Source organism: Gracilinanus agilis, chromosome 2 (genome assembly GCF_016433145.1).
Source record: "Gracilinanus agilis isolate LMUSP501 chromosome 2, AgileGrace, whole genome shotgun sequence".
NCBI lineage: Eukaryota > Metazoa > Chordata > Mammalia > Didelphimorphia > Didelphidae > Gracilinanus > Gracilinanus agilis.
In genome coordinates, this window is record NC_058131.1 from 405194194 (window position 1) to 405316969 (window position 122776).

General features: G+C 41.5%; 3 protein-coding genes and 1 pseudogene across 4 annotated transcripts; all 4 read right to left on the minus strand.

The window, feature by feature from the left end:
• Positions 1 to 17456: 17456 nt before the first annotated feature.
• On the minus strand, positions 17457 to 21303 carry EGR1 (early growth response 1). The gene is made up of 2 exons (XM_044664567.1): positions 20744 to 21303; positions 17457 to 19988 (listed from the first exon to the last, which is right to left on the minus strand). The coding sequence occupies exons 1-2, from the start codon at positions 21030 to 21032 to the stop codon at positions 18688 to 18690; spliced, it is 1590 nt and encodes a 529-aa protein (XP_044520502.1). The 5' UTR covers positions 21033 to 21303; the 3' UTR covers positions 17457 to 18687.
• A 22187-nt stretch (positions 21304 to 43490) lies between these two features.
• Positions 43491 to 56090, minus strand: REEP2 (receptor accessory protein 2). Of its 2 annotated transcripts, none has more exons than XM_044661852.1 (8): positions 56059 to 56090; positions 51247 to 51319; positions 51053 to 51129; positions 44866 to 44986; positions 44473 to 44586; positions 44068 to 44212; positions 43728 to 43858; positions 43491 to 43556 (listed from the first exon to the last, which is right to left on the minus strand). In XM_044661852.1, exons 1-8 carry the CDS (start codon positions 56088 to 56090, stop codon positions 43491 to 43493), a joined length of 759 nt encoding a protein of 252 aa, XP_044517787.1. The 2 variants fall into 2 exon arrangements, with proteins under 2 accessions (XP_044517787.1, XP_044517786.1); XM_044661851.1 differs by having other exon boundaries at positions 44068 to 44218.
• Positions 56091 to 58372: 2282 nt separating this feature from the next.
• Positions 58373 to 108489, minus strand: KDM3B (lysine demethylase 3B). The gene is made up of 24 exons (XM_044659895.1): positions 108418 to 108489; positions 108026 to 108193; positions 106410 to 106523; positions 93530 to 93635; positions 92005 to 92129; positions 90672 to 90746; positions 86344 to 86937; positions 80038 to 81271; positions 78546 to 78747; positions 74109 to 74323; positions 71401 to 71553; positions 70648 to 70755; positions 69648 to 69775; positions 67578 to 67860; positions 67020 to 67276; positions 65642 to 65908; positions 64661 to 64832; positions 64145 to 64235; positions 63705 to 63835; positions 62731 to 62850; positions 61834 to 61973; positions 61242 to 61418; positions 60811 to 60945; positions 58373 to 59824 (listed from the first exon to the last, which is right to left on the minus strand). Exons 1-24 carry the CDS (start codon positions 108487 to 108489, stop codon positions 59744 to 59746), a joined length of 5148 nt encoding a protein of 1715 aa, XP_044515830.1. The 3' UTR covers positions 58373 to 59743.
• On the minus strand, positions 94381 to 97812 carry LOC123236602 (annotated as a pseudogene).
• Positions 108490 to 122776: the final 14287 nt, after the last annotated feature.

Below are 122776 nucleotides of genomic sequence, written 5' to 3' on the forward strand. Positions count from 1 at the left end.
AGAGAGAGAGAGAGAGAGAGAGAGAGAGAGAGAATGAGAATCATAGACAGAAAAATGCAACCAAACCCTGGGGACAAGAGGACAGCTAGGCCAGTCTCAGTCATCTATGCCAGTAGTGGGCACAAGAATCTAGTACCACCAGGTAAGGATTCTGAGGTTCTAGATCTCCACTGGAAAGGAAGATCCCATGTAATCTTTAGGTTCTGACTAGAATGTCTGAGAGCCATCCAACTGGACACTGACTGGACCACATGGATTTGGAGTTGGAGGCCTGGGCTAGAAAGTTCTGGAAGGTCATGATTGTCATGGATAATAGATGTGGCTTTGGACAAATCACTGCAAGCCTCTGGACCTCAGTTTCCTCATCTGTGAAATTAGGTGGTTGGACTAATGACCTCTAAATTCCTTTTCTACATTAGATCCATGATTCTATGTGTAAAATATACAGGATAGTTTTATTTATTTATTTTTAATATTCATTTACAATTTTTAAAAAATGTCCAAATTCTCTCCTTCCCCCAACCCTTCCCCTGCTCTCTGAGAAGGCAAACAATGTGATACCTATTATACAGTGAAATCATGCAAAACGTATGTCCATATTAGACATGTTGCAAAAATAAAACAAACCTCTCTTCCAGCCTCCCCGACTCCTAGCAAGAAAAAGAAAGTGAGACAAGTATGTTTTAATTTGCGCTCAAAATCCATCCTTTGTCTTTCTGAAGGTGAATAGCATTTTTCATCATGGGTCCTTTGGAATTGTCTTGGATCATAATACAAAGAATTATAAAGGAAACCAAGTACATTAAAATAGTTATCAAAATATTTAAAAAATAAATAATGGATCCGGCCTCAGACACTTCCCAGCTATGTGACCCTGGGCAAGTCACTTAACCCCCATTGCCTACCCTTACCACTCTTCCACCAATAAGTCAATACACAGAAGTTAAGGGTTTAAAATTAAAAAAATAAAAAATAAAAAAAAATAAATAATGGACAGTTGCCTTCAGTTAAGACAGTGGTTCCCAAACTTTTTTGGCCTACCACCCCCTTTCCAGAAAAAAATGTTACTTAGTACCCCGGGAAATTAATTTTTTTTAAATTTTAATAGCAACAGGAAAGATAAATGTACCTGTGGCCATCACCACCTCCTCTGGATCCCTGCAGCACCCACCAGGGGGCGGTGGCACCCACTTTGGGAATCACTGAGTTAAGAGGTCTCACTCTAGTCTAGGAGATGTATGAGTTGCTTGTTAGAACTGGGCTTGGAGTTCTTGGTTTTTTTTAAGGAGGTGACAGGAATCTAGATAGCACAGTGGATACATTACCAGGCCTGGAATTATGAGATCCTCAGTTCAAACCTGGCCATAGACACTTCCCTGGTTATGTCACCCTACCCAAGTCACTTATCCCCAATAGTCCAGTTCTTAATGATTCTTCTGACTTGGAATCAATATTTATTCTAAGACAGAAGGTGAGGGTTAAAAAAAATGAATTAGGCTTGGATAAGCCTCCAGGAGGGGGTGGGATGCCAAGAGCTCCCCAAACACCAGATTGGAAGGTGCTCTCTGAGCCAAAAAAGATAACAACTGCTTCTCCTTTTTAAAAGCCTGAAGTCCAAACTTCAAAACCCACCAACAGTAGGAGCGGCTGCCTGTTGTTTCCATTGTGCTAGTTTCTGACAGACAGTCCACCTACGAGGAATTTTAAAGAACCAAGTTGCACCCACTCAGCCTGGATAGCAGGCACACAGGACCCAGAGCAAGTAAGACACCTTTGCCCCTTCCCCAGCAATCTCCCATAAAATATTAACAATGCCAAGCATTTCCTTGTGGAGGGAAGAATAAATTGCTCCCTAACATACATCTAATCCACGTAATAATAACAATAATTTATCCATTAAGTAATATTCTCCCAGTTTTACAATTTAAAAAACTGAGGGTTGAGGAGATTAAGTAACTTTGAAAATTATATATGAGAAAAACAAAAATGGACTCTAAGTAAGTTATGATAGTTAAGTCTAAGGAGACCAAAAATTAGCATTTCAAAGAGTCGGACACAACATTTTATACTTTTTTTGCTTTTATGTCGCTTTGGTTCTGAATATATCCATCTCCCCTTATTTCCCACATAGTCATAGACTATAACAAAGAATAAAAAGGAAAAAAAGAAAAAAAGCAATTCAAAAAATTAAACAAGTCATCAACTAAGGAAGTTTGCAATGTTCATTCAGCACCCATCAGAGAAGATACACAGATACACCAGATACACAGATACACCCTGCTCTCTTCCAGTTCTGTTAGGTCACACAGTGAATAGAGCTCCAGGCCTGGAGTCAGGAAGATCTAAGGTCAAATCTGACCTCAGAGCACTCACTAGTTTGTTCTCCCTGGGCAAGACACTGGTTTGCTTTAGTTTCCTCATCTGTAAAATAAGCCAGAGAAGGAAATGGCCAAACCACTGCAGCATCTTTGCCAAGAAAATCCCAAATGAGATTTCAAAGAGTCAGACATAACTGAACAACAACAAACTTAGCCATTACTCTAGAATTAGTTTGCCCCTTTCGACCCAACTTTTTCTTTTGATTTCCATTGTTACAGTCTTTGTATATGTTGCTTTCCGGATTCTGCTTACTTGACACAATCAGTTCTTATAAATCTTCCCAAGATCGCTTCTCAGCCTTTGGGCTAAGATCAAGCATAGTATAAGTCTACCCAAGGTTCTTCTTGACTGACATCCATGGCTTCTCCCATAAAGTACACTAATTCATAGTATTCATGTGCCCCCCTGCTTTATTCCCCTTTATTTCCAGTTTCCAATCACCAAAAATACCCAATGCTACTAAGAATATTTTGATATAAATGGGACCTTCTTTCTGTCTTTGACTTTCTGGGAGCTTAAGCCTTGAATTGGGATTCTTTTTGGATACCTTTTTTTAAAAGCAAAATTCCAAATTGCTTTCCAAAATCACTGGACCAATTCACAGCTCCACTAGAAGTAGATTAGTGTACCTCCCTGAAAGTTAGTTTTGAAGAGCGTGAAAGCTGTTTCTAAGGAGGTTGACATTTTGACCTGAAAAGACTGAGAGTGAGATGAAAGAAAGTTGATTGAGATGAAAATACAAGGTGGCTAGAGGGCCAGAAGCAGGTCATTTCAGCTTTGAGGCCCTTAGTACAGGGAACAGCACATAGTGAAGTCTCAATTAGTATTCATTGAATGAACTGAGGTTCTAGAAGCTAGTGAAAAAATCACCATGAGCTGATTTTGAGGAAAGATAAATGGTGGTTCTGAGGAAACTGAGTTAGTTCTGAGGAAGCAGAGTTGATATTGAGGAGAATAAAAATATTTCTTATTAGATAACCTTGTTTCTGAGGAGTAAAGATGGCAAAGTAAAAGTAATTGATAGCTGAGTCTGAGGAGACTAGCAGTGGATTTTATTTTATTTTATTTTTTTAACCCTTAACTTCTGTGTATTGGCTCCTAGGTGGAAGAGTGGTAAGGGTGGGCAATGGGGGTCAAATGATTTGCCCAGGGTCACACAGCTGGGAAGTGTCTGAGGCAGGATTTGAATCCAGGACCTCCTGTCTCTAGGCCTGACTCTCAATCCACTGAGCTACCCAGCTGCCCCCCAGCAGTGGATTTTAGAGAATAAAAGTGGCTCTGAAGGGGTACAGTTGGTTCTAATATAAACTAATAATTGTTCAAGCATACAGATTTAGTTCTGAGGAGACTGACGGCTAAATTTGTTGTTGTTCAGTCATTTTCAGTCATGTCAAACTCTTTGTGACTCTTCTTTGGAGTGTTCTTAGCAAAGATACCAAAGTAGTTTGCCATTTTCTTTTCTAGCTCACTTTATAGATAAGGAAACTGAGGCACACAGGGTTAAGTGACTTGCCCTGGGTAACTGAACTAGTGATAGCCCAGATCTGAACTCAGGAAGATGAGCCTGGGACTCTGTCCCTGTGCTACCTAGTTGTCCCATTGCCTGCTGGGTAGGAGAAAACCAAAGATTGGTTCTGAGGAAACTGAAAATTAGACCTAATTGCTCATTCACTATTCTATATTTCTCAACAGTTTCCCACACTCTTCCCTTGATATGAGATGGGAAGGTAAAAAGGGGGGATTCTCTTTGTGCCAATGCCACTGGGCTCAACCTTGTCCCCTTGCCTCTGCCCAACCTTAGTTAGGTTTCAGTCTCATCTGAAGAAGATTACTTTCTTACAAAGCTACTTTTTCTTAGGTGTGAATAGGCCAGGCCATGTTCAGATAAGAGCAGCTAGTCAAGCAGAAGGCAGGTGGTTAACCTTCAGAAGTAGCATTAAAGAGCTAAAAATCTGTGGGAGTCCCAGCAGCTAATACTGGGAAATATAAATGTCCCATAGATCCTTGCCATTTTTGTCCTTTATCATGTCCATTTTCCCCATGGAATGATTCTCTTCATAATTCTAATTTTCTTGAAGAGATCTCTTGTCTTTCCTATTCTTTTTGTGCCCTGTTTCTTTGCATTGTTCATTTAAGAAAATCTCTGGAATTGTGCATTCAGTCTCCCATTCTGCTTTCCCTTTTTTGCTTCCCTTCTTTCCTGATCTATTTGTAAAGTCTCATCAGACACCTGTTATTTTGCTTGCTCTTTTTCTTTGGGATTTTTCTTGTTGCTGCCTCTTACACAATATTACGAACCTCTGTTCATGGTTCTTCCAGCACTCTTATCTACCAGATCTAATCCTTTAAATTTATTCATCATTTCCACTTCCTATTCTTAAGGGATGTTACTTAGGTCATATCTATAAGATCTAATGGTTTTCTCTACTTTCTTCAATTTAAGTCTGAATTTTGCAACAAGAAACTCCTGACCTGAGCTCCAGGATCAACTCTGGGTCTTGCTTTAACTGACTATTTAGAGCTTTCTCCACCTTTGGTTGCAAAATACATAATCAATTTGAGTTCAGTATTGACCATGGTGATGTCCATGTGTAAAGTCATCTTTTGAGTTGTGGGAAAAGAGTGTTTGCTCTGACCAGTGAGTTATATTGGCAAAACTCTATTCATCTTTGCCCTGCTTCATTTGGTACTTCAAGGCCAAGGCCAAACTTGCCTGTTATTCCAATTATCTTTAAAAACAAACAGAAAAAAAACCCTCCAAAACCTTTACCTTCTATCTTAGAATCAGTTCTAAGATTGGAGAGCAGCAAGGGCTAGGCAATTGGGGTTGCCCAGGGTCACAACAGGAAGTGTCCAAGACCACATTTAAACCAAGGTCCTCCCAACTCCAACCCTGGTACTCTAGCCATTGCTCCCTAGCTGCCTCTCCAATTATCTTTTGATTCCCTATTTTAGTATTCTAGTCTCCTAGGATGAATGTGACATTGTGTGTGTGTGTGTGTGTTATTTCTAGAAGATGCAGGTCTTCATAGAATTGAGTAACTGACCTCTTTGGCATCAGTGGTTGGAGCACATAGATTGCTTATTCGTAGGATGTTGATTGGTTTGCCTTGGATTTGAACAAATATCATCCTGTCATTGTTGAGATTATATCCCATCCTATTTCTCATCCTTTGACTGCAAGGGCTCTTCCATTTCTTCTAAGGGATTCTTGACCCCAGTAGTATAAATAATGATCCCCTGAATCAAATTCATCTATTCTCATCCATTTAAGTTCCCTGTCACCTGAGATGTAAATATTTAAACTTTCTGCCTCCTGTTTAGCCACATCTAGCTTGCCTTGGATCATAGCTCTTATGTTCCAGACACCTATGCAAAATTGATCTTTGCAGTATTGGACTTTCCTTTTGCTGCCAGACATATTCATAGCTGAACTTCCTTTTGGCATTGGCCCAGATGCTTCATTCTTTCCGGAGCTACTTGTAGTTATCTTCTACTCTTCCCCAGTAATGCACTGGATGCCTTCCCACCAGAGGGGCTCATCTTCTGTTGGCATCTTTTATCGTTTTAATATTGTCCACAGGATATTTTGGCAAAGATACTGAAATAGTTTGCTATTTTCTTCTCCAATGAATCACATTTTTTCTGAACTCTCCATTATGACCTGTCTTGGGTAACCCTGCACTGCACAGCAAATTCCTCCACCACGACAAAGTGGTGATTATTATCTCTATTTTTTGGTTGAGGAAAAACTGTTTTAGACAGAGGTTAAGTGTGCCCATGGTCACACAGCTAGAAATGTCTGAGGCCAGAATGGAAAAGAAAGGAGACTACATGTACAGTCTCTTTATCTCAGATCTAAAAGGCAAGGAATGAGGTGAGCTACAGTCTTGAGTGTAAAAAGTCATAACTTTTTAATAAAACTAATTAATTAGGGTGAGACAGAAAAGCTCAAAAATAAACAAGCAGAAGGTTAAAGAGTCAAAGGTAGAGTCCTAGTCATTTGATAATGTAATTTTCTTCCTTCAGTTCCCTATATCTTCTATTCCTATTACGAGGGAGAAAGCCTATTGGATCTGGGAACTCCTCCATTCCCCAGTTTGTAACAGGTCCTCATACCTTTGAACCTAAAGTTCCCCCAATATAATTCTCTCCTGAGCTGAATAAGTTAATGATAATACACTCAGTTCCGTCTCAGGAAGCTTCTTATTTTATTTTTTAACCTTTACCTTTTTTTCCCCTTAGAATCAATACTAAGTATTGGTTCCAAGGCAGAAGAGTGGCAAGGCTTAGGCAATTGGAACAAAGTGACTTGCTCATCAGGGTCATACAACTAGGAAGTGTTTGAATCCAGGACCTCCTAACTCTATCCACTGAGCCATCTAGCTGCCTCCCAGGCAGCTGCTTCTAACCAAAGAAGATATAAACAAATAGGAAGGAGTTTAGGACGGAGCAATAAAAACATAGTTCATTTATGTAGAGAAAGATGAAAAGAAATCGATTTTAATTATAGATAGATTGAATCTTGCTGAGTTTTAGGACAGCTATCTTTCCCCTTTGAGAGAGGCACAAGTATCCAGAGAGTACCTGGAATTAGGGGACAGAAGTGAAACCAGAGAATCAGGGGAGGAAAAAAAAGAACTTCAGAAAGAGTCAAAAGATAAGAGAGTATAACATAAAGTCTGTGCAAAGTCAGCCTGTGTGAGAGGGAGCGCTGTATACGGATAGGAACAGGGGATCTGGGATGCTGGGGAACAAGTAGAAGCAGTCCCAAGAGAAGAAATCAGAATATTGATTTCCTGACAAAGTCATTCTCTATGACCAGCTAATTCAACAGATCCAATTCCACATGTATTTCACAAGCATCATTTATGATCAAGACATAGTCTTTGGTGCTATGGAAAATATACAGATGGATGAATACTTGTTCCTTCCCTTTCTCATTCATTCATTCATTCATTCATTTGTGCTTGCATAAGAGGGAACCTTGGGAACCTGGAGAAAGATAGAACTCATGTTAAGGAACTCTACTAGATTTATCTTTGGGTTAAACTCGGATTACCACACTCTCCATTTCAGTCCTACTGGCCTACTATCTGTTCCTCTGAAAATGACATTTCATCCCCTGCTTCTCTGACTTTATTAGGCCCCCATATCTGAAATGCTCTCCTTCCTCTCCTCTGCCTCTTAGCGTCCCTAGCTTCCTTCCAGACGCACTGCTCAGCTGCCACTTCCTACAATAGCCTTGATCCTCCCAAAAAATGTTAACAGGATCTCCCTTTTGGACTTACTTTATCAGGGCTCTACTCACTGACTGGGCTCAGGAGAATCGAAAGCACGAGGGCTGCTAGCAACTGGAGATCCTTGAGCTTTTCTCTCAAATCACCTGGGCAAGCACCTTACCTCACCCATGGATTTCTCCTGCTAAGTTATCATTAACTGAACCTGGTATGGTAGGGGGTGTCAAATTTCTCCCCCTCTCCATCCTTCACCTTGCTAAATGCCAGAAGAAGGCAAGTCCAAAGTTGCTGCTTGTCTTTCTGAGCACAGAGCAGGGGAGTTTCCTAGAATGGATATTCCCTGGCCAAGACATGGCAGGAGCCAGAGCACTGTGGGCTGAGTTTCTGTTGAATTTCACTGGCAGTTGGAGAAATGCATTTACTTGGATGTGGTTTTAGAGGAGGAAGCTGATGAGGGAAGTAGCATGGTGCATTTGACATAGTGCTTCATGGGACCTGAATTCAGATCTTAGCTATATACTGGTTACCTGTGTGACTTTGGGTAAGACATTTCCCATCTCTGGGCTTCAGTTTCCCAGGAGTTATTAGGTACCCCTCTTTGACACTGTGAGGACTAAATAACTTCTTTTTCTTTCAAATCCTTTACTTTCTATCCTAGTAATGATTCTAAGACAGAGGGGGCAAAGGCTAGGCAAATGGGGTTAAGTGACTTGTCCAAGGTCACATAGTTAGGAAATGTCTGTGGTCAATTTTGAACTCGGGACCTCTAGACTACAAGTCTAGAGCTCTATCCCATTGAGGCACCTAGCTGCCCCTGGGACTAGATGACTTCTAATGTCCTTTCTAGACCTGTATTTATGAACCTAAGGTCAGGCTGATTAGATGGATCCAACTCAGTCTCTATAGGTTCATGGGGATGGAGATGGTTCCCCCAACCACATCCCAGCAGGGAAACCTGCCAACCACCTGACATGGCAAAGGTCTACTTATGTCCAGCTGATAAAACCATTTCCCCTCTGTGCTGATCTGATGAGATATTAGTCCTCATTTCCTGTTTCCCCATTTCTTAAATACTTTAGGTCATATTCACCTGAGGAAGCCTGGATGATTTCTTCTTTTTCTCTGTATGAAATCTCTCTTTCCTCTTAGCTTCTTTCCTCTTTTCTCCTCTAGACCTATTTGCCACTCTTCCATCAACAAAATTTATTAAGGGATTGTTATATATACAGGAGACAGGTCCCAAGACAGGGGATCCTAGATTCAGATCTGGCCTCAGATACTTTCTAAGCTATATAACCTTGGGCAAGTCACTTAACTCCCATTGCCTAACCCTTCTTCTTCTGCTTTGGAACCAATATAGAGTACTGATTCTAAGATGGAAGGTAAGAGTTTGAAAACAAAAGGTAGGGGGACTGTTATGTGCTAGACCCTCTGGTGGATGGTAGGTATACAAAGACAAAAGTGAAATAGTTCTTTTGCCCTCAAGAAGCTTATATGCTATTGGAGAGGGGAAACAAGGTGCACATATAACTAAGCTATTAAAAATTTAAAGTGCACTAAGACTTTTGGAACACCTTGAATATGAGATAAATATTGGACCTATGATTTCATTAGTATAGGGAAATCTCAGTTCACCAAATTCCCTCCTCTACAAAAAATGCAAGTCGCAAGAAACTTCTCTGCAAATTATAGCATTAAAGAGTTACCTAATGTACCAAGAGAAGGAGTATTACTCAGATTCCCATAGCTGGGATGTGTCAGATAGCAAGCATTCAAATCCAGGTCCTTCCCGAGTCCAAGACTTGACACAACAGTCCATCCATTACAGCATGCTGCCTTTTATATCTAAAATTTGTACAAAGTTAATACAAAGTAAATTTGTAGAAAGGAAAGCACTAGTATTAGCACCAGGTGAGGAGATCTGCTAAGAGTTCAGGAGGTAGTGACACCTGAACTGAGTTTTGAAGGAAGCTAGGAGTTTCAGGAAATAGGCAAGGAAGGAGACGGTGCATTCATGGTCTATACAAAGGGTTGGAAATGGGAAGTGGAATGCCATATATAGGAACAGCAAGAAAGACAATACAGCTGGATCAGAGTATAAAGGAGAATAACACACAATAAGCCTGAAAAGGTAAGTTTATGAAGAGCTTTAAATGCCAAGCACAGAAGGAGATTTTGTCCTTGGAAACCGAAGAAAATGTCACCAAGTTATGCAATCAACTGCTTAACATGATCAGGTTAGCTATCTTGAGAACAATATCTTAGGTCAATTAGTGCTTTGTGGCCTTTCGATGAGCAAGTAGGAAATAAGGGAAGAACAGGTGGCTCTGCTCTAGATAGAGCCTCTGAGTCCTCAGGAATGAGTGAAGATGATTGTTTTTACTCTATAAACTAACATTGTCAACACCCATCACTTCACACCAGGTATCAGGCCGCATAGACCTAACTGGCATCAGTTCATACAAGACTCCCAGGTTTCTTTGACGCTATCTCCCTCATCGTTTCTTTAGCACAACAGCACTCTATGACCATCCATATACTAAAGTCCATATGGCCATTCTTTAGTTGATGGGCAATCTGTTCAGATTTCAGAACTTTGTCCCCTCAAAAAGCTATTTCTTTGGTACATCCTTGAAGGTTGTTTTGCCAATAATATACCTCCTCTCCCTTCTAATTTCCCCCTTCTCTCTTCCTTCCCCCCTTTCTTTCCTACTTTCCTATGAAATGTATTTCTGCACTCAACCCTGAGTGTGTATTATGTGTATACGTATATTCTTTCTTCCCAAATTTGACCTACTCAGACAAATGAAGTTCAACTCTCAGCTTACTTACACTCCTCCATCTTTGTTTTTATAGACTTCTATTTGAATACTCTATTTATGTGATAGAATTTTCCCAAACCTTTCTTTCCCTTCCTCTAGTGTATTCTTCTTCTCTTCTTTTTCCATTCTTTTTATAACATCAAGATGTAATAACAGAACCATCCCCAAGCCTTCTAATAAAATTCCCTCTATGACCCCTGATGATGATAAGATTCAGATACATATATCATCTCCTTACCATCTCTTAAAAGTTGGAATGGAACAAATAGAAGCCAATGATCCTTGAGACAATAAGAAATATTAAAAACAAAGTAAAAAAGATAGAAGATTATATAATGTACCACATAGCAAAAACAACTGACATGGAAAACAGAATGAAGTAGATAAAAATTTAAGAATCGTTGGACTATGAACTCCATGACCAGAAAAGGCTATATAGACATCATTTCAAGAAATCTGGAAAGAAAACTGCCCAGATCTCTTAGAACCAGAGAGCAAAGTGGAAATAGAGAGAATATACAATTTACCTCCTATAAATTCCCAGGAACATTATAGCTAAAAATCTATTCAAGTCAAATTAGAGGGAAAAAAAATGAGGGGCAGCTGGGTAGCTCAGTGGATTGAGAACCAGGCCTAGAGACGGGAGGTCCTAGGTTCAAATCTGGCCTCAGACACTTCCCAGCTGTGTGACCCTGGGCAAGTCACTTGACCCCCATTGCCTAGCCCTTACCACTCTTCTGCCTTGGAGCCAATACACAGTATTGACTCCAAGACGGAAGGTAAGGGTTTAAGTAAAAAAAAAAAAAAAAAAAAAAAAAAAAAATGACTGCAAGCAGCCAGATAAATTCAAGCCCCCAGGGAGCTATAGTAATCATACATGATTTAGCAGCCACCACTATAAAGAATCAGAAAGCTTGGAACAAATTATTCCACTAGACAGAGATTACCCAAGAAAACTAATCCAGGAAAACTAAGTATAATCTTATAGAGGGAAAAGATTATACAAGAGTTATTTCAAGCATCCTTATGCTAGAATGTTTCTTGAAGTGTTCTCACAAATTAGTCAACCTTGCCTCTCCCTCCCCCTAACCCCCCTACTCTGAAGCATCCACAGATTCTCCCATCTGTTTCCCTATGCTGATCAGGGCTGGGAAAATGAATCACTGTGACTTTTTCTTGTCCACCAGGATTTGGATTGGTGGATTTTCTAGATTTGTTTGGAGGGATTTCAGGATGGAGAATTTTCATTGTATTTCCCACTATTTCCACCAATTAGGGCCCGCCCCATTAGGTCTTTTTCAAGCAAACTGCCATCATTTAACCATGCATACCTCCCATATATTATCTTGTATTTTTTACATATTATCAAGGATATTATTATTAAGATTTTATCTTAGTAGGTTCAACCCAATGTTCTAACCTATCAAGATCTTTTTGGATCTCATTTTTGTCACAGAGTATGTTAACTATCTTTCCTAGCTTAGCGTCTTCTATAAATCAAAAGATCACTAAAATGATATTTTAAAATGTTAAATATATTAGCCCATATGCCCAGTGGGTGGAGAGGGAAGGGAAGGGTGCTACTTCACTGGGGACCACTCATCATCTAAGCTGACATTGAACTTGTTAAAGACAATATATAGAAAAAGAAACTGAAAAGATTAAAGTAGGCAATGAGGAAACTAAATTATCATTTTTTGCAGATGATATGATGGTATACTTAAAGAATCCTAGAAAATCAACTAAAAGGCTAGTGGAAATAATTAACAACTTGAGCAAAGTTGCAGGGTACACGATAAACCCACACAAATCATCAGCATTTCTGTATATTTCCAACAAAATTCAGCAGCAGGAGTAAGAAAAAGAAATTCCATTTAAATTCCAATTAAAACTAGATCTGGGGGGGCAGCTGGGTAGCTCAGTGGAGTGAGAGTCAGGCCTAGAGACAGGAGGTCCTAGGTTCAAACCCGGCCTCAGCCACCCTGGGCAAGTCACTTGACCCCCATTGCCCACCCTTACCACTCTTCCACCTATGAGACAATACACCGAAGTACAAGGGTTAAAAAAAAAAACAAAAAAAAAACAAAAAAAAAACTAGATCTAGGGGGCAGCTGGGTAGCTCAGTGGATTGAGAGCCAGACCTAGAGACAGGAGGTCCTAGGTTCAAATCTGGTCTCAGACATTTCCCAGTTGTGTGACCCTGGGCAAGTCACTTAACCCCCATTGCCCAGCCCTTATTGCTCTTCTGCCTTGGAGCCAATACACAGTATTGACTCCAAGATGGAAGGTAAGGGTTTAAAAAAAACTAGATCTAAATAATTGGAAAAACATTAATTGTTCATGGGTAGGATGAGCTAATATAATAAAAATGACAATCCTACCTAAAATAATTTACTTACTCAGTGCCATACCTATCAAATTACCAAAAAACTTTTTTTTATAGAATTAGAAAAAATTATAACAAAGTTCATCTGGAAGAACAAAAGATCAAGAATATCAAGAGAAATAATGAAAAAAATGTGAAAGATGGGGGCCTAGCAGTAAAAACTGTATTATAAAGCAGTGGTCATCAAAACAATATGGTACTGGCTAAGAGACAGAAGGGTGGACCAATGGAATAGACTAGGGGTAAAGACCTCAGCAAGCTAATGTTCAATAAACCCAAAGATCCTAGCTTTTGAGACAAGAACTCACTATTTAACAAAAACTGGTGGGAAAATTGGAAAGCAGCATGGGAAAAATTAGGTTTAGAACAACATCTTACACCCTATAGATTATAAGATAAATTCAAAATGAGTAAATGACTTAAATATAAAGAGTGAAATCATAAATAAATTAGGTGAACATAGAATAGTATACCTGTCAGATCTATGGGAAAGGAAAGAATTTAAGACCAAGCAAGAGATAGAGAACATTACAAAATGTAAAATGAATGACTTAGATTATATCAAATTAAAAAGCTTTTATACAAACAAAACCAGGGTAACCAAAATTAGGAAAGCAACAAACTGGGGGAAAAATTTTAATAACAAAACTCTCTGACAAAGGCTTAATTTCCCAAATATATAATAAACTGAGTCAAATTTACAAGAAATCAAGCCATTCCCCAATCGACAAATGGTCAAGGGACATGAATAGGCAGTTTTCACATGAAGAAATCAAAACTATCAATAAGCACATGAAGAAGTGTTCTTAATCCCTCTTGATTAGAGAAATGCAAATTAAAACAACTCTGAGGTACCACCTTACCCCAAGCAGACTGATGGATATTGCAGCAAAGGAAAGTGATAAATGTTGGAGGGGATGTGGCAAAATTAAGACACTAATAAATACACTGTCAGTGGAGTGAATTAATCCAATTATTCTGAAGGGCAATTCAGAATTATGTGCAAAGGGCCTTAAAAGAATGCTTGCCCTTTGATCCAGCCATACCCTGCTAGGTTTATACCCCAAAAGATAATAAGCAAAAATATGTGTACAAAAATATTTGTAGCTGTGCAATTTGTGGTGACAAAAAATTGGAAAATGAGGGGGTGTCCATTAATTGGGGAATGACTGAATGAACTGTGGTATCTGATGGTGATGGATTACTATTGTACTGACAGGAATGATGAACTGGAGGATTTTTATGTGAACCAGAATGACCTCCAGGAATTGATGTAGAGTGAAAGGAGCAGAACCAGGAGAACATTATACACAGAGACTGATACACTGTGGTACAATCAAATATAATAGACTTTTCTACTAGCAGCAAAGCAGTGATCCAGGATCTCATAAGATCCAGAGGAACTTATGAGAAAGAATGCTGTCCACATCCAGAGAAAGAACTGTAGGAACAGAAACACAGAAGTAAAACATATGATCAATCACGAGGTTTGGTGTGTATATTTGGGGTTTTGAGGTTAAACAATCACTCTACTGCAGATATGAATAATGTGGAAATAAGTTTTGAACAATGATTGTATAATCCAGTGGAATTGCTTGTCAGCTCTGGGAGGGGAAGGGAAGAGGGGAGGGAGACAACAAGAATCATGTAACCATGGAAAAATATTCTAAATAAAGACAATATTGTTTGAGTCGAGCCATCTAACTAACTCTGAACTCTCTTTGTATTAGAGCATTCTCAGAATTTATCTGTATTTGGGACCCTATATATTCTTTAATTAATTGATGGATGTCAAGATAGATACATAGTTAGCATCCTTTTCAAATGGACATCAACTGAGAGGGATAGCTAGTAATCTGGGTTGACAGCAAGTTTTCAAAAAAGCTTGACAGATTAGAACTATTGGTTGCATTAATAGTGAAATTTAGTAGGGATTATTTCAATTTTGAACCACGTGGTGGTTCAAGCCACAAGTCGGAGCAGGTCACTTAATCCAAATTGCCTAGCTCTTACCACCCTTCTCCCTTAGATACTTAGTATCAATTCTAAGAAGTAAAAGGTTTGTTTGTTTGTTTTATTTTTTTAAAAATATATATCATTTTGAGGAAAAAAAGAGGTGATAACTCTGCTCTGGGTAGCCCAACCATCTCAAGTACCCTTTTAAAATTCTGTTACACAGTTTAAATTAAAATTGGTTCTAGAACATCCATCCTTGAATCCACATCATATGACTCTTCAAAGATAGCCTGAAGGAATTGGGGAAACTAAGTGAGGGTACATAATAGATAATCTTGATGTATTTGAAGGGTTGTCACTATTAGACCTATTTTGCTTGCTGCGGGTTGGAAGTTCTAAAGATGCAAATTCAGGTTGAATGATAATTAGAGCTCTGTAAAAGTATACTAAACCACCTTATGAGTGGCTGAAGGGGTAGAGTTCCTCTCACTGGAGGTTTTTGAAAGCTGGATGAAGTTTGTGAAGTTATATCACAGTAGAGATTTCTCTCAAATATATTGGACTAGGTAGCTACTGTGTTCTCTTCTAGCTCAAATTAATAAATCTCTGACTCCTGAGAGAGGGGACAACCTAAACGTTTGCTGTTACAATGAACAAGCTTGCATTCTCTAGTCCTAGGGAAATATCGACTTAACATGGTTTAGGTGTGGAGCAGAGCTCTGAATTGTACTTTGTGCATCCCACTTGCTGTGGATTCCAGGTGCAGCCCTGGGACAAAATGACCTAACTATTCAGAATATAGTTTTTGTCAGGAAAAATCAGGAATGGAACACTTTACCTTCCAAGCTTAGATAGAGACGCTGGGGCTGTAATTGCCCCATTTTGATAATGACATAGCCCAAAGTTCCCCAAAGTAACCTCTCAGATCAGTCAACCCCCCCAAATACATGCATTATCTCAAGCAGATGAAGTTTGGAATTTTATATTAAAAAAGAAGCTTGATTAGCAGTTAATATGGGCTCAAACAGAGGAAAAGAGTGGAGGAGCACACTAAGTAAAGAAAACTTAAAAGGTAAAAATGAAAGGAAAAGATCATATGCCTAAGTTGGATGGCAGCAGAAAAATCTATAGATCTGTGTTAGCAAACCTAGAGCACTTGTGCTGAAATGTGTTGGGGGAAGGGGGGCCTCACACTTGAGGACATTTCCCACTTCACTCACCCCTTTGCCCAGTAATCCAATGGGAGTACTTCCTCCCTCCCCTGTCTGGAGTAAGGGGAGGGGGCTCACAGTGCAGCATGAGGGTTGTAATTTGGGCACTCAGTATCTAAAAGGTTCACCATCCACTATACCAGGGGTCAGCAACCTTTTTGGCCGTGAGAACCATAAATGCCACATTTTTTAAAATGTAATTTCGTGAGAGCTGTACAGTGCTCACAGTGCGTGCTTCTATAACAGTGCCTGGAAAAAAAATTGACTTTATGGCTCCTACAGAAAGATCCATATCTGGACTTCAAAAGAGCCAGATATGGCTCAAGAGCCATATGTTGCCGACCCCTGCACTATACTTTTGTTTAGGCTTCATGGATCCAATGTTGGTGTCAATGAACATTCAAACAATGTCTTGTTGGTTCTCATGCCTCCACAGGTAGAAGAAAGGAGAGAACCTAAGGAAGAGGAAAATGAGGACCTTCCCCTATCTCTATCTAGGACAGTTACAATAGTGGACTTATGGAAAGCCATCATAATGCTGTCTACAAAATATCTTGGTAAATTATGTCCTCATGAGGTTCTCTCTTGACTGTCATCCTTATCCACAGTCATTGAGGTATGTTCTAAGGGGGAGGCAGAAATAAGGGTGGGAAATGAAATGTGGCAGAGGGATTTTTCTTCTCCAGAGACTGTCCTGGCACTGGCCAAGACCCACTTGACACCTTGACATACTTTGCCTCAGAGCCTTTCTCCTGGCCACTGCCAGGGGTGTGTTATTAGCTCCAGCTGGCAAATGGACAAGCTTTTCTTCCTGGAAGGCTTCTTGGCTTGAGACTTGGTTTTCTCTTTCTATTTTTCCCACCCCATACAGTTAGAAAACAGGGAAACAGCAGAGATATGCGTGGGGTAGACCAGACTAGGTCTGGCCTTGGTTTCACTGTATCCCCAAAGTACCCATGCCCTCACCCTGCTCAAGAAGTATATTTGGGGTGATAGTAATTCTCTTGAAACATTTCCAGAGCTCATGTGAGCAGGGAGGATGGTACAGACACAGCTGGAGATCCCCTAGCCCAATAAACTAGGCTATCCCCACTGAACCTTCAACCTCAAAGGCTGGCATCTGCAGAAGTCTTCCACTAGTCTGATTCATCCCCCCAATTTTGGCAGGAGTCCCGTGGAAGAGTGCTTAGGGGCTTCCCCCAGACAGGCAACAAGTTGAGACCCAGCCAAAGCTAGCAAGAACAGTCTCAAGCCCCAAAAGATTTCACTTATCATAGTACAGACTAAGACAGAATAAACTAGAAATACTGACAAAATTGTAATCCTCTCCTCTTCCCATCCTAGGCCCATCCCTAAACAGAAAAGGCCTTTTAGAAACCTTAAGGAACTCCCCAGTTTCCCCCAACTAGGACCATCATATAGATCCTCTCCTCCTCTTGAGAAAAATACATACAACCACAAATTCTTTATTTTCTTTTTAATTTTCTGAAGGATATACACCACATATCCCATTGGCAGTAAAGCGCATTCAATGTGTTTTATAAGCCAAACAGTCACTTTGTTTAAGCAAACACAATTACAAAGTAAAAATAAAACCACAAAATAATGAACTGCATGTTCATAACATACAAAAAATCCGCTGCCTACTCAGTAGGTAAACTACAACATTCCAACTCCTGAATATATTTATAAATTTACATTTTCAGTTACAAAAATAGACTTTTGAGAGTTCAGATTTAGTTTAAGTTTTTTTGCTGCTTACATTCCGGAGAAATGAAAGCGGAGCTCAGCCCTCTTTCCCCATTCTTGCTCCCAAAGCCTCCCTGGAATCATCTTTCCCTGCCTCCCCACCCCCTTTAAGGCCAGAGGGTGGTCATAATACTCATTCCTACACATCTGTACGTGTCAAGGCGTCAGCGAGGCATTCACACAAAAAGGCACCAAGACATAGAACTTTGAAAACAAAATAAGGGGGGGAACCTCCAAAGGAAAAAAAAAACAACCTTTTTTTTTTTGCCACATGTGAGAGTACAAGTTGGTTTGATATTTACAAAGTAAACAGACATCACTCTGACACATGCTGATTAATACCTAAAAATTGCTGTTTCAAAAAGAAGCTTCAAACTCATCATATCACAGCATCTCACAAAAAAAAATTACCATTGCTCATTTTTCTTTGCCTTTTTTTCCCCTTAAACAAAATGAGGCCCAAACTCCAAATAATTACAATATGAATATGCAAATTGTCTTCACATCAAGAGTACCCCAAGAAAAACAAAATCCATGGCACAGATACTGTACAGGGGCAAAAAGGAAAGGGACTGAGCTTCAAAGCTCAGTTTCCCCATCTTTCCAACTCAATTTTCTAGCATCAGAGGGAAGATGGGGAGGGGCATGATGGAAATGAGACTGAAATGATATATCCAAAATCCATGCAAGTCAAGTCCTTTGAATAGAAGGTGAAGAACTTGGACATGGCTGTTTCAGGCAGCTGAAGTCAAAGGGTATATAAGGGATGATGAGAAAGGGAAACAGGGTAGAAAGGGGCTATTGGTACTTTGGGGACTGGGGGGACAGGACTCTCTTAAGGTATGAGTCCTCCCTCCCCGACCTGGCCATCTTCCCCTCCTGTCCCAATTGAGTCTCACGTGGGGGTGGGGGGGGGAGCAGGTTGGTTGCTTTTTTTTTTTTTTTTAGCATATTTCAATTGTCCTGGGAGAAAACGTGGCCGTCATGTCCGAAAGCGCTGTTGAGGCGCTGAAGGAGTTGGTGACGGCTGAGGAGGGGAAGCTGGTAATGCCTTGGGGTGGAAAGGCAGGGGTGACAGAGGAGTACGTGGTAGCCACAGAGGGTGAGGGGAAGCCACTGTGTGCTGGAGAGGGATAAGATGAGGACACAGGAGAAGAATAGGAGGTGGGTACTGGAGATGGGTAGGAAGTGGTAGCAGGGGATGGGTAGGAGGTAGTGACAGGGGATGGATATGAAGAGAGGGAAGAAGCCACAGAGGATGGAACACCCTTCTCTGTTTTCTTTTCTTTCTGTCGAAGGTGAATCTTTGTGTGCCTCTTGCGCTCATCACTTCGAGCAAACTTTCTCCCACAGATGTCACAGGCGAAGGGTTTCTCTCCAGTGTGAGTACGGATGTGAGTGGTGAGGTGGTCACTTCGGCTGAAATTTCGCATGCAGATGCGGCACTGGAAGGGCTTCTGGCCTGTGTGGATTCGGATATGGCGAGTCAGCTCATCAGATCGTGAAAAGCGCCTGTCACAGGACTCCACAGGGCAGGCATAGGGGCGCTCGTGGGGGGGAGTCTTGCTGGGCCTGTTAGGGTACTTGCGCATGCGACTTGGCTTGACAAGCTGAGACTGATAGGTAGTGTTGAGGGTCTTCAGATCTTGAGAGCCAGTCTGTGTGGCAAAAGCCTTGATGGTGGACAGTGGGGTGAGGGAAGGCTGGGTTCGGCTCTCCAAGTTCGGGAAGGGTTTCTGGTCTGGTGGGACCAAGCCCAACTCACCCCCCTGCTGCTGTGGGAAGAGATAGTCTGGGATTATGGGCACCTGGAAGCTGCCCTTGGAGGTGGGATAAGCAGGTGGTGGGTACTGGATAGCTGAGCCAGCTGAGTTAGGGAAGGCCTGGCTTTGTGGCTCAGGGAAGATCTCAGAGTTGGGAGTGGGGAACGTAGGGGCTGCAGAGTAGATGGGGCTGCTCTCACTGGACTGCACTGCACAGCTCAGTGGGGGACTCTGTGAGGAGGAGGCAGAGGAGGCCGATGGAGATGGGGCTGCCGATGAGGTGGCTGGTGGGTTACTCATGCTGACAAGTCCACTGACCAGACTGAAAAGTGGCTCTGGCCACAGAGTATTGCCACTGTTGGGGGCTGGCTCCAAGGAGAATCGGCCAGTGTAGGTTATTGGGGGTAACCGAGTGGGCTGATTAGGGTAGCTGGTCTCCGAGAGCACCTTCTCCGTGTTCAGTGGAATGTCAGGAAAAGGGTCTAGTGAGGAGGAAAGAGAACAATCCGTGTTACTGGAGCAAGATCTCATTTGGAGAGGTAAAGAGTTGCTACTGGCTGCTGCTGCTGCCATTGACTACTGGGCTGGTTAATAATTGATAGCAGCAGATTGCAATGTTCCTGGAAGAGCTCCAGCAGCAGAGCCCATTTCAACAACAGCTGACGCAAATATGGAGAATCCCCCCTCTACTGCAGTTACCAGGGCTCCGCATCACAGTAAGGAGGCAAAGGGATTCCCGCTAGTCCTGCCGCCTCCCTAGCCACCCTGGGACCATTCCTACCCCCTAACCCTTCTAGCCTCAACTCCCAAGGGTATTTCCAAGCCCCAAGCATCACAGCCCCTTCATTACAGGGGACAAGGGGTTAGCTCCCATCTAGAGAGAGCTCGTTTTTTTCCTCCTCAAAACAAGCCTCCTCCACCACCCCACCACCACCACCCACGCAGCCCCAGCAACATCTCCAGCCAAAACAACAGCCCAGGGATCCTCCATCGGGCATGCCGCCCAGGGCCAGGGCAATGCTTAGCCTCATACAGAAGGTATAGTGGGGTACAGCGTCCACCACAGTCTTTTTGCTGGGCACAAGCCCCAGGGGGCTCAGAAGACGGGTTTGGGGACTTTTGGGGGTTTCATGTTGGAAGGCTAGGAAAGTGCCTTCTCCCAAATAGTAGCAAAGAACCAGGAACCCGGAGGAAGAGGCAAGGGGAAGGAAGTCCATTGCTCTGGGCCGCTGCTTACCTGCAGCCAGGTGCTCGAAGTGCTGTTCGCCGGCTTCCCCTTGGGGATTGAAGCCACCCGTGCTGTTGCTGCCACTGCCGCCGCCGCCTCCTCCTCCACCTCCCCCACCACCACTGCCTTCTGGAGGCCCGCCGGCGGCGCCAAGAAACTGGGGCCCCCCTGAGCTCAGCAGCATCATCTCCTCCAGTTTAGGATAGTTGTCCATGGTGGGGGAGTGAGGGAAGGAGCCGAAGGGATCGGAGATCTGCAGCGGGGACATCAGCTGCATCTCTGCCTTGGCCGCAGCCATCCTGGACGGGGCGAACGCGGTTTGGGGCTGGAGGGGCACTTGTGCGGGGGTGACTGGGCAGTTCACATGCGGGGTTCAGTTGAGCATTGGTAAGGAAGCAAAAAAAAAATTTTTTTTGAGGGGGCTTCCTCCAGGCTCTGCCCCCGCAAGGCTGCTGAGTGCGGAGGTGGCGCTGCTGCTGCTTCTCCTGCGGAGGCTGGGGCTGGTCCTGGCGGTTGCGGCGGCTTGTTGCTGCTGCTGAGGTGGCGATGGCTGCGGCGGCTCCCCCACTTCTGCTGGCTGGAATCTCTCGCAACTCCCCCGGATCCGCCTCTATTTGAAGGGTTTGGAGTTGTCAGGCCCCGCCCCCCTCCTGACGTACATGGCTATATATGGGAAGCAGGAAGCCCTAATATGGCAGGGCGGGACAGGAGGACCCGACGTGACGCGAGACCTCCCTGCTCTTTTCCCCTCCCCCCTCTCTCCCTCGCTCCTTGGACTACCTGGAGCCCGGGGCCCGAGCCCAAGCCAGGGACTCCTGGGGCTAGCTGTGGGGCCCTAAAGCCCAATCAATCCTCCTGGGGCCCTCGGCGGGGCAGTGTTTCCCCCAACCCCCAGCCTTCGGTTCCCTCCTCCCATTTCCCCCCTCCCACCCCGCCTCTGCCGGAAGCCCCGGGCGGCCGGGCCATATTGGGGCGCTCCAAATAAGGCACTGCCCAAATAAGGCCGGTTCCGGCGGGGGATCCTTCCTGCTCCATATATGGTGTTTCCGGGCCCCTGCACTTCGCTCCCTCCTCCTTCCCTCCCCGCCAGTACCGAGAGAGGGGAGCCCGAGCGAAGGGGGCGGGGGAGGGGGGGATTCCGGAGCACCGGAGCCCTGCAGCTCCCGCCGATCTCCCCACGGGGACTGTGGCCCTAGGTCGAGGAGGCAGGGAAACCCCGGTCCCTGGGGCGGGGGCGAGGGCGAGCCCGAGCTCTCAGCCGTCATCCCCGGGTTTACCCGCCCACCTCCTGGGACCGTGGGAGCCGGGAGGGGAGGAGTAGCCAGGGCGAAGGGGGGCAGAGGCCGTGGCCGTGAGGGGCGGGGCAAGGACGCCCGTGGCTTCTGGCCGTGGGAGAGCAAAAGGGGAGAGAAACTGAGTCATGCTTCTCCAATTCTCCCGTGCGTGCAGCCCCCACCTCATTTACAATCTCCTTAGCCCGGGTCCCAGTGGGATAGGACGACACGGGCAGCTCATTTTATGCACCTGTTGGCGGAGGCGGGCGGTAGTGCACTGTACACTGCCCCCAGGTTAGCCTTTTGGTCTGGGTAGGGTCTAGGGGGTAGTGGGGGAGTCCTTATTGAGCCACCTTTAAGGGGCCCTATGTAGAAGAAGGCGTCCCTAGGGCATAAAGCTGTAAAAGTCTGGGGGACTCTGGAGACCCTCCCACCCTAGCCAGCTGTTGGCACTTCGCCAGCTTCTCCTGCAGAAAATGCTGGGAAGCTCCCTTTCCAACCCCCTCGAAGCCAGGGAGACGTGTTTCCGTTTGGGGAAATTATGTGGGGCGGGAGGGAATCCGGTCGTCTTACAGGAGCGGAGGGCTGGGGTCGCCGACAACCCCCTCCCCCTCTCCACTACCATTACCGCCGATTCCCCAGGAGTTCCTAGGCAGAGCCGAAGGTGGGGAGGACCCCAGCGAAGGAGGATTTCCCCCCATGGTCCAATCCTGGATTGGCTATTGCGGCGGGCTGGGGAATGGGAAGGATAGGGATGGGGGCGGGGTGCCTCTAGATCTGTTTGGGAAAACAAGTGCTGCAGAGGACCGGGGCGGGACCGCCCAGTGATATATGGATGGAGCCTAGAGATTCTGGGTAGTGGTCCCAGTTTGGGGGTTCGTAGGTGGGTAGTGAGGAAGGATGGGCATTTAGACTCAGTGCTGCCCCCTTCCCATTTCTCTTGAGAGGGTCCAGAGGTTTAGGGATAGAAGCCGACACTCCAGTCTCCCGGGGCCAGAAGGGAAGCTGAGAGAGGAGTAGGAGGTGGATGAGAGGCGGAAGGGGTAGCAGAGAGAGGCCTTCCATCGCCGCTTTCTGTCCCCTCCTCCCACGGCTGCTCGGCACTGGGCCAGGCTGGGGGAGCCTCCGACGCAGTGAACGCGAAGTGAGCAGGCGCCGCCAGCCCGGGCTCCCCCCTGCAGTCCCGGGGGATCCACCGCCGCTGCCGAGGCAGCCCAGACACCGGGATCTCCCCACTGCCGCCGGGGCTGGAAGCCTGAACGAGCAGCCACCACTCCTGAACCTTTCCTCTTACTGGGGTAGAGAAATAAGAGATGGCAATTTCTTACCCCAGGACCAAGATAACAAAACGGAAACTTCCCTCTCCCCTCCAAAACAATAAACACTCTCCCCCTTCCCTCCCCACCCCACTACCTACGGTCCATTCAGCTGCCTCCTTCCTTTTTTCCCAAAGGAGGAGAAAGGGTTCCCTTGGAGGAGTGAAGCCTCTGCATCTTATGGGTCGAGAGCTGGTCTCAAGCTCCAAGATTCCGTTAACATTGCATCCCCAACATACAAAGTTATTGCCATAAATCCAATGGAGGTGCTTTTTGGGAGATAGAAAAGCCAAAGCTTGGAGGAATCCTGGGTGGTTATTGAGATCAGAGAAAGAAGAAGAGGGGGGACGGAGAGGTGGGGCTGGAAACACCATTTTGAACAAGTCTTAGTGCAATTTTAAATTTTGTAAACCTTTTATTATCCAGATTTTAAAAGGACCCGGGCCTAGACATCCCTTCAAAACAATATGTTCACTCTCCTCAAATACACGTCCTATTTGCCCCTGCCAGGACACAGATTTTATGGATAGATAGATAGATAGATAGATAGATAGATAGATAGATAGATAGATAGATGTAGTGGATCCTAGAAGAAGGGTCAATGAATTGTGATCTTTGATTAGGTCTCTCCCTGGGCCATGCCATCCAAACTATAGATCTCTGGTAGGTATACCCCAAAAGCATTATAGGTAGATAGCTGTTAATCTTTTTTTCTGAAAGGCTCTCTCTAAGGAGGTGTGGGGGTCTAACAAACTGGCTGGCATAAAGTTCTCTGTATATGAAAACCCCAAATTGCTGCCAAAACCCATTCCTTTGTGAATTGAATGGGTGAGAATTGAGGGCACCATAAAAACAATCAAAAGTCTGTGGAATAGAAACCTGGAAACTCCAACGTCTGAAGTACTTTGGGGAGGATATATTCAGCCACAGAGGCTGCTATGCAAATATCACCCCAGTGTTTTTCTCTAGAATTCTTGTGAAAGCCACAGAGATCTCTTGGTCCAAAAATTCAAACCTATCATCAAATAACAAGAATTACTTATATACACTGAGGATGCACAGATGAATAAGGAACCACACCTTTTGTGAAGTTCATGGCCTGAGGGGATACTTCAAAGTATGTGGCCCAGGACTCAATGTGGATATACCCTTCAGTAATGCACATAGCAACTCATTCATCCCTGACCATCTGGTAATTCTTGTCCAAGTATTCCCTAGATCACCACAAGGGTTGCATCCATTGTGCAGGAAACTTTCTTGTTTTCTTGGATACCAGTGAAGTCCATGTACCTTTCAACTTTCCTTCTTGCTACATGACAATTCATATTTTTTTCCAATCACAAGTTTCCCTGATGACACCCTTTTACTGCTCCTCTTGCACAATTGCATATGAGGAGATGTAATCTTGTTGCAATTTACTCATGACCACTATGCATTGCCCCATTGCCATTGAGAGGCTGTGAAGAATATCAGTGTTCAAAAGATGAGCCTTTTTGAGGGGAAAAACAGATTTGGAGCCATTAGAAGAACTATCAGTTCCTGAAAGGCAACCCAACCTCTTCCTCCTGTTCAGTTCTGGAATCAGTCAGTTTATATAGTTCATTTGCAGTACCTGACTATATTTACTAACGAAAAAGCTTCACAGAGTTGTCCATCCAATTAGCACAGTAGTCTGGACAGTAGACATTTTTTATCCACTTGTTTTTCTCTTTGTGGATAATCAGACCAAACTCTTTTGAGTGATCATGCATTCATTTGGGAAGTCCTATAATGTCCTGGAGCTTCAGGCAACTAACACAATGCTGTCTACAAAATATCTTCAAGATATTTCCAAATATATGGACAAGTAGCAATACAAATGGTAAGTTCCATATAAAGACTTTAGACAATAATTGGTCTAACAGTTCAAAGAAAGAAGAGATCATGGAGGGCTGCTAGATAGTTGGGGGAGGAAGTAGGTCCTCAGTGTTCATCTGTAAAATGAGGTGATTTGTTTAGATGATTCGCTATGGTTTCTTCTAGTTCTTAACATTGTGATTCTACTTGAGCCTCAAAATAAAAAAAAGTTGAACTTAAGTAAGCCTCTGTGTGTGTGTGTGTGTGTGTGTGTGTGTGTGTGTGTGTGTGTGTGTGTGTGTGTGTAAGGGTTGGGGATGGGAATTTGCATTAAGGTTTAGGGAACTAAATTATACACGTATCTACTAAGGGTATAAAAGGGAAAGGTTGGGAACTCTAAAGTGGAAGATTTTGTGAAATAGGGTAATGGGAGACTGGAAGAACTTGATCAGATTGGTAGCAATAGCCCTGGATTTAGTGTCAGGGTACCTGAATTCAGATCCTAGCTCTGTCATTGGCTACCTGCATGGCTTGAGGAAAGTCACTAACCTTCTGGCCTCATTTTCCTCATCTGTAAAATAATAAAGATGACTTCTAAGGTCCCATCTCAAAGAACCTTTCTAAAATCTTTAATTCTATGACTTCTGACTCTTCCCTTGATTCTATTTGTCTTTCTGCTGCCTCTTTTGGTTCAACACAGGAAGCCTGCGTGAAGCAGGAGCCAGTGAGAGTGGCCTTGACCTATGTAACCTTTCTGCCAGGAGAACTTTGTCTGTAGCCACTTTATGGAGTTGGATTTGGGATTTTTTAAATCTATTATTTGAATTAGCTGTCTCCACTGATGGTGTGGAATGTTCTTTTGGCCAGGAGTAAAGAAGAGGAACAAAATAATATGTGATATGGCAGGTTAGGTTCTATTGGGAAATCAGAGGGAAAAAAAAGTCAAAATCATACCCACACCTCACCAATGCTTTAACTTTTGGTCCCAGGCCCTTAGCTGAGAAAGGTACACTTGGAGGAAAACAAACCCATCTTTTTCCATCACAACTTCCGCCCTGCTACGTCAGCATGGTTCCCCATCAGCTCAAGCCCCATGGTTTATTTTTGTGACTGGGGCTCAGGAAGTGATTCTTTCTGCCTCCGATTTGAGTAGCTGTCACACTTTCCAATGGCTGCCGGAAACCCTGAGGATCCTGACCTTAAATGGGAGGTTAGTAGGATCACAAATCTAGTCCCATTCCCTGCTGGGAACCCCAAATAAACCTCAGAAGAATTTGGAGGTGAGGAGACAATGGGAAGGAAGAAGGGACAATTTTGGGCAAAACCAGAGCTGGGCTGGGCCAAAATGGGGTAACCTGTAGAGAAGAGATAATAAGTGCGGGAGGTTATTAAAGAAGGGGCAGGGGGATACAAACAAACAGGAAAAACAACAGAAACTTAGAGCAACATATATATTGGAGGAGACCATAGAAGTAATTTAGTTCATCCTGTTTGCTTTTTTAGAAATGAGGAAACTGTGGCCTAGGGTGGTTGTGGCTTGCCTGACACCACAAAGTGAATGGCAGAGCTGGTTCTACATTTCAGGCCTTTTTAGAAAGAGAGAAAATATTTTAGACCAATTCAGGACAGTGCAGCGCCCTTCAGGTCTCCAAAATGTGTGCTCTGCATTACTGATAGTTAAGATTGCTGCTGTGACAGGCTACAGGATCATGGGTGAATAATCTTGGTAAAGAAAGGATCTTGGTAGGGGCTCAAGCTATGTTTAAAGGATATTGTCAGTCAATAAGCAATTATTAAGTGTCCACTCTGTGCTAGGATAATGGTAGGTAGCCACTGATATAAGAACAATCAGGCTTGTCTTTTCTTGGAAAGAAAACAGATATTTTTAGGGGGTCCAATGTCAGATTTAAGCTATTGTCATGGGGATTTAGTTTAGATCTTTGGGAGAATTTACTTACTGTAAACTGGGAGACATCAGGGCATGTGACCTTGGAAGATGGTGGTCTGCTCTTACTCAGTTTTATCTAAGGAAAGGAAAGCTCTTTTTGTGTAAAGGTATTTCATAGCTGGACTGATCCCTTCAAGGTCATCAGAGGGTTCTTTTACTCTGGGAAGGAGATGCAGCCTTAGAGATGAAGGAAAAGGTTTCTTTTTATTTCCCAGCTCTTTTTCAATACTCCAATTTAGAGGCTCTATCCAATGGCAGACCCTTCTCCTTCCTGCCACCAGCTCTGGGCTATGGGCATAAAGGACAATCCAGGATTCTCTCTGTTGTTTCCCTCTGGAGTGTGCTGTAAAGCTTGGCTGCAGAAATCTCTGGAAGCTGCTTGTGAAGGCAGAGGGAGGAGAGCGTTACATAAGAGCCCACCGATGGCCAGGAAGTAGAGAGCAGTCTTTAGATTAGAAAGGCGGTGTTTTAATCCAGTCCCAAAAAGGCAGGAATAGAAACTGCATGTTATTTCTGTTTCCCTCCCCACCACCCCCTGCACTTCCCAGGCCAAGTTGCTCTGGCTTCTAGCCTTTCCATGGGTTAATTCAGGCTGTGCAGGAATTATAGGGAGGGGTAACCCAGCTTAGGGGGTCCCTGGCAGAGGCACACACAAGGCACACACTGGGGGGCATACATAGATACTCTGGGCAGCTAGTTAAACCCACACATTCAAGACCCTAACAAGGTATTTCCATCCCATACAGTGAAATGACTGGGAAAGGAAGAGGCAAGAATTTTGCAACTAGAGAGGATCGGCTTGGGGGTCCACTGTATCTCTTCCCTCTTTTGCCTCCTACAATCAGAAAGCATCCATATTACGGGGTACACACAGTCAGAAAGAGCAGCTGAAGAGAAGGTTGTAGGGTGATCGGGTCCTGGAGCAAGCTAGAGAGCTGTAGTTATAATCCCCTCTCTATCACTTACCAACCATGTGACCTTGGCAAAGGAACTAACCTGCACTGAGCCTCAGTTTCTTCATCTGTAAAGGGAAGATAAGTATATCTATAGTACTTACCTCCCAGTAGTGTTATGGGAATCAAATGAGAGGTTTTGTAAAAGTGTCCTAAATACTTTAAAGTGGTTGATTAATGCCAGCTGTTATTTTCAGGTCAGTTCAACAGGTATTAACACCTGTATATAACCTGTATATCATACAAAGTTCTATGTTTGGTTCTGGGGATAAGGATGGAAGGGAGACAGAGCCTGAGATGGAGACAGAGACAGAGACAGAGAGACAGACGGGGGTGGGGTGGGGGGGCAGTCTTCAACAAGCTTATGTTTTATAAGAATGAAACAAAGATAATCAAGTACAGAATAATTACAACTAGAGCTTGGGCTTCCAAAATGTCTTCTCTGCATTACTGATAGTCAAGACTGCTGCTGTAACTGGTCACAGAAACATGCATGAGTAATCTTATAAAAGAAAAGTATCTTAGTGGAGGCTTAACCCATGTTTAAAGGATATTATGGGTCAGCAAGCAATTAAATGCCTACCATGTACCAGGTGATGGTGATAGGTAGCTACTAACAAAAGGATCAGGGAACAGGCTTGTCTTTTCTTGGAAAGAAAAGGAGTTTGTAGAGGGAACAAAGTCAGATTTAAGCTGCAGTCTTGGGGATTTGCCTTAGATCTTTGGAAGAACTTTCTTTCTGTGTGATGGGAGACATCAGTTATTGTGGGGGGAAGCATTAAGAACTAGGGAAATTAGAAAAGGTATCTTTAGAATGTGTGAGAGGGAATAATGAAAACAATCAGTATTGGAAAGATACTTTGGAGACAGACTGTAAAGGACCATAAACATCAGAAACGTTTGCATTCTATCCTGGATCAGGGAGGAGGCTCATAAGACCATCAGCTAGGAAAGGAGAAAAGAACCTGGGAAGAATAAAGCCCAGGAGAGAGAAGACTGAGTCTTCAAAGGAGACAGGAGTGGTCACACAGAAGAACAGAGAGACAGCAATGTTACCAAAACTAAGAGAAGAGAGAGCATCCAGGAGGAAGAGGTGACCCACAATGGCAAAAAAAGAATCAAAGCATATGAAGACAATATGAAGTCACTGTATTTAGCAATTAAGAGACTGTTGGTGACCTCAGAAAGAGAAGTTTCTTTGGAATGGGGTGGGGTCAGAAACCAGACTACAAAGGGTTGAGAACTAAACTGGAGGTGAGGAAGTAGAAGCAAGCAATGTGAGAAGTTTGGCTGTGAAAAGTAGAGGGAGGCTGATAGCTTGAGAGAGGAAAGGGTCAAGAGAAGACTTTTTAAGACCTTAAGACATTGACTTAAGGGTTAATGGATAAGGAGAGGTAGAAAACAAGAGGGGATTGTACTTGAAACGGCAAATTTCCAGAGGAAGAAATGGAGGACACAATCACAAGACTTTACTAAGGAGTTGTTCAGCCATGGCTGATGCTTTGGGACCCATCTGGGATTTTCTTGGCAAATGTACTGAAGTAGTTTGCCATTTCCTTCTCCAGCTCAACGGAGGCAAACAGAATTTAAAGACTTGCCCAAGGCCACATAGCTAGCAAGTATCTGAAGTCAGATTTGAACTTATCCCCAGGCCTGGCACTTTATCCATTGTGCCACTTATTTGCAACAAAGGAGAAAGACCACTAATTCCTCTAAGATTGGAGCAAAGAGAGAAAAGACTAGGGGTTGATATTGAGGGGGATTTGAGGTATAAAATTGGGGAAAGGACTCATGAGAATTTTGTGTTTTTTTTCCTTATTATTTGACCTGGGTTATACATATATAATTTTTTCTTTTTGGAAATTATAAAGTTCTTCTGCTAAGTGGGAGCAGGGGAGATAAGAGGAAGTTTGGAACAGTTGCTTTGGTGAAATCGGTAGAGAATCCAATGAGGAGGAACACAAAAACTGGTGCGATATTAGACAAGATAAATTTGTATTAGACCCAACTAGTAGAGCTTTGGGACTTCCTACAGCAGTGCTTAGGAGAAGAATAGGAGTTGAAAAAATGGGTGGTGGGGATAATTCAAAATTGGAGTTTGGGAAGGAATGAGGGACAATAGGAAAGGATGGGCAGACAGATGGGAGAGTCAGAAGTTAGGGACAGTATAAAGTTGAATTAATGAAGGGTCAAGATTATGAAGAGAAGAAAGTGAGGCCAGTCATGGGATTTTGGTTTAGATCTTTGGAAGAACTTCCTTACTGGGTAATGGGAGACATCAAGCATTTCGGGTGAAGGAAAGATGAGGATAGTGATAGGTTGTGTTAAGGAAGTAGGTTTAGGGGAGGTGAGGCAAAGGGTGAGATACATACCCCAGGAAGCACTTTAGCTTAAATGACCAAATAGATATAAAGTTAATAAGGGAGGAAGTCAACTCAGAGAAGAAGAACAGCCTGGAGTACAAAGAGTTACAAAATTGAGAAAAAGCAGAGAGATCAGCTACAGTCAGTAGAAACAAGATGATGAAGACTGTTGCCCTGAGCTGTGAGCAGAGCTGGCAAGGAGCTGGGGGAGGGCCAGGCCCAGCCTCTATTAATAGTGGCTGAGGACCCCAGCCCAGATGGTGCTCCTCAAATCTGAAGACGAGGCTGTCAGCCAGCAGCTGAGGAATGAATGAAATGACCTAGAATAAGAGGCTGCAGGACCCATTCTTAGCCATACCTGGTGTCACAGCTGTTTGGGGGCTGGCTTTATTTTGAAGTTGTAAGTGGTTTCCCCACCTCTTCCCTTCCTCTCTTTTTCCAGTCAGATTCCTCTCCCCTTCAGCCCCTCCTGCTCCCGTCCAAACCCCAAACCTCCAATCTTTCCCTGGTAACAATCAAGACTTTCTCGATTTCTCTCCCAAGCTAAATTGGGACTGTGAAGATGCTTTTCTTCCCAATTTAGCTTTTGTATTAAAGTGAGAATTGGAAGTGGCTGGAAGACAGCTTGCCATTACTTTGTATGTGTCTTCATTTGAGCAGGGGGTGGGCGGAGAGAATCCTCTCACCATTCTCTGTTTCTAACCCAGAGGCAGAGAAAAAATGACTGGGGCCTTTTCCCCATTCACCTGGGGCCAGCTGCCCTGCCCTGGAAAGAAGCTTTCCAATGTGAGGGATAAGGGCCTTTTAAATTTTTGTGGGGGGGCTTTTTTCCCCTTCTGAGATGAAGGGCGGCTCAAAAGGCTATATATTGGAAGCAGCCCGAAAAAGAGAAAGCGTGCCTCACTTGGGAGTCACAGGGCCCAAGTTCAAATCCTAGCATCGCCACTTACTATCTGCGTGTGGCCAAATGATTTAACCCAACCAGGCTTCAGTTTCATCTCTGAAGGGAGGGTGCCAGACTAGACGATACCTCTGTTTTCTTAAAACTCTAGATTAATGAAGGTATGACTGTTATTTGCCTAGAAAAGCAAGAGAAGGAATTATGACGTGTGTGTATGCGCGCGCACGTGCGTGTGTGAATAACCATGTTGTCTTGCTGTCTGTTCACAATTCAGCAAGTAGTTACTAAGCATTTACTATGTGCCAGGCCCAGTGCTAGGTGCTGGGATGCAGCTGAAAATGAGCCAGTTCCTGCCTTCCTATTGCTTATATTCCATTAGGAAGAAACAACACGTATGCAGAGAAGAGAAGAGAATTGAGTAGAGCTAGAAGATCTGGGCTCAAATCTCACATGTGACAATGACTGTATGACCTTGGGAAAGTCACTTAAAAGGGCCTTGGGCTTGTTTTTTAAATTGTTAATAATAATGACAACCAACACTTAACATATCATTTTAAGGTCTGCATCACAAGGCTGGAAAAGGGAAGTGACTTGTTCAGGGTAACATATCTAGTGTCCCTGGCAGGAGAGAACCTCCAATCTTCCTGACTCCAAGTTCTGAGCTTTATCTACTACATCACCCATGAGAGAATTGGACTAGATGGCTTCTGAGGTCCCTTGCAACTCTAGATATATGATCCAAAGTAAATTTAAAATGTTTAGGTTCAGGGGCAGCTAGGTAGCAGAGTGGATAGAACAAGAGGACCTGGCTTCAAACCTGGTCTGATATTTCTTGGTTGTGTGACCCTGGGCAAGTCACTTAACCCTGATTGCCTAGCCCTTGCCCTTCTGACTTAGAATTCACACTAAGGCAGAAGGTAAGGGTTTTATTGTTTGTTTGTTTTGTTTTTACAAAGAAGCTCGGTTTTAGTCAGGACCTGTGATTTCCCAGACACAGGGTACACTTGGAAAGGAAACTCCTTCTCCCAACCCAGATGGGCAACTATTTCGCAATTAGTGCCAGAGAGATTGTCTGTGGTGTTGACGGCTTAATTAACTTGCCCAGAGTCTCTCACGCCCAGATTGTGTTAGAGGTGAGGCTTCCTGAATGTAAGGCCAACTCTCTAATCACTATACTATTTGCCGAGTAAATACAGTCATTTCAGGGCAGAGAAGAGTCCTAATATACCTGGAGGAATCCAGGAGGGCCTCTACCACCAGCTGGCCCTTGAGCTGAGCCTTGAAGGGAGCTTGGGCTTCCCAGAGACAGAAGGAAGGAGGAAGAGCATCCCAGGCCTAGGAAGACAAATGGAAGCAAGGGAAGGAATGCCATCCACAGGGAACAGAAAGTAGGCAAGTCTGGCTAGAACATGAAACCGATCTGGAAAGTCAGAGAGTAAAGGGCTTTAAATGCTGGAGGAGTCTCAGTTTCATCCTGGAGCCATCAGGGCTTCTTCAGCAGAGAAGAGATCTGGTCCAGCCTGGGCTTGGGACTGGGAAGAGGCAGGGAGTCCCACTAGGAGGCTCTTGTTGAGTTTAGGGGAAGGGTGAGGGGCCGAATTAGAGAGGAGGCAGTGAACGCAGAGAAGGGGATAGGACAGACGCAGGGGTAGAATTGACAAGATTTGGCAACTAAATTGCTATAAAGGTAGAGTGGGGAGTCCACGATGATTCTGTGGTTATGAAACTAGACCAAAGTTTCCCTTTTTGTCCCCAGGGAGCTGGGGGCCAGGAATTTCTTAGAGAAAGAAACAGATTCCAGTAATAATAATCAACATTCATATAGTGCTTTAAAGTTTCCAAAATGCTTTATGTATATTATCTTTCTTTTTAAAAAAATCCCTTACTTTCTGTCTTAGAGTCAATACTATATATTGGTTCCAAGACAGAGAAGCAGTAAGGGTTGGGTAATGGGGGTTAAGTGACTTGCCCAGGGTCACACAGCTAGGAAGTGTCTGAGGCTTCATTTGAACCCCAGATCTCCCATCTCTGGGTCAGGCTCTCAATCCACTGAGCCACCCAGCTGTCCCCTCCCTTAGTAACAATTCTAAGACAGAAGGGCAAGGGCTAGATAGAGTTAAGTGACTTGCCCAGGGTCACACAACTAGGAAGTGTTTGAGGCCAGATTTGACCCTAGGACCTCCTGTCTCCAGGAGTAGCTATTCACTGTGTCACCCAGCTATCCCTACATACTTAGCAAAACTTGATAACCCTGGTACTTTGTGTGTGTGTGTGTGTGTGTGTGTGTGTGTATGCACACCCACCCACACACATACATACATATATATACATACGTAACATAAATAGAAAAATGAAATGTCTATATTTATCCCTCCCAAATGTCATCTTACCCAGTTACAAGCATAAGACACACAAGCAGTGCTTTCTTTGCTGGGACATTAAAGTTATTAGGAATATGGAAGTCGTGTGAGACTCTACTGAGAAGATACTATTTACCTAAAACATACATACACATTTACCTATATATAGTCACCCCATATATATATGTGTGTGTACACACATAAATGTATATAGAGGGGCAGCACAGTAGATAGAGTACTAGGTCTAGAGTCAGGAGAACATGGGTTCATATCTGGACTCAGATACTTCCTAGCTGTGTGGCCCTGGGCAAGTCACTTAACCTCTATTGCCTCACCCTTACCACTCTTCTGCCTTAGAATTGATATTAAGGTAGAAGGTGAGGTTTAATTCATACATGTAGATATAGATACACATTTACATATATATGTATATATCTATTACTTATACATATACAGCTTGGGGTTTCATTAGTGGGCAAACTCTTTTTCTAACCCTTACCTTCTGTCTTGTATTGCTGTAGCTACCTAGCTGTTCCTCCAGCCCCTCCATTGACTGATGTACTTACCCTGATAGACAACTGTTTGTCTCTCAGTTTTAGAGTTGCCTGAGGTCCTTGTGCCTATAGATTGTATCAGGCAGGACTTGAACCAGGGTCCTCTTGACTCCAAGATTGGACAGACTCTTTGATTGGACAGAGCTCAAAGGCAAATAGAGCCCACAGAGTTGTGGGAGGGTATAGCCCATCCACTTTGGGCATCTGGGGAGGAAAGGATCTAGTTTTCTCTCTCTCCCTTTAAACTTATTCCTTCCCTGTTTAGAAAGCTGGGGCTATGAGGGGGTAGATTCAGGAAAAATGGCTCAGATTGCAGCACCAGAGACGAGGGCTAGATATTAAGAGTCACGTCTAGCCGGTGTGACAACACTGGAACCAGGATTCCAAAGGAGAGATGTGGACAGTCTTTCGCCATCTATCTCTCCTCTCCCCTTCGCCCCTAATCTATCTGGGATGCCTTCTAGGCTAAGGTAAAGAGTTAGACAAGTGACCTCTTCCCCAGTCCTGATGGGAGAAAGGAAAGTTGTGTTGATGAATGTGGGATAATCTCAGCTCAGAACCAGAGAGAAAAGTCAAAGGAGAATCAATGGGGGAGAAGGAGGAAGAGACCAGGATATAGTTCCTCACTTGGTCAGGGCAGGGGGAAGAGGAGACATGACCAGTGGGTGGCACTTCTTTCCCCAACACCCCTCATGGTTCCTCAATGACAGTGATGTCTAAAGGAGCCATCCATATTTCAGTGGGGGGCATCATTTTATTGACCCTCCAATCGGGTTAGAACAAAATATAATCAGTGGGGTAGTCAAGGTTAGGATACTGCTAGGACAGGAGTGGGATAAATTGCCAGCTTCCTAGAATCACTTCCAGGGCTTTCTGGGCTTCATGCTGGGAACTAAGAATGAGGCATGAGACAATGTAGAGTAGAGAAAAGAGTTGGTCTTAGAATCAGGTTAGATCTCCTTTGGAATTCTACCACTCACACTTGTTGGCTTGGGCAAGTTTTCTAAGCGTCAGTTTCTTTTCTTTTCTTTTTAAAAATTATTTATTTAGAATATTTTCCCATGGTTACAAGATTAATGTTCTTTCCCTCCCCTCTTCCCTTCCCCCCCCTGAAGCTGACAAGCAATTCCATGTATCATTGTTCCAAATCCATTTCCATATTATTCATATATGTCATAGAGTGTTCTTTTAAAGTCCAAACCCCAATCATATCCCTATCGAACCACATGATCAATCACATGTTTTTCTTCTGAGTTTCTACTTCCACAGTTCTTTCTCTGGATTTGGATAGCGTTCTTTCTCATAAATCCATTGGGATTGTCCTGGATCATTTAAGTTTCAGTTTCTTCATCTGAAAAACGGGGATAATAATATATACATAGAGCACTTAACTCACAGGTGATTGTGAGAACAAATTCGATATAAGGTACTTTCCACTTTAAAAAAAAAATCCTTACCTTCCATCTTAGAATTGATACAAAGGGCTAGGCACTTAAGGTTAAGTGACTTGTCCAGGGTCACAAAGTTAGGAAGTTATCTGAGGTCAAATTTGAATCCAAGACTTCCAGCCTAGTTTTCTATCCATTGAACCACCTAGCTGCTCCCACTTTGTACTTTTTAAGTGCTATATCCATTTCAGTTAATACATAAGAACAGGGACCAGCCAGCTTGGTCTGGATTTTGACCAGAGTTGATTTTGGGGGGAAGATCTGATAAGAAAGAAGATAGCAATGGAGGGACACAGGAAGAAGAGTTGCAGGGATGACAGGAATCACTGGGAAGAAAGAGACAGGCAGGAAGAAAGGGGTGCATATCCCCTTGGTGGATTATGTGCATTTTGACAATCTAGGAACAATATGCAAAGGAGATACAATATTTGGGAACAATTTGAGTCTTGGCTCTTCAACTAAAGGGCCTCCTGAAGCTCTGAATGTGGAGATCTCCTGGGCTCAGGCTGTCTATCATCATCACCAATCATCACCAATATCCTCATCTCCTCTGAAATGAGTCATGGGGAGGGGTAGCACTAAGGCTTAATTAAGTACATTGAACATGCTCCAATACCCACCTACCATACCTGCTTATAAGTTCTGAGATGTGGCACATAGTGGAATTTTACCACCATTTCTGAAGGCCTGACCTGGGGTTGGTGGGTGGCACTTGTGTCCTGGTCATCTGTTTCTCTCTCTCTCTCTCTCTCTCTTTGTTGTTAGAGGCCAGCCACTCTTGTAATCTGAGAATCACAGAACAGACCTTGGGATGGCTGGGAATTTCTAAAAGCATCTTGGCTTTAGCAGACACACACATATGGATTTTTTTTAAAAAACAGGACTTGTTCTGTGATTTCATCAGTGTACAGAGCACCTGGTGAGGAACTCGTCTTACCAGTGCTGATCCCCATTTTTAAAGATTAATTAATTTTTTTTTTACCTATTACATGTAATAACAAATTTCTATCCAAGTTTTCCTAAATTATGTGATGGAATTTCTCTCTCTCTCCCCCTCCCTTCCCTTCTCCCTCTTGGTGCTGATAGGTGATTGGAGCTGGGTTATACATGTATTATCATGCAAACATATTTCCATATTGTTCATTTTTGTGAGTAATCTTATAAAACCCAAACCCAAATAAACACATGAAAAATCATACTTTTCCTTCTGATTTTATTTAATTTAATTTATTTATTTTTTTACCAATTACCTGGAATAACAAGTTTCCACAACAGTTTTCTGAAGTTATAAGATCCATAGTCTCCCACCTTTCTCCCCCTCTCCCCCCCAGCTAGCAAGCAATTCCATCTGGGTTTTTAATCCATGTATTATCACACAAAACATGTTTCCATATTGTTCATTTTTGTAAGTGAATAATCAGATAAAACCCAAACTCCCAAACATATACCCAAAGAAACAAGTGGAAAAAATCAGAGGTGAAAGCATACTTTTTTAAAGCTTTGTTTTGGGGTGGGGTAGGTGGCTCAGTACGCAGAGACCAGGGCCTGAAGACAGGAAGTCCCGGGTTCAGCTTTGACCTCAGACACTTCCCAGCTGTGTGCCCCTGGGCAAATCACTTAACCCCAACTGCCCAGCCCTTACTGCTCTTCTTCCTCAGAACTGAAACTTAGTATTGATTATAAGACGGAAGGGAAGGGTTAAAAAAAAAAAAGACCTGAGTTCAAGTTCTGCCTTTGGCACATACGACCTGGGTCTTTGACTAAGTTATTCTATGACCAGAAGATACAGAGAAGGCGCATATCTGCCTCATGAGAGAAGGGGGTTCCTCACTCCAAGCTCCCTAAAAGGAAGAAGCTAGAGGTCTGGTCGGCATCTCTGACACGGAGAACCATGAGTTTGGAGGTGCACGGCTGTGGGGGGCACCTGGGGACGAGCGGGGAGCTATTCTGGAAGAATCTCTTAGTCTCTTCGGAGGCGTGTGGAGGTCGGGGCGAAGGAAGAGGAACACCAGGGAAGGTTCACGTTATTCTTTCGCCTGGGAATGAGGGACGTCTAGATAAACGTGGCCTGGACTGCATCAGGGAGAGGCGTAGCGGGGGGGGAGCAGTGCCCCCTAGTGGATGTTCTATCTTAGTGCAGGCACACTGCGATTCCTGGGGAGAATCGGAACGCCTTTAGCCGGAGGGAGGGAGGGAGCCAAGGTCAGGTCACGATAATATCCGGCCAGGATTGGCGAGTCCCGTACAATAAAAGACTAGATCCGAGTGGGAAGGATAGGGGAAGAGCCACCGTCCCCTTCTCTGAAGCGTCATAGAGATCGGAGAAGCCTGTTTTGTTTCCACCGAGGATCAGACCCAAGGCGGGGATGCTAAAGCTTCCACGAGAGGGACGGAGGTTGGGAACCTGGTTCTGTTATGATATGACATCGTGTGTCGCTGGGTGCCTTTCAGAAGAGGAGGGGTGCATCTGACCCAGGGGGAGGGGGAGTCTTCCTGCCTAGGAGCGGGGCATCGCTTGTACGGATAGTAAAGCTCCTTCTCTCAGCCGGGATGCGTTCTTTCCCCTTCGTCTCTTCATTGCTTGTTTCCCAACACCCCAGGACTGTCCTGGGGCCCTGCAAGGACCCAGGTTCCAGGCTGCAGCATTAGACTCAGATCTAGGTTCTGAAATCTTGCCGGCTTCCCTCTGACATCACAGACTGTAAATCCCAATTGAAACACGTTGGCTTGGGGGCTGGACTTTTATGGGCAAGGGAACCCCGGATCCCGAGCTGGGCATCCATAGCACAGTTCCGGAACTGGCCAGCTTAGGAAAGGGGCCTCGGTTTGGGCCAAGTAACCCAGAGAGGCCATGGCTCTTACCTTGTCTTCTTTGGGCCCCTGAGGATAATCTTGGGGCATTACTGAATTTGAGAAAGGACTGGATACCAACTGGCTGTCCTTTCACACCACTCTTATCTGATTCCCCCTCACTTCATTGCTGCTATCTGCCTTGAGGAGTGAAACAGGATAGAGGAGAGAGGACAGCTTGTAAGGGGTAAGACAGGGCAGATTGGGGCCAGAGCTAGAGGTTTTCTTCTGCTTCTAATATCGTCCAAACAGCCCCCATTTATCTTCTCCCTCACTGCACTAATAGCATAGGAACAAGGCTGTACTTCTAGAAACCCTGGGTGTTTCCATGGCAACGGACAGATGTGCCTGGGAGCCTAAACGTGCTCATTCTGAGGAGGAAAACTGGTACACACCCAAAGAAACCGACACTTGTAAAGATGGTTTCATTCGCCATCAGCCATCACCAGGGCAGGGCTGTGTAGCAGGGTGGAGACGGTGAAATAACAGGGATTTAAGTTAGACCCAGGAAAGGACTTCCTGGTTATCTTGCATTCCTAGCTAGAGATTGTCAGAGCATCTCCCTCTTTGGGATATCACTTCCCCCACCTCCAAACTTGCATCAGAAACCGGAGAGGTGCTACTGTGCCCCGAGGCAGAGGGTGAAGGGAATGACCTTCATGAACCTCTTTAACCTGGGGATTCCAAAGGGAGTCATCCCAACACATTCCTGTCTGCTCAATTGACTCACTCCAAAGGGTTTCCTCAATTCCTCTCAGTGTAGTTTAGGTGAGAAAACTTCCCCTGTCCATTCTAAATAACTGAGGAAACTGGGAAAGTCTCTCCCAATGCTCTGTAATTAGTGTGTGATGTTCTGAAGGGCAGGTCCTAGTAATTCAGAGAGACCTCATGGAGAATTTCTCCAGTTTTCTGTTGCTCTTCCTCAATCTCCTCTGCCTGGACCTGTTGGGAGGTCTCTCCCCACTAGGCTTCTAGAGGAAAATGGTGCTGCTTCTTATTACAACCCCAGGTGATAACAGTAAAAAGGGACCGTGGCCTCATTTGGGGAGAGCACCCCACTATCCTTGCCTTCTCCCATCCCTGTTGCTTTCTCTTTCTCAGTCACAACCACTGCTCTAATCTTCTCTTTTCTGATATTTACTGCCCTCATTTTTTATCCTTTTTAGACTGTTTTGAATGTGTCTCTATTTCTAGGTTTTTATCTCCAACAAATTTTTGCTTCTTATGTCAAAATCCTTTCCCAGATTCCCCTCCCAGGATGACTCCATCAGGACCTGATTTTCTTCCCCACCTCTTCCTTTTTTAGCTCTGGGCCCCCTTTCTTGTCTTTTTCTTCTCTTTTGGGGTGTCTCTATAGCCCAGTTGAGCCTCACTCTGTCTGGACCTGCTCCTGGCCCCAGGGAAAGGTGTCTCTGTCCCTTCTCTTTAGGCCCATAGCTTAGTTATCTCCTGGGACCTCCTCTTCTGACCGTTCTTCCCCCACGCCCCCCAAACCTCCCACTGCCTCCATCTTGCTCACTGCTTTCCCCACTAATGTCAGGTGGGCTCCATTCTTCCTTAGGTGTTTTCCCTCCCCTGGGTTTATATCTTCTTATCATTATCTGCTTCGCTCTCATCTTTGTCTCCTACTCCAATCCCAAGACCCTGTCTTCCCCTGTTACTCTCCATGCTCTAGGCCTAGCTCTGTCCTCTTCAGATTTCTCCTGTTCTGGGTCTTCAGTACTCCCACTGCCTCTCTGGCTTTACCTACAACCTCCCATTTCCCTCCTAATCAGCTGGGGTTGGAGGGAATGAGATTCTACCTCTGCCCAATAGCCCTACCCTACCTCTTTTCCTTTCTCTTCACATCTGTCTTTCTGGACCTCATTCTAGCTCTACATGTTCCTGGACTCATTTCCCATTGGTTTCTCTCTCCTCCGTGTCCCAGGACATCCTGGACATGAAGGCCCTGGCTCCCTTTGCCCTGTGGCCTGCTTTTCCAATGCCCTCCCCCCAGCAGGGCCTCCCAGGGTTTTTGATCTTTGTTCTTAGAATTTCAGCTGTAGCCATTTGAGAGCTCCGCTGCCTCAGCATTCCCGCTGCCAGCCTTGCCCTCCTGCCCTCCCCTTGACATTGTCTCCCCAGTGGGGGAGGGAAATGGGGAGATTCGGCTCTGACACTAGTTTGTACATTCCAGAGGAGAGACTGTTGCAATCTCCTAGACAACCTGTTTCAGGGTCTCACTTCCCTTCTGTTTTAAAATCAGTATTAAGTATCAGTTCCAAGGCAGAAGAGAGATAAGGGCTAGACAACTGGAGTTAAGTGACTTGCCCAGAGTCACATAGCCAGTAAGTATCTGGGGCCAATATGAACCTCCTGGCTCTTTATCTACTGAGTAACCTAGTTGCCCCACTTTCATTCTTGAATAGTTCTTATGATATCTAAATTGAATCCCTTGTGCTGCATCTCTAGGTCTCAGGAGATGAGAATAAGTGGATCACCTCTTAGATGTGTCACAACCACCCTCCACATATTCCACATTGCACATTTCTTCTTGGGATCTGTTTGGTCATTAATATGGACCAAAAGGCTCAGTTCCTCCAGTCTTACTGTATATCAGTGAACTTAGGTGGGGCCCCAATAAGCTACTTTCCTCAAGGCTGGACCCATCTAACATAGCCCCACTGGTGACCATTTGTTATCTTCTTGGGGAAGACCTGACTTGGGCCCTGCTTCTCCCTAGTTCTTTTGATGACTTTCCAATCTTAAGGTGTTTGAGTTGGGGAGCAGAGTTGGTTCCCCTTGTTTTTCCTCTGGGCTACCTACCCAGACTCAGTTACAGCACAATCATTGCTTTTCTCCCCAAGCCTGCCTTCACCTTCCCTTCCATTTGGGCCAGGGAACAAAGAGACAAGGTGCCCAATTTTAGTTTATTGGATCATCCCCATGGTCAAGGGTCCAAGATCTCCCTCCACAAGCCTTTCCTTCCTTTACTTCCCCAGATGCACAAACACACGTGCCACGTGCATACACACACAAACATACACACACACACACACATGCTCCCCAACTGACTTTCCCTCTGGGAGACCTAGGATAGAATTTTTCAATCCTCCTGGCCTGGGGTCAGTTCAGTATAAACTCTTGAAAGGGATAGGCAATAGCTAAAAGTCAAATTTTAGGGCAGGGAAGGAGGGGAAAGACCCCACAAATCCAAGTCCTGCTCCCATTACCAGCTCCTTCTATGGATAAGGGTCCCCTAGGAATTTCAGCTCCCTGTTCTCTCCTTTCCAATAGAACTCTGGTAGGAATGAGCTTGCAGAAATGAGAGGAGAAGTTGGGGAAATGGCCAGAGCTTGGGAAGTGCCTCCCACCCTCCTCATGCCAATCTCGTAATTCCCCTATGGGCAAATAGGAGCTGGGGCTGTGGGGGGGGGGTCAGGGTGGGTTTGGGGATGGGCCAATGGCAACTAGAATAAGAATTCCTGGACTCTGGGGGAAGCACCAGCTCTATGGCTGGCCCTAACACTGGGATGAGGCGGAAGGGAGTAGGAAACATGGGGATTCCTGCCCAGAGATACTAAGGCAATGGTTAGCGCAAGAGACCCGGAGATAAAGTCCCAGACTCAAAGAGCAACCTGTGCATGTGTGCAAATACACAATCCAAGTGCCTTCCCCCTCCTCTTCCCAGCCCAGGACACGAGAGCATATAGCTGGGACATGCATGTGTCCTGGCAAAAACACATACTGTCTTTGTCCCACCTCATGCAGGAATTCCCACTTAAAGTCATCACACACACACACAACTGCTCATACACACTCACACTTCCCAGGCCGGATGTTCACTCATGGATCTTCCACCCCCCACCCTGCTCCTACCACCCTTTGCCCAAGTCAATCTCTGTTCCTGGGCATCTCCAAATGTCTCAAGGGATTCTTCTCCCCCCACCCCCCATCCAAGGAACTAGATAAATAGAAGCTGGGAGAGGGGAGAGTTGAGAGGGGAGAGGAAAAGAGGGATTATTCAAGGAAATGGCCCCTGGGAGGAGAGCAAAGGGTTGATTCAGGTAGGCCCAGATCTCCCTGATCTACCCCCCAAAAAACCCCCAAACAAACCCCATGGGCTACTATTACCTAGGGCTTTCAGTGGGAAATTGCTCCTTCTCTTCATCCCTTTCACTCTAGAGGTCCCAGTGTCCTTACTCTCTCCACTTTCAGTGGAGGAGAAGAACTTTTCTAGGGGCCCACCATCCCATATTTCAGCCAATCTATATCAACAGGAGGACAGGGGGCAGTTGAGTCTCATAAAAACAGGGATGGGGGAGAAGGGGCGGGGAGTGAGGTGAGGCCCTTGGCCCCTTCCCCATAGCATGCCATGGCATCCAGCAAGGCACTAAGTGGGTTGAAGTGGAAGGGGGGGTCGCTCAAGAAGGAAGGCTAGAAGGACAGAGACAAAGGAGAGATGCTCTAATGGATTCCCTGATGTGGCTTTGTCCTAGACACACACACACACACACACACACACACACACACACACACACAAACACACGTCCTTCATCTATTGAGCCTACAACCCCAAAGGCCCCAAATGCTGTCATTCTAAGGGGGCAGCGGAACAAGCCCCTCTATCCCCTCCCTTCCCCAGTCTTGGCCCAAGTGTTCCCAAACTGGTGGTCCAAAGCAAGAAAAAGGCTGCCTCCAGTCCTCTTACTACAAATGATTCCCAGACCTGGGATCCCTGCGAGCTGCCCTCCCAACCCTGGTCAGATGCCTCACACGGGCAGCATCTCACATCGTTGTCCTCTGACTTGTTCAGTGAGAGAAAGGGGCAGGGGCAGGGGCAGCTCCCATGAGGGTGTGCCTGAGGACACAGACCCCCGGAGTTGCCCTCACCCTGGGGCCCCCTCAATCTAGGAAGCAGCAGCTGTTCTGTACTAGGGTCTCTGCGCAGAGGCGGCGGGGCGGAGGCTCACATCAGGCAGTCTCCCCCCCACTTGTAGGCTTCTTCTTGGGGCGGGTCTTCAGCGTCTTGAGGACTGGCTGTAGGGGAAGGGATGGGTTTAGCTTTGGGAAGGGAGGATTCCCCTTGAGCTCTTTCATGGCCTTTTCCTTTTCCCCTGGCTCCATGCAAGGACCTGAATTGAAGTCAGAAAGCCCCAGGATGGGGCTTTAAGGGAAGGGGGTGGGTGGCCAAAGGTCCCTAGGCCTCACCTCAGTTTTTGGCACTTTCTTGATTGATTTGACCCGCTTAGCAGTCTTGTCCCCCAGGTCATCCTCAGAGGCCTCTGTTCGTGTGTCTGACTGATTCCCACTTGACGACCGAAGGCTCAGGCCAGCATCATCTGGGGAGAGGCAAAGTGAGGCTGGAAGCAAGGGGGAAGATAGGTTCCTGGGGGAAACTGAGGCACTATTCTAGGAGCCCCCACAGACATAAGGCTCATCTCCTGCAGCCCCTCTGGCCCCAGCCCTCTCTGGTTGGAGGGCTTCTCCACATCCTGGGTGCTACCGCCTACACTTTTCCCCACTATCTCCCTCCAGCCCTGCCAGGTACTACCTAAGTCTTCAATGGGATCCAGGAGGCCACTGGCCGAGGAGCGGAGGCGGGCATCAGAGCCATGCAGGGGCAAGGCTTCATCGTCTCGGATCAACGTCAGGTCTTGCATGCTGAAGCTCCTCAGCTTTTCTGACAACACTCCCTGGCCCTGTGCAGGGGATACACACGTGCTCAGGGAGGGAAAGTCCTCCCTGAAGAGTGAGGACAACGGAAAGACATGCTCACTGAGATGGGGCATGAACTTCCCTCAAAGAGCCCACAGGGAGAGGCGAGCAAGTTAAGTGGACGGTGTTTGGGAGGCATTATGGAGAGAGGGGCCATCCGGGGAAATGCTCCCACATCTGGAAAGGGCTGGTGGGGAAGCCCCAAGAGCCCACGTCCGGACCAATGTCCCTCCATTACCTTGGTGGCTGCAGTGACCGCAGCGTTGGCTGCCAGGTTCAAGCCCCGTTTGCCCACCCTCATCATGGTCTCGTAGCTCTTGTCCCGCGCCTGGGTGATGTATTCATCAATCTCCTGCAGCAGGGAAGAGGGAAGGCTCATGAGAGGTCCCACCCTGAGTTATGGGGCCCACCCAGGGTAATGGCTGGGGCCCTGGCAGAGCCGGGGCACTTGCCTGCCTGCCCACCCTGTGTGCCTCAGCCCCCTGAGGCTGCCGGCTCATGCAGTGGCTCCCAGGGATGACGGGCCTCAGCCTGCCCAGAGATCCCCTCTCTCCCTCTCCCATCTTGGACAACGACTTGGGAGAGGGGGTCCGAGGGGATGAAAGGGGACGGGAAAGTCAGTGGCTCAAACCTTCTCCTTGTTGGAGAGCGTGGGATGTACAAACTTCCGATAGAGCACACTGGAGCCCTTGGTATATGGAGACAGCAGCCAGATCACAAAGGCAATTTTCAGCTCAAAGTAGAAAGGGAACCTGGGAGAAGGCCGAGACATGCATTACAATGTTGGGGAGCGGAGAGAGCCCTTGATAGGGTGGCCTGCACTCTAGCCTTCCTTCCATCGCCAACTGCTACGTGGCCTTGGGCAAGTACCCTTCAAGCATCTAGAAGGCTGTCACGAAGGAGAGGCAACAGACTTGTTTTGTTGGGCCTCAGAAGGCAGAACTAGGAGCATCAGCAGAGGCTTGACCTAGCAGCTCGGTGGCATAGTGAACAGAAGGCTGGACTCGGGAAGAACTGAGTTCAAATCCTAACTCAGATGTGGAACCCTGGGCAACTTCTCTCAGCCCTAGTTTCCTACTTTGTAAATTAGGGATAAGAATAACTGATCTCTCAGGGTTTTATGAGGTAACAAAAGTATCTTGCAAACTTTAAAGCCTTTTCTAAATGCTAGCTACTATCAATAACAGTTAAAGCTGTTCAAAGGTAGAATTGGCCACTTGGGCCTTCCTCCTTACTGTGATCACCCATCTCTCCCCCAACAGGCTTTCCCAGGCAATCAGCACTATACTAACCATACTCTCCCTGCTGCTTGTCTTGATTCCTTGGTGAACCACTTCAACTTTACCCTGTCCTCCTTTCTTTAGTTCTTGGCCCCTTTAGGCTGTTGCTGATTTTGCCCTACCGAGGCTTAGCCTTGGATTACTCCCATTGTCCACTACCCTCACTTCTATTCATGTGCTGTTGAATTAAGCTAGAAAAAAATCATGAAAGCATGCTGACTGGATCCACAAATTTGTTACATAAACTCAATTGGGTCCACCCCCTCAAACCTTCAGAGTTCCCCTTACCCTTACCCTGTCTCTGCTAAGAACCTTGTCCTTTTTTACTGAAAAAATTGAGGCGTCTAGATGAGAGTTTCCTCTTTCCACCATCTTCTCATCTCAAATAACATGGATGCCTTCTGCCACCATCTCTTCCTTCATCTCTCTCTCTCATTCCTTCTCTTTGCTAAGGCAAGCTCGTGTCCATGTACAAAGAATCCTACTCTTTCTCCTCTTCTGCAGCAGATTTCTCTCCCTTCTTTCTCATTCTTTGGCAGTCTGTCTCCTTTCCTGCTCAAAACCCCCCCACTTGATGTGACCTTCCTCATTAATTAGCATCTTCTCTTTCTTCTCTTTCACAGTTAAACTCCTTGAGAAAATGGTCTGCAACTGAAGACTCCCTTTCCTTTTCTTCTCATTCTTGTCTTACCTCTCTGCATTTTGACTTCTATATCATCATTCAACTTAAAATTCTTCAGTGATTCTGAACCCCAGTAGGCCACCATCCAAACTCCATTCCCTACCACTCAATTCCTTATTCCTCCCTCTCACCCCAAAGCCCCTACCAAACACTAACCTCCTCTTTCACTGTATTCTCTGGAATGCCTATTCCATAGGCAACAAACTTCCCTTCATCCTAAATCTTTACCTCTCTCATTCCTTCCATCTTTTAGCTATTAGTGAAACTGGACTTCTTCCTGATAACATAGCTTCCTTGGCCACCCTTCCCCGGGACTGGCTGTACATTTCCGTTAGATCACTGGCCGTGGACTATTCCTTGCTCCCTATTGCCTAATCCAAATTTTCTCCCTACCCCTATCGTTCAGTAACCTCTCCTTTGAAGTTGATGCTATTCATTTCTATCACCCAACCAAAATACTATTGATTCTGGGTCACTCCCCTTCCTTTTCTCAAAAAATCCTGTACAGGGTTCACAATCTCTCTCTCCAACTTATGCCCTCATACAAGAAAACTTTGATGCACATACTGATTCTTCCTCTAATATTTAACCATTTAAGTATTGCTCTTTCAAACTTTTTCAACTTTCCTCAAACTTCTTATGGCCTCCTCCTTTTTCTCCCATTCTTCCAGCTGAGGAATCTGCCTCATGTTTTACAGAAAAAAAATTAAGCTTTTTGACGTGAACTCTGCTTCGCATGATGAATCCAATGGCATTCTGTCTTCTCTGACAGACTGTCCCCCTCTGTCATCTTCCCTCTTTCTCGTTTTCAGTATCTCCCTCTCAACTAGTTCATTCTCTGCTACTTATAAACATGTTCATGTATCTCCCCAATCCTGGAAAAATCTCGCTTGACCCTTCTATCCCTGCTAATTATCACCCTATACCTCTTCTGTCTTCTGTAGCCAACATCCTCTTAAAAAAGTTGTCTACAATAAGTGCCCTCACTCTCCCTCCCTTCTGTCACTGTCTGGTCTGGCTTCTGATCTTATCCTTCCACTGAAAATGCTCTCTCTAAAGTTACTAATGACCTCTTAGTTGCTAAATCCAATAGTCATTTCCCAATCTTTGTTCTCCTTGACCTCTCTGCAGTCTTTGACAGTGTGGATCATCCTCTCCTCTTGTTTTTCAGGATATTATTTTCTCCTGGTTAACATCTCAACCATCACACCATTTCTTCTTAGTCTCCTCTACTGCATCCTCACTCTTTAGCTGTAGGTATCCCAAAGAGGTCTGTTCTCAGTTCTCTTCTCTATTCCATACATACTACTTCACTTGGTGATAACACATCAGATCCCATGGATTTAATTACCATCTCTATGCTGAGGATTCCCCCCCACCCAAATCTACCAATCCTGCCTCACCTTTTCTCCAATTGCCTTTCAGACATCTCAAAATAAGTGTATAATTAATAGACATCTTAAACTTAATGTGTCTAAAACTGATCTTATCTTTCTTCTTAAATCTTTTCCACCTTCTACCTTCCCTGTTATAGGAGAGAGCAACATCATCCTCATGGTACCTCAGACTCATGACCCAGTAGTTATCCTTGACTCCTCACTATCCTCCCCAGAAACCACCCCCCCCATATCCAATCCAAGGGCTGTTGATTTTACTTATAACATCTTTTTAATATACCCCCTTCTCTCCTCTGACACTGCCACCACTTTAGTGCAGGCCCTGATCAGCTCATGTCTGGACTACTGTTAATAGCCCAATGGTGGGTCTACTTAGCACAAGTGTCTTCCCAGCCCAATCCATCCTTCATTCAAACCACCTAAGTGATTTTCCTAAAGTGCAGATCCAGCCTCATCATCCCCTGCTCAGTAAAGTTCTTATAACCTCCAGGATAAAATGAAGAATACTGTTTGGTGTTTAAAGCCCTTCTTAACCTAGCCCCACTTCTACCTTTCCAGTCTTCTCATGCCTTATTTCCTAACACATACCCTTTGATCCTTTGCCATTGATCTCCTGGCTGTTCCACAAACAAGTCACTTAATCTTTAGGCTCTTGGCATTTTCTCTGGCTGTCCCAATGCCTGGTGTGCTTTCCCTCCTGTGTTCCGATTACTAACCTCCTTGGCTTTCTTTAAGTCTTAACTAAAATCCTATATTCTACAGAAGACTTTCCTAATCCCTCTTAATTCTAGTGCCTTTCTTCTCTCAATTCTTTCCTATTCATCCTGTGTACAGCTTGTTTGTACATATCTGTTTCCAACATTAGATCGTGAGCTCCTTGAAGGCTTTTGCCACTTTTTGTATTTTCTATTCCCAGTACTTAGCACAGAGCCTGGTACCCATTAGGTACTTAAAAGTTTAATGACTGATCTCATCATTCAACTCAAATTTCTTTCTCCAAAGTTATCAATGATCTTATAATCACCAATCCAATGGCCTTTTCTCAATTCTTATCCTTCTTGACCTCTCTGCAGCTTTTGACATTATCATTTACTCTCTTCTCTTTGATATTGTATTCTCTAAATTTTCATGACCCTGCTCTGCTGGTCCTCTGCCCTCCTATCTGATTGCCTGTCTTGGTCTCCTTTGCTGGATTTTCATCTAGTTGGCGTCCACTGATCATGGATGACTCCCCCCAGGCTCTGTCCTCTAAATTATTTCCCTTGGTGATCTCATCAGTCATCCAGGCTCACAACCTAGGTGTCCTCCTTGGCCCTTCCCTGTAGAGCCAATCAGGTGCCAATGCCTGTCAAATTTTCCTTTGTAACATCTCTGATCTATGCTCCCTTCTCTCCCCTGATTTTTCCACCACTGTCTTAAGCCCTCATCACTTCACACACTGATGGCTTCACCTGACTGGTAGGTCTCCCCTGAGTCAATGGGTCTACCTAAAGCCCAACACACACACACACACACACACACACCCTCCCCAATTCAAAAAACTCTGCTGGCTTTTTATTACCTCCAGGAACAAATAGAAAATCCTCTGACTTTTAAAGCTCTTCATAATTTTGCCCTTCCATTCTTTTCCAGTTCTCTTACAGCTACTCCCCTTCATGAACTCTGCAATCCAGTGATACTGACCTCCTGGCTGTTCTTATAGACACGCTTTATCTCCTGTCTCTGCATTTCGATGGCTGCCCCCATGCCTGGAACCCTTTCTCTCCTCATTTCCATCTCCTGGCTTCCCCCAAGTTTCTTCAAGTCTCTTTCTAAAGTCCCACCTTTGGCCCAAAGCCTTTCCCAGGCTTCCTTAGTTCTAGTGCATTCCTTTATGGCCATCTCCAATTTAGAGAGTTTGCACATAGTTTCTGGGAAACCCCCACTCACCTATGAGGAGTTCCTTGAGATCAGGTCTGTTTTTGCCTGTCTTTCTTTGTGCCCCCAATGGCTAGCAAATGCCTAGGACAGGAGGTGCTTCTTAAATGCTTGTTGATTTGCCTTGAGGTAGGGGTAGTGTGTTTACCCATCATTGGGGTTCTTGTGGAGGCAGCATAGCTACATGTCAGGTAGACTCTAGAGGAGATTGTTGGACAGATATAAGCTATTTCTGAGGGCCTGAAATTCATATCATCCTAGCGCTAGCCCTAGAAAGGACCCAGAAACCATCTAGTTCAACCTTCTTGTTTTACAGATGAGAAAACCGAGGCTGGGGGGTGTGAAGTGACTTGCCAAAGTTGTAATTTGTATATGTAGTAAATTTTCAAAAGAAGGCTTTGACTCTAGGCATCTAACTCCAGGTTTGATGCTCTTTTAAAAAAAGAAAATCTTACTTTCTGTTTTAGAATCGATACTAAGTCTCAGTTCCAAGGCAGAGGAGTAGTAAGGGCTAGGCAATGGGGATTAATTGACTTGCCTAGGGTCACAGAGGTAGGAAGTATCTGAGGTGAGATTTGAACCCAAGACCTGCTATCTCTAGGCCCAACTCTACATCCTCTGAGACACCTAGCTGATCCTCAATGGTCTTTTCTAAAGGTTGTTGAATGGTACAGTGGATAGAAGGTCCAGTGGTCTAATGGATAAAATCCTATGGCCCGTGGTCAAGGAGATCTGAGTTCAAATCCAGCCTCGGTGCTAACTATATGGCCCTGGGCAAATCATATAACCTTTGTCTGCCTCAGTTTTCTCATCTGCAAAATGAAAATATTAATAGTATCTGTCTCCCAGGGCTGTTATGAAGATTAAATGAAGAGCAGGTGGGTGGCTTAGTGGATAGAGAGCCAAGCCTGGAGATGGATTCAAATTTGGCCATAGACACTTCCTAGCTGTGTGACCCTGGGAAAGTCACTTATAACCCCCATTGCCTAGTCCTTGCTGCTCTTCTGCCTTAGAACTGATACTTAGTATTGATTCTAAGACAGAAGGTAAGAGTTTAAAAAATTATATTAAATGAGAGAATTGTTAAGTGCTTATTAGCACACTGCCTGGCATATAGTAGTTGCTTAATAAATGCTCAATTATTTCCTTTTTTCCTCACTGTAACATGTTGCTTCTGAGGTATTTATCCTTTTTGAGTCTCAGTATCTTTACTTGTCTAATGGGAGTAATAATTCTTGCCCTGCCTGATCTCTCAAGGCAGTTATAATGGTCTAATGAAGGATCTAAAAGGGTTTTGAGAAGCATAAAATGCTAATGCAAACATGAAATGGCCATTATTATTGTTATAATAAGAAAAGGAAGGCGATGAGGTCTTGTACTGGGTACGGGAGCTCCAGAAACATTTCCTAAAGTGACTGTAGAGGCTCCATCATCTGTCTTCCTCCGGAGAGCCGGGGTAGATGGGTGGGATTCTTTATGTAAGGGAGCCTGAAGAATATCGGAAATGGGGTTTGGGAATATCCGGGTGGGGGCAGTGCTCACCAGGACAGCACAATATCGGTGAGGGTCTCAGCAGTGGTGAAGAAGGCAAATACTATCCAATACATCATCCATTTCACCTGTGGGCACAGCAGGACATGTGTGTGTGTGAGGAGTCATGGTCACACTTTCCCCATCCCACTGTGGCCCCCCCATCCTCACCCCTCACTTGGGAGGGGCGAGCCCCATGCACTTACATATTCCTTCACATTTTTTGTCTTGACCGCCTTATATGATGAGTAAGCTGGGTAGAGCGTGCCAAAGATCAGCCTGGAGAGAGGCAGAGAAAATCATTGTGATTCACAGCCCAGATGAAGCCCTTCTTCAATGACCACAAGCCTCCCTTCCTGACAGCTTCTGCCTAAGGATCTACAGGAACAGAAAGATCTTCTGGGATCTTCTTGGGCAGGGTGGGATTCTCAACCTAGGGTCCATGACATTGTTTTTAAAACATATTTTTCTTGGGTTCAATTCTGGTCTCAGATACTTCCTAGCTATGTGACCCCGGGCAAGTCACTTATCCCTCATTGCCTAGCCTTGTGTTGGTGAACCTATGGCACACATGCTAGAGGGGGCTGCTCCCTTCTCCCCCACTCCATGGGTGCCTAAGGACATTTCTCCCATCACCCAGCCCTTGTCCAGCAGCCTGATGGGAGAGCTTCCTCCCTCCTCTGTCTGGGGAAAGGCAGGAGCTCACATAAGTTGTGAGGATTGCAGTTTGGGCACTCAATCTCTAAAAGGTTCACCATCACTGCCCTTACTGCTCCTTCTGCCTTGAAACCAATACTTAATATTGCTTCTAAGATGAAAGGCAAGGGTTTAATAACAAAACAAAAACCCCATATTTTGATAATTCCTTTTCAATATAATTGGTTTTCTTTGCAATTCTGCTATTTTATGCATTTAAAAATAGAATTCTGGGAAGGGTTCCATAGATTTCACCAAACTGCCAGAGGGAGATATGATATAATCAAGGCTGAGAATTCCTGCTCCAGGGGGAAAGTACCAACATTTCTTTGGGACTGGGTAGGTAGTAGAAATGAGGATGCCAGGAGGTGCTCTAGTAGCCAGCCTGAGGTCCCTACGCCAGGGCCAGAACCACTGCCTACCTTTGGAGTCCACAACCCTCCTTCCAGAAATCAAGGAACCTGCTCAGACTTGCCTACTGGACAGACCACATCACTCAACTCAATCCCTCTGTGAAACAATTCCCAGGGGCCAGAGAGCTCCTCTTTTCTATACAATCAGTCCAGCATACCCATCTCCAAGCCCCAGGAGGTATGTGCTGGAGCCAGCTGGAACTGACTCACAGAGTTGAATTTTCAGAAAGAATTTACACTCCAGAAATTTAGAAACACCACAATTCAAGACTTGATTTATTGCTTTGTGGATTGTCTAGATTTAATAAAGTAAAAAAGAAAACATTAATAATGCAGGTCAAACCTGAAAGTGTTTATTACAAGCGTTTTCAAGGTTTTTTTTTTTCCTTCCTTCCTTCCTTTCTTTTTTTTTGAAAGCCAGATGTTAAACATTTGCTTGTGCCCTTCCCTGGGCACTGTCCAGGAGAGGAAGGTAGGAGATAGCTCTTCAAGAGAACTGGACACCCTTAGGTCTGGAACTCAGTGCCTTTCTACAGTCAAAGGGCCTAAGATGATCCCAGGGACTTGGGGGTCACAGGGTACTACTGGAGGATAGGAGGCCTAGGAGGAAGGGAAACAATCTGGTGTTGGGGCCTGCTTGGTTCATGTTCAATGTACACTAATTCCCGCAGTTCCTCCCAACTTAGTCCTTCCCCTGACCACTTTGCCTTTATATATTTTATATTATTTTCACTATGCATGGAGAGGTGGTGTGATGGTAGAGAGGTGGCCATGGAGACAAGAAGTCCTAAGTTCAAGTCCCTTCTCTAACATAGTGTCTGTATGTTCTTGGGCAAGTAACTTAACCTTTCAATTCCCTAGGCAACCCTTTGTTGTTTTTAAACCCTTACCTTCAGTCTTAGTGTCAATTCCGAGACAGAACAACAGGAAGGGTTAGGCCACTGGAGTTAAGTGACTTGCCCAGGGTCACACAGACACTATGTTTGAGATGAGACTTGTGTGCAGTCAAATTTGAACCCAGGCCTTCCTAGGCTCCAGGCCTAGTCCTCTATCCACTGCACTACCTGACTTCATCCCGTGGCAACTCTTTAAGAGTATAAGTTGCAGCAAAGATGCCAAGCTGCTCTGGTAGAAGGAGTTTCTTCTCCTGGGAGTTCCTGGGTACCACTGAAATCTCAGGCCTTGTCTCTGGTTCTTATCTCTCTCTGCATGTCATTTCCCTTCAATATAAGCAAAATTCCTTGAGAGAAAGTTCTCTCTCATTTTTGTCTATGATGCCTAGTCTCTGGCACACAGAAGGTGCTTAATAAATGCTTGCTGGATGATTACAATGACAAGCCTCTGGTGGTGTCAGGGACCAAAGAGCCAGTTAGCCTCCTAGGGACCTGGGATGAAGGGAGCTTGGAGAGAAAAGAATTGTCAGAGGATGTACTGGAGTGAGCAAAAGCAGAGGATTGGGTGGGTGGATGGGTATCATCTATGGTGGGGATGGATGGGGAAGAAACAGAGTATCACGGTCACATAGGCCAACTGTGATCTTGTTCCTGGGACCTTCAGAGGAAGCCTCTGAACTGTTCCCCAAGGTATATAAATCTTCCCTTTTTCCAGATCTGAGGTAACCTATCTTCCCTGGGGGTGAGGGGCAAGGAAAAGGACAGCTCAGTCAGGTAAACTGAGAAAGGGACAATGACCAGGCAACCAAAGCAGGGCTAAGAAGAGGCGCTATTCAAAACTACCCTAAACACTTATCTATGAGCTTATTGATTCAACAATCATTTATTAAGTGTTCAAATTTGGGTTCAAATCCCCCCTCTGACCCACAAAGGCTATATGACCAAACAAGTCATCATATTCAAGACTCTAAAACCCTAAATTGCAGGGATGGTGCCATTCTACCTTTGGGAGAAGGAGTTTCCTTGACAAGGATCCATAGATCCAACCCCTAGCTCTAGCTCCCTAGCCCATGGTGTGCTAGGTACTATGCAAGGTTCTGGAAAAACAAAGACAAAAAAACAAAAAAACACCCTTGCCCTCTAGGAGTTTAGAGCCTATTGGCAGGGAAACTGCATTGATAAATAAATATAAAATATATAAAAAGTAACTGGGGAAGGAAAAACTACTGACAAGAAAGGGTAGAATTTAGTGTCTGACTAGGCTATGAGTTAGGGGGAGAGAAGTTGGAGACACAAAAGCTGGGAATGAAGAAGAAAACACATTTTTTCTTTATGACTTCTTAACAGCTCTGGGGACAAGTGGGTAACTGAGAGGCTGGGTCCTGCCTATTCAGTTGAACTAAGGGTTTTCTAATTCTCCCAGTTTCTTCCTGTTCCTGATTAATGGAGAGCTGAGGGAGTCAGTATTTCTCATCAGGGAACTTTCCTTGGACTTGGTCAATAATAAGAATTCTGGAGCAGAGGAATCTGCTTAGAGGTGAGAAAGAATGGCATGGGTGGGTGTAAGAGGGACTATCCATCTCTGCTTCAGTATATTAAAAGAAGCAAATTCCTCTGTCTCACAATCCTGATTTTTCAAGGCTCCCACCATGCTGTGGCTTCTGGAAGGCATGAGTCTTCCCTTTTCCTAGATCTGAGGTTACTCGTTTTCCCCAGGGGTATGAGGATGGCTCAGCTAGGTAAATTGAGAAAATTTAACTTCTCTACTCTGGGCTCAAAGTCCTGCCCCCCAAATTGCTTTGTACATAACATGGAATGAGGGCCCAAATTCTGGATTCGAGTAAGCCTTAGGAGAACTTGGCCAGGCTCAGCTGCACTAAGGAAACAAATGGGAAGCCATCCCTGGACCTGTCAGAGAAGGACCCAGACCCATCAAAGGAAGCATGTTTCTGGAAGCTATCCAGAAACAATAAGCTGCCCAACATTCTCACTAAATTGAGAATCCAGAACCCATTTAACTGCATGAAAAACCTAAATGCCTTTTAAATTAGGGCAACATTTAGTTCTATGGAGGGCAACCTAGAATGGCACAATGTCAAGATGGGAGAATTATTTGGCCTCCCTAGACCTCTGTTTCCTTATCTGTAAGGGGAAGGATTTGGACTAAGTAGGCTCTCAAGTCCCTCCAAGAGCTATTTGGTGAAATTTTGCCCCAATTGCCTCTCCAGATTCATTTCTGCTGGCCTCTCCCACTCAAGCCCATCTCTTTCCCAGCACCTGGATCTACTCCCTCACCTGACTGCTTTCCCTGACTGATGCTGCCAGAACCCTGATCGGGTTCCCCTGGGAGCTGCTTTCCCTTGCTCTCTGTGCCTCCTCATACCCCAGGGAGCCCACAGCTGCTTCAGCTGCTTCCTGCCGGGAGGGCCTGTGGGGTGATTTCCACCCATCTAATGGCACTCCGAAAAACCCACAGACAGGAGAGGGAGATGGAGGGAGAGAGAGAGAAGGGCTTGGCAGCCTTCCTTGCTGGCTTGCAGGGGAGATGCTCAGGAGGGAGGTAGTGGCTGCCCAGAGGCGCCCCATCTGCTTCTGAAGGGCCTGGAGACGCCTGGGGGAGGTGAGGGAACTCAAGTGCAGCCCCCTCCCCTTGGATTCTCCATTCTGGGTGGGGATGAGCTATGGGGGAGGGGGCCAGTGTGGAGAGGGGCACAAACATTCCAGTCTTGCCAGGCCTCCTTGGCTAAGTGGGAGAACCCCAGGCCTCCGAGATGAGGGGGGGTAAGGACCCCTCAAAAAGGAGGGATTTGGTCATCCCAGAAAAAGACTTCTCTGAGACTCTGAGGTGTCCCTAGGGGCCTTCCTGCTCCACGGCCCTCTAAATGCCCCCATCCTTGGATGCCCTTTCCCACCTGCCCCCCCCAATTACCCCAAGTCTCCATCTCTCCCCGCATCCCTCCAGCCTCCCCACCAATACCCCGCATCCCTTCTCCGCCCCCGCCCTGCCCCTACTCACACCACCAGGCGAGAGATGATCCAGGACACCATGGCGGGGCCGAGCCAGGTGTGCTCCCCAAGAGCGCCTGGATCCGTGGGCCGGGGCCCCGGACTGGAGGATGGAGAAGTCGAGAGGGGCAGCGACGGCCGTTAAAGGGGAGGTTCCTGCAGCAACCGCGGGCAGCGGTGGTGGCGGCGGCTCTTAAAGGGGAGGCCGTTGCTGTCGGCGGCCCCGCGCCTGCCCCTCCCCCTTCCCCCTCCCCTGCACCTGCTCCGCTAGGTCCAACCCAGTGCGGGTCGGGCCGCCCTTTTGGATCCTCCTTACATTGGGATCATCCCAAAACAGATTCCACCACCCTGCCTGGAACCCCTTTAATTTTTGGCCCGATCTCCCCGGATATCCCTTCCTTCCTTCCTTTCCCTCTGGGGGCCTTCTGCGGACTTCGGGATCATCTTTCCACTCCTGTCCTTCCCCTCCCCACCTGGTCTTCAGGAGCTCTAGCCCAATTCCTGCCCACTCCCCTCCCCTACCCCACAGTGGGGCCACAACCACCCTGAAACCTTAAGAACGGGGTCAGGTGCCCAGTCTCCCACCTCCATTTATTAAACACAACGGGTCAGGCACCGTGGCAAGGGTTGTGCTCCTATTTGAGCTATAGATCTGGGCAGCTTTCTGGGAACCCTGAGCCGGGTCAGTGAAAAGGACGTTGGGCTGGAGTCCAAGACCTGAGTTCAAATGCTTGCTCTTGCTCTGTCATTTGTTCCCCCTGTGACTTTTGGCAAATCAATCTGTGATCCAATGACCCCGAAATAAAATAGCTCAAGAAGTTAAGTTTGTGATTGCTTTCATACATAATGGAACTGACAATCCAAGGTGTTGAGCTTTTGGGGGAAAAAATCTTTGCAGAATTTGGCCTCCCTTTAGTATGCTAGTGCTTTGGTTTTCTTGGGGGATGGCGGTGGGGTTGTGGGTGAGTGTAGTGCTGATAATGCCAGGAAACAGGCACGGATGAACTAAAAATGCATGTTCTGAGCCAGAAGAAACAGGGCTGTTCTAGAGGTATAAACAATGAAACTTGGTTTTGAGGTGGTTGTTGGGGAGTGCTGATCCAATGACAGGAGGAAAACTATGAACCAGGAAGTTGGTCAAAAGCAGCCATAAGGCCAGCAGAGGAGCTGGGCAAGGGAGCTTAGGCACTGCTCCCATCAGGCAGTACCTGCTCCAACAGCTGCCCTAATTACTGAGACATTTATAGCCAAAATGTAGGCTACCTCTCATGTTAACTTTCACTGAAGTAGCAGAATTCCAATTTCCATTGTATTTCAGATCTACACAGTGCTAGCACCACTGTTTCCCTTTCTAATCCCACTGGTTTAACATTTCCAAAGCCTTTTTTTTTTTTTTTTTTTTGGCAGTCTAGATTGCCTTTACAGAGAGGTGGTACATCTCAAGAGGTCAAGAGGTACCCTCAATATCACCATCCAAGCTTACCATCTGTGTATTTCAAAGCATCAGGTTTAAGTGCTGTTCAAGTTCTGTGAACTCAGAAATGGAAGTTCCATGAGGGTGATTCTATTTTGAGTCTCAAATGCTCCAGAAATTCTAGCTGAGAGGCCTCCACAGTAGACCCTGATAACACTGTTCTTCTCATTTTGGTGATGCTCCATCTTCAAAAAGCTTTTCTCCCCACCTAGTTTGTAGCCCTTCCTCACCAAAACATGCAAACCCATTCTAAATATCTAGATACAAAATGTCAAGGTCTGTACTGGAGTCCTCTTCCCCAAGGTTGGCTTGCTAGCCTTCTTTGCAGTCATGAAGAACAGCATTTCCTGCTTTTGTCAGGAACTTTAGTTCTGAGGAATTATCACTGCCAATGGGACTAATTTCAAACATGTTAGAAAACTACACTAAGATGAACCAGGAAAGATATTACTCGACTCCCCTTCCCTGGGGAATGTGTGCAGACTTAGATGTAGGAAAGAAGATACTGCTGTCTAAAACTTGGACTAGGACCCTACTTCTTAGGTTCTGGGACCTCTGCTTCAGTTGAGAAGGGAAGAATTCATATTCATTCACAGGTCAACTGCACAAAAACCCTTCTCCCATTTTCTACCCCTTAAAAATTCTTACTGCGCTTCAGTAACAGCACCTACCCCACTCTGTCGTATTCTGGCATTAACTTGGCAAAAGTGCTAGCTGAGAGTGTCAGAACCACAGTGAGTTTTCTGGTGCATTCTAGGCCCAGAGAACCAAAGGGGACTTATCTGTGATGGCATCCAAGGTCTGGGTCTGGCCTCGATTTATGGGTTAAGAAGTTAGTCCACTCCACAGAGATTTGTTATATTTTAATAAGAACATGGAAACCCCAGTCAGCCCTTCACAAAATGAAAATACAGAAAGTGAAATTAAAAGTATTCTACAGTAAATGACTTTTATTTTTTAAAAAAATGAAGTAACTGTGAACATATAAACAAGCCTGCAGGGGGCACTACAGTACAGCTGAAAAGAAGGTAGATACACTTCCCAATGTACTTATTATGGGACAATGAAATCCATCATTTTCAAATGCTGACATTGAAATCTGAATAAAATTCCATTGAGCTGTAAAGTTTTGCTGAAAATATTTCTGGACAAAAAACCTGATGTTGGAAATGAAATTTTCTTTCATGTTTGGAAAGTATTCTGAGTCCCAAGTAAAACACTGGTAACAGGTAGAATGGTTCCTGGAGTCACCAGTGCAGGGACACACACCACAGCTCACAGACATGACAAAAGTTCATTCTCGGTTTACTGTTCCCTCTCTGTAGAGACTGCTGGGATGGGAGGGGGAGAAAGGAAGGAAACCCTAAAAAGCCAATTCTTCTGAGCTCTGCTTTGGCTAATTTTGTGCTATTATGGACATTTAATTTCTAAAAACCATTTCTTGTCAAAGATTTTATTGAAAGGAAGACTAAATGTAATGTGCCTTTCCTCATAATCCAGGAAAACAGTTGTGGTATTTCAAAAATTCTAAAAATATCTACTTTCATGAAATAGTAACTGTTTCACTACAAACCTAGTTTTTCACTAAATACACAATTCTCCTAATCCTGGTGCCTCCTGGGAAAAGCAGTGGGTTCTCCCTGGGTTCTGCAAGTCTACGGTGTACAAGGGGAAGGAGGATGGGGACAGTTTCACCCCTCTTCCTCAGGCTGGGTCACACAAAAGGTCATATGCAGAGATATGCTGTCAGGCTTCTATGGGTCACACTTCGGCAAATGCCACCTACTGTACCTGCTATCAGATCCCACCCCCACCCCCCACCTCCAAACATATTCCCAACTAACTAGGCATGAGGAAAAAAAAAAGGAGAAAAAAAAAAAGGAGAAAAAGTGCCCACATTCTTGGTTTCGACTCTGTAATCACAAGAATATGCAGGAATACCCAGTGGTGTTCAGGTGATCTGGATTCCCAAAAGGCCGCAGGATGGGGGATGTGGCACCCTCGGCTTGAAGTCTGGAATTGTGTGTGTAACAGTGCGACTTTCCCGTTTCGACCATCAGTGTTTGAGGCAGCGTAGAAAAACAGTGGCTGGAGAGTCTGTAATACTGACCGCACTGGCTCCCAGTGAGGGGGTCCCTGCTCCAGCAGAGACCCTTGCCCATTCCCTGTAAGTACTGTGAGTGAAAGGCCTGCTTCACAATGATTTGGAAACTAGCCACAACTAAGACCTCGCTAGTTTGGATTCATGAGCCTTCAGTGTGCCAACAGCATCCTTCACTGCGTGGTAAATGATATTCTTCACCTGAGAGATCAAAAAGACAGAATCAGTTGCTGCCTACCCTTGTGAAGACAAATGAGTGTTGTGCTCTAACTATAAAATCATCTAGTGCAAAGCCCAGTGTCCCACGTACCACAGGGATACCTCTCAAACTACCACACCACTCCCCGACTTATATGTTAAAAAGATGATCTAGAGCTAAATTCAAAGAAGAGATCTCAGCATTAAAATGAAGACTTAAAACACAGAGTTGAATCAGGTGACTTAATTTCCAAACAAACAACATCTGTGATCCACAGAATTTAGAAGGTCACACGCAAATGGCAGATGAGGAAAGTGCTTCTATTTGAACTCTACTGAATTTCTGGCCAGAAATATTTTACTTCCATGTTCTTAGTTATTTCTATGTTAACAAAGCCTTATGCTGATCTTCAATTTCAGAGTTTAAAGAGGATATGAAGGATAAAAGAAATATGACAGAGCAAATCAAATCAATAGCTAACCCAATGCTAAGCAAGGAAGCTGGAGTTGTAATGGGAGAACCAGGAGCTTTTTGTGCCTGAGAGTCCATTTCTTGATGGATCTCTTGGATAGTTGTACTTTAAGAGGTACCTGACTGGTGACATTGAGATTGTGCTTCTTGCCCCCCTCCTTTCCCCCCCAGTTAGGGGTTAGAGTACTTATACTTAAAAAGCAAGATCCCTGTCCACTCTACTCGGCAGATATAGGTTGGTAAAATGCTCTTTTCATGCGGTTGGTGCTGTTAGATTTCAGACAAATAATGTCTGAATGGGACAAATAATGTCTCCCAAAGAACACAGGCTAACTATACCTGACAAGATACCAGGCTGGAAAAAACCGCTGCACTCTAAAAACAAAATCTTGGGAGTAACATGATTTAGACAGAACTGGAACACAAACATCTCTAGAAAATCCAGAGTTTCTCCTGGAATATTCCTCTATGGTTTCTCCTAGAAATTGGGAAGTGTGTCTGTGGGAGCAACAATCACCTGCAGTTTATCCTCATGATTTGTGTGGGTGTTGGACAGATGTCTGAACTCTTGGGTCAACCGGAAACAGTGCTTTACATGTTCTGGAGATACAAAATCTTCTGCCACTTTTATGCAACTGTATAGATTATGAACCTGAGAAAGATATGGAGAAATTAATAGGCATTAGAAAATACAGTGAAAAAAGGAATGTTCTAACATTAGTCACTTTACCTCTTGCCTCAAAGTACAGGGACAATTCTATATACTGAAAGAAAAGTACAAGCAGAAGTGTGTGAAATTGGTTTCTAGAGAGAATAAAACTGCTAGAGTATCAGTTGAGTACAGATACTACAGAGTTCAACCCTTTAAATTTTCTATGGTTGAAGGACTGTTTGGTTTCAACTATCTCAAATTCTAATATTTTCTTGCCTAGAAAACTATACACCTACTTGGTGGGGAGCTCCTGCAGGTATGAAGACAGCATCTCCCAGAAACTGCACAATTGCCCAGCCTTGTACGCCATACTCCTCATAGAGACGTTTACGAAGGGTCTGGTCCAAGTACCAGCTTTGGTCATGGATTGGGTCATGATCTGGAGGATTTTCTTGACCTTGCTCTTCTCCAACCTAATGTCAAAGACACCAAAGAAAAATGTGGATGAGCCATGAAGGGGAAAAAAAAATCACATCCTCCAGTGCTACCTGACATCCTGAAGCAAGGTCTGGAACAAGCTTGAACTAAAAAGTGCTCTGACTGCCACATCTTGTGGGCAGGGAGTCAGGTCAAGCAAACATTTAATACAAGGCACAAAGAAGTAGCCCCCTACCTGGGGTACAAGCATTTTAAAGTGTGGTGGTGGTGGTGGTGGGGGCAGAACCAGCAATAAAAATGTCAGGTTCACAAAAAGATTACTGTTCTGAGAAATTTTAGTTAGTGGCCAGGCTAATCTAGGTCATGTCCCAAAGGCTCAGCTCAGCTTTTTCTTTGGCACCCAGAATAATTTCTGTGAATGTGAAAATGGACTGGTAGACACGATCCCACCTTTCGGAGAAGTTCCCGGATCTTCTCAGCATCCTTAGCTGCATAGATGTGCCACAATGCACCAGGCTTCTCATTCCCTTCATGAATCCTCTGTTTTGTCACCTCATCAGCATCACCCTCATCAATAGTCTTCAGCACCTCTGAAAGGGCAAAAGAAATCATAAATAGATCTCCACCAGAGGTACCTGGTCTGCTGTTTACCACAGAATTTTCAAAAAAAGGAAAGCCCATTGACTTGTGACAAATCTTTCTGGAAAACTTTCAAGGATAAATCTGAATATCAATATGCTGTAGAGTCTGTCATCCCTGTCTTCAGGAAGTACAATTCAAACCTTCCATGACAGACCTTTCTGAAAAAAAAAAAAAAAGCAATTTCAATTCCCCATTGGGAAGGTGTTATAATGTCTCCCAAACTGTGAAATTATTTCTTCTGTTTAGTCTGTAATCCATATCCTGACATAGAGGGGCTGCATTTGATAAGAGGTCTACATTGCACAGTAACTTAGAATAAGAAAACAGAAATCAGATATTTCCTACCAAGATACTCTTGGTAATAGTTAATAATGATAATATCAACTTTAAAAAAATTATATATATATATATAGTTTAATCTGTGCCAGACACTGTGCAAAGTACTTTATAATTATCTCATTTGATTCTCACAACAAACCTAGGAGGTAAGAGCTATTTTACAAGTGAGGAAATTGAAGCAAACTGAAGTTTAGTGACTTGCCCAGTCACAGAGTTAAGTAAATGCCCAAGGCTGGATTTGAACTTAAAGAGTTTCCAAATATTTCAGATCTAGTGCCCTATATCCACTGGGCCACCTAGCTTTCCCTACTCACTATAACCTTGAAGCAGTGGTAGCAATTAATCAATGTGTCTTGGGAAACTTACCTTCATCATGAGCTCCCTCCCCGATGGGGATCCCAACATACACCATCACATTAACTGCATCAGACACATCTAAGTGCAAGTTTGTCGTGCCAACTCTTCTATCTTCTGCAGTGATCAAACCTAAAGGCCAAAGAAAAATTTGGATGAAAAGCCACTATTTTAAATAATCCAGACAAGCCCTACAACCAAGAACATGCTTTAGAACATGCTTTAGGACAGCTTTATGTGGGTGATGAGGATCTGTTTTAAGATTACTTGTTTCTAAATAAATCATTGTCTTGAAAACTTTTCCAGCTTGTTGCAGCAATTATTCCTATCCAGGAGAGACAGCACTAACAAAATAACAACTAACAAAATTTGGCTCCATGCCAAATCTTTGATTAAGCAACCAGCTAGCTTCCAACAAAACCAAACAAATCATTCCAAAAATTTGGAATATTTAAAAAACAAACAAACAATCCTACCTCATCTTTCCTATCCAAAGCTAGGGATAAAAGGGTTGGGGGTGTGGGGTGAGGGAGGTTCAGTGACATCTGTGAAAGACCTGCCTTTCTGAAATACTGGGTATCTTGGCAGCCAAACTTCTTTACTGCTAGTCTTTGATATTTTTTAGAACCGAGTCATATTTCTTTAACGACATTTTAAACTCACACTTATGTAGTATTTTCCAGTTTAAACTACTTTCCTTACAATAACAAACAGGTATTGTAAGTATGACTATTTCAATTTTACAGATAAGGAAATACTGTTTCTTGAATTTGATATATATGAAAAATTTTAAAGGGTATTTTCCATCTACCCAGGGGAACAAACACAGGTACATAAGTCAGTATGGGGGGAAAAATTGTGTATAATATTCAGATTACTGTTATAAAAAGGATCACTTGCAAAACTGGCTTCTGGTTCCTCATTGCCCACAAGTCATTCTTTGGCTGTTAAAAGAGAGGAGTCAGAGAAGGCATCCCCCCTCTTACCATAGGCATTGTACATCTTGGGACCCAGATCCGGTCTTACGAAATAGCTGGGTAGTCTAGAAGCCAAATTCAGCCTTCCATCTCGCTTGGTGTACTCTGGCAGAGGGAGGTTCTCCATCAGATCCTCAAACCTAAAGAAAGGCAAGAGAGAAGAGTGGTCATACTGTGCTACAGAAGAAAAGCCTACAAAATTAAAGTCCCCTTGAATTACTTTGACACTTGAGGAATCTATGATTTCACAGATGGGGGCATCTACTCAAACAAAACAGATGACAAGCTTTCCCTGCTTGCTTAGGAGAGATTTTTGAGTTGCATTAGTTGAAACAATTCATTCCCTAGTAGCCAGTCTTCTGGTAATGCTCAAAACTTAATCCCTTATTAACTGTACTTCTTTTGTGACCGAACCCTAAACATGCTGTAGCTTGATTTTGTTTACTAACCTGGTAGGCATCATGTCTCGGAAGTCCTCCCCTGGAGGCCAGTCTTTGAGCTTCAGTACCATTGGCTGCCCATCTTCTGACCTTAGCCGTTCTGTGAGAGACAAAGTATTTATTTACTAGCCTGGGCTCACTGAACTGAATGATGGAAAATCTGCTGATGCTCAACCTCACAGAGGACCAGCTTTTTATTTTCAGTTCTTCCCTCATTGTGAAGTTGATAGACAACTTCTCCCCTGTCCACAATTACAGAGATCAATACGTGTCTGGCTAAAGGGGTTTCACTATTTGCTATTGACAACAAACCTTGCTAGACCACAAACTGAAGGCTAGGAATTTATTCCATTAGCTGGACTTTTGTTGTGGCCAGTCCAAGGACAAGATTTTCCCAGTATGCTATGATGACCTCTGTGGCTATTTCTACAGGGGCATTCTGTGCTGAAAAGCAATATTGGGAAGTCAGAGAGCTGGCTTTCTTCCCAGGTTGCACTTAGTAGATGCAACCTCAAAGCCACTTACTGCATATGATTTCGAAACCATCCCAGAAGTCACGCACTTTCACATCAGAAATGATAGCACAGTTCCTACAGTTTACTAGATCCACATCCTGGTCTCCAAATTCTTGGCTAAATGCTTCCGGCTTCCAAAGTTCAGATTTGAGCTTTTTATGCACCCCAGAAACAAGGACAGGCTGTTGAAAGAAATACCATGATCATCAGAGTCCTGAAAGACACTAAAAGCCCCCAGGGCTGAAAAAGAACAAGAATGAAGATTCTTCCCAATGACATCTCCTCCTCCTCTTCCCTCTCCTTAGTTCTTCAGCTTGACATCTCTATTATGTGATCTCTGATTTCAACATCAGATGAGGCTACAGGCACTGCCTCCACCCTATTATTATCAACTTCCAGGTCCAATCAGATAAAATCACTTCTGTTGCTCTGGATACCTACTGCTATATAAAAGAAAGGTGGGAGGCCAACAACTGACAAAAATCAACTTTTGGCAATGTTTCATATTTGGGATGGATTAACTCCAGAAATTCCATACCCTTTCCCTTATGTACCTGAAATATGTATGAAGTGTTATTACTGGCCTAGAGATGGAAGGTCCTGGTTCAAATCTGACCCCAGAAACTTCCTAGCTGTGTGACCCTGGGCAAGTCACTTAACCCCCAATGTCTAGCCCTTACCACTCTTCTGTCCTGGAATCAATACAGATTCTAAGATAGAAGGTATGGTTTATGTTTTTAGAAAAAAGTATTATTGATCCTCCCCCTCCCACCAATTCACATCTAATGTTGTGTTCTTTTCCAAAGACAATATCCAAGCCCGATTATTAACTGGACATGAACAATATCAGTGAGCCAGTAGCATCAAAGGTTCTCCAGTGACAAGAATCTGGTTCTTCTGTGACTAGGTCCTCCTATCCAGTATTTCCCTGAGCTATGGTGAAAGAATAGTAGAGCTCATGGCTTCAAAGAAACTCCTTAATCACACTGACCTGGCCTTGCTTCCAACACTCCCGAAAGATCTTCCAATTGTTTTTGTTGCTGGGGTCATGGAGACACAGAAGCCTCCCATCACAGAGCCATGAGTGGGAGGTGTGCGGGTCTAGCACATTCAGCCCCATCACCATCTCCTTCACCTCTTTTTGGGTGTCAGTCAGGTTACTGGCCCGCTTTGCAGCATCGGAGGTTTTTTTATTTTCAACCACTGAGGCAATGATGTGGTCGAGGAAGTTGGGAAGACTAGCCTTGTTCTTTACCCCCTGAGAAACAGAAGCCCAATAGCTATATTTAGTTTTACAATCAGCAAAAAAGACAAAGGACTCACATTAACACAGAAACAGTCAACTGACCTAGCTAGTCTTATTCTATGTAGGTTCTTAAAACATCCTTCATAAGGCAGAGGAATATTAAAAAATATTATAATTTCTCTACTCATTCTACCTTTCACCCAGAAGAATAGTAAGTCTATTAAAAGGCCTAAGGGGGCAGAGTTGGGTGGCTCAGTGGATTCAGAGCCAGGCCTAGAGATGGGAGGACCTGGGTTCAAATCTAGCCTCAGACACTTCCTAGCTGTGAGACTCTGGGCAAGTCACTTAACCCCCATGGCCTAGCCCTTACTAGTCCTACACAGTATTGATTCTAAGAAGGAGGATAAGAGTTTAAAAAAAAATACCTCTATATTGTACCCAATTCTCCTTTAGGAACAGGTTCTCTATCTAGCCAAAAGACTGACAGATAACCTGGATCAAACACAACTGCCCCTGCCCTACCTTTTTTGGCCAGTGCTATGTAATTTTACTATTGAGAAGGGAACAATCCAATTTGTGCTTTACTTCTCCCTAGTAAAACCAATGAGATGATGTTTTGTTGTATTTCAGAGATTATTCAACAGAATCTGGCATTTTCACAAAGCTTCAGCAGCCCTGAAGGAGTCTGTCACAATGGCTTTCAATCTACCAGCAGAAAAACGATGCCATTGCATCCTTTCAGGAAAGATCTTTTTGTGGAATCCCAAAGATTATTGTCATATATGGATGCAAAGGAACATGACTGAACTGTATATGAAGGATACAAAAGATTCATAGAATAACGACAGGATTTGTATGAACTAATGCAGAGAGAAATAAAGCAGGCCCCAAAAAGCAATGTCCAATGACTAAGATGATGTCAGTGAAGACTGCACTAAAAGACAATAGAATTAAGTTGAATATAATAAGCCGACATTGATTCCAGATGCCTGATAATGGAGTATGCTTCCTTCTTTTTTGTTCAAGAAATGGTGAATGATAACACTTTAATGTTAACTATAAAAACAAACAAAAATTAAAAAACCCAGATTTCGATGACTGAAGTTATGGAGAAGACACCCACTGTGGAAGATGCTGAGAAGACTGGAGGGAAGGGTATGCTGGTGTCCAAGGGGGCCTGAGGAAGCTTTCCGGGTCCAGAGTGTAGTAGGTCTCGAAGGCTGGAGCCTTCTGTTTTGTTGTTTGAAGCAGCAGGACCCAGTAGCAGGCTATTAAAGAGCTTTGGAGTTAATGGAGAAACTTTTGCTGTAGAATTGAATGAATCCAGCCCAAAGGGGGAATGAGATTCCTTATTGAGTACAGATCTCAGTGACCCAGCTTCTGTAAGAAAAGTCAGAAGAAGGAGATGAGAAAAACATTATCATGAAGGAAACAGAGAGAAAGTGAATTTCTGAACTGTTATTAAACAGTGACAACACAATGAGAAAAGTAGAGGCCTCTGCCCTCCTCCAGATGATTACTTGTGCCATGACATCTTCCTGGAGATTCCATTGTTCTGTCTGACCAGGCTCATGCAAGTCGACTTTTACACTCATCCAATGCTGCTACAAATGTTCCAAGTAATGGTGACCACTGCCATGACCGCTGCTTCTTGTCTTTTCATTGAATCTGATCTGCTTACCTTTTGTTTCTTCTTTTGCTTTCTGTGTTGCTAAATCTGCCAGCCAGTGTAGGGCAGAGGATGGTGGTGTCGTTTCAGGGCAGAGTGGCCTGCTGGTCTTTGTCTCACTACTGCTACTTGATGCGGATGTGTCTGTTTTTAGAGCTTCCTCACCCCTGCTGTCCACGGTATCAGGCTTGGGAATAAGGTCAGTCTCTGGTGGTGTAACCCCTGTTGTCCCTCCTCCACTGGAGAAGGGAGTTTCACTTCCAGAAGAGGAAGCACTGGGATTTATACTGGGAAGCTGAAATATATAGTTAATTGTAGTTAAAATAAAGTTCTCAGCAAGGAAAAATAGATGAATTGCACATAGTAACACAGAAGGATACCTAAAAAAGTGTTGCTGTTGTGCCATAATTGCTTTAAATTAATTCTAAAATGTCCTGCATTTTCCATATTGCTTGGTCTGACACTTCAACCTTAGTATAAACACATATACATTTCTATGAACATCTTCATGCCTTACTTTCTTTGCACCTATCTACTCTTCTGCATTTTCAGTTCCTAAGCTTTTACTACTTATAGAGAACCTGCTCTATAACCAGAGACTAATCTGAGTGGCCTAGGGTGGTCGTCGGACGCAAAGAATGAAAAAGATTGGAAGCACGGCTTGTTAGCTCATAGTACTCCGAGATAAACTGGAGCCCCCCTTTATTATATAGGAAATTAAAGATCCCCTTCCCCCAAATGCCCAAGAAAGTTTCCCACAGTTACAGAGAGCAGGATTTTTACTATAATCAAAAGCCTTAGAAGCCTCCAGGTGTAGATAAAAAACCTATGCTAAACTATCAACTATATGTGTTATCTTTAAGTGAAGCCTGGGACATCTCCTTAGGCCGGAAAGCCCCGGCATTTCTTAGCCTTGATGGTATTAAACAATTTTTTGAGCCTCATTATTTTACTTTAAATCTGGGCAAAATGCCCTGCCAAGGGTTCGACCTTGGCCATACCAGCCATCTGTGTTCTCGGTCAAAGGGGAACAGAGTTAGCCCCCCTCCTGCTGGAGTGCTGAGAGCCCAAAGCTTTTTCAATAAGACTATAATGCATTTTGAAGGAAGGTGAGAATTATGAAAAGAATCAAAAGAGGAATCTCAGATTTTTATCTTAGATATCCCACTCTGTCTTGACCCGATAGGAAGAAAAGCCAATACATGGCTCTGCCGGTCTGTATTGATCTTTTGAGGGGGTCCAGATAAAAATATCTATTTGAGATTCTAATTTCTCTTAATAGCTCCCAACAACTACTGACTGTATTTTTTATCCTAAAAGGATCTTGGGATAAAACTAATCAACTTTAGGATGTTTTTTGTTTTGGTTACACTATGATTGTTGGAAATGGAGTTTGCAGAAAGCCAATCCCAAACAAATGAATCACTTTCTATCATTAAGCTTGAAGATTACATACATCATGACTGTGTTTGTTTTGTCTGTGAGATGTAGCTGAACGGACCAGTGGAGGCTCAGGAGTCTTTTCCATCCTGTGTACACACAAATACTTGGACCCTGCCAGAGCAATCTTGACTCTAAGTCAAGTATTCTAATACGCTTCCTGAATCAAAACTGAGCACAGAGGGGCAGCTAGGTAGCACAGTGGATAGAGGGCTCAGGATAGGAATCAAAAGGACCTGGGTTCAAATCTTGCCTCAGATACTTCCTAGCTGTATGACTCTGGGGGTAAGTCTTAAGCCTGCTTGCCTAGCCCTTGCCACTCTTCTGCCTTAGGATCTATTAGTATTAAGTATCAGTTCTAGGACAGAAGGTAATTTTATAAAACTGAACCAAACCAAGGACAAATGAAGAAAGGAAAACCAGGAAGTCACTAGGACATTTATAAAGCATTCATTGGCTCCTTGTGGGAGTGCTAGAACAATTGTTAGGTCTGTTTCTAGATGAGCCTTTTCTAACCTCAATGGTAGATCCTGGGATAAGAAAAATGAAACCGGGTTATTTCAACAAGGGCTATATTCTATAGTTGTTTTAAAACACATATAGTTTATAGTCTATCTCTAAGTAGCCTACTGACTTGCTTACCTGTGAAATCCCATTAGTGACAGCAGGCCTCAATACAGATTTATTCTGACGACTGATGCAAGGGCAGTTGGCTTTAATTCCCCACTTGCCCCGGGCTGCATGTACCATATCTCCAATGTTGTAAAGAGCTAAAAAGAAAGATATAATATGATTTGTCTGGAAAATATCTGAGAGGGAGGTCAAGGATGGGAACTTTAGGGAATTCTCCATATGCTTGAGTTCTTTAGACATAGGATAGATATGTCAACCTGAAAACTTCAGAAAATTAATGCCAACTCAACAATAGAGTGAATTACTATTCCTTTTTCCTCCTCCTCCTACTATTTACAAGTTTTCTTTCTCTACAAATATTATTGAATACATTGATATTGTCACCCAAATGGTAAACAGTTCTTAAGTAAAAGGAAATGTAGGTGATAGTTCCCAGGATTCGCTTTTATGTATAGTATCAGTGATGGGCAAACTTTTTAAAGAGGGGGCCAAAGGAAAGGAAATGCTCATCTGTCAGTCTGTTTCTAAGGCAATTCTTTTGAAATTTCATTCTATTGTATCCTACTCATTGTATTCATCATATTAGGAATAATGTTGCGCGGCTGGATAGAACATTTCAGGGGGCCACATCAGGCCTGCAGGCCGTAGTTTGCCCATCAGTGGTATAGTATGTTTATTTCAAAATCTAAGCTTAGAATATCTGCTAGAGTAAACACAAAAATTAAACTGATATCATGACCCAATCAAAAGTATCTATTAATACCACTCATATAATACAATGACATATTAAGTTTCAGTTACATTTCCCCTAAACAAACAAGGATGGATTTTCTTGTTTTAAAAAATTAAGACAGAAGGCTTAAAGCCAGTATCACTGTACAGGTCTATATCTTTGGTTGTTTTAAAGCTTAATTTTTTAAGACTTGTGCTATAAATTTCACTAATCTGAAGTATCTGCCCAAGACCTGAGCCATCTCCTTCACCAAGAAGACTGCAGTCTGAGACTTACCTGTGCCAGGGATGATTTGTGTGGGCATGAGATTCTCTGGTTCATGTGATTGCCCCTTTGCACACTTTAACCAAGAAAAAACCTCTTCATCACCCATCTCCTCTGTCTCTGAAATAGGAAGAGCTTTTATTACTTTTTCTCTGATCATGTTTTCTTTCATGGAGCTATGTATGATATCCCTAACTCTTCTAAGTCAATAGTTACGCCCTTCAGTTTTCATAGTTTCTCTAAGAAGACTGGATCTTCCAAGTTTGTGCAATCAGGAAATATTGGGAAGGCAAAACAGGGAAGCATGTGTGAAGACATTCTTGGCATATGGCCTGGGCAACCAAGACTGAAGAGAATAAGAAAGACACTTTCTTGGTTTGGTAAAGATTTGCCCAATAGGCTGAAAATTGACAAATTATTCTGGAAAGAATGATGGAGGTAGAGTAAGTGGATATGAGCTCAATTTTAGCTTTGCAACATACCACCTCTTTGACTTTGGACAAATCACCTCACTCTGCTATAGTTTCCTCATCTATAAAAGGAAAAGGCTAGCATTAATGATTTTTAAGGTCCTTTTTAGGCCTGCTTCTATGTTTCTGTGATGTAAATAGGCTGGAAAGTTTAGTCAATGGTTGAAGCACATAAGTCTTATTGTCTTCCCACTCCTTAACCCTTAACTCCATCAACTCATCTCTCATCTCTAACAGATTCCTGCACAATTTCTCCATGTTCCCTTTTGAACAAGACTGGGAAAAATTTACTTACCACTGCGTGGACGGCTCTTCCTAAGTCGATAACAGTCCAGACAGACTCCAAATCCACATTTGCGACAAACCCAATGGATGTTGAAGAGAGTTGTTTCACACACATCACACATTTCTCTAACACCACGTACTGCTCGCTTCCATGCCACTTTTTCTGAAGAAAAGCAAGAGGAAGGCAATTTATAGTTACTAACCCAATAAATAGCTGCAATTCTTCAGACAAATCCATCTAATATTTTCAGGCTAAAATCCTACTCATCCATAAAGTTAGTATTTTAGGAGATACAAAATGCAGAATAAATTTTTAAAAATTATTCTAATCAGATTGCATTAAAAAAATCTATAATAGAATATGCTTCAAATGCTCATGATCATGCCAAAATAAGGGATATGAAAGCACTGTAGCTTTTTTTTTTTTAAACCGGTTTTACTTTCCTTCTTAGGATCAATACTGTGTATTGGTGCCAAGGCAAAAGAGCAATAAGGGCTAGGCAAGGCGGGGAGGGGGGAGTGAAGTGACTTGCCCAGGGTCACATGGCTAAGAAGTGTCCGAGGCCAGATTTGAATCTAGGACCTTCTGTCTCTAGGCCTGGCTCTCAATCCATTGCGCCACCCAACTGCCCCCAAAGGAAAGAGAAATCAAAGGGATTCTTTAAGGTTAAACTGTTTACATTACTACATGGGAAGATGATACTTTTAACTCCTAAGAACTTTATTATTATTAAGGCAATTAGAAGGAGTATGTGTAGATAGTATGAGTTTAATGTGACTGGATGTTATCTAAAAAAATAAAATTAAGGGGTAAGAAAGAAATGTACTGGAAGGAAGGAGAAGGGAAAGGTGGAATGGGGTAAATTATCTCACTTACAAAAGAGGAATGAAAGAATTTTTAATAAAGGATGGGAAGATGGGGGAAGGAATGCTTGAACCTTGCTCTCAATGGAATTGGCTCAAAGTGGGTATGACATACACACTCAGCTGGGAATAGAAATCTATCTTACCCTATAGGAAAGTAAGAGGGAAAGGGGATAAGAGGGAGTAAGGGTGGGGTGGACTGATAGAAGGGAGGGCGGACTGGGAGAGGTAGTAGTCAGAAGCAAAACAGTTTTGAGGATGGAAAGGATGAAAGGTCAAAGGAGGATAAAGAGCTGGGAAAAGGATGGAAGGAAACACACAATAATCATAACTGAATTTTTTTATAAAAGTATCTTTGACAAAGGCCTCATTTTTCAAATATAGATAGGGAATGGAGTCAAATTTAAGAATACAATTAAGAATACAATTCATTCCCCAATTGATAGTTGAGGAATATGAACAGCAGTTTTCAGATGAAATAATCAAAGCTATCTCCAGTCATATGAAAAAATGCTCTAAATCACTACTGATTAGAGAAATGAAATTTAAATAACTCTGAGGTACCACTGGACACCTTTCAGATTGGTTAATATGCCAGAAAAGGAAAATGACAAATGTTGGAAGGGATGTGGGAAAACTGAGATACTAATTCACTGTTAGTGGAATTGTGAACTGATTCAACCATTCTCAAGAGCGATTTGGAACTATACTCAAAAGGCCAAAAAATTGTGCGTACCTAGCAATACCACTACTAGGTCTGTAACCTAAGAAATTAAAAAACAAAAAGGAAAAATAATCATATACAAATATTTAGTAGCTTTTTTTGTGGTGGCAAAGAATTGGAAATTGTGGGGATGCCCATCAATTGGGGAATGGCTGAACAAGTTGTGGTATATGACTGTTGCAATATTATCGTGATACATGAAATGATGAGCAGGATGCTTTCAGGAAAATGTGGACTTACATGAATTGATGCAAAGGAGAGTCAAGAGAACAGTAATATTGTAACAGAAACAGTAATATTGTACAATGATATTTGAAAATGACTTATTCTCAGCAATACAATGATTGAAGACAATCCCAAAGAACTCTATGATGGAAAATACTACCTACAGCTAGAGTAAGAATTGATGGAATTTGAACACAGATCAAATCATATTTTGTTAAAAAATCATATTTTTCTTGTTAGTTTTTTTGGTTTCTGTTTTCTTTTACAACATGACTAATATGGAAGTATGTTTTGCATGACTGCTGCCCATGCATAACATATACCCAATTGCTTGCCTTCTCAAAGAGGAGAGAGGGGAGGAAGGAGCAACCAAATTTGGAACTCAAAATTAAAAAAACAAAAAAAAACCCCAAATGTTAAAATTTATTTTTATATGTAATTGGGAAAAATACACTATTAAAAAAAAAAGATGTGGCATCTTGTATACATAACAGTGAATTTCCAATTCTCTCTCAGTTTGGAAGAATACAAGTTAACTGACATGACTTGATGTTTAGGAACACTTGAGATAAAGAAAAATAACAAAGCAATATCTTCTTGTTTAAAGAAAACAAAATTTGGAGAGTAAAATTAGTTCATTAATATCCAAATTGGGTGGAAAGAATGAACTTGGGTCTATTAGTCTCCAGAGGCCCTAAAACTAAAATTTTGAATTTAGCTTCACTCCTTGGTTAGACAGATTGTTATAAGTGGAAGTCTTCTCAATAAAGGGAGAACATTTTCTACATTCTAATACTGACTATTCCTGTCCAAAAGAGAGAGGGAAATGAAATATAATGCCTTTTAAGTTAAAGAAACAAGAGTTTCTTCAACAGGCAGTATGAATGACAGAAGGTAAGACTTACGGTGTGGCTCTACCATCATCATTGCCTCTTTTTCTGACATAACAAGCTGGCAAAACTGGTCCCCAACATTGGCCAGTATGTATTTGGAGGTCTCCAGATCGATTCCTTCTGCAAGGGAGGAAGAGGGAATCCACAGGTTCATGGCTTCTGGGTCACTTTGCTGGGGACTCAAAAACCCTTCTACACGGAGAATGCCTTTCCGAGTGAAGATAAGCCTGTAAAGGAACAAAAGCTGGTCGAAAAGCATAGTGACCATGCAAATCAACAAATACATGCAATCTAAGGTCTGAAATCGGTTCTGGCTTAAAGACATGAGGTTGAGGGCAAATAAAAATTCTCACTGAAAATTCACCTGGAAGAACAAAAGGTCAAGAACATCAAAGGAAGGGGGCAGCTGAATAGCTCAGTGGATTGAGAGCCAGGCTTAGAGACAGGAGGTCCTGGGTTCAAATCTGAATTCAGACACTTCCTAGCTCTGTGACCCTGGACCAAGTCACTTAACCCCCATGGCCTAGCCCTTTCCACTCTTCTGCCTTGGAACCAATACACAGTATTGATTCTAAGAAGAAAGGTAAGAATTAAAAAAAAAAAGGAATATCAAGGGAACTAATGAAAAAAATGTGAAGGATGGTGGCCTAGCAGTACCAGATCTAAAATTGTGCTGTAAAGCAGTAATCATGAAAACAATCTGGTACTGGCTAAGAAATAGAAGGGTGAATCCGCAGAACAGATTATGGGTAAATGACCTCAACAATCTAGTGTTTGATAAACCCAAAGATCCCAGCTTTTGGGATAAAACTCACTGTTTGACAAAAACCGCTGGGAAAATTAGAGAACAGTATGGGAAAAATTAGGTCTAGATCAATATCTCATACCCTGTGCCAAGATAAGGTCAAAATGGGTATGTGATTTAAACATAAAGAGTGATATTATAAGTAAGTTTGGGGAATGTAGAGTAGTTTACCTGTCAGATCTACAGAGAAGGGAAGAATTTGTGACCAAACAAGAAACAGAGAACATTATAAGATGTAAAATGAATAATTCTGATTAAACTAAAAAGGTTTTGTACAAACACAACCAAGATTAGAAGGGAAGCAATAAACTGGGAAAAAAATTTTATAACAAATTTCTCTGATAAAGGTCTCATTTCTCAAATATATAAAGAACTAGGTCAAATTTATAAGAATCCAAGTCATTCCCCAATTGATAAATGGTCAAAGGCTATGAATAGGCAGCTTTCAGATGAAGAAATCAAAGCTATCAATAATCATATGAAAAAATTTTCTAAATCTCTCTTGTTTAGAGAAATGCAAATTAAAACAATTATGAGCCACAACCTTACATCTAGCAGATTGACCAATATGACAGTAAAGGAAAATAATAAATGTTGGAGAGGATATGGCAAAAAATGGGACACTAGCGCATTGCTGGTGGGGTTGTGAATGGATCCAACCATTCTAGAAGGCAATCTGGAATTATGCCCAGAGGGCTTTAAAAGAACGCGTACCTTCTGACCCAGCAATCCCACTACCATGGCTGTATCCTAAAGAGATTTTGTACAAAAATATTGATAGCCGTGTTTTTTATGGTGGCAAAAATTTGGAAACTGAGAGGTTGCCCCTTGACTGGGGAATGGCCGAACAAAATGTGATATATGATGGTGATGGAATACCATTGTGCTACATACAATGATAAACAAGATAATTTTAAAAAGAACTGGAAAGACCTACATGATCTAATGCAAAGTGAAATGAGTAGAATCAAGAGAACAGTATACACAGTAACTGAAATACTGTGGAATGATGAAATGTGATAAGACTTTGCTACTAATAGCAGTGAATGATCTAGGAAAATCCATCTCCAGAGAAAGAACTGTTGGAGTAGGAATGCAGATGATAATATGATTTATCACTTGATTATTTGGGTATGTGATCTGAGATTTTGGTTTTATAAGATTATTCATTTACAAAAATCAATAATATGGAAATGTTTTGTCTGATAATACACATATAACCTAGACTAAATTGCTTGTCAATTCCAGGACCAGGGAGGGAGGAAGGGAGGAGACAATATGAATCATATAACTCTAGAACTTATATAGAAATTTGTTATTAAAATAAAAGAAAGGAAAAAAATTCTCACTGAACTTGAAAATTTGCTCTAAAACTAGTCCTATCCTTTAGGTTCCTGATGCTTCCCACTTAAGCATGTGTTACTTCTGAAAACAAGGTTGGGAAAAATTTTCAGGGATCTTGGGCTTTTGAGAAATTGACTGCATCAAAAAAAGGGGGGGGGAGGGAAGATCTATTAGTACAAAAATATTTATAGCTGCTTTTTTTGTGGTGACAAAGAATTGGAAATTGAAGGGATGTCCATCAATTGAGGAATGGCTGAACAAATTGTACTATATGATGGTGATGGAATACTATTATGCTGTAATAAGGAAAGATGAACAGGATGATTTCAGAAAGAGTTGGAATGACCTACATGAACTGATGCAGAATGAGATAAAAAGAATGAGAAAAACACTGTTAACAGTAACAGCAATATTATATGATGACTATCAGTGAAAACTTGACTACTCTCAGCAATGCAATGATTTGGGACAGTGATGGCCAAACTATAGCCTGCAGGCCAGATTTTTTTTTGGGGGGGGGGTGAGGGGGGTGGGGAGAGGGCCTGAAATGTTCTATCTGGCCTCCAGACATTATTCCTAATCTGACGAATATAATAAAATGAAACTTTGAAAGAGTTGCCTTAGAAACAGACTGACAGATAGATGAGCATTTCCTTTCCTTTGGCCCCCCCTTTAAAAAGTTTGCCCATCACTGATCTGGGATGTTCCTAAAAGACTTATGATAGGGAATGCTATCCATTTCTAGAGAAAGAACTCTTGGGGGTTAGAATGCAGATGAAAGCATATGATTTTTCAGTTGTTTAGTTATATTTATGTTTTGGGGGTTTGTTTTTATAAGATTACTCATTTATAATATGGAAAAATAAGTAAAATAAAAAAATTTTTAATTGACTCCAATAATTCCTACCAGCTCTTTTATTCAAAACAAATATTCTGAGTGCATCAGCCCTTCTGTTGACATAATAGGGGAGTCGGAAGAAACAAGCAACTCTTCCACTTCTGTTTCCTGAGGGGTGCATGTTATACCGGGTTACAGGCTCAAGAGTTGTAGTTATTTGGTAAAGGTATGGGATCTTTCCAAGGTCTAGTGTTAATTCTCTGTGGTTGAGGGGCATATTTATCCATGCTGAATATAGTCCAGAGTTTCCCTTTCTCAATCATAAGGCAAGTTACTCTGAAGAATGAAAAAAGGAAGTATAGTAGCAGACCAAGAATATGGGACAGACTTATTCTCCTTGATTCATCAATTCAAAAGGAATCTAAGTTGGGGAAACTGAATTGGAAGGTTGGTGGCCAAAGCTGATGAACTTTAGAGCTTCAATCCACCAAGAGTAAACTTATAATAATCCAGTAACTAAGTTATGATTACATGATGCAGTGCCACCAACTTGAGAATTAAAGTGCCAAAGATATTCAATATCTCATTCCAGTAGGCCTGTGTTAAAAATTCAGAATACTTCAGAGTAGAAGAGAATCTGTCTTCTCAAACTTCTAAAACTGTCACTAATAAAACTATAGAAAAAGAAACAAAGGCATCCAATGGGATGGGCCTGGGACCTGTGATTTCAATGGCATAACAAAGTTTTAGTTAAGGAAATTCTCTCTACCAGTAAAGAATGGCACCTGCTCTGGAGTTTACGGTCTTGGAGCAGTGGGGCTCATAACTTGTGTGGACTCGGATGGGGAAAAGAAATCAAACATTCATGTTTACTAACCTCTATCAAATTGAAATCTAGCATTTCCTTCAATTATTTAGTAAAAGAAACCTATCATTCCTACAGAGGAATTCACAGGCTCCACCAGACAGCCAGTGGGGTCCACAACCCAAAAATGCTGTTGTTGTGAAGGGACACACCTGAGCCAAGCTCTGGATAGAATCTTGGTTGATTCATTTTACTGGAACCTCCAGTTTACAGACTTAATAACTTCTTAGAGATTTTTAAACTGTTGAGACCCAAGATAAAACCAAGATTCTGTAGCTCTACTCAACATTGGGAGTGGCTGATTTTTTGGGGGGGTGGTATATGTGATGGAAAGAACAGCAAACAGTCTTTTAACATCCTGCTGGCACATACTTACTGAATGTGCTTGGAAAATCTCCTTTTTATAAATCTTAATTTCTTTACCTGCAAAACAGTACTATGTATAATATTGAGAGTTATGTGTAAATGTTAAAATGTACATGTGGTAAAATCAGGATAGGTCACTTGGGTTTATAATCTCAGGGCGTTAGACTAACAAGCAGAGGAAGCCTGGGCAGTGAGGGAAGGTATAAAGATAAAATGGGTGATTGTTAGCACCTTCGGAAGTGAAAGAATCGGCAGGCCACAGTGGAATCATCTTGTTCTTGCTCCTTAAACTTTCGGTAGCGCTCTAGACGGCACTCCCGGCATTTATGCAAGTGAGGGGCCACATTAATGCAGGATCCATCTTGGAGGAAAGGCTCTCCAGACTGCTTGAGCTTTCTCACCTTGCTCATATCTTTCAGCACAGACTGGCCAACTGTGGTAGGAAAAAGAGAGGAAAAAACAGAAACACACTGATAAAAATGGTCTAAGACAAAAGTTAGGGTTTGATAGGCAACTATGTTAAGCTCAAAGGACATCACTCAATTTTCTCTTTGCTAAAGATAGCTACTATATCATGGTACCTTATCTGGCTTATTGCTGACTTTTTACTACTTAGGCTTATTAAAAATAAAAAAAGCTTAACTTACTTGTCTACTTCTTCTCCAATTTGCTCATTCAGGGGTAGGGGAGAGAAAAGGGACACAGCAGCTAGATGAGGACAATAGGGAGCTTGGAAAAGGAAATGTGTGGGTTACGATTACATCGCAGTCACTCTGTTCCATCCCAAAGTTGGGATGGATACAAGAGACTAGGAGCTCCAATAGCCTGGTGGCACCTGCCACTTTTGTTAGGCACCTAAGTAAGTGGCTGTGCTAAATGACCTTAATGAATCCATGCTATCAATGTTTTAAACCCCATGAGCTAAATTTAATAGGATATTGTTCTCCCATTTATAATATGTACTCTTCCCAGATGAACCATAACTATTTACATCATTAAAAAAACCTTGATGCTATTCTTGATCAGAACTCCATATTACAAGAATGTTTTCTTTATAGAGTCATGGGTCCTAATATTTTGACCAGGGAAGCAAAGATGAGGGGCAGTTTAATTCCTTTCATATCTATTTACAAAGGACTGACTTGAAGGCTGGCTTTCTACCCTCAATGTGACCTTGCCTTTTATCCAAATATGAATGTGATAATGTTCAGACTCTGATTCGATAACCTTGCTGTATACATTACTGGGATTAGCTCCAAACCACTGTAATTAAAGGCCCCAGTACAACACACAAAGTGTCCATACAGTCAATATCCCTTTTATATGGAGAATGGTAACCAGCTATTCTCCCCCTTTCCTAAAGACAAAACAAGAGAAGATGGGCTCAACCTGAAGCAAGAGTGATGGAAGCTAAATATAAACATTTCCTGATTTAAAAGAAAAAAAAAATCAATGGAATAACAAACATTAAGAGGGACCACTGCCAAGAAGGACTGCAGGATTTACTTTTCTAGATGTTAAGAAGAGACAACTGTTTAACTGTTATAGCTTAGACAAGGTCTTGCTCAGGACTACAGACCATTTCCCCTCAGGTTTTCTGTGCTACCAGGGCATAAAACTCTGAATTAAGGATGCTTATAATGCAAGGAATGTGAATGTGCCAGGGCACAGAAAATCAATCCTGTGTATACCCTGGTAGCTCAGCTTGGCTCAGCACCATCACCTTTCAGAGGGGCTGTTCGAGGTCGGCCTTTAGGGGCCTGCTTCCCTCTTCCTTTTCCCAGTAACAGTTCAGCATTTCGCTCTCCATTGGGGCCCAGTTTCCCCATTAGGTGCTCTGGAATTCCCTTCAACCCAGCCTTGGCTTGCAGCTGCTCCTCAGAGTCACTCAGGTCTGACAGGTCACTGTTGGTGCTGGAATCTGAGTCCTGTTTGGATGTCATGCTCCGTTCATCCAATGAGAACCTCTTTACAGCTTCAAAAGGAGCTCTGTTCTCCTGTAAAAACTCTGTTGAGGAGAGAAAGCTAGTTGAGTGCCTGCCAAAGACATTAGTAAAGGTTTTCAGAAGGGGATTGTCCTGTTGCCCAGGCCCAACTGATGGCTTTTCCTCTGTTGGGCTGGAGGAGAGGGTGGGCATCTCAATAGGTTGTGAAAGACTGCTGGTGGGTGAATTAGAACGGCCATTTCCCATGGCAGAGAGGCTTGGGACGCTGGGAGGCACAGCTGAGCTGGGTGCACTGGAGGCTAGCTTGGAAGAATCAGTTGTGATGAAGAGAGATTTCTTCTTTGCTAAGGATGCTGAATCTGCAGAGGCAAGAGACTCTGGCCAGCCAGAAGCTGCCTTGAGTGCTCCAGTGGTAGCAGAAGTGGAGCCACCTGCCGTCTGAGATGTAAAACTGCTGAACGGGCTGAGATCAGCTTTCTCTGCAAATGCCAGGAAAGGGTTGGATGGCTCTTCACGGGACAACTTAGGGGGCTGCAAAAATAGATTTTCATGATTCTCTGGGGCTCGGGTATTCAAGAGGCTCCTTGGGAAGGCTGGAGTGAGGGTAGGCATGGACTCTGTGGGCACCTTCCGGTCTAGAGTGCTGCCGGCCTTCGTGTCTGCTGCCAGGATAGGTTTCCCTTTGCAAAGTCCAGAGCTCAAGCTCTCTAGGCTCTGTTTGAATGAATCCCGACCAGAGGACTCATCTGACAAACTCTCTGAAATTGCTGTGAAGTAGTTACTGGAGGGCAAAGTCTGTGACATGCACTGAAAAAACAAGTTCTTTGAGAGATCAGAATCTTTCTGGGTTTCTGCAGAAGAATTGGAGGCAAAAGAAAACCCCAAAGGCTTGCTCTCTGTAGCCAAGACCCCATTGGATTGGGCTCTAACACTTCCAAAAGTCAAGGATTGGGATGAACTTGAGAGAGATGCTCCAAATCCAGAAGAAGCCAAGAGGGTGTTTCTGGAATTCTGAAATAGGAGGGAACCATTATTTAGTGACTTTTCACAGAGTTGCTTATTATAACTCACCCAAATCTTACAGTTTTTTTCTCAGGTCTGGGAGATAGTACCATTTGTATTTTTCATCAGTGAATCCCATGACTCAAAACAGTTATTACTCTCCACTACTACAACTCCATGGAGTGTGCAGCCAAGGTGTCTTGGTCACATGAGAAACCAATTAAAAGTATACAGATGAGGGGGCAGCTGGGTAGCTCAGTGGATTGAGAGCCAGGTCTAGAGACAGGAGGTTCTGGGTTCAAATCTGGCCTCAGACACTTCCCAGCTGTGTGACCCTGGGCAAGTCACTTGACCCCCCGTTGCCTACCCTTACCACTCTTCTGCCTTGGAGCCAATACACAGTATTGACTCCAAGACGGAAGGTAAGACCTCAAAATAAATAAACACAAATGAATGAATGAATGAATAAATAAATAAATGAAAGTATGCAGATGTTAGCCAATTGCCAAAGGTGATACAATATGGAAATAATCAATGCTAGAGGAGTTCTAGAAAGACAGACACATTAATGTCTTGTGGGTACATCTGTGAAATGGTCCAAGCAATTTGGAATTATTCAGAGAAACTAAAATGTATACAACTTTTTAATTCAGATTCCATTACTAAGGCATATATCTGAAGAAGGATGTTGACAAAAAGGACCGATACACACCAAAATATTTATAGCAAAACTTCTTGCCATAAAAAACTGGAAACAAAGTAGATGCCCTGGGGAATGGTTAAACAAATTGGGTACATAAATATAATGGAATGTTGCTCTGCTTTAAGAAATGTATCAGGTATGTACCTATTTATATACATGTTCTCTCCCCCATCAGAATGTAAGCTACTTAAAGACTGGGGTTATTTCTTCCTTTTCCTATGTCCACAGTGCTTAGCTGTGTACCTGGTACACAGTAAGTATTTTAATACATATTTATTGATTGATTGAATATGATTATAGAGAAGCATAAGAAAACTTACATGAACTGATACAAAGTAAGCAGTGACAGGAAAACAACATCTACACAGCAAATGGAGAGAATGAGGCAATCTAAAATAAATGGCATGATAATATAATGACTTAAGCTTGTCCCTCAAAGATGAAGTCTGAGAAATATAAGAAGAAATCTTCTCTCCTGACCCCTGCCAGCTTCTTTGCAGAGGACAGGGTCTGTGGGTATAGAACACTGCGTAAAACATTTTTTTTTTTGGATTTGCTGATCAGTTTTCCTGGGTTACCCCCTGCCCCCAAAAAAAATCTTTATTATAAGTCATAGCTCTCTGGGAGAGAGCCTGGGGAACTATGAAATATAGGTAGCAAAATTTTTAAAATTAAAAAAACCAACCCATATGGATGGTTTATTTAATAAACAAACAGAGACTGACAAGGAAGATCTTATTCATTCTATAGAATTCCTTCCACAGCTGATCCAGGTGGTCATCACAATACTGAAAAACAATTTTAAACTATTAAAAAGCTTAAGACTGAACTAAGACTTTTGGGGACTCCAGGATAGAAACTCCTTAGAATTCAAAAGTGAGTAAATTCTATTACGAGGTCTCTTAGGAAAGAGGCTTCTTCCTTACTAATCCCATGATTATCAGCTATTACTCTGAAGCATATCTATAATCCATGCAATATTAATAACCCAATACAATTATTATAAGATTGTTAGAAGGGAAAGAGTTTATTGTAAACTGCTAAACCATCTTTTTGGGAGGTGGGCTCAGTTCTGCAAAGAAATTCTACACTGGGGAAAAGTAGTATATTTTATTAACTGGAAACTGTCAGATAGTCTTTTTTAGAATTTAGTGAATTCTCTTTAATTCTAGTCCCAACCCTATAGTAAATATTTTAACCCTGAGTCTAGAAACACTCTAAGCTACTTCAAAAACTGCTTGATAAAGTGCTTTCTCATCTATTTTGAAGGAAAAAAATAGTTTATAGATGTACCACTATTTAATACAGAAACACACAAACCAACCCTGGTATTTTGCTTATAAAGAAAACAACCCTATGCTATGAAAAACTTTAATCATGATATGAAAGAGATGAGAAAATACAATTCACAAAACATATTTGAAACCATGCCTTACAGGTGAAAATGACAAAAACAAACAAAAGGACGTTTCTGGAAGTCAGTTGATCCAGAGCAAGGGTTAATTTTTAAAATTATAAATGTGCTTTATACTTATTTTGATAATAATAATAATTATAATATCTGCTAATGCTTTGATCCCAGGAAACAAATGGATTTTTTTTGGGCTGGGGGAGAAATCTTAGGACTTTTTTTAGTGGGGAGAAAGAGGTGGGAGTGAGGGGAGATATAAACTCTCCTCCCAATTTTATTGGAAAACATAGAATTTCAAAGTTGAAAAGCACCTGAAAGTCCTTTTAGTCTAACTCATAACAGAAGAGAAATCTCCTCGATGTCATTCCTGAGGTGCGGGGAAGGGAAAGGAATAAATATTTCTATAGTACCTACTAAGTGCTAGGTATTGTACTAAGTACTTTTTACAAATATCTCTCTCTATCAATCTGAGAACTGGCCATAGGATGTGATTTAAAGCTGGAAAAAGGAGCAGAGAGGCCATCTATGGATATAAATCAGAGGGCTAGCTAGATATTTGTATATTGTTTGTATATAATTTGCATCTTCTATAGGAATCATGCCAGCTATTTAAAAAGTTAAAATAATCACTCCCCACTGATGACACTAATTTTTTTTTCCTTCTCTCTTCCTGTTTACCTGTAATCACTGACATGAATCCTGTATATGAACAAGTGTTACAGAGGAGAAGCTAACCCTATTTTGAGTACTGAGTACTCCTTGTTAGTTTTATTGCAGTGGTTCCCAAACTTTTTTGGCCTACCGCCCCCTTTCCAGAAAAAATATTTCTTAAGCCCCCTTGAAATTAATTTTTTTTTAAAAATTTCAATAGCAATTAATAGGAAAGATAAATGCACCTGTGGCCATCACTAAACCCCCCCATCACTGCAGCACCCACAAGGGGGCGGTGGCACCCACTTTGGGAATCACTGGTTTATTGGATAGATTTGGCCATGCTCTTTGATACCAACATTACTAAAAGAAAAAAGTACAAGCAGCACAGGTTTCAAACATTATACTTTTTGTTCAAGATGAGAAAAAAGTGAATATAATTCATAAAGTTTACTACTTTCCTTCAATTAATTCAATTCCAAATCTTTTCACAAGCGATAACAAATTACATTTTGGACTTGGTATTTAGGGCATGAAGTTTCCCAGTGGCCAGATGTCCCCATTTTGGAATCTAGCATTATAAAGCAGGCTATCATATCTTGTATTTTAAATTATTTCCCCAGAGGAGACCCAGGTTGAAATATCAGCAAAATGACAGAAATAGTCCCAGAAATTTCAACAGTTTATAACAAAAATATTTTCTAACATATAGTTTTTCCTATTCAGCCTCCAAAGAATTTTGTAAATCTGCAGCATTTTCTGGTTCTTTACTTTTAATATGCAAAGTTTGACCTATTATATTTCTTTAAGGCCTATTTAGATCCCTACCACCTACGGCAAAATCTATTTTAAAAGAGTTAAAACTATACAATGACTGGATGGATGTGCCAACATAAAATCCTTACCTGGGGGGTTCCCTTATCTCACAGTGGAGATGAGAGAGGAATTACTACACTAGTATATATCTTCCCTTCAAAATGAACAATGATCTGTGAGAAATCTTCATTTGAAGTCCCCTTTCCTCTTCTACTAGACATATCCAACCTTACTTATCCCTTGAACACCAAGAAATTACCAGGGATGAGGTAAGCCTTCATCCTGATGAAGTCAGGTGATATGTATTTTTTATTTTTAAAAGTTTCCTTTTTAAAAATTATAAACTTGACAAATATCAACCAAGATGTCTATTATGTTTTACCTGTTATCTTATAATCTCATATCTCTAAGGTTGCAAGATTCTTGAATGTACGGATCATTACTCTATCTATTGGAAACAATGCTTAGCACACAGTTGACACCTTCAATTTTTGCATATTTCTTCTAAATTGTGAGTCAATGGCCAGTTGGTGGGGGAAAAAAAAGATAACAGCAGGGCAGCTAGGTGGCTCAATGGAAAGCCAGGCCTGAAGTCAGGGTGCTGGATTCAAATATAATCTCAGACACAGGCTATGTGACTCTGGGCAAGTCACTTAACTTCAATTGTTTAAGGGGGTTAACCCCCATACTTCATATCAATGCTAAGATAGAAAAGTAAGATTATTTTTTAAAAAAGATGGCATATATTATAGTGTTGATCATAAAACTACACTGTTTTAAATAGTTTTTAAAAATTGTGTTTGGGAAATCTGCTTAATGTAATCTAGATAAAACTGAATTTGAATTTGAATTATATTTTAGCAACCAACAACATATCAAAAGTAGATTGAGAATATGTGAGGTGGTTGTTATGACTAATCCTGCAAATTTTTCTATGGAAGTTTCTGAAATATGAAAAACTTCAGAGAAAGAATTTTTGTTGAACCCAATCATGGAGAAAACTCAGTCTTTAGGAAAAATTTATTAGACAATTATGAACTGAAAACAGAAGATGGTAATGGTAGCCTACATAAAGACTTAATTACAGTGTTCACTAGTAGAAATACTATAATTCATTAACCTTACCTTTTATAGGCCAAGTGAAGGATGCAACTGGTATGTGAACCAAATGGATAACTGAATTTAAAAAGATTCTCCAATGGAAACATCTTAGCATCTAATTAAACTGGGTTGCAAAATCAGTTTTTGATTAGCTCAATTGTTAAGGCACCCATCAAGAACTGGTAAAGTTATTAAAAAAGATGCCCTTGCTGAAGGAAGGAAATGACACCTCATGAAGAGTTAAAAACCCTGTCTATATAGAGTATAATTTAAGAGTATCCTAGAAATTATATTTTCCTGTGGCAATGGAGATGGCTTTTCTAATTGTATAAACCAAAGATAATATCAAAGAGGTGAATAGTGAATGTAAAACATTTGCCCCAAGTTTCAGTTACTAACCTCTCCCTGAGTCTGAGACCAACTGACTTTCTGTTTCTCCTGCAGGGTCATTGCTGAAAGGCCAGTGTCGGAGATCCTCACTGTGGTTGGTGTTGAGCTGGTGGCTGTGACCACAGCTGTCGAAACTGCCAGACTCTGAGCACCTTGATCCAGTGATTTTCCAGCCTCCTTGTTTCCAGCTCCACCCACCTCTGTGACCAAAGGTGACTGACCGGTGGCTGAAGAATATGGAGTGAAAGGTACAGGTATATCCCCACCTAGAGGCTCATCCTGAACCACCAGAGTCCTGCCATTCTCTTTGGTGTATGTGGCAAACCGAATGTTTCGATTGATCTGGGGAACAAAGGGAGGCAACTGCTTGGCTCTTTGATCCACTCCTGGCTCTCCACTTGCACTCCCTTTCCAGGGCCCTCGGCTTGCCTCACTTCCATCATTTCCATTGTTGTCTCCTTCACTCCTCTCGCCTTTTAATTTCTTTGTTGCAGGGTCACACCCAGAGTCTGAAGCACTTTTCCTCCTCCGTCCATCTTTCCCCTCTATGCTTTCTCTTTTCTTCTTTCCTTTGGAGGGCTTTACTGCTTTTAATGTACCTCCCTAGAATACACAATTCAGAAAAGTTTTATTAAAAAAAAAAATCTTGTTAAAACCATAAACCATTTTGCTCTTTTATGTTTCTAGAAACAATCAAAGCAAAAACCAAAGAAGGAAAAATGCTTAAGTTCAGCTTTAACATATATTCCCTTTTAGTCAACTATTTCAACCTATTATGAATTTCCTATATAATAAATTTAAGACATTTACCATCTTATACTTCTAAAGTACTTTCCTCCTTTAATAGGGGCCTTCTCACCTCAGAGGGACTTCAAATATCAAGTATCATAAAATAAACTCTGTAAAACAGATACTGCCTTAAAACTGGCTCATTGTTGCCATTCGAAAAAACTATATGCCCAGGTCATATGGGAGGCCCACTAGACTTCAAAATATGCAGGCTCTCACATATTAGAATGTTCCAGCATAAAATGACAGTACCCAGTCATCCCAGGATAAGGGATTTATGAGCCTTTGAAAGAAAAAAGCATTTCATTATGTATCTCTGATATATAAGAAATACCTCAGAGAAATATTACCAATGGCTCTAGTCCTAAGTCACGAATATGTGTAATAAGTAGTAAGAACAATAAAATTTAAAAACAAACATTTTCATAAAGTTAATTATACCACCCCTACCAAAAAAAGTACCGTTTAGGGGAAATGTGGCTAGCATACCTAGGAAGTTTTGAAATTTCAAGTTTGCAGTTATTATTATTTAGAATACCTGGCTAAATATGAATTATGGGACTTTTCTAACAATCTTCAAATTTTCTATTTCAGTAGAGAATAGGATTCAAGAGAGGAAAGGAAGTATAATCTACCATAGTTCTCTTTTCTTTAAAAATTTTTAAACCCTTACCTTCTGTCTTAGAATCAATATTGTGTATTGGTTCCAAGGCAGAAGAGTGGTAAGGGAAGGGGAGGTTAAGTGACTTGCCCAGGGTCATACAACTAGGAAGTATCTGATGCTTTTGTCTCTAAGCCTGGCTCTTAATCCACAAAGCTATGTAGCTGTTCCTACCATAGTTTTCACAGGCAGATCTATAATTATACTTTAGTAGTTATAATGTCAGAGCCCATACAATTAAGTTAAGTGTCATTGGTAAGGCTGGATTGTAAGAGGCTAGAAGGGACCATTGACAACTAACTCTGAAAGACATTTTCTTTAAAGGGTGTGCAGAGGTCCAGCTGGTTTTTGGTGATTTATGTCAGCTTCTAAATTGCCAAGGACAGTCTTTATGGACTTTTTTTACAACTTGTGATTTTCTTGGCCTGGGCAGCCCATTTTAACCATTCCAGGATTGTCTGGAGGACATACTGAGGGGCCCTGCTAAGATGAGGCTCTGTAATAAGCTGGGCCCAAACATTTCTTTAATTGTTAAATATGACAGTAATTCACCCTAACTCTTTTCTTAGACTGAAGACTTTATTTTATTTGAATTAATTTAGATACTGGTCTTTGATCTATTTCCTTATTTTTATTCCTATGCTATTTAACTGATGAAACACTGGTAATCTCTGTCTCCCCTCCCCATTTGTTTTGATCCTTATTGCCAGTTTCAGACATTCTCTACTTTATCATCTTCATTATTCTTATCACACCAATGCATCAAAAGGCATCATCACTCTCAGAAGCTTCATATTAAAGTATAACAAATATTTCAGGTGTGAACACCGCTGGGTTTTCCCCTTGTTCTTTTGACCCAACCCTGCCTGATAGTAAGTAGTCCATTAAGATGAGGATGATGCCTAGAAAGCCTCTTGAAGAGTTGTCTTTCATTGCAGAATGGGCTCAGGCAGAAACATCAATAAAGAGCTGTGGAAATGATCCTAAGAAGACACTGATAGATGGTTTTAACTTGCAAGAGTTTCACATTCAACTTAACCAATACAAGCCTGATCTATATAATACAAGCACTGTATTAGTGGCAACAGCTAATGGAGTGCTGTGCATTGTAGAGGTACTAACAAAATATTACCATAAGATTTCACACACCCTTTAGAGACCATCAATGAATCAATGAATAAGATGCAGTTTCTCTTTAATTTCTTTATGATTCTGTTATACTTCTACTAAAGTTTAACACAATAATTTGGCCTAGCATGTCTTTGTTGTTATTATTTTTTTAATTAAACTCTTATCAGGGTGGAGTCAAGATGGTGACTTGGTAGCAGTGAAAGCTGAAACTGCTCTGACAATCCTTCTAAACCAATCTTCAAAAAGCACCTCAGAGGGCAGCTGGGTGGCTTAGTGGATTGAGAGCCAGGCCTAGAGACAGGAGGTCCTGGGTTCAAATCTGGTACCAGACACTTCCTAGCTGTGTGACCCTGGGCAAGTCACTTGACTCCCACTGCCTAGCCCCTTATTGCTCTTCTGCCTTAGAACCAATACACAGCATTGATTCGAAGACAGACGGTAAGGGTTCAAAAACAAAAACAAAAACTCAAAATAACAGGAGTCAAAATTAAACCCTTACAATCTTGTGTCTTACAACCGACACAAAGTATCAGTGCCAAGCAACTGGTGTTAAGTGAGTTGCCCAGGGTTATACCGCTAAGAAGTGTGTGAAGCCAAATTAATTTATATATTGCTTACTGATCATTAATTAATTTATTTGCAATATTTTCCCATGGTTATATGATTCATGTTCTTTCTCTCTCTCCTTCCTGAGCTGATAAGCAATTCCACTGGGTTATATATGTATCACTGTTCAAAACCTATTTTCATATTATCTATATTTGCAATAGACTGATCACTTAAAAGTCAAAATCCCAATCATATCCCCATCAAACCATGTGATTAATCATGTTTTTCTTCTTTGTTTCTACTCCCACAGTTCTTTCTCTGGATGTGGATAGCATTCTTTCTCATCCCTCAGAATTGTCCTGGATCCTTACATTGCTGCTAGTAGAGAAGTCCATTACATTCGATTGTACCAGTGTATCAGTTTCTTGTGTACAATGTTCTCCTGGTTCTGCTCCTTTCACATGGAATTCCTCCAGTTTATTATTCCTTTGAGCACAATAGTATTCCATCACCAGCATATACCACAATTTGTTCAGCCATTCCCCAATCGAAGGGCAGCCCCTCATTTTCCAATTTTTTGTCACCACAAAGAGCACAGCTGTAAATATTTTTGTACAATTTTTCCTTATTATCTCTTTGGAGTACAAACTCAGCAGTAGTATGGCTGGATCAAAGGGCAGGCAGTCTTTTAAAGCCCTTTGGATATAATTTCAAATTGCCTTCCAGAATGGTTGGATCAATTCACAGTTTTACCAGCAATGCATTAGTGTCCCAATTTTGTGCGAGGCCAAATTTAAACCCAGGATCTACCAATTCTTGGCCTGGCTCCATCCACTGAGCCATCTAGCTGGCCCCACAGTCCAACACATCTTTCAAAAATCCAAATCTAGGCAGATTATCTAGGAAGGTAAGAGTTTGGTCTTTTGGTTTTGAATTTGAGAGTAACTGATAATAAGACTATGATTGGAAAGGCTCACTAAGGAATATATTAAATGACAACATCCTCTCTTATTCACTCTTAACTGAACAGAACCAGCAAATGAAACTAATGCTAATAGTGCCCGGGGGGGAAAAAATGTGTGGGGGTAGAGTCAGGGAAACAGATATACCTAACATTTTTTTTAGAGGGCAAGAGTAAATAGGGATTAAATAATGAAGCCAAAACCTTACTTGCCTTAACTCTCAGAGACTCAGTGCATTACTGTACCTCATTCTGAGAAGCTGAGTTGTCCATCAACATCACATGTATCAGTCTGGGATCCACTGACTTGATTTCGCCACTCTTGATAATTTAGATTTGATGAGAGGTTGGAGTAGGATGGAAAGGAACATGAGAATAAAAGAAAGTTATTAAACATATCAGTCAAAAGAAATACATGACATATACCAATCAATTCAACATCCATGTTCCTTTCTTAGAAAGGACATTTTCTTTCTTTTTTTAAAATATATTTTTTATTTTTTCCCCGAGGTTACATGGTTCATGTTGTCTCCCTCCCCTCTTCCCTGCCCCCTCCGACAGTTGACAAGTGATCCCACTGGGTTATACATGTATTAAGAAATGACATTTTCTATTTCTATACTATCAAACTCTTCCTCATCTTATACATTACTGAGACTAGAAGAGTAGAAAAGCTTCTGAAACCAATCACATACAACATATTCAACAACATATACATGCATTAAATGTGTCATGAAAATAAAGGTATGAGGCTAATTCAGAGATGATACTGTGAATGCACCTTCCTTCCTTCCTTTCCCTTCTGTCTTAGAATCAATACTGTGTATTGGTTCCAAGGCAGAAGAGCAGTAAAGGCTAGGCAATGGGGGTTTAAGTGACTTGCCTAGGGTCACACAGCTAGGAAGTATCTGAGGTCAGATTTGAAAGTAGGACTTTCTGTCTCTAGGCCTGACTTTCAATCCACTGAGCTACCCAGCTGCCCCTTGAATGCATTTATTTTCTAAGAAATATTTTCCTCTACTTCTTAACCATAAACCACTTTATTAATGAATTGAGACTGTTTCTAGGTTCATTTATTTTGCTAGAAATCATTTCCTGAGTTCTATGGGCAGAGTACATTTCAGGAACCTCAGAAACCTATATTTGCCTACTATTCTTTTCCCCCCCATTTTTTGATTTTTTTTTTAGTTAACCAAATAAGTTATTTTCTCTTTTCCACACCCATTCCTAATTCAAAAGAAAAACAAACTCTTGTTACAAAAAAGTTTCAAAAATACACAGTAACTTGCTTACTATTTTTAAACCATTTCTATGAATTTGTGACTTGATAATATCTTTTTTTCTTTTTAAACCCTGTTTGTCTGTCTTAGTATCAATTCTAAGAGAGAAGAACAGCAAGGGCTAGGCAGCTGGGGTCAAGAATTTAGCTCAGTGTCACACAGCTAGGGCATGCTTGGGGCCAAATTTGAACCCAGGTCCTTCTGACTCCAAACCTGGTGTTCTATTCATTGTGCTACCTAGTTGCCCATGACAGTAACTCATATAAGATGATGCAAAGTAAAGGCCCCAAGGTTCTCACCTCTGATAAAGACACCTCCATAAGACGAGTGATGGAGTCTTGACGGCTTACAACACCACAGATCCAACCTTCTTCACCTTCTGGTTGGTATATTTTTACCCTCTGGCCTTGTACACTATAGGGACCTAAAGGTGAAATCAGTTAGCATCAATGATAAAAACCCCAACATTTAGTTCCATTTAACTCACGGTACTAAAAGCAGAAGGACAGTCTAAGGCATTAATATTTGTGATGTCAGTTTCCATGCATAAGTGAATAAAATAAGAAACCTAGATCTGCCATATTCAACCATCTAAAAAATATGAAGTGCCAAAAGTAAAAGACCATTTCAAAAGAAAAAGTTGATGGTTTTGTTCAGTTCCCTTATTTTGCTTCTCCCCAAATCTCCCATAATTCTGTCATTTATTTCAGAACTCCTAAGATCCTCCAAATCTTTGGGTTTTACTTTGTCTGTTTCCTTTCCTTTATGGGGCAAGGAAAAATTATTAAAAAAAAAATTAAGTTACTCTAATATTTGATGAGATGCCTGACTTGTACATGGGGCTTAAAAAAAAAAAAAAGAAACTTGATAAATTGAATAAAACAATGTACTTAGGAATGACCTGTATCACCTGGTATCCCTCACATGTTCAGCTTTCAAAAACAGTGAGAAGAAAGCTCAATATAGGCAAAAAAGCTGCAGTTTCTACACCACTAATTGTCTGATCAAATTTAACATCTATCTGCCTAGGAGAGTATAGCACTTTGCCAGGCTATTCCATTAGCAGGTAATAGTGATTCTCCTGGTTCAACTTGATGGACAGGGCCCTTGCTACCTTGCAATTGCCTCTGATATATAGATTATCCTGATGAACCCAGCTGGCTGTTTCACATTCTCTTCCCCCACACTGCACATGTATGAGCACCAACTACTCAAATACCATACTCATCCTCCAACCCTTTACACTCTGTCACAACTCACTCAGCCTGCCTCCTCTATACCCTTCTCTCCCCTCTGGCCTCTTTCCCTCCCTCCCCTTCCACAACTCCTCCCAGATAAATGCAGATTTGGCTACACTAGTGCTCACCTTCCACAACTTTCTACCAGCAAGTTGATTTTCCGACCTAAACATGCTTAGACTTCTACTGGGGTCAGTCACAACACAATTTGTGCACCCTATGCTACTGAGTCTAAATGTCTGCAAGGTTCAGTAAGGAAGAGGAGGTACCCAAGGAGGGAAAATAAGCAAAGCAACATCCAACCCCAACCCGGGTCACTAGAGGAAATAGGAGGATATCACAGTACCAGGGGAAGGAAACTGGCTTTTTTTTTAAACCTTTTGTAAGATAATGTCCCTAAGGGAAATTTTATGTAACTCCATGATGACACAGCTTTACTGTCAAGCAGTGGCTACTAAACTCTACTACAAATAACATGGGTTATTCTGGTCACAAAAAAGAATATGGCCCATAATTACACCATCTTCCACATTGACCATAGGCTTGCTCTAAAGAGCTTAAGGCATAGGAAACTACCTGCTCTTACCTCGGCTGAATATCTCCTGGAGCTTTTGGTCACTGATCAAAGCATTAACTGTATCTCTCAATGCAGCATGTTCTAGAAGAATCTGGTTCTGGCTCTCTGTTCCCATCTGACAAAAATAAATTAAAAAGACACCAAATATTAAGAGTTAAAAACAAGATATTCTAGTTAATGAGAAAAAAGAATTAGCCTCCTGAGGAGCCATGTTTCTAGATTTAGGTTTGTAGTGTTAGTGCCAAAAGGGACTTCAGGACCACTTGGCCCAGAGGTTTTTAACTTTTTTGTGTGAATTGGAGGCCTTTGGAAGTCTGGTGAAACCCATGATCTTCTTAGAAAAATGTTTTTAAAATACCTAGGATTAGCATTACAGAGGAAATGGAGCAGCTAAGTGATATAGTGGATAGCTATAGCCCTACCTGGAGCCAAGAAGACCTGGATTCTAATCTGGCCTCAGACATTTCCTAGCTTTGTGACCTTGGCACATAGGGCCTAGCCCTTGCCCTTCTGCCTCAGAGTTGTTAATAGGAGAGAAAGTAAGGATTAAAAAAAAAAAAAGATTAAAGAGAAAATCAATTATATTGAAATAAAGCTGTTTTTTTCTCCAATCAAGTTCATGGACTCTCTGAAATATGTCCATAGTGGGTATGTGTGCTTTACAGAGTGGGTGAGTGAGTGAGTGTGTGTGTGTAGACGTTTCAGTTTATTACATGAATGAGTTATAGTAGTCTAAGTTCAACAGCAGAACCAAATGCTTACATTAGTTGACATTTTTAAAGTTGTGACAAAGGACAGAAGGGAATTTTTCTACTCATTGAAGGGAAATCCTCACTTAAGCTTTAGTGAGCCACAAACACCTAAAACCCATGAACCTGGTCGTCCTTAGTTAGTCCAGTCTCAGAAAGAAATTGGCATATAAGTGCTAATTATCCTGTAGCTGAATTACTTCTCCATATTCTGGGTGCCCAATTATATTACCACTGCAGGCAAAATTCTACTTGAAGGCCTTCACTGGTTTCTTTTTATTGTAATCATTGGTGATTACCTTGACAGTAGTGAGGGTCTTCCTCCCATTTCTTTGTTAAATTCTAATATGGATATAATCCTCAGCCCCAGCAGGAAGCAGGTCATCACCTTTTCTTGCATCAGCAAAGGGGTCAAAAGAGTAGAGGTACTGGATATTGGACACACTAAATAATTCCTTTTCCTTGGTGGAAACAGCCTACAGAAGGATTGAGGGTGGGGGGAATGTGGGGAATCGAGGGGTAGGCTGCTGAGTCCTTGGTGGCAGTTCTATGATTGGGCCTTATATTAAGAACCCTCATCTATTCCAACTTCCTTATATTTCAAATGAAGAAACTGAGGACCAGGGAAGTTAAATGACTTATCCAGCTGACAGTAAGCAACACTAGTAGAATTTAAACCCAGATCTTTTTTCACACTAGACCTTATTCTTTTTCCATTGTGCAACCCTTAAACAAAGTTTTAGAATAAGTAGAGAATCTCTATAGGGAGGCTCTCATCTCTTAACTTTCAGAAAGCTTTGTCCCAAAGAGATAAAATAATAAATAAAACTGCACTAGCCAGAATATAATCCCAAGCATTTAACTCTTCTTAGATTTTTTTTCTCCAATAAAACTATTTGAACCTTTTCCTTAATAGTCTTGCCACTGCAGCAGAGACAGGTTCCCTGAAATTTTAATAAGAGGGAGGGGTGTGGCATGAACCACAAGGTCTAACAGTCACTGAAATTCACCATAGTATCTGTGGCTCAAAGACAAAGAATCACAAATCACAAAATCTCAATAACTAGAAAGGACCTCAAAGGACATCTGGTCCAACATGTATCTGAAGAGAAATCTCTTCTACATCATTCCCAATAAAAAAATCATTTAGCTTCCAAATGGTGTCTATAGTGTGTGTGGGGAGTCACTACTTTCTCAGGCATCCCATTGCATGTCTGGACAGCTAATTATCAGTTGTTTCTATTATTATCCAGCCTAAATTTACCTCTGCAACATCCAGAGGGAGTTTTGCCCTCTGAGACCAAGCTGAATAAGTCTAATATTTTTTCCTATGTCAACCCTTCAAATACTTGAAGACAGCCATTATATCTGCCCATAAATCTCTTTTCCAAGTTAAAAAAGTTTAGCTTTTCTGAATGACCTTTGTAATGCACGGTCTCCTCTCCTCACATTATCTTCTTAGCTTGAAAATACCCTTCCTAAAATGTGATCTCCAAAACTGAACATATTCTGCCCACGGCAGAGTATATCTGGCCTAGGAAAATTTCTTGTTTTCCTCTTAATGTAGCCAAAGATCACATTAATTTTTTTTGGTTGCCATATCACACTCATTTCAACTTTGCTGTATATTTAATTCCCAAATCTTTTTCACAAGAAACTGCTATCTAGCACACATTTCCTTCATTTTATATTTCTGTTGATTTTCTGAACTCATTTGGTCTATCATCCTAGATTGTCAATATCTGTTTGAATCCTGTTACCCTATCCATAAGCTCATCATCCTAGCTTAGAGAAATTTATATATCTGATAAGTATCACAGAGGTGACTTTATCCAAATCATTAATGAAGATGTTGATAAGCACACAAACACTCCACCAGAAGTTTCTCTCCAAGTTGACATTACTGACTCCTTACTACTCTGAGCCTAGTCATTTAACCTGTTCAGACTATACCTGGTCAACCAAACTTTATAAAGTGCCAATTATATTTTCAGAACTGGGGATACAAAAACAAATAGAAGAACCTATATTTGGTCATAAGGGCAACAAAAACCCCTAGAGAATTCTGTGTAGAGGAATGATATTGTTGTTCATCTAGTCCACAAAGATATGAGACCATGTCAAATACCTTGCTGAAATCTAGATAAGATTGTCTACCACATTACAATACTAATGATCTTGACTAAAAAAGGAAATGAGATTAATGACATTACTTGCTTTAGATGAAACAACATTGACTTGTAGTGATCATGGCCCGGAATCCAAATGCTCATAAACTATACCTTTAGAACAAAGACAATGTCTTAAAACTTTGCCAAGAACTGAAGTGGAAGTCACAGTCTATAGTTTGAAAACTCCACCCTCTTCCTTTCTAAATAGTGGAACATTTTTGAATACTGGAACTAGCACCAATAAGATATAGTAATTTCTGATTTTAATAAAGAAAATCTACTGATAGTTATCTCTCCTAAGATGTAACTGCGACTCTTCAAAATATATAGGCAGTTTCTTTCTCTTTTCCCTCCACTCTCAGTTTAAAAAAACCCTTTTCATAAGATTTGCAAGATTCCAGACAAATATATTTTTAACAGTCCTAACTGAATACATATGTGTTCTTAGTCAAAAGTCCATTATTCCTCTATTTTAAGCTGTGGTACAGAATCCAAATTATATTTTAGGATATTTATCTATTTATTTCCCAAATCTGTCTTTCTCTTTTGAAACCTTTGCTTTCAGTTGGTAGCAGTGATGAAACATTAACAGCATTCCTCTAAGGTCCTGAATTTCCTGCCTGAGACCTTCATTATCCCATGCAAAACTTTTCTAGATTCTTCCTGGTGGTATCAGAGGACTTAAGAACAAGAGACTTTCTAGATCATATAGTCCAATCCTCTCATCTTATATATTAGGAGACACTAATTCCCAAAAGGTCACGGAGACATTAGTAGAAGACAGATGAACAGCTCCCCCAGATGCAAGGCCAGTTCTCTTTCCACTCCATTATGTTGCTTTCATTTGTACACAATTCAGAAGGAGTGGCTAGGGGTTCCCAGGTTTGACAAGTCTCATGAAGCTCTCTGTCAGGTTTCCAGTACATGCCTCCAGAAGACAGCAGACCTCTCAACTGTTCATGTCATGACTACCTAATGTTAATACCCCAAGGAAGGAATCATCAATTAACTTTTGTTTCATTTCCCTCTGATCAGAATCAAATCATCCCTCTCCTAATTAGCACCTGTAGATCCACATCATTTCATGGAACATAAGAAATCTATAAGATCACAGGATACAATCCAAAATTCACTCATTAAGTTTCTACTATACCTCTGCCATGGGCTGGCAACATGCAAATGAACCTGTGATCTGACTTATTTGGATATTTCCTCTAATGATAGAAACTACAACTTATTCATGTCTGACCATCCTATATAATTCTTCTTCACATCTTTCCATGAGTTAGTCATAGGGATTTCACAGACCATCCCTGCTGCCTCTCACAATCTCCAGGATATCAGTAGAGCACTCTGGCTGTCCCCCTGCCATCGTTCTCCTTCAGCATGGGACCAGAATGTCTTTCTTCCTACCATAAAATTCCCTGATGACACCTTTTGCTCCTTTTCTTCTTTGGAAATTCTTCATTGGTTAAATGCACCTCTCCTTTGCCCATACAACATCTTTAATACTGGCATTAAAAAGAAAGACCTCCTTTGTGTTAGTGGAATATTTGTAATTTTCAGAGGGCCTGGCAGAGCCAAGATGCGGAAAAGGTACAGGAACCCATCTGATCTCTACCAAATTACTCTCCAAAAAGCTATGATATGATGCCTTAAAACAAATTCTGGAGCAGCATAACCCACAAAAAGACAAAATGAAGTAATTTTTATGCCTAAAACAACTTAGAAGGCCAGCATGAGGGATTCAGTGCACCAAGGTGGAGAGCAGTGCACCAGGATAGGCCCCACAGTGGCAACAGACCTTGGGAATCAGTAGCAAAGGCTTTTGGAACTTTCAGCCACAGACTTAGGTAAGGGAGGTTGAACAACTGCCCAGAAGAAGATTAGAGGGGTCCTTCTGCTGGCTCTGAGTGCAAGAACTAGGTAGCAGTCCAGAGGCAAGATCTCAGGCTAAGGAGGAGCACCACCAGATATTAGTGCTTGTGGCCACAGGGGAGCAGAGGACCCTGGTCATAGTTCCAAGGTAGAAGAGTGCTTGGTGTTACTCACAGACCAGTGCACAGGCTAGTAGAATATTAAACACACCTATCCTTATATATCATTCTACCTTGAAAGAACTGAAAACAGATAGATTCCCAGAGCTACTTCTGAAGGCAGCTACACAAAGGATCTGAAGCTTGGAATAATGGTCCCTTCACATTTAGATCCCAACTTTTAACAGTATTTTAAATTAAAAGAAAAGAAAAAGGCAGGAAAAATAAGCAAACAACAACAACAAAAAGAAACTCAACACAGAAAGTCATTTTGGTGATAGGGAAGAGTCAACTCAGATGAAGACAACAAAGACAATGCTGCTGCATACACAACCTCCAAGAAAAATAGTAAATGCTCTGAAGCCCAAAAAGGATTTTAAAAATCAAAGAAGAGGGGGCAGCTGGGTAGCTCAGTGGATTGAAAGCCATGCCTAGATGGGAGGTCCTAGGTTCAAATTTGGCTTCAGACACTTCCTAGCTGTGTGATCCTGGGCAAGTCACTTAACCCCTAATGCCTAGCCCTTACCATTTTTTTTGCCTTGGAACCAATACGTAATATTGAATCTAATGTAAAAGATAAGGGTTTTTAAAAAAAATTTTAAAAAGAGACAGAAGAAAAATTGGGAAAAAGAGATGAGATTCAGGAAAATAGTGAAAAAAGTCAACAGCTTGGGAAAAGAGATGCAAAAGTCAATGAAGAGAAGAACTTCTTGAAAGACAGAATTAGCCTTATGGAAAAAGAGGTACAAAAATTCACTGAGGAAAAGAATTCTTTACAAAGTAGAGCTGGCCAAAAGGAAAGGAGATACAAAAGCTCACTCAAGAAAATATGCCTTAAAAATTAGAATCGGGCAAGTAGAAGCAAATGACTCCATGAGACATCAAGAAACAATAAAATCAAAATTCAAAAGAATGAAAAAAATAAAGAAAATGTGAAATATGTTATGAGAAAAACAACTGGCATGGAAAATAAATATAAGAAAGATAATTTAAGAATTATTGGACTACCTGAATGCCACGATAAAAAAAAAAAAGAGCTTAAACATCATCTTGCAAGAAATCAAGGAAAACTGCCTGATATTCTAGACCCAGAGGGCAACACAGATTGAAAGAGAGATCCACTGATCACCTCCTAAAAGAGATCCCAGAAGGATAACTCCTAGGAATATTACAGCCAAATCCCCAAACTCTCAGGTCAAGGAGAAAATATTGCAAGCAGTCATAAAGAAATAATTCAAACATCATGGAGCCACAATCAGGATAACATAAGACTTAGCAGCTTCTACATTAAAGGATCAGAGAGCCTGGAATATGATATTCCATAAGGCAAAGGAGCTAAGACTTCAACCAAGAATCACTTACCAATAAAACTGAGCATAATTTTCCAGAGGAAAAAGTAGGTATTCAGTGAAATTGAGGACTTTCAAACATTCCTGATGAAAAGACCAGAGCTAAATGGAAAATCTGACTCTCAAAATATGTCTCAAGAGAATCATAAAAAAAGAGAAAGAAGAAAGAAGAATCAAAAAGCATTCAAAAAAAAAAAATCCCCAACATGGGGAAATTATTCTTTTAACTCCAAAGAACTATGTTATTATTAGGGCAGTTATAAAAGAGTATAAATAGACAGAGGGCAAGGGTATAAATTGAATACGATAGGATAATATAAAAAATGAAAGCATGAGAAAGAGGAATGTATGAGGAAGCGAGGGAAGAGAAAAACAGAATGGGGTAAATTATAACACATAAAATAGGTATGAGAGAACATTTATAGTGGAGTTCAGGAAGATGGGGCAGGTGGGGAAGAGGGCATGAGAACCTTATTCTCATCAGAATTGGTTCAATGAGGGAAAAGCACACACAATCAACTGGGTATAGAAAGCTATCTTACCCTATAAGCAAGTAGGAAGGGAAGGAGATAAAAGAATGGGGGTGGGGCTGATAGAAAAGAGGACAAATTTGGTGGGGAGGGAGGTGGAGGTCAGAAACTAAACAGGGGGAAATGGGATGGAGAGTAATACACAGTAATCATAATGGTCCAATTTTTTTTTTTACAAGTCTTTCTAATAAAAGGTCTCATTTCTCAAATACATAGGGAATTAAGTTGAATATATAAGAATACAGGTCATTCCCCAATAGATAAATGGACAAAGCATATGAACAGGTAGTTCTTAGACAAAGTAATTAAAGTTCTCTATAGACATGCAAAAAATGCTCTAAAGCATTATTAGAGAAATACAAATTAAAATAACTTTGAGGTACCATCCCACACCTTTCAGATGAGCTATTATGACAGAAAAGGAAAATGACAAAACTTGGGAGGGGCTGTGGGAAAGTTGAGACATAAATGCACTGTCTCATTCATTCAGGAGAGCAATTTGGACCTATTTCCCAGCAATACCATTATTAAATTTGTATCCCAGAGATAAAAAACTAAAAGGGGAAATGACCTATATGTACAGAAATATTTAAAGCAGCTCTTTTTTGAGGGGATAAAGATTTAGAAAGTGAGTGGATACCCATCAATTGGGGAATGGCTGAGTAAGTTATAGTATATGATTGTAATGGAATACTATTGTGCTGTAAGAAATGACAAACAGGAGGAATTCAGAAAAACCTGGAAAGAGGCTTGAAAGAAGCCAAGTGAAATAAGCAGAACCAGGAGAACATTGTTCAACAGTGTCAGCAATCCTGTACAATGAACAACTGTGAATAACAGATATTCTCAGACAACACAATGATCCAAAACTATACCAAAGGACTTGTGATAAAAAGTGCCATCTGCTTCTAGAGAAAAAGAACCGAGTATGAATCCAGACCAAAGCAAATTATTTTTACTTTATTTCTTAATTTTTTTTCTTCCACAAAAGAATATGGAAAAATGTTTTACATGATTGCACATGTAAAATCTATATGAGATTGTTTACCATTTCAACTGGGATGGGGGTGAGAAAATTCAAGACTCAATATTTTTTGAAAAATGTTAGAAACTGTTTTTACATATAATTGGGTAAATATTAAAATTTAATTAAAAAAATTTTTTAAAGGCAACAATCCAGTCCACTCTCCTTCTCTTGTTCTACTCTGCACCCACTTGCCTATGCAAATACATATTGTTATCTAGGCAATTCTTAATCCACTTGGTTTTTCCTGTATGGTCAGGTCAAATTCTTTGGAAGTAATTACTGTTACTTTCCAGGACATTCTGAAACATTTTGGAGCTTGATGCAATAATTATAATGTCATATGCAAACCAGATAGTCCAAATAACTGCATCATCTACAAGAAATCCTTTGGCTTGGACTCTGGGCTGAATCTCCTACAACCACAATGAATACCTTTGGCGAGCAAATATTTCTCTCTTAAAAAAACCAACAACAGATAAACAAAACCCTTTACCTTTCATCTTAGAATTGATTCCAAGGCAGAAGAGTTGTAAGGGCTAGGCAATTGACTTTCCCAGGGTCACACAGTTAGGCAGTGTCTGAGTTTAGATTTGAACTGCCCATTCTTAATGCCTCTTTTGATGTTTAAGATAAGAGGGTCACTTAACAGAGTAACATTTCTGTTACTTCTTTGAAGCAATCTTAAATGATTCTGATATATGGATTGGAAACAACTTGCTGAAAAAGAGCCTATTTAACATTTTACAGGGTAGCTGAATAGCACAATGGGTAGAGCACTAGGCTTGGTGTCAAGAAGACCTGGGTTCAAATCTTGAATTGATATTAAGACAGAAAGGTAAGGTTTAAAAAAAAAAATCAAACAACCATTATACTAGATCAAGTGCTTTATAATAATCAGCAAATAAGCAAAGTGAAATCTCATATTCTATAACTTTCAGCTAATTGTGAAATAGTAAGGATACGTTCTATTATTGAATAGTGCTCATGAAAGCCTGTTTGTTCTTTACTAATGTCCTCAACAACAATGCCTACAATGTAGGTGGCTATCATAAAGATTTTGCAGAGACAGGAAGAAGGTACGTAGGTTGATCACATTGATATTCTCTTGATCATCTTTTTTTTCAGTATTAATAAAGTCAGAGATACCTTTCCACCCGATGCCTTTGATAGACTTCCTCCCCTTCAGATATCTTCATTGATCCATCAACAAACACTCTCACAATTAGGTTAACTCCAGCAAAGCCATTTTCTTTATATACTTGATCCAGTCAGGCAGCTCTGCCTGAGTCTTCTCTGAGTAGTGCCATTTATACTTCCACATAAGCACATCTGGGACTCTAATGACAGGGTCCAAAAACAGTCGTAGCTCCACTATCACTGATGGGAGTATTCGTTACAATTTTTACCAGCCTTTTCCATCTGTTTTGAATTTCTCCCACTTTTATTCTTAAATGTTTCTGGAATAATTTTACTTATATGGATGTCTTGCCAAGCCTTTTTAAAGCTAGTTTTGTCTTCCACTGCATCTCTCTACATCTTTATAAGATATTACTCATAATCATCCATCATCCTTCTTCATAAAATTTTACAAATGAGTTTATACTCTAACCTGGTGTTGTCCCCTTGCCAGTCATTTCTATTCATTTGCTAACTTAAATGGTGACTGACTAAGGCACTTTCTGGGCTTTTTCTTTCGATCTCTTTGTTGTGGCCAATTAACTTGTGTTAAACTTTTGTATAAAATTATTATAATAGGGATGATATAATATTAATCTGCTACTGATTTCCAATTTTAATGATCAAATATTTGTTTAAAGAGTCTAGTATTAAATTGTTTCTATTGTACATTTTTCCCCCTAATTATTCTTTCTTTTCTTTAAAACTAAATTTTATCTTATCTTAGTGCTGCCATGTGTGAAAATTTTCCCAAGAATTAAGGGATAGAGCTCACTTCAGTAACATTTATTTTCTTATTTATTAAAATCTAATCTATTTCCTTTCTTTTGTGGCATTATTTGGTATTCATCTTGTCCAGCACTTAATAATTTTTTATTCCAAGAAAAATATTCATTATATGAAGGTGAGAAACTTCTCTGTGAAATTTAAATCTTTGGTCCCTTTTATTCCTACTTCTTGAACTATGTTTTCCCACATATATCCCACCTGTTCACTCTAATATTCCAAATATAAGAGTACAGATGGATTTAATCCTTATCTTATCAAGTTCTTCATGGTATTTTATCTACTTCTTTACCTTCAGCAACTTATATCAGTGCATGAATTCCATTTTTTCCCATTAGAGGTCTTTATACAAACATTCATCATTGGTGTTGTAATATTAATATGATGACCACATTCCATGAAAATACTGTTTTTTATTATTTTTAGGTGTACAATAAAATCCACCTTCCAATTATCTTCTATGGTTCTTCAAAGAAAAAAAGTATAAGAAGTATCTGTGAGTCAGTTTTTCATTTAGCTGTACTTGCCTTTCTTCTTGTTTCATTAATGTTGAGAATGTCAAGATTTATAGTGCCTCTAGTTTATTAGACAGCATATGTTTACTGGGCAAGTATCTCAAACTTAGAATGGCAGTAGTAAAATTAAAGTTTTGTTATAGTCCAAAAATTATTACATTATTTTTGGCATTCTCTGCCAGAATCACTGCAGAAATGGAAGGAATCTTAATAGGACTTAGGGTCATTTTGTATTTTTGTTTCATATAGGTTGTCATGGTAAAAAAAAATTTTTTTCCAATCAATCTCTCTCTCTCTGTCTCTTTCTCTGTCTCTCTTTCTCTCTCTCTCTCTGTCTCTCATTGGCTAGCCTATGAGTGATGAGCCTCTTCTTACTTAGCTAACTTGGTTCTCAAAACTGCTTTGAAGTGTTTCCGGCATTGTAGAATAAGGCCAGCTAGTCCAAATCCCCTCATTTTACAAATGAAGAAACAGAGACTCAGAACGGTTAAGTGACCTATCTTGCATTTCCAACTATTTCTTTTCACACCTCAAACTGGATTTCCAGTAAATATCTTACACTCAACATGAACATAATAAAATTGTCTTTCCCCTTAATCATCCCCTACCTTCCTACCTTACTTATTACTATAAAGGGTAACAACATCCTCCCAGTCTCTCATAACCTAGCTATCCCCCCCCCATGCTTATGATATGTTTTTCCTCCTCATATTTGCCTGCTGACTTCCTTTAAGTTCCCATTAAATCCTATAATCCACAGGATGCCTATCCCAACTCTTCTGAATTCTACTGCCTTCCTTCTCTTAATTATTTCCTATTTATCCTATATATACCTTGTTTGTACATATTTGTCTGTCTCCAACACTAGATTGTGAGCTCCTTGAGGGCAGAAACTGTCTTACCTCTTTTTACATCCTAGTCACATAGCACATAATAGATACTTTAAAAAAATCAGACAGGTGATAATTGCAAAGCTGATATTCACCAGTTCTTCTGACTCCAAATCCATTGTTTTTTTTTTTGCCTTCTGAGGTGATCAAGCTCCCTGTCTACTTGCCCTGCCACAACTTTTCTACCTTTTCCATAATCTCAAAAGTTCAGTGGCACTTCTTCCCAACCTCCTCTATAGCACATTCCTCCATTCCTCAGCCCTCTGAAAAAAGAATTTCTCTGCTTCTGTATAATTTTTTTTTTCCTCTTCAAAGCACTTCAGCCATTCTTTTCAGAAATACTTTTGTCTCCCTGATAGGCTAGAGAACAGGGAGACACTCCTCTTAACCTGTCACTTTCTCTTCTAGCAGGGAGAGCAGCCTATTTTCATACCTATGTATCAAAAACATGAATATATTGTACCCTCTGTATGCCATGGCAAAAATTCCCCTTGTCCTTGAACTTGATGGAAGCAAGAGCCTTCTTTTGCCCTTCTTATTGGCAGCTTTCTTGGGGCAAAGCTGTAGCAAAGTGCCAGATTGCTGCATCTATTAAATGTCACAGCACTAGGGGTTTAGCTGATAGGACCTCCTAAACTAGGCTTCATTTAGTTATAGCAGAATTAGGGTACATGATGCTACTTTGTTTTGGCAATTTGCCAATTCTTGCCTATACCCAAAATGAAAACAGAAGCTTTTAACCACTGCTTAGGGTTCTCAAACATAATTCAGTTAATTACCAGTCTCTAAACACTGCTTATCTCTTTCCACCATCTTTCTTTTTTTCTTACCATCTTTTCCATTAGATAAGATTTTTTTTCCCCTTCAAATCATTGCTTTCTCTATTAGAATCTTATCAGTTCTGAGGCAGAAGAATTGTAAGGGCTAGGTAATGGGCTAAAAAGACACAACTAGGAAGTGTCTGAGGCCAGATTTAAACCCAGGACACCTCCTAGCTGCCACCTAGCTACCCATCCCCTTTATCCCTATTAGACAGACTTCTAATATTATCTTCTTATTGATAATAGCCATAGTGCTTTTTTTCATTGGAAGGCCTTTAGGCTTCAAAACAAGAGAATGCACAAAGGGGAAAGGTGTGATCACCAAAGCCTACATTACAGAGTAACACAGCTGGCCAAAATATTTTTTGATACATACAGGTCCAGGAAGGACAAAGTATAAAGCTTAAGGTAAGTGGAAAAATCTCCATACATTCTTCTTCTCCTTTTTTTTTCTTAAACCCTTACTTTCTGTCTTAGTAAAAAAAAAACAACAAAAAAAAACCTCTTAAGACAGAAGGGCAAGGGCTAGGCGACTGGGATTAAGTGATTTGTCCAGTGTCACACAGCTAGAAGTATCAGAGGCCCAATTTGAACTCAGAACCTTCCATCTCTAGGTCTGGCTCTCAATCCACTCAGCCACCTACCTGTTCACTTATATTCTTAATTTAAGCTCCATGAAGGCAAGTAGTATATTTTTTCTTCAGTTTTTCTCCATAATACTTTCTCAGGGTCTTTAGCTGACAGTTAGTAAATGCTTATGGAAATGTTTATTGATTAAATGCATATATGTCAGTCAAAGAAATGGTCTTAGTTCTAGGTTTAGAGTACAGTTCAATTACCTGGAATAGGCGTAATCCAGTAGCATCTGACAAGAATCGGAGATCTCGATCCAGAAGAAACTCCACTGGAACCACAGACCCCAAACCCAATTTATCCACTAACGGAGTGAAGGTCTGTGAAGTGGAGAAGTGGATTAAGGTTTTGGAAACAAATCAAATGCTTACCTGGACAGACTCTGAAGCTTTCATTTGTTCATAAAATTCTTTTGTCACCATCTTATAGAAAATTAAGGTGATTTAAAGCATTTGAAGTTCTGCTAATTCTAATTCTACCTGTCCCCACCTACAATAACTTTTCAAATATAAACTGACTATAAATGTCATACAAAGCTCTATTGAAAGAGGTAAACTGAACAAATTAAGGTATAAGAATGTAATGGAATATTAATGAGTTGAATGTAATGGAATATTACTGAGTCATAAGAAATATTGACTAGGAATACACAAAAATATGAGAAAATGGAAGTAATGCAAAATGAAGAAAGCAGAAACTAAGAAAATCCCCACCAACATACATAGTCATGAAAACTATGGAAATAAAGATGACTACTATTGACAGAAACAACCCAGAAAACATACAGAAAAGAGATGCAGAAGGGATCTTAGAAACCAACTGGACAATTTTATTTCTATCTTGTTAAAAAAATTTTTTTAAATCTAGGAATAACAAGTTTTTCTTTTCATTTGTGTTTTTCTTCTCAATCTATTTGCTTATAATTATTAGTAGAATTAAAAATAAAATTAAAAATAAACTATCATAAGAGGAAAAATACATTTAATTGCATTCCCAGAACAAATAAAAAGGAAAAAAAGAACTTGTTCTAGTAAGAGAATATTTCTCACACTGACAATAGATCATCAAAAGTTTAATGTCTAGGTTTTAAGTTTGTTCATGAATTTAAATTTAGACCATAAAACAAATTATTTTTAGTTGTTGCTACTTTTTATCTAATATTTTCAAAACAGAGTAAGAAAAAAAATACTTGCCTTTACAATTAAATTTTGTTTATTTATATCCTACCTTAGAGTTAGGAAAAGGGCTTAGACTGGTCATTTAACTGATAAAGGTAACTCCCAGGAGAGTAATTCGCTACCAAGGTATATCTGCACTGTCCCAGTTTCCCAAACTTCCTTGGACTAGAGAATTGTCTGAGGCCCTGACCAGGGTCACAGAGTCGAGTGTGTCAAGGGAAGCCCTTGAACTCAGGTTTGTCCTGCCTCTGAGGCTAGCTCTCTACTGATGCTTTAAAAGGGCAAATCTTGAATCATTAAAAAAAAAATCTCCTTCAAAGATAATATACTCATTTCAAAAATTTTCTCCAAGTGTATTGAAAATGAAAAAATTCCCTATAGTTAAGAAGTACTAAATATAAAAACTGAGTATACTTGAGAAAACATTTCCTATTTGTGTTTGTCTTTGTCCTTTGGAAAATTATTTGACAATGAAGTCAAATTTCTAATTACGTAGAACTAATTCTCAAAAAAAATGGCAGTTAATAAAAACCTCACACAAACATTATAGATTTGGTCATCCCATCAGACACCTGCTACAAATGTAACACCACATCAAACTCAAAAGGCAGAAGATTAAATCAGTTGCTGCCCACTATACTCACCAGGGCTGGCCACTGTGCGATTGAGACCCTGGTCCCCTGGAGGAGGAATGGATCCTTTCGAGGAGCCCAGACTAGGGAGCCTTCTAGCAGCAGCACAATAACCTCTTCAGCATGGACTTTCACCCAGGAGTGTTGCTTCCAGTTGCAGCCATCGAATTCCACAAATATCTGCCATAGAATCCAAAAAAGGATTTAAAAGTTCTGTTTTAGAATTTCTTCATCTCACAACATACTCATACAAATCTCTTGTGCTCTGCAAATGGTTAAAGAAAAAAAATTAAGTTCTTTTAAAGTCACTTTAGAAATCATTTTAAAGAATTACTGAGCACCGTTAAATGAGACAGAACGATGATTTTCAGGCCCATTTTATCACTTAAGAAACAAACACAGACCCTGACAACAACAGTGATAATAACTCTTGGCAGGGCCTGCACAAGAATTTCTGGTCTTCCTCTTTCTTTCATCATGTCTTAAAGTCAACGAACAGTTTTTAATGTAAGCATAATATAGTCTCAGGAGAGTTATATAAAAACCAAGTTTGAGTTTTAGCTTCTAAATCCCTTTCTGGATTTCTTGACAAGATTACAGGGTGAATCAAAACTTTGTGTGTGCCTATACTGAAAATGATTTACAAGAGGGACATGTGAAATTATAATAATTAATAATAATAAATAATTACTGTTGCCAGGAGTGATTATAATCTGTTGGCCAGGGGATGCTGTAGTCACAACAAGGCTTTTGCTTCTTCCCTGAAGAGATTCTTTTGGTTTCTTAAGATGTAGTTAACTGGAAATTACTACATGAAAATAGTTCATACTAAAGCAGTTTAACAAGATGCTCCCCATATCCCATTGGCTTCTGGTTTGGGCTCCCAATCACACAAGTCACAAAATGCCCAAGATGTACCTGTGTAGATATGGAATTAATATAGATAACAATCTATTCAGTACATAGTACAGAGTAGCTAAGCACCTAGAAAATTCCTAGTAAATACTTATTGATCAATGTTATTGAAAAGTTGTCTAAACAACGAAGTGCTATATGCAAAGTTCTCATTTCCTGATATTCTATAAAGTATGCTGCATACTATGGGCCAGGATTCTTATTTTCACTCCATGTAATTTTTCAGGGGCCAAACAAAAAATCCAAATGTAGGGGGTGGGAAGAATAGCAGTTAGATTCATTCAACAAATATTTACCAAGCCATCCAAAAGGAACAAAAGAAAAATGATATATGGTCATTGTTCTCAAGAAGTCTACTCACTTCTACCCCGCCCCCTGACCCCTAACCTGCCAAGGTGAACAATCTACTTCTCTACCTATTCTTCTGCCCATCTCCACTATTATTCATCACAGGCCACATTGGAGCAAACTACTCCTAACCAAAAGTTCCTGCTCTCTCATTCTTATCTTCCCCACCCTATTCCATCTATGGCTCAACTCCAACCCTGCCCTTTCCTGTACTCCCTGGGATTCCCATTCCAGAATATATAAACTTTCCTTAATTCTGGATCTCTTTCTCTCAATTCCAACTATTTGCTTTTCCCCCTAAAGACAGTACATACCAGGCTATCCTCTCTAACACTGGCTGTACCTTCACTTAAATCCTCCTATACAATGATTCTGGGGTTGATGAAATATTTTTTACTTCCTGCTACCATTCTGAGACTCCCTTTTTGCCACCACAATTCAGTAACCTGTCTTCCTTTTAAATTTAGCCAATTAAATATTCTACCCTGTTTATTCTCCCTTCTTTCTCAAGGAACTGAGGCACTTGGCTGGCTCACTGTTGTCCTTACATCTTCAACTTGAACCTTTTTGCCAAAAGACTTCAACTTCCATGTTGACTGATTTTCCCTCAAACTTCCTAATCTCTCACTTCTTCAGTTTCCTTAAATCCCACGACTCAATCCTTCAGGACACCTTACTCACACACCACAGCCAAGATCTCATCTTATTTACAACTGTTTCACTTCCTTAATCAAAAACTCTGACATTCTTCTATATGACCAAAATCTCCTTTCACATTCCATCTATCTCCATGCTTTACCCTTCTGAAACCTAAGTCTTCATCCTTATCACAACTTCCAATCTCCTCAAACTTTTTCTACTGGGGCCCCATGGCATGGCAGTCCTTTTTGATTCTCCATTTCATACTCCAAATATTTTAACCTTTTATCTTCTCTCAAGGTTCAGATATCTTCTATAGCCCCCATCCCATAATCTCATGTCCCTCCTTCCATCCTGCCTCTCCCCCTCTTCTGAGTTTTCTTACTAGATATAACTTGGGGAACAAAATACCATGTTTTTTTGTGCTTTTTTGTGAAGGGAATAAGGTTGGGGGATGTTTCTAATCTTTCTTTCCCCATCATTGATGATTTTCTGAAGGCTTGAGAAACAGAATGTTAGTGGGGAAATGGGATGAGGAATATAACCATTGCTTCATCTAATCATTAGCAGAGAATTATGGCTTCCAGGAGGAAAAAAAGAATAAGTATTTGAGACTGGGGGCAGGCTGGGTAGAGGGAAGGATTTACTAAGGATTTTTTTTTGGGGGGGGGGGGGAGAGGAATGTTAAACTCATGAGATTGTAATTTTCTTTTTTTTAAAAGGTAAGAATTAGTATGGGGTAGTGGTCTTAGATTAGGTAGACAGGAAAACAAACTCTTTGTCTTCCAGCTGTATATATACAGCTTTATAGCTTCACTAGCTTAGAGAGGGGAAGTTTAGTCAGAGAATATAATTTGTAAACTGTGTGAACCAATGGAAACTTGCTCAACTTTAGAAAAGAGAAAAAGAAACTTCTGGTACTCTCTTCAACCAAAGCAGAGTAAATTTAAAAGCAAGAAAACTATATAGGGTATGTGTACATGGATCCTGGGGTGGTTGTGTATCTAGAACTTCTTGAAAAGGATTAAATATTTGTGGCCATTATAGTAGACACCAGAGAGGCAGAGCAAGTTGGAAAGTATGGTTAAAAGTACAGAGCTCCTTTGCACAGAAAGAAATTAGAACAAAAAAAGTTCATTTTGATGGCTGGCCATCTTTTATTTCAGCTTGTGGTAGTGGTTGAGGTTTTGTGTTTTTTTTTTTTTAAACCCTTACCTTCCGTCTTGGAGTCAATACTGTGTATTGGCTGGCTCCTAGGTGGAAGAGTGGTAAGGGTAGGCAATGGGGGTCAAGCAACTTGCCCAGGAACACACAGCTAGGAAGTGTCTGAGGCCAGATTTGAACCTAGGACTTCCTGTCTCTAAATCCACTGAGCTACCCAGCTGCCCCTGATGGTTGAGTTTTTTGACCACTCTCTTCCCCATCCATTTAACATGAGGAATCACAGAGTAAAAGCAGAGGGAACCACTAGGACTCTTGGCAGCTAAAACTCTTGGTTTTAACAACAAGTACACATTGAATGAAGCATATATCCATGGGAAGGAGAGGAATGGTGGGCTGGAGGTTAGAATGTATGAGTTGACTGATCAACTATAACTGACAAGGTAGGGAAGGGTTGTATGTGTTTATTTTTTGGCAAGATTAGCACATCATTAAAACAATCTTTTGATATATTTAAAAATAAAAAAATCTATCCACCCTTGGTAGACCTTGCTGCCAAAGAATTTTCTTGAAAGTCAAGACAGAATCATGCATTCCTAATACAAGTTCCCCCCTCTTTCCAACTCTCCCATTTTCTGAACTTCCTTTGTGGACTGTCAAAGGCACCGGGCACCTTTTTACTACATTTGTAACTGTCATTCTTGACTCCTTTATCCAATCAGCTGTCAAGACATGTAAACTTTCTCTAAATCATCTTTAGAATACTATCATTTCTCTATAGTTATACAATTACTAACGTCCCCCACTCTCCACCTCCCTGTTTAGTTTCATCTCCTTTTACTTGGCCTATTCCAATAGCCTTCTCTGATGGTCTCCATGCCTCATGTATCTCCCTACTTCAATCCATCTTCCACGCAGGTGTCAAAGTTGATTTTCCTTTGTGTAGGTCGGATCATGTTACCCCAATCAATAAACTCATGTGGTTCCCTATTGCCTGCAGTATTCAATAGAAAGTCCTTTGACATTTAGATATTCTCAACACTTGGCATCTTCCTACCTTTCCAGTCTTCTACTTCATTCTACTTCCCTATAGACACTCTAAGAAATGGCAGTCCTGACCTACTGGCTATTCCCCACATAAGATGTTCCATTTTTCCTTAATGTCTTTCCATTAGCTATTACCTGGAATGCTCTTTTCCTCCCAATCTAACTCTTAGAATTCCTGACTTCCTTTAACACTTATCTCAAACACCAATTACTCTAGGAAGCTTTTCCTGATTCCCCAAGTTGCTAGTAATATGCCCTGTGAGGTTTTCTTCTATCTTCTTTGTATTTATTTGTATTTTCTGATTTATATACTTATGTTGTTTCCCCATATTAGAATGGAAGTTTGTTTAAGGCAGGAACTGTTTTTTTCTTTTTTCTTTACATTACCAGCACTAGGGATAGGGAAAGGAATAATCATTTATTACATGCAGTAGGCGATGTACTAAACATGTATCAAATACCATCTCATGTGACCATGCAGCCTCATAGGAAGCCTGTGACGATTGTTGATTAACTCATTCTCTCTAAACCACTAGATCAGTGATGGTGACCTAGGACACGGGTGCCAAAGATGTTATGCAGAGCACTCTCTGTGGGCACATGGCTGTGCCCCCCCCTTACTAGAAAGGCAGAGGGACTTGGGTGGAGCTGTTCCCCTCCCCATCTCCACCGAGCCTGATGACATTTTCTCACATCCCCTGCACCACTGTCCAGCAGCCAAATGTACATAGTTTGGGGGGGAGGGTGCCCAGCACTCTACCATTAAAAGGTTCACTATTCACTGCACTAGACCATGCTTCATCCCTCTCTAACACTAATATATCAATCTAAAACTCATACTAAAATTTAAGTAACAATAAATCAAAACCTTCTCCATTTGTTGGCACATAATAGTCTATTATAGTTATTCTTGGAATTGAAAACAATAATCTAAAAAATAAACTTTTAGGCAGTTTCTACTTTAATTTCTAAAGAACAGCTAGGATACATTGAAAGAAGTCACCTAATTTGATGTAAAGTCAATTACTTCCTAACTTCCCTGAAAATTGAGTATGTAAGCCTTTTGGCAGGCTCATTTTTGAAATTAGGCACTGACTCAAGATTAAAGTGATCAGATAATTGTCTCATACCTAAGACATATAAGGAATTGATTGAAATGTATTAGAAGTATTTAAAGAAATGGATAAAGGATATGAACAGTTTAAAAAAAATAATAAATTCAAGCTATCAACAGATGAAAATAGTCCAAATCACTGATAATAGCAGAAACACAAATAAAAGCAATTCTAAATTTCTATCTTATATCCATCAGATTGGCAAAGACAAAAGGAAAATGAGAACTGCACTGTGGGAAAATGGGCATGCTAATGTACTATTTATTGACAGAGTTGTGAACTGGTCTAGTCATTTTGGAACTATTACCATCAGTCTTTCAACCCCACAAATCACTAACCTGTTTGCCCCTTTAATCCAGAGAAACCATTACTAACAGCACTATATTCTCCATTAAGATCAAAGAAAGAGGAAAAGAACCAATATACACACAAATATTATAGCAGCTTTTAGTAGGGGCAAAGAACTAGAAATTTGAAAGAGTGCCCATCAACTGGGGAATGGCTGAACAAATTACGGCAAATAAATATAATGGACTATTACTATGTTGTAAGAAATGACAAGAGGAACAATTTCAGAAAAAACTAGGAAGATCTCCATGAACTGATACAATGAAATGAATAGAACCAGGAAATTATACAACAGCAACAACTATAAATTACAAAGAAAAAAATTTTGAAAGATTTAAAAGACCTTAATGCAATGGTCAATCATAATCCCAGAGAAATGAAGCCAAAGCAAAATATAACACATACATTTTCAAATAGAGTAAATGTGGGAATTTGTTTTGCTTAACTAAGCATATTTGTTATACAGTTTCCTTCTCCCCAAAAGTGGGGATAAGGGGGTAAGGCAACCAAAAAATGGGTAGAAGTCATCGAAATATGAAGACACTAGGAAACATCACAAGAAAGATGGTTTTGAAAACTATATGCTAATTATTACACATTTTTTTTAAACCCTTGTACTTCGGTGTATTGTCTCATAGGTGGAAGATTGGTAAGGGTGGGCAATGGGGGTCAAGTGACTTGCCCAGGGTCACACAGCTGGGAAGTGGCTGAGGCCGGGTCTGAACCTAGGACCTCCTGTCTCTAGGCCTGACTCTCACTCCACTGAGCTACCCAGCTGCCCCTACACATTTTAATAAGATTTATTTTATTTATATTAACAATTCTTTCCTGTTCATGCATATGGAAATGCTTATTTAGTATCTGTAAGGTTTGATATAAAAGCAAAAAGCATCAATTTTTTAAAAGATTAATGATTAGAATAAAAATGCTGAGTTTTTGATGAGTTAATAAATATTTGTGGAATATGCATTTAATGCCAAGTTTAATTCACATCTGGAAATAAAGGTCTTAGGTTAAAGTCAGAAAACTTTTATAATGAAGATAAATGGTAGTGGTAGTAGGATCATAGTTTAGCCATAAGTAAAAATAAAGATAAAAGCAGTCAATTGTATATGGATCAACTTATAAAACATTGAAAGCAAAATGAAAAATTCTGGTGTGGATATGATCAAAATAAACGGTCTGACATAAGTAAAAAAATAGCACTGTTTCTCAAAGAGGAGAAAAGGCAACAGTATACTAGAACTGGGACTTGAAGACCAGAAGTCAAGTTATCGGAAGAGAACAGAGATGTAGTAGTGCAACTTTTTTGCTTTTATTTATGAGATCCCCTTCCAGACTGATAATGGCTTAAGAATTTTAAAATCAAATGAGAAAAAAAAATAGTTTTGAAACACTGCAGTTTCCTAAGGGGGAAAAAAAGTGTGTGTGTGTGCGTGGGGGGGAATTGAGGGGGGAAGCACAGGTCTTCCAAAATGACATAGTCTGAGCAATTTTTGGTTCTAATTTTCACAAGGCTTGTCATTGAAATACAACTGATAGCAATGCTTTCCTTCCCAATCTTCTCTACATTTCACAACAAAAGGGAATCTTTCAAAATACCTACCCTAAAAAACTGTAGCAAACTGAGACAAGGATGGAGGAAAAGCAATTCTTTCAAAGCATCATATATTTGGAGCTGGAAGGAACCTCTGGAAGAACCTTTACTTTCTTAGACATGCTTCTTCTCTTTCACTCTTCAACAAAACTTAGCTCAAACATTCCTCAACACTGTCCTGTAGGTACCTCAGGGATAAGCTCTAAAATTATTTGTACATATTCAAAATAAACTCTCTTGAACTTAATCCTCTTCTTCCAAAGTACTCCAAAGACTTCCCATGGATTATTCTAGTTTGTATGTTTTTTACTCAGCTTATAGAAGGCATAAGATGGATTCTTCCGTTTTCTTCCTTTCTTCCCCCACTATTAAAAGGCTACCATAGCCCAACTTCAAATACCAAACCACTAGCTCACTTGAGATTAGTAACTAGAATTGTAAAATCTTTCCCTTTTCTTGACTCACCAAAATAAATATTAGCTTAATACAGGAGATTAAAATAAACTTTTGTGGTTTGAGAATCAGGAATTCCAATGGTTTAAAGGACATTATAAAAAAAAGTATAAAGAAAAAACCAAGATGGGATAGCCATCTATCAACTGAGTTAAGTATAATTGACACTGATAGATGAATACTCCTATACTATACTGGTATTCTTACAAAGTCAAGAGAATGTAAGAAAATTCCCAGGACTTTTAAGTTATCTCCATGGCAAGTTTATGAATCACACAAAATGTATAATTATGGGTGGATTGCAGTTACCTGGAGGCATTACCAAATCTGTTTAATCACAAATCCATTTGAGTATCTGACAATATTATGAGGAGGTATTTTAAAGGCAAATCTTCAATGTTTCCAAAAAAGTGTGAAAACTGTACTTATACACTATGGCAATTTTACATCCTAGTCTAATTAATTTAAAAATAATATCCCAAAGGAAAATGATGGAGGAAATTTCCAAAGGGAAAGCCTTCTGATGCTGGTCCCTGCCAGTGACAAACACCCTGGAGGACTCTCAACACTTTCCACTCAAGACTTTAAATGTACCAATTAGGAGGCAGAAGTACAGATGATCTTAGCTATCCAAAGGCTAATGAAGATCATATCCCAGGATAGTTCAAGAAGTAGATTCTTATATGGTAGCAACAGCCACTTTATGGTCTTGAAACAGGGTTATATAATCTCAGAATGGAAATGGAGAACACACAAGAAAGTAATTTATTTTAAATAAATAAGCAGCTTTTGCTAGCTCAGAAAAATAATTCACTTAGCAACCCTGATCCAGAAAAATGGTTTAAAAGGATCTATATAGAATGATTGTAGTAGTCTCTTCTGGCATGATCCTACCATCACCAGATAAATCCAGAAGTAACACTGATTGTAAACTCTGTGAAGTACATCACTGAAATTTAAGCTGCAGAATGGAAATGTCTTTGGAAATCCAAATTGGACTTACCTCTACAGGTTAACCCAAATTTTTAATGGGTTGTTCTCTAAAAATTCTAAGTCAGTCTCACTTGAAATCCAGAACACATTTTCCTCTAGAAAGATGAGAGTTGACTCCCAGGGATGAGACCACAAAACCATATATGTGGATTTTTTTTTTTTTAAGAAACCAAGAAGGCATTAGAATTTCAATCAATTAGCAGTTAAGTGCCTACTACTAACCTGGAGTCAGGATAGGAGCAGGGAACACAATAAATATTTTTTTTTTAAACCCTTAACTTCTGTGTATTGGCTCCTAGGTGGAAGAGTGGTGAGGGTGGGCAATGGGGGTTAAGTGACTTGCCCAGGGCCACACAGCTGGGAAATGTCTGAGGCCGGATTTGAACCTAGGACTTCCCATCTCTAGGTCTGGCTCTCAATCCACTGAGCTACCCAGCTGCCCCGAACATAATAAATAAATAGACACATATATATCAATACTGGCCCTGCCCCTATGAAGTTTGTAACTGGAGGGAACCCAAACATATACCAATGGGTAGATACTATGAAATTTGAGGATGTGGAAGCAGAGCTTCCCACCTGAACTGAACCATGAATGAAGCTAAAGATTCCAAGGGGCAGAATTGAAAACATAGTACATCTTAAACACAAGAGAATGATAGGCTGTGCAAAAATACAGAGGGAGGAGACCCATGTTCAGGAAACAAGAGTAGGCCAATTTGCTAGAATGAAGAGGAATAACTTGAAAGTCTGGGAGGCAGGCTGGAGCCAGATTACAAAGGGCTGTAAGTGCCAAAGTAATGAGTACATTTTATCTTGGAGGCAAAAAAAAGCCCCTGAAGATTTTTGGACAAGGAAGCAGTAACATGATCATTACTATGCTTTGGGGAAGATTATTTTGGAAATTTTACAGAGAATATATTGGAGATTGGAAAAACAGAGAGAACAGTTATCAAATCAAGCTATTACAATAGTCCAGGTAAGAGATGATGAGAGCCTGAAGGATGATTTGAGTTGGAAGAGAATGGTAAAGTTATATTGTTGGAGGAAGCATTGATGTGGCTGTGCAAATGATTAGATGTTGGGGGAAAAGGAGAAGAAAGAGTTAATTAAGAATACCTCACTATTATGAAAATGGATGATCAGAAGAATGATGTTGTCCTAAAAAAAAAAACGAAAATTATAGGAGGTAGAGGAAATAACTTTTATATTGGTGTTGGTATGGTATATGTATTTCCCTTTTCTTAGTCCTTCCTCCACTAAATATGCAAAATTAAGTTTATATTTATTTGACATACAACATGTCAAATGAGATAGGGAAGATAATTCAACTGCTCCCCCCCAACTCCACTTTTTTGGTGAGGAAATAAAGTTGTAAAAACTTGATAGAAATATGATCTGTAAATGCAAGTGAGAAGGGAATCTAGCTTAGAGGCACCTATATAGTATATTTCTCCCAACTGATAAGAGGTATAGAAAGTGAATGATTATTAAAAATGGAATCAACCTAGGCCCAAAGGTTAGAGGTTAGAGATAAAGTACAGAAAAGATAAACTCTACAAGCTTTAGATAACAAAAATCTACCTAAATAAGCCTTCTCTGGAAATCTTCCCAGTAGGAAATCGGCAGCTGGGTAGCTCAGTGGATTGAGTCAGCCCTAGAGATGGGAGGTCCCAGGTTCAAATCTGACCTCAGACACTTCCCAACTGTGTGACCCTGGGCAAGTCACTTGACCCCCATTGCCCACCCTTACCACTTTTCTGCCTCGGAGCCAATACACAGTATTGACTCCAAGATGGAAGGTAAAGGTTAAAACAAAACAAACAAAACAAATCTCCCCAGTGGCAACCTGTACTTAAAAAAAATTTTTTTTAAACATGTTTAAATATATTGCAAATATAATTAGGGTAATATTTTAGGCTTTAATTTGGGAAACTAATATATAAATGACAAGAAGCAAGTGATATCAAGTAACAGAATGTGTTGATAGTGGATGGAAGAGTCTGAATGAAAAAATCATCACCTAAGAATGGGGTCTTTAATATTGTCCATGCTCTGACAGAAGAAAGCTGTTCCTGGTTTACTTCCTGCCAACAGCTTCAAACCACAAAGTCTCCTCCCAGGACATCATCCCCACCTCCTCCCCACAGGGCTCCACCCTCGAAAACACCTGAGACTCCAATAGGCGACCTTTTGCCTCCACCTCACAACCAGGTTACAACCTCCAAAGAATAGCTAAAACCTCCTCCCCCCCTCCAACTCTTTACAGCTTCCCTCTTAAGTAGTTTTCCCGCAAAACAAAGTAAGGTCCCGGAGGGTAGCGACAGTTTTGCTTTGCATTTGTATACCTGGCCACTTTAGAAAGCGGCTAGAATAAATGCCAAATGAATGTTATAGTTACTTTTTAGGCAGAAATTCTGTTTAAGTTGAACAAGATAACACAACGGGCTATAAATTAGTTTGATATCAACATATTTTTGGCGACATCCTTTTTTGTCTTCATTTTCTATCCAGCTATATTGGTATGGACTTGACTTATTCCCCCAGGAAACTCATCAACAGGAAACTAATCATCTTACTAGACAGCTTCAGTCTAAGTCCTCACATCAGTACCCTTCTGATCAAAGGGCAGTTAGTAGTAAAAAAACAAAACAAAACAAAAACCCTCCTCTCAAAGCTAACATTTAAAGAGGGCTCCCAGTCGAGCCATCTCCTCATTTCCCACAAGTCAGTACCAGACTCTTTATTACTTTCCTTTCCTTTTCCTTCTCCTCCCCCTACTTTCCAGCTCCTTTTTGTGTGGGTGGTCTTTTCTCCACTAGAAGGTAAACTCCTTGAGGGAAGGGACTGTCTTTTTCATATTCCTATGGCTGGCATATCCAGGAACATAATGCCCCTTAATCAATGTTTATTGACTTTCCTTTTTTTCTTTTTTTGCTACATATTCAACCTTTTAATTTTTAAATCTGGTCTCTGAAGTTGGCTTAATCTCCAGGTAAAGGGTAAGGAGTGTCTGGTCTGGGTAGACTATACACAACCAAGTTCACAGGCTAAGCATTGCTTACACCGTAAATTAATAAATAACATTTGGGTTTATAAACCAGTCTCTTAGGAATTTAGATTTTATGAGTCTGAGCGTGATTGTTTCTAGGTGGAGATAAAGTGAGCTAAATCTGAAATTCTATGGACAAAGTGACTCCCCTTGCACCCTCCTAAAAGGTTATTACTACATGAAAACCTTCTTGGAACCACTGGACAGTAATCGTCATTTATCTATACAAAAAGTAAAGGCATTTTGGAGTCTTGAAAAACACCAACCTGTCAAAGGCAAAAGAAAACTGAGAAGCTGCAGCAGGTGTTATGGTCCCCCAGCCCTTCTGGCAGAAAAGCCTAAAGGAGCCCACCCCAGCTGTTGTTTAGAGTGCTACTGACAAATGAAACTGACATATAACCTTCTAGTAGAAGAAAATTATTAGGCCTGATCTATGAGTGGTTCTTGAGGAATGAGTGTCTCTCACTTGGAACCTGAGAGATGCCAGAGAAGGTCAGTTAATAGAGAATATTCTAGGGAAAACGAGGAAGTTACAATAATTCATTCACTCATTTAACAACCATTTATTGAGTACCTATTACATGAAAAAGTAGGAATGAGGGAGATACTGAACAATCCTTCTAAATAAGTAGAAGAAAAAAAAAAGGAAAGTCCAAATACTATTTTTAAAATTACTAAGTAGCTATTCAAGAGCAGAAGCTGAGCTGACAGAAATTGGCATTAAATAAACAACCCTTACAAGGTAGAGTGCCTAAAAACTCAAAAGTGACTCCAACTCAACTTAGATTTAAATGTATAAAACTAAAAGACACAGGTTTTTATAGATGTATTTTTCATCTCAGGGAAGAATATAAACTTCCATGTTGTTTTGCTCCTACTGAAAGAAGAGCCTTACCTTCTGAATAATCTCAGTATCAAAGTGTATTTGGAAATTTACACTATCATTTGTGCCTAAACTTGAGAAGAATGTTTTCAATCATTCCAAGAAGCTTGTTTCAGTCAACTCTCAATTATTCATACCAAATAGGGGAGTCCTGCTAAGCATTACTCAAAACTAAGAAGCCTAGAAAACATCTTAAAAATAACAGAAAGAACATGTGCCCAATCATTGGTCTGCTCTCTACAAACTCCACCCATGAGTACAGGAAGAGCACTTATGATTGGTGGATGGATATGTTTACTACAGTGTGATGTTTATACTACACTGTGTTGTACAACGGACATGCAAATTAGAAAGGGCCCCAAGCCTAAGGCCTAAAAGAAAAAGAATGGTATATAAAAAAAAAAAATTTTATCAAAATGTAAGATACAGCATACAGTTTAAATTCTATACATCTTCAAATTACAGATATGCCTCTTATCATCAAAATTATTACCATGACAATGGTAAAGTGTGGAAGAGCCAGAAATATTTTGCAAGCTAGTCAAAATTTCCAGTTCATTTTTATGAGTTTTTAAAAACACTAAAACCTGTTTTAGCTTCATGTGGCGCTTCACTGCTAGGTCACAATGAAGTTTCAAAGTGTACACTCCAGTTTCTCTAATTACTGCAACTTAACCTACTGTAAGGAACCAAGTCTATGGTCCTTTTAATTAATAGGTGCTAAGCTTACTCAACTTGCATCAAATATCCAACTCCCTCAGAAGCAAAATGAACATGGCTAACCCTAATTCATCTTTTACACTGGTAACAGCACTAGTAAATAAGAGTTAAAATGAAGAGATGAGGACCAATCTGTTCCTAAGGATCTTAAAAGGCTTTAAATCATGATGTCAACCTCATGTCCAAGTGCTGAGTGAAGGGAATACCCACCTCCACTTTGGGAATTGGATGTGAGGGGAATACTTGACACTATTTCCCTGTCAAAGTATGAAACATGATCACAGGAGATCTCCCTCCAAATTCCCTTCCCCTTGATCTCCTTAACCATATACATAACCTATATCTTATATTAAAAAAAAAAAATCCCTCCAGAATCTCAGGGTCTAGTAATCTAATAGCAATTCACAATCTTGTTCCGACAGTACCACAAGGCTGAGTTTTTAAAAGCCAAGCTTTTAAAAAAGCTACACAACAAATAATACTCCAGAACTACAAATATTCTACATTTCCCCTCAAAACAAAACTCATAAAAGATCAATTAACTATAACATTTATTAAGTTATACTACTCCCAAACTTAAAAAAATCACAAATAATTGTTCTAAAGTCAAGTGCAGATAAATATATCCAAGGTTCAAACTACTCCAGAAAACTAAACTTTCAAAGCATGACGTTAACTGTCACATACCTCCAGAGGCATCCCCCCCATCCCCCATTTCACATGTTAACCCTACAAGAGAAGCAACTCTGACCAGCCAGGGGGAGAAACTGGGAGGCCTGCAGCAGCTCCAGTACAAGATCTGGCCGCCCCTGGACAAAACCCTCACCCCCTCCAGTTCCCAGGCGGCCGAGCTCGTACGCTCCTAACTTGGATCACTAATTCCCTCCCACCCCCACCCCAGTCCCTCAGGATTTCTCTCCAAACGGCAGAGGCCAAACCAAAGTTTAAGCCAAAACAAAAACACAAAACCCAGAACCTCTCCCGGGGCGGATGGGAGCTGGGTCCAGGAGCAGGAAACAGAAAGACCCGGCGACCCAACGGGCAAGGGAGAAGCGGAAGCCCCAGGAGGCCACCGGGCCGAGGCTGCTGTCACCCTCCAAGAAGCAGGGCGGGTACGAGAGCCCGGCTGGTCCGGGGCTGCGGGGCCTCCCTCCGAGTCCGGCCCAGCCGCTAGGACAAGCCCAGTCCCACGCCCCGCGCCGGCCCCTGCTTCCCGAGCTCCGGGGCTGGCTGAAGGCGGCGGATGGGGTGCGGGACTCCCGGAAGGGGGAACGGGAGAGAGGAGCCCGAGCTCCAAGCCCTCCCGGGGGTAGTTGCCGGCAGAATGGGAGGCAGGGAAAGGGATGCAGGTTCGGGGCGCCCGCTGCCGGCCGAGACCCGGAGGCCCAGTAGGGCCCCGGGGTTGGGGGGAAGGATTCTGGGGGACTGTTAGGAAGGCGTGTTTGGGGAGAGGGGGGCGTCGGGAAAGGGGTCGCCCAGGAGGCGGGGCCTG

Coding starts and splice junctions, on each gene's coding strand:
- EGR1 (XM_044664567.1), bottom strand. CDS start 21,032: ATGGCTGCGGCCAAGGCAGAGATGCAGCTGATGTCCCCGCTGCAGATC. Junction 19,989..20,743: donor CTTCGAGCACCTGGCTGCAG/GTAAGCAGCGGC, acceptor CCTCCTCACTAG/ACCCTTTTCCTGACATTCCA.
- REEP2 (XM_044661851.1), bottom strand. CDS start 56,090: ATGGTGTCCTGGATCATCTCTCGCCTGGTGGT. Junction 51,130..51,246: donor CAAAAAATGTGAAGGAATAT/GTAAGTGCATGG, acceptor CTGTGCCCACAG/GTGAAATGGATGATGTATTG. Junction 44,987..51,052: donor ACCGATATTGTGCTGTCCTG/GTGAGCACTGCC, acceptor GCCTTCTCCCAG/GTTCCCTTTCTACTTTGAGC.
- KDM3B (XM_044659895.1), bottom strand. CDS start 108,489: ATGAAAGAAAGAGGAAGACCAGAAATTCTTGTGCAGGCCCTGCCAAGA. Junction 60,946..61,241: donor CTGCAGGAGCTCCCCACCAA/GTAGGTGTATAG, acceptor TATCTTTCTCAG/GTTCATAATCTATACAGTTG. Junction 59,825..60,810: donor ATCATGAGGATAAACTGCAG/GTGATTGTTGCT, acceptor TTGATCTCTCAG/GTGAAGAATATCATTTACCA.